This window comes from Siphateles boraxobius, unplaced genomic scaffold (assembly GCF_051911475.1).
Source record: "Siphateles boraxobius isolate OS27281-9 unplaced genomic scaffold, OSU_SipBor_1 41, whole genome shotgun sequence".
Classification (NCBI taxonomy): domain Eukaryota; kingdom Metazoa; phylum Chordata; class Actinopteri; order Cypriniformes; family Leuciscidae; genus Siphateles; species Siphateles boraxobius.
The window spans coordinates 35,234,268-35,378,446 of record NW_027509042.1 but is presented as its reverse complement, the minus strand read 5'-3'; the positions used below and the strand labels follow the sequence as shown (position 1 = coordinate 35,378,446).

At 38.2% G+C, this 144,179-nt stretch overlaps 6 protein-coding genes and 1 long non-coding RNA gene across 11 annotated transcripts; 4 read left to right on the top strand and 3 right to left on the bottom strand.

The window, feature by feature from the left end:
• Positions 1–14,600: 14,600 nt before the first annotated feature.
• LOC143706871 (uncharacterized) lies at positions 14,601–21,622 on the bottom strand. The gene is made up of 2 exons (XR_013193051.1): positions 21,503–21,622; positions 14,601–15,794 (listed from the first exon to the last, which is right to left on the bottom strand). It is a non-coding gene; the product is annotated as an uncharacterized LOC143706871 (long non-coding RNA).
• Positions 21,623–23,358: 1,736 nt separating this feature from the next.
• pou3f3b (POU class 3 homeobox 3b) lies at positions 23,359–26,724 on the top strand. 2 transcript variants are annotated; one of them, XM_077199237.1, is made up of 2 exons: positions 23,359–25,370; positions 25,683–26,724. In XM_077199237.1, exons 1-2 carry the CDS (start codon positions 24,150–24,152, stop codon positions 25,794–25,796), a joined length of 1,335 nt encoding a protein of 444 aa, XP_077055352.1. In that variant the 5' UTR covers positions 23,359–24,149; the 3' UTR covers positions 25,797–26,724. The 2 variants fall into 2 exon arrangements, with proteins under 2 accessions (XP_077055352.1, XP_077055353.1); XM_077199238.1 differs by having other exon boundaries at positions 23,535–25,361.
• Positions 26,725–50,698: 23,974 nt separating this feature from the next.
• Positions 50,699–78,397, top strand: mrps9 (mitochondrial ribosomal protein S9). 2 transcript variants are annotated; one of them, XM_077199243.1, is made up of 11 exons: positions 50,699–50,835; positions 54,981–55,163; positions 63,100–63,162; positions 63,250–63,280; positions 63,373–63,452; positions 72,901–72,986; positions 73,191–73,266; positions 73,373–73,541; positions 75,119–75,227; positions 77,116–77,285; positions 78,023–78,397. In XM_077199243.1, exons 1-11 carry the CDS (start codon positions 50,737–50,739, stop codon positions 78,112–78,114), a joined length of 1,158 nt encoding a protein of 385 aa, XP_077055358.1. In that variant the 5' UTR covers positions 50,699–50,736; the 3' UTR covers positions 78,115–78,397. The 2 variants fall into 2 exon arrangements, with proteins under 2 accessions (XP_077055358.1, XP_077055359.1); XM_077199244.1 differs by having other exon boundaries at positions 75,123–75,227; positions 78,023–78,161.
• A 5,684-nt stretch (positions 78,398–84,081) lies between these two features.
• Positions 84,082–107,229, bottom strand: tgfbrap1 (transforming growth factor, beta receptor associated protein 1). Of its 3 annotated transcripts, none has more exons than XM_077199209.1 (12): positions 107,086–107,229; positions 105,136–105,837; positions 101,778–101,972; positions 94,296–94,450; positions 94,116–94,198; positions 92,527–92,868; positions 92,161–92,218; positions 89,443–89,586; positions 89,174–89,320; positions 88,598–88,757; positions 87,166–87,602; positions 84,082–86,118 (listed from the first exon to the last, which is right to left on the bottom strand). In XM_077199209.1, the coding sequence occupies exons 2-12, from the start codon at positions 105,821–105,823 to the stop codon at positions 85,927–85,929; spliced, it is 2,601 nt and encodes an 866-aa protein (XP_077055324.1). In that variant the 5' UTR covers positions 105,824–105,837; positions 107,086–107,229; the 3' UTR covers positions 84,082–85,926. The 3 variants fall into 3 exon arrangements, with proteins under 3 accessions (XP_077055324.1, XP_077055325.1, XP_077055326.1); XM_077199210.1 differs by having other exon boundaries at positions 106,749–107,219; XM_077199211.1 differs by lacking the exon at positions 107,086–107,229 and adding an exon at positions 106,615–106,633.
• Positions 107,230–108,560: 1,331 nt separating this feature from the next.
• On the bottom strand, positions 108,561–118,440 carry fhl2b (four and a half LIM domains 2b). Its single transcript, XM_077199245.1, has 7 exons — positions 118,343–118,440; positions 115,957–116,045; positions 113,681–113,854; positions 111,056–111,230; positions 110,191–110,360; positions 109,921–110,107; positions 108,561–109,088 (listed from the first exon to the last, which is right to left on the bottom strand). Exons 3-7 carry the CDS (start codon positions 113,834–113,836, stop codon positions 108,937–108,939), a joined length of 840 nt encoding a protein of 279 aa, XP_077055360.1. The 5' UTR covers positions 113,837–113,854; positions 115,957–116,045; positions 118,343–118,440; the 3' UTR covers positions 108,561–108,936.
• A 7,692-nt stretch (positions 118,441–126,132) lies between these two features.
• On the top strand, positions 126,133–129,237 carry dph3 (diphthamide biosynthesis 3). The gene is made up of 3 exons (XM_077199249.1): positions 126,133–126,339; positions 126,697–126,771; positions 128,901–129,237. Exons 1-3 carry the CDS (start codon positions 126,184–126,186, stop codon positions 128,973–128,975), a joined length of 306 nt encoding a protein of 101 aa, XP_077055364.1. The 5' UTR covers positions 126,133–126,183; the 3' UTR covers positions 128,976–129,237.
• Positions 129,238–132,665: 3,428 nt separating this feature from the next.
• Positions 132,666–140,071, top strand: LOC143707276 (serine/threonine-protein kinase pim-2-like). Its single transcript, XM_077199983.1, has 8 exons — positions 132,666–132,775; positions 132,874–133,227; positions 133,964–134,170; positions 134,367–134,461; positions 134,630–134,680; positions 134,923–135,304; positions 135,407–135,589; positions 138,209–140,071. Exons 2-6 carry the CDS (start codon positions 132,936–132,938, stop codon positions 135,256–135,258), a joined length of 981 nt encoding a protein of 326 aa, XP_077056098.1. The 5' UTR covers positions 132,666–132,775; positions 132,874–132,935; the 3' UTR covers positions 135,259–135,304; positions 135,407–135,589; positions 138,209–140,071.
• The last annotated feature ends 4,108 nt before the right edge of the window (positions 140,072–144,179 follow it).

Genomic DNA, 144,179 nt, shown 5'->3' with positions numbered 1-144,179 from the left:
GTTTTCTGAAACCATAGTGTGGCAAGCAGGGCATTTTCTTTTGTTCATGTAAATGAACTATAATAATTTGATATGAATTGTCAATGTACTGAATCAATAACGGTAATTAGTACGGTAATAACTTAGGTAATAAGTTATTACTCCACCACCTGCGCGTGACGTTATTACAACAATCCCATACTGCAGAACCATCGTGGCTCAAAAAATGTGTGACTATGTCAATACTATTTCGGGAAACTGGCGTGAACAGTTAGTTAGTTCCTCCAGCGATGTACAATGAGTTAAGTAGTTGTACGACTAACGTACCCCAGATTGTTCTCTATAGTCCTGCATGCCATGTTTTTTTCCTCTTTCGATCTCTTTTCTTAAGCAATTTACAAAAGAATCATTTCAGTATCACATGTGCATTGTATTAGGCATACTTAACTATTTTCCCTGTAGTCAAAGGGCATTTTTGGAGGAAAGCTGTTCTGTCCCTGAGTCACGCAGGGCTTCTATTAAATAGCAAATCTGAGCAAACATATGTGGACCATACGCACATACGCTGGATACCTGATCATATCTTGGCAGTGATACAGTTGTGGGTTCACTCACCACCTGTGTTCAAAACTGCATCTTGCGTGTGTGCATTTGCGATATCGTACATGTGTGAACGGGTGCAAATGTCTGTCTTTGTTTGCACGAATATATATGTGGCCATACATGGTGCACCTGGATGAAACAGACGGTCCTCATGCAGCTGTAGGTCAGCGGTGAGGCCCGTGTGGGCTCTCCTGACAGTGGAGAGAGGGGATAAGTGCTCGGCCCACACAGAGCCGCCAATACCTGCACGCAGCATGTCAGCAGGTCAAACCAATCCCGCCTGCTTGCAGCCTACAGCTATCTTTCTCTATTCTGTTCATTTACACCTCGCGCGTGTGTGTGTGTGTGTGTGTGTGTGTGTGTGTGTGTGTGTGTGTGTGTGTGTGTGTGTGTGTGTGTGTGTGTGTGTGTGTGTGTGTGTGTGTGTGTGTGTGTGTGTCGAAGAAGGAGGTGGTGGTATGTTGAAGATTGTTTGTACATCATAAACTGCTTGGAGCAGAGGCACAGCTGATGCTGTTTAAATGCAATGAGCTGGCAGATAAAAATAAAATTAAACATCAAATTCACGGTTTCAGTGTCCTGCAGTGATTTGAAATTATATTGGAGGGTTCAGGATCTTTGAGATAGTTCTTCTGAAGGAGTTAGAGTTTGAATATGTGCTGTAAACATCCCACCTGGCAAATGAGTCAATGACACACTATCCATAAAAATGAAAAGGGAAAAAGTCTAGTGACAAATCACATTGTTCAAGTTCTTAGAAATGTACTCTTTGTATATGCCGGTTTCATATAGTTTTGAAAAACATTTATAAAATGTTCAAGACAAGTTTCAATGACACAAATCTTGTGATGTATCAGGCAATGATCCTTTCACAGACTTTGATGATGTGTTTCCATTGTTCTAACATTGTAAATCTAGCAAATATATATGTGTGTGTGTGTGTGTGTGTGTGTGTGTGTGTGTGTGTGTGTGTGTGTGTGTGTGTGTGTGTGTGTGTGTGTGTGTGTGTGTGTGTGTGTGTGTGTGTGTGTGTGTGTGTGTGTGTGTGTGTGTGTGTGCGTGCGTGAGTGCGTGAGTGCGTGAGTGCGTGCGTGTGTGTGTAAAATAACTCAAAAGGACCAAGTACTTATTAACCATTACTTGGAATGTCAGTGTTTGGATTCATAATTCCATTAATTGAACTTCTTTGGCTTGAAAATCAAAAAACAATATGATTTTAAGTGTTAGAGGCGAATAATACCCCAAATTGCTTCCCTTGTGCTTGAATTTAATTGCATGCTAGGTCAAAACAAAGTAATTTATAGAGGCATTTAAATAGTTAGATTTCATGGATGTTTTAGCTTTTTTGAATTATTGATGCTGTTTTGTTGTAAATAGTTGCTTCGTGTGATTTGTTTACCCTTTGGTGATCTTGGACAGTTTTCAATGCATTCCATTTCTTTTGCTAAATGAAGGTGCCTTTAATTTCTATTTTTATATTCTTAATGATTGTTTTACAAATTTGGAACAAATACACTTAAAATTGGTTAGTAGAAACAACATTTTAATTGCAAAGAAAAGTTACCAGTTCTAGAACTAGTTTACATCAAAGGGTTAGTTCACCCAATTCTTTTGGGGGGGGGACATATTATCCCTGAAGATGTACTCCAATGATCCAAAATTAATATGTAGATAGTCCCACAAGTGTTTTATAGCATTGCTATTGCATCTTATCGAGTTTGATGTCACCTTTGTCACATTCAAGAACATTTTGTACTGTAAATAGCACCTGACAAATTAACATCACTACAAACACAGTGTCTTGGCCTCATCAAATGTGAAATGTGGATGTTCATCACTCCTACATTCTAACACCAACCCAGTGACAGTATAAACAGACAGCTGCCCACCACACTGTCTCTGTCTATATCATACACTTATAGCTTCATATCAAGGTGGCTGGGTCATTCCTGTTATGCAGAAATTAAACATTTCAATGTTCTACTAAATAAAGAGCTTAAGGTAGCCATTTAATCAATAAGGAATTGAAATTTAGCTTACATAAGTGTCAACTTCATACCAATTTCTGTACATTTATCTAAAGAGGGTGGCATGTTCAAAGTGAGACGAACAAATAATACCACAAATCATCACTCCATCAAATCCCATTCCATTATGTACTGATGTTTGTGTGTCGTTTTCATGATAAAAAAAAAAGATTTCCTGAAAGATATTGTCAAACTGGCCGTTGTCAAAAGAAAATTGTTGGTATTTGTAAAAGGGGATATTACATTGAAATAGAGGACAACCTTTATTAGTTTAAAAGTATTCCCAAGGAAACATGTTTTGTTTAAAATGTTTTGATCAGAGAAAGAATGAAGAAGCAATTTTATTTATTTTTTATTTATATGTTAGTGTATAGCAGAGAGGCAAAATGGCAAAACTGGTTATACATTATTTAAAATTCCCTCATCTGTTAATTGAATTGTGTTATTGTGATACTAGAAAACAAATCAATTACAAATCAATCAGTTTATTAGGCCTACTATATTTCAAGACATATATTTCCAGACAAGTTGCGTCCATATCCGTAAACGTTCCACTCTGTTTTTCCCCTACAAGTTAATGAGAGTGATTGGAATGATTTGGCCATGCTGAGAACCATAATTACCTTGTACTCATAACTTTCACCATCCACAATGTAAAACGGGAAGTGGAGATGGGAGAGAGGAGGGTAGGAGTCACTGGGAGACAGAAACAGAGAGAGATGGAGAGAGTGAGAGATCAGGCACTCTCCACCATGGCCAGGGGCTGGTAAATAATTAATGTGTGGCAGACACAGTTCCAGTTTGAAATGTAAATGTGTGTGTGTGTGTGTGTGTGTGTGTGTGTGTGTGTGTGTGTGTGTGTGTGTGTGTGCGTGTGTGTGTGTGTGTGTGTGTGTGTGTGTGTGTGTGTGTGTGTGTGTGTGTGTGTGTGTGTGTGTGTGTGTGTGTGTGTGTGTGTGTGTGTGTGTGTGTGTGTGTGTGTGTGTATGTGTCACGGATGTAACTAAAATGAAGATGGCTGTAGGGTCAAGAGAGTATTTGGAGGAGATATGAAAAGTGTAAGACCAGAGATACGGAGAGTTGGAGAGAGAAATGGGAAAATAGAGGTATGGATGAAAAAGAGCAAAGAAAATGTTCACCTTTGCTTCAACACATAGCATGTATATATGGTATGCCACCCTAACTTATAAATTTCAGTCTCTTCAAGCCAAGTAGTTCCTCTGTGTTTCTATGAGGTCCAGATTAATAATGCCCCCATGGAGATGTTTCTGAAGGACAGTGTGTGTAAGGGGACGTCTGATCTTCTCTGCACCCTCACCATGGGACCGGGTCCAACGGATCTACTGGCCCGCAGGGTGGACCAGACAGCCACAGCGTTCCCACTCTGTATCCAGGCTAATTTCATAAAAGACAGAGAATATTCCCACAGAAAGCAGTGTAGGTCACACTTATCAAGGACACAAAGAGTCTTATTATAGAGAGTGCAAGAATGATAGAATTAGGAGGGGAAACAGGAGAGAGTATTTAGAAGAGACTTAAGAAACAAGACAGTGGTTGTTTAAAAGATAAAACCTTTTCATCTTTTTTGGTTTTTTTGTTTGGGCACAGTGGTTTGCCCCATGTTTTTACAATAAAATGTACACAAGAATACCTATACCATGAAGTAAATATACATTTTGGATACAGTTGTACAGTGATTCTCCACAACTTGGTGGTTCAACAAACATCAAACAATTAAAAACATTTTAAAAAATAAATAAAAATATCTTTAATTATACCTCCTCCATGATGAGCACGCTAATTTCTGTAGGCTATTAAAATTCATGTTGGTATTTTTATAAGGAGCAAATGGTCAGGGTGATACAAGTCTTATGATATAATGAAGAAAAATTCTCATTAAAACAATGCTTAACATTATTTTATTATTATTTCTTAGAAAATAATTTTTGAACAAAACTGCTTTACTGTTTATTACCCTCTGGTATTATTATTTTTGGGAGTCACACTTGTGTTGTTCGCGTTCAAAAGTGACCGAACGCCTAAAATATAAAATTTTTATTTTCAGAAAAATCAATGTAATATATTTTTGTTGAAAAAATTTTTGATTTTATATTTTGAGAGAATTTTTAATTACGTTATGCTTTTTTGCTGCATTTACAGACTGTGCCCGCAAAAAATCGCTCTCTTTTTTCATATTTTTTGTATATCCCATTAATTTCCTACAGCGGTCATTTTTCGATCCTGAACAAAAAAAGTGTGACTATCTTTTTAACAACTATTTGGATTTTAAGAATCAATTTGACTATATATATATATATATATATATATATATATATATATATATATATATATATATATATATATATATATATTTATTTATTTGTTTATTTATTTGTTTATTTATTTAGTTTTTTTTTGGCCCCATAGCGACTGCCACAAAAGTCACCAAGTTTCTTACCATTCTGATAAAGTAACAAGTTTTAAAAATTCAACAAACAAATGTCGACCTAAAGTGGCCGAACAACATCAGAGGGTGAATATTTGAATAGCTACTTTTCAACAAATTAAGTAGTGGTCCAACCAACATACAGGGGCAAAAACATTAAAACATTAAATACATTTTTTAAAAAATCCAAATTTTTCTTGGTTGTATCGCGTAGGAAAGAAAATAGCAAAAGTCTATACCAATTGAGCAAACGTTCGACTGGTAATTTTTCTATAGCTATAGTGCCTTACCAAACAAACAATTTTCTAGGCAAATGTAATTAATATTCATGACATGGAATGAGCATGTCATTTTATTTTGTGCTCCTCCTTTTTCAGAACATTAATGCCCATGATTTTAAAGGAATAGGTTTGTCATGAAATCGCCCAGAATTAGTTTTAAAAAACGAATGAGAACGCTAAATTCGAGCAAATTATGAATTAATTATCATATAAGACATTTTTGGTGCTTCAGCTTTTGATTAATTTTAAGAGATTACTGTGACAGCCCAGTTTCAGTTGGCGTGTCTGTGTGTGTGTGTGTGTGTGTGTGTGTGTGTGTGTGTGCGTGCGTGCGTGCGTGCGTGCGTGCGTGCGTGCGTGCGTGTATTTATGTGTGTGTGTGTGTGTGTGCCCGGTCTCAAAGCCAATCCCTGAGCAGGGCAAAGGGGTGGGGGGTTAACAGGTGACAGTGGGGGGCAGAAGGCGGGCCAGGAGAGAACATGCTGGCAGCACAGTTTGAGCTCCAGAGAAATTTTGTCACTCTTGTCACTCTCTCCAAAAACCCTTGAATCAAGTTTACCCCCCTCCCTGCGTCCATCTGGACCCCTGCAGGAGACCAGCCGCGCCCTGAGCTGCGCCTGTATCCCTTCATACACGCACACACATGTACACTTGCTGACCACACCCACACACCAGTCATACACGCAGCTGTCTTCCCCTTCCTCCTGGCAGGTTACCCCCTAGTAGAGTGTCAGTCCACTGTGTTCTCTTCCCAAGCCAGCTGGCAGCTCGTCAGGGGCAGGGCGGCTCTCCGCTCCCTGCTCTCATCACTCGGCAGTGGGGAGGACAGGCTGACTGGCTGGCATATGCTGGATTCGACCTCCACATGCCACTGTGGTGCTCTTCGTCTCTCAGCCCAGCTCAGTGTCCATCAGTCGTCGCAGAGATCACACAATTTGCCTCCGCTGCGAGTGTGAAACTAGGGTAGCTGTCGATCAAAACATCCTTTGTAAAAGTTGACGACGGAGTGTAATAGGTAGTTGTTACTGATTTTTTTCTGATTTTAGATATGGTTGTTTTATATTAGCACTGGCAGACATCCAGATGTCAAACAGAATGCTTTGTATACCAGTAACACCCTTTTTCTGGATCAGATCAGAGTCAGAAGCCAAAAGGATTGATTCCCCCCTCCCCGCGAGTGTTGGTTTTTGTAGGGCAGAGTTGTGTACTTATTGCAATGCTATAGACTTCCAGAGTTCCAGGGCAGAGTTGTGTACGTAATGCAATGCTATGGACTTCCAGAGGTGATATATCAGTCCAGGTGGGTGGTAGTAGAGCAGATTATCACCCCACGGTTGGCGCTGTTTGCAGAGCATACCCACCATGTAAAAGCCTGTTTTGCCATGGTCACGGTAGACATTTCATCTGCATGACTGACAGCCGTATTCCACCACAGTTGGGCCTGAGTGAGCTATCCAGGTGTAGCCTGGGGATACTTTCCCTAAATGAAGCCCACAGTGGGGGGGTCCCTTGCAGGTGTCTCCCTGGTTAGTAGAAGGCCTGTTTGGCGATGCTGAATGCCCCAAGCACTGCCAGGCTATTTACATACTCTGTGCATGTCCAATCGGTCTGGGCTTCCAGGGAAACACGTTCTGCATCCAGCCTGGTGCTCAGTAGGCACTGCTCTCTGACTGATGTAATTCTCCCAGAGCTTTGCCAGCGAGGAACACACACACAAACACTACTGCAAGATTACTGCAGTATCAGTGCAAGTACTATCAGTGCATTTAAACATAATCATTTAATTTGGAAGATTTCTAGCCACTGTTATCTCTCTTTATAAACCATAAGCAGTTATAACAGGAATAGTTAATCCTAACACTATTATGTAGCTCTGACAAGGCTGCTGTTTTCATATAAAGAAAGTGGACAGTGATTTACACTGCCAAGATCCAAAAAAAGACAAAAAATAAAGCACCAGAAAAGTGTTCTGAATGGCTCATAATATATATGATAGCTTTGTGTGAGAAACAGACAAAAAATAAACCACTTGTTTACTGATAATCTCCTTCATGCTTGTATGAAATTCCAGAATGGCTCCTTTTAGATACTAAACACCAGGTTTGACATCATAGATGACAAACAGCATTGTTGTTTTTGTGTGCGTCACATGAACGAGCTCTGTATATATGTGACCCCAATGAGTTTTTGTTTCTACAGAACATTTTATATTAATGCCTAATTTAAGAATTTAAAGTTATGTTCATCGCACAAATCTATCGTATATATAGTTAAATTCATAAGACAGCACACACTTCATATGTACTACCTTCATGGTGCTTTTATTTAGAATTCACCAGTTTATTTGCCCTCTATGGATAACAGCAACTTGGACATTTGTGCCTAACATCATCTTTTGAGATTCATGCAAGAAAGAAATGACTACATTGTTGGAATGACTTGAGTGTGAGTAAATTATAACATGAAGTTGTTCATTTCGGGGTAAACTATTACTTTAAGAGAACTTCACACCAATGAAAACACACACAAACATTGTCATGGCAAACACTACGTACAATCTCTCCTGTGCAGCCATGGTCGACAGGCTTCCAACACTCAAAGGATTAGGTCTGCTTTTACTGTTCAGTGTGGCATAGTAATTATCCCTTCAGTATGTGTGTCTCTCAGAACAGAACACTGATCTAAGAACCCATGCTGTTGCTCCACCACTGCAGGACCCTACTGATCCAGAAGAGGAAGGAAAGAAAGAGAGAGAGAGGTGGATTGAGCCTCAGCCGCCTTGTCAGGATGGATTAAAGGAAAGACTTTGAGGGTTTTTTCAGAAATGCTGAAACTGAGCTTCCTGCTCTCCACAGTTCTTTCACTCCTGGCTCTCGCTTTTATCCTTCATTTTATCTCAAGCCATTCATTAATAGTCCCTGAAATTAACGAGCACGTCATACATCCGTGAACACCTTCAATAAACCATCAGGGAGGCCTCAGAATGACAGATGACATCCTTCCGTCTCTGTACGGGGAAGCTCGGCCTGACAGGCTGAAAAAGAAGATGTCACTCATATAATGGAATGCTTTAGCCCCGCCCACTTCAGCGAGCAATAAACAAGTAAACGTGCAAAGACACACTCTGAGCCTCTGAGTTTAAAACCTGACCGTCTCGCTCACACATACTCCCAAAACACAGTCATGGGTAATTAAGCTCTCCATTGTGAAGGCAGGGTTTGATAACGTACTTCTCTTTATTCGGCAATATTTATGTCTCATCTCTGCGTAGCGCAGGGGTTATAGTGCACTTGAAAAGAGTCATGAAGAGCTTCAATCACACACAGGACACACACGCATGCAAACACAACCCACGCACGCAATCACACTCATCTCCTCAAGAGGACGTTATTGGAAACACCCTGCAGAAAACATTACTTCAGGCCTGAGGAATAAGTGAGGATGGTTTGGCAGATGGCTGCTGGTAACCTGCACAACTTATTTTAACCCCCTCATTACAACAATCTTTGGTCCTTCTTTCCAGGCAATAAAAACGTATTTTACTGAGTGGTACCTGTCAAAAAAAAAGAAAACAAGAAACTCATTCAGAGGTTCCCCTAACCCCCTCTCTCTTCCAGTCTGATTGATGTTCTGAGGAGGCATTAACACTTCTCTCCATGCCTGTACTGAAGTTAATGCATGGGAAAGATGGATTACGCTATGTAATGGCGATGGCTTCCAGAAAGATGGCTCAGGAATCAATAATGAGTTTGTCCTCCCCTCTTTCTTCTCCGTGCTCGTTGCTTGCTTCGCTGCAATTAAATAAAACCACATTTGCATATGGAAAAATAATTAAAACAAACAAACCGCTAGGACTGCACCCTCTCTCCCACAGGAGAGAACACCAGAGATGAGGAGGACCCAAAAATGAAAAATGCCCCTCACTGAAGGGTGTAATTGCACTGCTCAGCTCCTCGTCCATTAATCCTGTCAATTCAGCTCTTCACCAGTTCTTCCTGCTCTCCTTTACAGCTTTAGCACCGTCATGAAGCATGAATGCACAGATGATCTGGGTCTTGATAAACAAGTTTAACGAGTGAAACTACAGACCAACTTTACTTTACTCATTAGGACAAATGTGAGTGATCCATTAAGTCTTGTTTGTAATATACGCTAATGTTGAAGCATATATGTGAAAGGCTATTGAGGACTTCAATCATAAAGACACTAACTTGTGCACACACATAATCTCCCTCAGAGAACTCAGGAGTAAACTTTCTTTTCCCATATGTGCATGAAAGTTATTCGTAGAGTGTCGTCTGTCTGCAGACTCCTGTGTGTGTGTCTAGGAGCTAAAAAGAATGTGTGTGTGTGTGTGTGTGTGTGTGTGTGTGTGTGTGTGTGTGTGTGTGTGTGTGTGTGTGTGTGTGTGTGTGTGTGTGTGTGTGTGTGTGTGTGTGTGTGTGTGTGTGTGTGTGTGTGTGTGTGTGTGTGTGTGTGTGGTGTGCGTGTTTTTGTGATTTGAGAGGACACAAATGTGTATAATGGCATGGGTATTACACTGGTATTACAACTTGAACGTGATTTATGAGGACATTTCATGAGTCCTCATATTTAAAATGGCTTTAAAAACATACTAAGCAGTGTTTTATTAAAAATGTAAAAATGCAGAATGTCTCCTGTGACGGGTAGGTTTAGGGACAGGGGCAGTGTAAGGGGATAGAATATACAGTTTGTCCAGTATAAAATCCATTATGCCTATGGAATGTCCTCACAAGGATAGCTAAACAAACCTGTGTGTGTGTGTGTGTGTGTGTGTGTGTGTGTGTGTGTGTGTGTGTGTGTGTGTGTGTGTGTGTGTGTGTGTGTGTGTGTGTGTGTGTGTGTGTGTGTGTGTGTGTGTGTGTGTGTCTTTTTGCATACATGCGTTCTTGCATTTGCAGTGTTGGAGTCTTTGAAAGGACTCCCTGCTGATGCTGCAGGCAAGGAGCCATTGCTCGAGAGTCAAGCAAGCAAGAGAGAGAAACCGGCTAAAAACTCAATTTCAACTTCATTTGAAGCCTGGGGATAAAAGATAGACAATCTCCCAGCATTCCCATAGGCCCTATCAGTGCACAGACGCATGATCCCTGGCACGGTCTGCGCTGTATTGGGCAGGGTACCAGCCCCAGAAACACATGTTTGTCCAGAGAAAATACCACCTCCTGGAGAGCCTCTGCCGTGCCGTGAAAGAGCTGGCCAGGTTGGCAACTCATGGCCAAGGCACACAGTCCAAAGCGGGCAACTTGGTTGTAATCCTCCATAGTCATGGTATGCCGCACCATGCCTGGTTCCTCGAGTGCTGACTGTGCAGATGCCAATGGTTCTTTTTGAACCTCTAAATAGGAAAACGTGTACCTAAGTTCAGGTTAAGTTCATAAATTAATGAATAAATTAGCATGATTCAATTTTCAATTTAAGGGTGAGGGAAAACATCATCTAGGTTCTTTTAAAAGCTCTTCAATTATATTTTCCCTCAACCAAGAGTAAAAGTAACACTTCATGTCCGGGCTTGTATATTATTTAGAGGTTCCCACATCAGTCACCCACTCCTAAAGGGGCAACTGTGCTTCCAAGCCCCATCAAGATGCCTGTGAGATACACAAGGTACATTTGCATTCATCGAGGCCTGCCATGTTTTCTCTTCCTCCCCTGAAAGAGCTCAACATGTTCCAGTGGGCTGTAGCCCCAGGCTAGAACAACACTGCTTAAAAACGCATGCTTTCTGACGAGGAAACACTTCCAGGATTGCAAAGCTTGCTCTGATCTGTCCATCCTCTGTGCTGTCTATAGACACTGCCTCATCTCCTATGTTTGAAGACTATCTCAGCTTTCAAAGAAGAAGGCTGTAGGTTGAGTTGGACACTGAGTAGGATCGCAATATTACAGTTTTTTACTTTTACATTTTTGTGACAATCAAAGTTGACTGCGCATCAGGCATGTTTGGAGACATTGTTTAATTAAATTACCAGAAATTAGACAGACCTTCCTGTAGCTCAAACAGCCATGGTCATGGGTTCAATGCCCAGGGAATGCATAAATGGTAGAATGTATATTTTGAATGCAATGTAAGTTGCATAGGATAAAAGCGTCTACATGTAAACTAATTGAAAATGTTCAATTAAAAAAAATCTAATTAGGAAAGAAAACTGATCCCACAATAACTGTTCAGTGGCTCAAAATAACTGTCAGATCAGCTTAAGTTGTGCTTGCTTTGTTTCACATCTTGAGCATCTGTGGTTAAATTAACTGAAACTCAGCACTTGGTTCTAATATGAATGTTTAAAGTGGATGAGACCTTAAGCATAGAAGACATTGACCAGTGGCTCATCTGATGCTCATGAGATTCATCTTTGGTACAAGAAGGCTAAGCACAGAAAAGTTATACATGTATATCAGACCTTTGTAATAAGAAAAAAAAAATGATCCTGTGTTACATAATGGGGGGATTCGGACTCATCTTTGAAAGCAGATGGGGTGTGTGAGGCGTAGCAGCTCCCCTGCAGTAAATAACTTGTTGACTGCTGTGACCTCCCTTTGTGATGTTCTGGATGAGTGGACCGGTGAACATGTGCTTGGAAGAGTAAAAGAACAGCGAAGGAGGGGGAAGAGGTTGTTGAGAGGGCATATGGCAGAACCCTCTTCTTCACAACTCAACGTAGTCTGCTCTAACACCCCATCTTCCCCCCACCACTCCTCGACCAAGGCTGTCCTCGTCCTGGGCTGTAGATTTCTTATGACAGCCGCACTATTTCAAGTGTAGATTTGAGCTAAATTGAAATGAGCAGTACCACCTGTGCCGGTGGGGGCCTGTGCTCGAGTCTCCAGCAGTGGTGCAGGGAAAAACCTGCTACCTACAACCTTCAAAGCCACCGCCTTCTCCTGCAATCTGCTTCCGCTCCCCCCCATTCCTTCAGCTGCCCCACAAGGATCCCTTCCCTGGAGCTCAACTCCCGAGCAGCAGGCTTTCAGATATTTCTCACGCTGCTAGACTCATATGGTGTTCGTTAGCATGTAACAGACCCATATTCTTTAGGAAACTAAGGATGAAACCTAAAGGAAAGAAAACAAAACTGGCGATATCGTAATATGACACTTCAAAAGCAGAATTCCTCGCCCGTTTATAGTCAGACATACTATTGTTGTAGGTGAGGTAATGACAGACGGGAAGTGACTCGTTGCAGGCAGGATGTAGCCGTGTCAGTCAGCCATGAGAGTGGTGAGGTTGGTGTGAGGACAGACATGGGGTCAAACACTCACCGCCTCATCGAGTTCATTTCCACACTGTCCTCTGCAGGGTGCTTCCCCTCTGAGAGACTCACCAGAGAAACGCTTCATTCACTCACTGATCAGTGGCCTTTTCCTCCTTCTCCTCCTCCTCCCCTCTCCCTGCCTCCCCCTCCTTTCTCACTGTCTCTTTCTCACACACACACATACTGGGGTGGTGCGAGGCTCTGAACTGGAAGCCGTGCTTTCTAATAGCGCAACAGGAGGTGAGCAGTGTCACTCGCAGACTTTCAGCAGTGGGTGTCGGACTAGTGTAAACTGTATCATCAGTGAGATTGTACTGGCAGACACACCTGCCAACTGTTCTGCATACGGACATCTGCTAAACCATCAGATATGAGTTACATTTCCTCATAAGAAATCCATGTCATACCCTTTCCGCAATTGCACAAGCCCAGCGGATCCATAGCAGTCGATGAAACAGCTCACAGCTGGGTGTAGTTATCTTAACGCTGCTGGCCTGCAGTGACTATTATGGGTCAATGAGAAGGTCTGGTCACTCGATGACTGTTCGTTAGAGGGGTCAGATGTTTCACGTTGGAGTTAACAGTGTTTGCGGCTATGTTGCCACTCAGCTGGTCACTCCTAATGATTAGACAATCGATAGGGCCTGCAGTTCTCTGTGACCATGCTGTCAAAAGAACAAACACACACCACACACACACACTAGGCGGTATGGAGCAGTCAAGCACAGTGATCTCAGATGATTATCTGTGAGAGACTAGTCGGTGGGAGTTTCTGCTACTGTTGAAAAAGACATTGGAAATCTTGTCTGGAACAATTAGGCATAAACGGTTGACAAAATATTAAAAGGTAGATGGGTCAATATGCTTAGATTTTTAAGTCCCCAATGCGAGATATGAAAGGAATTAAGAAATGTTAGAATGTAATTTTGATTAAAAACAGTCTTCAAAAACATGTATAGCTTGGCACGGTCACTGTCTTTGATCATAATGCCTAAATAATGTTGATTTTGATCATTCTTCAGAAATTAATTTGTTGCTTAATTATCTTGTAGCCTATCAGAATTTTGTCTATTCCACCCAGAGAATGACTGAAGAAATAGACTTCGTGTTTGTAGCCAAACCCAAAGTTTCGGATTTTTCCTTCCATGGTTAGGGAATGGCAATGCTTAGTACCTGTCTGCCATCATTCTCAGTATGTGTGTGTGCTGTCTCATGGTTAAGTGCACAGGAAGGCTCATTGTAGTCCACTGGGCTGGCAGATAAAAGCGGATTCATTCTCTGTGTCTGGCGACACAAGAAGTTCCTCCGAGTGGCTGGCTGGCCCGCCCCATCTGCTGTCCACACTGAAAGGCCCGTTTGTTGGCTGCTCTTCAGAGACTGGGCCACTCGGAACCCAATGGTTCTGGAAGTGATCCAGAGAAGACTGTACCAAGCGGTTAGTTTGAGAGAGGCGCTGAGTGGCACCGTAAACAGGAGGCAGAGAGGGGACTTGCTGTCACACACACTTTATTGTTTCACATCAGCACCAGTGCGGTACCACAAAACAGTAAATACACTGACAAAAGCAAAACTTTCAATTAAATGATATGAAAGGAATGGGTGGAGAACAGGTTCAAGATGGCAGCCTGTTAACATATTTACACATGTTGACATGCTAACAGTGTGTGCATAATATGTGCATGACAAAATATATATTTTAAATACTATGGTATAACTTGGATACTTACATAATAAAATGGCTAATCATACTGTTGTTGTTTTGTTCTGAGCTATTGTGTTTCTTATTGTGTTAGCAAAACACTGAGCTAAATGTAAATGGCCGTCTGTCCTCAGGGCTAACGGAACCAATGATGGACATGTGTTACAATGCTGTCTAGCAGTTACGCACAGCAGAGCACATAATTATATAAAAATATAAGAGTTTGTTGACTTCAACAAAGCACTTTCTGCTCGTTCTTCTTCGCCTCCTTTCTTTTTCCCCTGCTTCTTATTGTTTCTTTGTAAAGGATTTAGAAGATCATGGCAGTTAATTTAATACATCTGACATGTTGAATACAATTTAAAATATCAAATATAATTATATTATATGGCTATCCGCTTTTTAAAACATATTGCAAGGAGTTTTTAATTCACTATTTTTCCTTCATCTCCCTGATGCCGATAATTAATATCTACCTGTAAATTTTTCGCTAATCTCCTCGGTTATATCGGTGCGGTTAAGTCTGAAAACTCTAATCCCATATTTACTTTCCAGCCGTTTTCTGTACCCTGATAATCTGTTTATGCGTGAGTGTGGCGTTGCGTTCTGCCGGGTGCTTGAGGGGTGTGAGCTGTGTTGTACGGAGGGCTCTGTGCGATTACAGGGGCTCAGTCTTGGCGGGCACTCAGAGTTGTCAAAGCCTTTGATCTGAACTGTCTTCATAATCACTTCAAAAAGTGTTCGCTGCACCGTGAGGGGTTTACAAATTCACCCTGTACTTTTTCTGCACTCTTAAAGCGGTTGATGCTCTGCGTTTAAGGCCTGTCCGCCATGATGAGAGGTAGAGAGAATGAAGCACAGCATTTTAAATTCACTCTCTCTCTGCAGCTGCATATAACTGGCATGAGTAAAGCAGGATTTTTTTTTTAAATATATTTATTCTTTATATCTATGTGGTCATTTCAAACATGTTTATGGTGTGTCTGTCACTGTCACACTCCTTAAATTATTTCTGCCTTTCTATAAACAAAGTGAGGAACACAAGTGAAATCCTTCCGCCTTTTGCTCTGCAGACTCACACGGGTGCAAGCAGAGGAAAAAACCTTGACTGTTCTCTTTAACAACAGCATTTGCATATTTTTATAGTCTCTCAAAGAAAAATAGCCGGCAGGCTAACAGCTCCAGCAGCAGTGTATGCTGAAAACGGAAGCAGTGAGAAGCAGAGAGTGTGTGTGTGTGTGTGTGTGTGTGTGTGTGTGTGTGTGTGTGTGTGTGTGTGTGTGTGTGTGTGTGTGTGTGTGTGTGTGTGTGTGTGTGTGTGTGTGTGTGTGTGTGTGTGTGTGTGTGTGTGTGTGTGTGTGTGTGTGTGTGTGTGTGTGTGCGTGTGTGCACTCTCACAGCGTGGCCACTCTGTCCCTCTGGGTCCAATGTGGAAAAAGGCCCCTCTCCCGAGAAAGGAGGAAAGGTTGGAGAGTTGAAGCTCCTCTTCTGCAAGAGAAATAACATAACATTAGAATCAGTTAGAACTGTATCTTGAACATTCTTTCTATGGCACGTAATACACATTTTGTCTCCAGGCATATTTTTTTTTCTCCAGGTGTCCAGATGTTCACCATATTCGCTACTAAAGTTTGTGTTGATATCTGATTACATCCTTTTCACCTTATTTATTGAGGGCAGTGACTGATCCTTGAATTGAGAGGAAATTCAAAAACTATTGAGCCTCTTTTAGTGAAGTTTTGACACCTTACGACACACTTATGTGTATGCAAACACTACAATAACAGTCCATAATTGTTAACACGCGTGGTTTACTGTATATCCTCTCGCATGGCTATATGGCCACCATTATAAATTATTTTGCTTCATAATTTCTTCAGCGTATGCTAGCAGGCTCGCTTGCATGTATAACATGAGGTTTAGATAGAAATATCCAGCTCTATCACCCACTGCGAGTGCACTGTATAGGCATTATGGTGCATACCAGAAATTAGACTCATTGACCTTTCCACCTTACACATGAGACACATATGTTTCCTTAGCTTAGCCATTATTCAGCCTCTAAGCAGTGCACCCTTAGCAAGCACATTTAAATAAAAGTGAGCGAGAGCAAACTGGAGGAGTTTAGAATGATACATTGCATGTTTTGCCTGAGTTAAGGGCAGCATTTTAGCTGTGGGGCTGTCCGTGTGCCCGGCCTGAGTAATGAGTAATGTGTGGTAGGCAGTTTGGCAGAAGGTCAGGCCACTTCTAGCAGGCTGGTGAACGTTGCTTTTGTGACCCTGCGGGCTGTATGCGTGAGTGGACCAAGAGGGAGAGAATTAGAGGAGGAGACAAAGAGAGGTAGAAATGGTTGAGACAGAGAGTGAGGAAAGGCCCAGAGGTTTGAGAGAACATTGGATGCAAAAATAAGGATACAGATGTATGTAAACCCATTTTACCTGCTGTGGGTGGGAACATAATTAAGATGACACACACAAATGATTTTCTGCCAACCAAGTGTGCCCACACATATAAAAACAGAAGATTTGATGTAGTTGCTAACACCTATACACTGCCATTTGTCAGTCATACATTCACTTGAGCCACAGATTTCTCTCAATTTTACAGGTCAAAATAGAGACACAAAGGCACTTTTTATACCACCTTTTAAAACTACGGCTTATAAAGGCTACTAGACTTGTATACTTGCAAAAACAAAAGTATCTACTGCAAAATGCTGCTGTTTCCATCACCTCTTCAGCAGAGTTAACGTTCCCGTCTGGTAACCCTCTCCAGGACAGGCTCCATCATTTATCCCTGATCGGGCTGAAAGCAGCAGAGCTGAATTTGTGTTTCGATGTGCTGCACTGCCATAAACAGCCTCACATTTTCTTCCCATTTTCACCATGAATCTCAAACGGTGCATGCCAGTTACTCTAAAACAACGTATGAGGAAAATTACAGCTGTATTATTTTATTTGCAATACCTGTAATAGGCCTCGTATTGCGAGCAGTATTTATTGAGCCGCACGGCTTTGCCGTGGATTTATTGTGTTGACAGTTTTGCTCTCAGTCGTTTTGCATAACTTGAGTATGAAAAAAAAACATTTCATCTGCATATTATATTCTTTTTTACTAAGAGGTGAGACAGTTCTCAAGCAGTGGGTTTTTTTAAACTAAAAGACTGCACTTTCTGCAACCAACAGCAAATCCTTAAATCCATAGATATACTAATGATAAAATGTTTCCATGTGCTAAGATTTCCATGTGCTATGGTTCTCACAGCCAGCATAACACCCTCAACTATTGAAACTCTTCTGTATGGCAAAGACAGACACTTTTGCTTTTGTGATTGAAGCTGAAAGATCAGGAGACCTCTTTTCACACAAAACAAGCAACAGAAAAAAGAAGAGAGGTCACTTCCAATGCGTGGTTCCTCTGTTATTCAATTTGATTGGGATTTTGGGTGATTTGTGTTGTGCATCTCTAGGGAAATAAATGCTTTGATTAATGTAATCCTGAGCAGGGAGGTACCACAAACCGCACTCCTCAGGGAACGCTGCTGTTTGACAAACAAAAACACGCAGGGCACCACTTCAGTCCACACACAATGGATACATTTTAAATAGTAGAGGGCACGTCACAGAGCTTGTGCAACTTTTTCATCAGATTAATATGTTGATGTATAATTACGATGGAATATCAGATAATCCAGTATATATAATCAAGTGTTTCATGAAAGTGCCCCTGACCCGTAATGGGGAAAGTAGGAGTTATATTATTGCTGTGGCCTGCAGCAGTAATCAGTGCAGTGTCTGTTATAGGATGTACAAGAGATATTGTTGGTCCACATGGGACAGTTAAGAGGGAACTGTCAGTTACACACACACATACGCATACACACAGAGAGTGAAAACTAGCATCCATATCACGAAACAGACAGGTGCATGTCACATCACACATATCTTGAGATGGATGAAATTTGAGGTTGGGGTCCTGACTGATTTCATGTCTGATGTGATTTATGTATTTACGAGTGATTATTTTGTATTTTAATGATTTGAGTTTGTATTTTAATGATTTGAGTTTGTATTTTAATGATTTGTGTGTGTGTGTGTGTGTGTGTGTGTGTGTGTGTGTGTGTGTGTGTGTGTGTGTGTGTGTGTGTGTGTGTGTGTGTGTGTGTGTGTGTTTATTCTATATATATATATATATATATATATATATATATATATATATATATATATATATATATATAATGTTGCATCCACATATCATTTAAAGCACATTATGACATTTGCATTGATTTCCAATGGGAGAGAGCACAATCAATAAGGGGCTGGCTGGAATGTTTACGAATAGTGAAGCTCGGATAATCTTCGTGTAAGACACAGAGCTCTGAAACATTCTTTCGCCATTTCGGTCATGAGCTGCGCGCTCCTGGGCCGGTGCTACGGGAAATTATGCACAGGGGAGCAGTGGAATAAACAAGGCGGAACGACGTGACGCACTCTTTGGGCTTCCATGTATAGAACAAAGATATAAAATAATGTCATTCCTAGTCACAAATTATGAAATAACATCGGCCAGTCGATTAGCCTACTCTTCCTCTTTGACCGACTATCACTAAAGATTTTAGATTGATCTTATATGTAGTTTTATTCCAATTTTTTTTTTTGGTGGAAAGAAAAATGTATAAATGCAATACTGTGTTTTGTTGTTATTTCGATTATTATAATTATTCACAATAACTGTAGATTTTTTTTAAATTATTTCGCATTTCAAACTGTATATTAAAATTTGGCAACTGAAAGCTCAAAACAGTCTGCATTAGATGATCACAGCTATAGTGACATATGCCCAATCCCTTCTTTTCCTTTCGATAAAGTGATACTTTCATGACAGCAGTTATAAACGAATGAAATAAAATAAAAAGACGTTTAAAAATAAAATAAATATATAGTTATAAAATAATAATTCTAATTTTGTATAATGTTTTATTTCTTATTTTAGTAATACCTACACATGTACCCTTTAGTTATGACATGTTATCTTCCAGAATTAAGAGAAAATTAGGCACATCGCTTTTTTCCCCCCTTTTTTGGGAAGAAGCCAGAGCTCTGGCCTACAATTTCACGCTGTCAGACATGAGCTTAGCGCTTTGAAGGTTTGTTTCTCTAATTAATGATAATTCAGCAGTATGTCTTATAGTCTACATATATTCAATATAGGGTATTATATGGTCTTTCTTCAAAATGAGCAGATATTTCATTTCATCATAATACATATTTTTTTCTTTGAAATAATTTCTCTTTTAATATTCACAATTCTCATTAATATTATTAAATTAAATTATATTGTATTCTGTGTTTTATTTTATTTTTTCGTGATGTTAAAATCCCCGAATTATTCAAATATTTAACTGGGTGATCAAGCATGCGCGCACCTTTTTATATAATGATGTTTCAGTTAGATAAACAATGTTGTTTTATTTTTTTTTTTGTTGAATACAATTTTCCGTAATGATAACGTGTTAAGTCATAATGACAAGTTTTTGAATATTTAAATAGGCTACTGTCGTTATATCAGCATCACTACACAACAACATTAACTCCCAAATATAATTAGCCTACACATGGTGTGTTTAAAACGTTTTACGTTTAATTTATAAACTTCCTTTAACGAAACCTTTTAGTAAACTAGATAAAGCTGTAACTTACGTCTACGTTATAAATCAGAATTGGGAGGGCTTACAAAGTAGGGTGAAAATCCGTTTGAAGACTAGCCTACACTGAATCTTTTTAAGCATGTATCGGTAATAACAGCTACATTGTTTATTTCAGCAAAAATAATATTTTGAAAAAATGTCTTATGAATAAATTAATTGTCAAGCGTGTAAGTGGTGATTTTTCGCATTATTATTTCAACAAGTATCAGTTCACTATATCAGTACCCTATGCTTCTCCTAAAAAAAATAAGAATAAATCAATAATCAAGGACAATAGCCCAATTACTCACCATTAGCCATTTTACCATACTGACTAAGCGCGACACCTGCTGGTGACAAAACAGTCCCCCGTACGTCACTGTCAAGCGTGTAAGTGTAGGATCTAATCTTTATGGTTGTGCTGATTCCAGTTATTTTATGTATACATCTTTTGTAGACGCTTGTATTTCTATAGACATATACGAATTTGAGATGTCCGTTTGGCGCAAGGGTAGATGTTCTTGGCTAGACTGTGGCTCTTTCATCTCGACTCCAGTGCACAAACATATAGCTTAATGCGACCAGTGTTCCCTCTTTTATTCCACTCACCATAGCAACCGAGAGGAAGGCTTCAAAAATGCTTTGCCCATGAATGAAACAAACGGTCTTAGTGGGGCTGCGAGAAAGAGAGATGGCATCTTCGACCGGGAGGGCACGCAAAGTTAACCCAAGAAATATCGCGGGGAGAGGTTTTCATTTTGTTACATATTTTAATATATTAATCTTAAGTAGCCTATTTTAAAAATTAATTCTAATTCAATCTAAATTTAGTTTTTTTAACTGCCTACGCATTTTAGTGCCCTCAAATGTTTTCAATTTAAGCTGCTTCAGTCTCGTTTAATTAGCCTAAGACCTTGCGCCGATCATGTTCGCATATTTTCATTGCCATTGGTTATGATCATTGTCTGCTCAGTTGCCACTCGTGTTGTGTTGTCCTTTCACAGTCGTTCGGTAACAACTAAAATCATTTGCTTTTGCAGTCATTTACACACCGCCTCGCGTTATGCATCGCGCGCACCAAAACAAGTCAGTGCTGACCAAGTTTCATCAAACTTTGGCACAGAAGTAAAAGATCGATTTATGTAAACGACCTGATATCCACTTGTACCCGACTCCACCGAGAATTCCACCGAGGGTCTCCTGTTTGAATTTGATTGATTGCACATTCTCCACTGGACATTCACTACAAAACAGCAGCTTAACCGTCTGCTCGCTATTTATAAAGCTAAACAGTCTTATTGATTTTTACACGAGAAAAAAAGGACGTCGCAACCACACAGACATATACACACAGACATAGCTATATATAGGCTATATATATATATATATATATATATATATATATATATATATATATATATATATATATATATATTGTTCAGGTAGTATGCCTTGTAAAAGGCTACAGTTTTATAATCTCGCCGAATACTGATTTGTTTTCACTTACCGTAAGATTCCATGATAACTGGAAAAAATGTCTCAAATACTGCATTGTTCGTCCATCACTGACTGACTCTCTCCCTCCGTGTTTGGTCCTTCCTAAGATTTTCTTCCCTCTGACTCAACTGAGCGGAGCTCTCCTCTGCACCGCTATTATTTTCACTAAAATATATGAAAATTTATGCAAATGAAAATCAGCACTAACTGTTCGTCTCTTGTTATACTTGGGGATTTTTCCCTCTCTACTTGCACGGAAAACAAATGATCTCCCCAGCAGGGAACACGGGGACCTTGTTACATAAACAAATAAATAATAAACAGCCCTACTTCTCAGATAAAAACATCAAACTTCAAAAAAGTTGAAGGCTTGAACATTTGAAATTGCTTTGACTCCTTAGAGTGAGTGAATCTCTTTCCTTAGACTGGCCATCACGTTTCGTATGGCCGCACGAGACGTCCTTTGAAAGCGAGCAGTATGAAATGCATAACACTAATTTAGACCAAAATCTGCTGGAAATGAATGAATAGACAGCCCCGTGGCGGTGGCCCTACTTTGCCATTCAATGTAAACAAATCCACGAGGTTCTCGGTTTTTGAGTCTGATCCAAATGAAATCTTCTGGGAAGGGGAGTGCGTAGTCCTCTCTTGGGTTTTCTACAAAACCTGATTCAGTGTTATTCTACCCAATACTAAATGAAATAAGATGAGCTTTTCTGTCACAATTGTTGTAAAATGGTGCATTGGTTTACATGTGTTTGTATGTGACTTTTTTATGGACCTGATACTTATTATTCTAGCTCATATACAAGGAGATCCAGTTTGACACCCAGTGTCACATCTCTCTTGTTTACTGAAGCTGGGGGGATCATATACGTCAATCACTCTAAATTTTCTTTGGACTTGCACTTTTTTATTTATAGTTTACCTCTGGGTGAATCCATTTGTTGTAGGGGTCTTATGGTGTGTCGGGCGCGAGATTTGAAAAGGAATGTCGTATTTGGCCTATCGCTATTTGATCCTAGTAGTTAAATTAGAAGAAATTTCTTGCAGATCCCCCCAAAGGATTGCTCAGTTTGCATTCGTTTGGGTTGCCACTTTCTCCCCATGCCTTTCTTGAGTTTAGCTACATTGCACTCTCTGTTTCCGCTTGGAAGCATCGCATAGTCATCTCGTTAACTCTTGAGAGGCCGAGGTCTCAGGAAAATGTAGTCAGTGTGATGTAATTGGGTTATTACGTCGATATATTTATTTTATCTTGCTTGGTTGAGTTCAAAAATTGTAACAGACAAGCTGGAAGAGAAATTATATTTTAGGACTCATTTAGTCAATAAGAGTGAGATCTTTGCAAACAGAGATTCCATGCAGCCAGTGGGATTTCAGTGCATTTCAAAATACCTATTTCGAAATTTCAAAAAAACAAAAAAAAAACAAGATCAATTGTATTTGTTAGATTTGTTCATCACTCTTAACTAAATTCAACCTACGGCTAATAGAACGGTTTTTGTGTTTGTTTTGTTTTTGTTATTTATTTATTTATTTATTTATTTATTTAGTGCCCTGAGAAATAGCCCAGACCAGTCACGCTGTCTTGTCCATAATTCAACTAAATAATTCACCAAAACTATGGGAAAATTAAATTAGGATTTATTAATATATTCCAGGATTCTTTAGAGTTTTCAGTAATGTATCTTGATTTATTTATTTAAATTCAAAAGCAACCAATTGGAATAGCCGGAAGGGGGGGTCTAAGTGCCCGAAGCGAGTTCTCTAGACCTGTCAATCTTGCCAGTACTATCCAATCAACGAGAACCGTTCACCCGACTTCCTTGCATTTGAGGAAAAGACGTGGACGATGTACGCAGCACAGGGTAAACACTCGCGTGTCCTCGAGCTCTGAGGGAGGGACGGAGCTAACTGTCAGAGAGAGAAAAAGAGAGAGAGAGAGAGAGAGAGAGAGAGAGAGAGAGAGAGAGAGAGAGAGAGAGAGAGAGAGAGAGAGAGAACAAGCGAATGAGAAAGAAGGCATGCAACACTGCTTTGCACTGTAATACTGGATTGTACTTCAACTGGAGCGGTTTGGCAGGTTTAAACACATCAAAACAGAACAAAGAGACAGACTTTACAGCACCATAAAAGAATCTGCAAAAGAAAAGATATAAAGGAACGGAGCAAGTGAAATCGCTGCGGCTAAATAACAAAAGAATTGAGGAAGAACCACGTTTAATATTTTTTCCACCCGGCAACGGAACATACGATTGGACTTATTATTTTTAAGGACACATTACAACTTCTTCAAACGCCAGAACTTTTTTCTTTGAACAAAGTTTTTCATTTTTTTTTTCATTTTTCCCTTTGTTTTTAAATAGAAAATACTTCAGATTGAAGGGACTGTTTGACTTCCGAGGGGGTTTTCAACGCTGACATAAAACTGGAATGTATCGTTTTAATCATTCATATGTTCGAAATATATGAATGCGCAAAATATCCAAGAGACGGATTTCGTCTTTCTCTTTGCTTTTTGTTGATGGTGTTTGCCAGAACACAAGCCAGACTTTTAAAGTTTGAATAATTCATGATATAATTTGCCTGCATTAAAAAAAGTTTCTGCAAAAAGGGAGGGGGTGATCGGCAAACATATTCATAAGGTTAGCGGAATGGCCACAGCGGCATCCAACCCTTATCTAGCCAGCAGTAGTTTATTATCGTCCGGCTCGATCGTGCACTCGGACTCCGGGGGTGGGATGCAGCAGGGCAGTGCTGCGGTAACCTCAGTGTCCGGTGGGTACAGAGGAGACCCAACGGTGAAAATGGTACAAAGTGATTTTATGCAGGGCGCAATGGCAGCGAGCAACGGGGGACATATGCTAAGCCACGCTCACCAGTGGGTGACGTCCTTGCCTCACGCGGCTGCTGCGGCTGCGGCTGCCGCAGTTGCCGCAGCTGAAGCCGGATCGCCATGGTCGTCTAGTCCCGTTGGAATGACAGGCAGCCCGCAACAGCAGCAGGACGTGAAAAATAACTCGGGGAGAGACGATTTGCATTCTGGGACTGCGCTGCATCACAGGCCCCCACATTTAGGTCCCCATCAGACTCACGCGGGTGCCTGGGGTAGCACAACCGCTGCCCACATCCCGTCTCTAACCGGGAGCCAGCAGCAACAGCAGTCCCTCATATACTCGCAGCCTGGTGGCTTCACGGTAAACGGCATGCTCAGTCCGCCAGGCAGCCAAAGCCTAGTACACCCGGGTCTGGTGCGTGGCGACACCCCAGAGCTCGATCACAACAGCCACCACCACCACCATCACCACCAGCATCAACATCACCAGCAAGCACACCACGGAGTGAACAGCCACGACCCGCACTCCGACGAGGACACACCGACGTCGGACGACTTAGAGCACTTTGCCAAGCAATTCAAACAACGCCGGATCAAACTGGGCTTCACGCAAGCGGACGTGGGCTTGGCGTTAGGCACTCTGTACGGGAACGTCTTCTCGCAGACCACAATCTGTCGCTTCGAAGCTCTCCAGCTCAGCTTTAAGAACATGTGCAAGCTGAAGCCGTTGCTTAACAAATGGCTGGAGGAAGCAGACTCTTCTACGGGCAGTCCCACCAGCATCGACAAGATAGCGGCCCAGGGCAGGAAGCGCAAGAAGCGCACCTCCATCGAAGTGAGCGTCAAAGGTGCGTTGGAGAGCCACTTCTTGAAATGTCCCAAGCCTTCGGCCCAAGAGATAACAAGTCTAGCGGACAACCTTCAGCTGGAGAAAGAGGTGGTGAGAGTTTGGTTTTGCAATCGGAGACAGAAGGAGAAAAGGATGACGCCCCCAGGAGTGCCGCAGACGCCGGAGGATGTATATTCTCAGGTCGGCAATGTGAGTGCAGATACACCGCCCCCCTCCATGGACTGCAAACGAATGTTCAGTGAGACATAGAACAGCATACAAGACTAAACATATTTTATATAAATGACTAATCTGATAAAACACAGACTATCATGAAGATAGCAAAGCATTTGATACTGTGATTGTGAGGGAATATTGAGACTGCAGATGTGTTATATATTTTTTTCACAAGAAAAAAAAAAAATCACCCCTCTTCCTTCCCAAACCCTAAACCGCCCGCTAATCTTCTTCCAGGCCCTTATATGTCTTTACCTAAAAGGTTGTGTCTGCTCTTTCTTTCAGGGACATTTTTTAGTAGATTACTTAAAAGATGCAAGTTTAACTGGGCCGAGCGAACCGGGCGACCAGAGGGTGACAACTACAAGTTCTTTCCACCAGGTAATTTTGGCGCATTAACTTCCACTGAAAAATATGAGAGATTAGAAATGAACATCAAAAATCTTTGCCCCCCCCCCCCCCCCCCCCCTACCCTGTTACACCAATGTCTTGTTTGAGAGGCAAAAGACGCAGGCAAATGTGTATGTTGTTATGGGACATTAAACCTCAAACAAAGGGATGAAATTCAACTGAAACAATGCGAAGAACAGTGGCATCCACGAAGCTTCCATCCAACTTGGCAGACTGATGACTGCATGGTTTTGTTATTATCCAAAAATATGGAATGGATTTTTTCTGGCCTTCCAATCCTTACAAAAACAACAAAAGACTGCCCTCAGATTCTGATCTCCAAGATCCCGTCTTTTTGATTTTTTTTTAATGTAAAGAACTAAATCTTACGTGGATTTTTGAGGACTAAATGAAATCCAAGATGACTTTTGAAAAGACTGAATATTCCGCAGCTGCACCTCTTTGAAAATCTTCTTTGCGAACATCCGTTGCCAAGTGGGCCAAAGCTGGTGCTGTGGATGTTTTCATGTGCTGCCATTTCCAAGCAGTATTCTTTGGTAGGTTTTAATAAACAAGACTATGTAAATCCGGCAATATAGATTCATCGGATCAGACGCTGATCGGAATTATTTACTTAATATTTTTCAATAAAATGCTTTGTTTTAATATTTTATTCGGGATACATACGAACTATTCCAAACAGTTATTTATTTCCCCCAGACTTGTGTAAAATGTTTTTTCCCCCCTGTTTTCGTTGTTGATCTTATTTGTTTTGTTTAATTTTGTATTCTCATTTTTAAAAGAGCACAAATCTACACGAGCTGACTTTGACAGTAGGAAATAAGGGTATATTTTGATGTGATGATTTGATTGTAATTTAATTTCAGTAGTGATTCCGTAAGAGATGATCGAGAACAATAAATTTGTTAGAATGAAACAAGATTGTGTGTTGTGCCTAAAATCGTAGCTGTTTGTATTTTTTTAGGATGCTCTCAGAGCAGTATTTAGCCAAATGCATTTTAAAATGATGACTGCTGAATATTAATGGCCTTATGTTCTGACCTGCAGACTAGAAATAACAAAACAAAACCTTTTATTTGTATTGCAACAAAATAGAGGTGTTTGAAATGTTTGCTTAAAATACAACCGTCCTATATATATATATATATATATATATATATATATATATTTTACACAATGCATTTTTAAAAAAAATGAAAAAAATAACAAGTCAGTGTAACGTAACAATAGTTTAGGCCTCGATGGGAAGCATTACGCATTAACTTTTAGCATTTCTTATGTAACATTCTAATCTTTGACAAACCAGCAAAAGTGTCACCGCTGAATTATACTTCAGTGTAGGCTGCAACCATTTTGTTAGCAGGATGAAATTTGTCTCTGTGGCAAGTAATAGAGATAGCAACGTTCAGTAAATCTCACGAGAGAAAGCCCAGAAAAGTTGACCGCTTTTGGAGGTGGAGTGTTTACATGTCACGCGCTTTTTCCGATCACCGTGTTTTTTTGTTTTTGTTTTTTGACATATTTTTATTAAGTGTTACATGGTCTGCTTTTTGCATCTATCTATCTATCTATCTATCTATCCATCTATCTATCTATCTATCTATCTATATATCTATCTATCTATATATCTATCTCGTTATCTATCTATCTATCTATAGAGATATGCCTATTGTTGTATAAAAAATATTCAAATATTACACTGTATATATCCGTATATATCCTTGTAAACTAAAACACGTGTTTACAGACTTGCACAGCTATGCATATCTTTTTATCGTAGGCCTATTTTTAGCATTCGATCAGTCGATGTGTTTAGGAATAGCTTAATTGTACAACATTTATTTTATAAAGTTCTCAGCAATTGAATTTATAATAAATGTTTGCAATGTTTGCTACATGCATTGTTTGATGACCTATCGAATTTTATCAGGCTATTATTTTTATTATTATTATTATTACCCGATTGTCGCAAAAAACAGTTTATAGGCTACATATTCTCTGTTTTGCTTGTTAAAATAAACCAGGCCTACCTAATTTCACAACAGATTGCATATGCCATCCAGACTTACAAATAGGCCTGTAATGTAAGTCATGCCGTAAACTTTAGCCGGTATAAACCTGTCATAAACTGACTTCATGTTATATACCAAACATTATTCATGCAAGTCAAATATTGGAGATGAAATTTTCCTGAGCTAGGCCTCATAAATAAAACGGACGAAGTCTTTCGTAAGCGGGCGAAAACGATCAGTGTGATCGCTTTAACTTTTTCTTAGGATGACTATTCAGCAAAACGCGCAATTCCCTCTCTCTCTTTCCAAGATTTAAATTTCGCGGATGAATTCCCGTACACTAGTTGCTTAGCAACTAAATTCAATCAATGTTATAGAAGTATGCATCCCTTCTCTTTGTCCCCAAATAATGAGGGTGCTAGTCTGACACTCAGACTGATTTTGTATGACTCGAGTTAAAGAAATGCTGCCATTGAGAAGTAGGTTCAATTTAATCATAATTAAAATTTAGAGCCCGGGGGGGTCAGCCCATGTGTATGATTGGTGTATAAAGATTTAAATATCGAATATTTAAATATCAAGTTTTTTCCAGAATTGTTAATTAAACAGATGTGGAATTAATAGGCTATGTCTAAAAAACAAAACAAAAAAATCTTGTTTTTTTTTTTTTTTGATGTCCGGTGACCCTGTTTTCCTTTTAGTGAGCAGCATGGCATAGTATTTTAATTTACTCATATATATATATATATATATATACTACAGAAATATCTGTTGTTTCTTAAATTGTATATATATATAGGCCTATATATATATATATATATATATATATATATATATATATATATATATATATATACAGACTTTAAGAAACAACAGATATTTCTGTAGTATATAGGGAGACCTGGAATATGTTCAGCAAGCAGATGACATAAACTGCACTAAACACCATAGTCTATATATGTCACATGACTTTCGACCCACGTGCTTGGATCTATCCCTTGCTGATAAAATACTAGCAAGAACTGCTATAAATAAATAAAAAAACTAAATAAAAAAAACTTAGAGTCCGAACGGTTCTACCTCAAAAATTATTTGGATTTTAAATGCAGCTCAAATTATTGTTAGCCTTTTAGTTTTGTAGCAATAATTGTGGCCCTTCATAAATAATCGATCAGCACGTGCAGGCTGCAGCCACATTTAAAATATTTTTTTACCCCCATGTTTTAGCCCAAATAACATTTATTTTATTGCATTTATTCTTTCTTTCCAAACCTTCTAGAGAAACTACAATGTGTCACTGTCTAATAGGTAACCAATAACTCTTAACCTGAATTAAGTAGCACTAATACAGTTTTTGTTTTTGTAACAGCAATATAGCCTATAACTTTTGATAAGAAGCTTCATGCGTTAACTTGACCAGTGTCTAAAAAAAGTCCTGAGAAATTTAGAATATAGTGGCCTACCTCGATAATACCAAACGCTAACGTCACATGCCATAAACTTTTCAAGAACTCACAACGAAAACTACATCAGTGAAGTAATAAATAAATAATAGTCTATATTATATAATCTATTAATAATAATAGAGTGGATGGCATGTCACAGAGAATTATGTTTGCAGTGTACTATCATAACGAATTCCTATAGTTTTCTAAATACTATAGCTGTTCATAGGCTAATTTAGGGCCATTATAACTTGTCAATCGTTTTTTAACGGCAAACTAATTTAACAGGATATCGATACTCCAGTTTGAACATCACACAGAATATCCCAGCCAACAGGATATTTTATATAGAATGAACAACGTGGCCAACCGAACGAACGAACTCTTATTTTGATCTGTGATCAAAAAGTTAATGTCCATGCAATCGATGAGGCTTTCGCACTTGATTGTATCTTTATACGAACATGCCAGACTTTTCGAGGTCAATATTTTGTTGTTGTTATTGTCGGTTTAAGGGGGGTTTTTTTTCTAATTTTTTTTTGTCTTTTAACCCCTTGTGCTGTACACATGCATAATGCTCTTACATAGGACATTTCTCAGTGGGGAGACGTCCTCCACACCGCCTTTGTTAATCCATGTTCTATTGTCATATTGCTAATACGCAGCACATGTTGTTGTATCTTTTAAACATCTGTATTGCTCTAATACAAAATCACAGCATTTTGGTCATCTTGGCATAATTTCTTTTGCCTTTATTTACAAATTGTATCGAATTACAAAATGATTCTTTCCCTGTGAAATGTTTTTGCTCTTGGGTGTATAGACGTATTTTGGTTATCTTTTTTGGACTATTATAAGTGGTTAAAAAAGAAGTAGGCTACTTCTAAATTCTAAATCTAAATAGCCGGTCCCTTAACTTTGAACGAGGAAAAGTTAGGAACGCGCATGTGGTCTTTCACAGATGTAGGAATTCTGCGTAGTATGTTTTTCTTATTGTTGTCATTTACATATATCTATTTTGCATAGCCCTTACACAGGGAAAGAGTGAAATGTTAAGGCAGAACATTTTTAACGATAATAATGATGATAATAATAATAATAATAATAATAATAATAATAATTATTATTATTATTATTATTATTATTATTATTATTATTATAAGCCAGCTTGGTTATAAGGTAACAGCTGTATTTGCTTAAACTTGGAATTAAAATATAAATAGTTTATTTAAAATGGTTATCCAGAGCACCGTGCAATAGGCCAGTAGGCTAATGCAACTCAGAACTCCATGGAAGTCCCCAGTTGTGCTGTCTGGAGGACCAGCACTCCCAGTCACTCTCTCCCTCTGGAGACGCACTGTAAACGCCGCTCATGTTCAGCGGGCGCAGGTGTTACTCACGGCAAACCAGAGGTTACATTTCCATCAAATACCTCCTGAAGTCATGTGAAACAATAACTAGACAAATTTACTCAATGCTCAAGCCACACTAGGCCACGCATGTAGTGTCTTTATTGTTAAGTGACTGAAAATATTTGTAGCCTATTTACTATATATTGTAAGTACACATAATATATATTTACACTTAATTTTATTATCAGTGCAATTTATTCTATTGGCGTTATTCTGTGTATTACATCAATTTAATAGAATTAAGAAGAACCAGAATGCCCTATTTTCCCTGTATAGTAACGATTTGAATTACTTGTATGACGTCTCATTGAGATCCCAGTTTAGACAGAGAAGATTGTGCAGATTTAGCTGCTTTCACTTGGGTCCCTGGTGGTGTCTGATGAGTTCTTGCATGCTGAGTGCTATGCCTTAAATGAATGATAATCCAACACAAATACGTAAATAAATATGTGTAGGCTCTATTCATAAATAGCACTGAGGTCAACATTCAAAACTCGTGGTAAGATTGGACAATCCGGACCACTGGTGAAACTGATCGCTCCGGATCATATGCCCAAGCGGCATGCAGTGCGAGCTGGGCACCACGTGTCCAAGAGCGCGAGAATAGAGCTTAATGAAATATGGATGCAGAGTGACGTGACGTGTGGGGTTTCCTTTCTATAGAATGAGAAGTTCAAGGCGCTGTGCTTTGAGGGACAGACAAGAAGATGGACAGGTGAAGGAAAACGCCACTGAACTAGGGTTGAGTGTAGGCTATTTGGATTACTTAAAATAACCTTCACGACAACTAACAGGAAACCCCTAAAAGGTTTATATAAAATACATAAGAATATATTTAGTAACAACAAAGTGCCTGTAATAATAATAATAATACAATAATAATAATTTATTTGCAAAAAAATTTATCTAGATTTCATTAATCTACATTTATATATATATATATATATATATATATATATATATATGTATATAGTTTTTTGTTACCTTTCTAACTTTTAATGTAATTAGGCTAGCATTGGCCAGAATGAGCTACAAGGTTCTATAGCCTATTTTGGTTTGTAGGCTATTCGACTATTCTAAAAAAAAAATTGCTATAGTTTTCTTCACATAAAATGTCAAACAAAAAATTTATAAAATCATTAGTAGTAGGCCTAGAAGTTTTTTTTTTTATATTTTAATAATAATAATATATGCCATACAGTATAAAGCCTATTGATTGATTATACAAAACTCAAGACGTTTTTGTTGTCCGTCCAATAGGCCTGCTTATATTTTTTACACTTAAACCAGAGTGGGGAAGGAAATATCTATGATGTTGGGAAAATAATTTTGTGGTTTGACTACTAACAAACATAAAGGATTTCCCGTGTTTTTGTGTGTGTGTTTTACCCCTTTAAGTCACTGTATCCTTGAGAGCTCAACAACACGCACATAGCTCTACTACAATCAGTGCGCAGCTGGGCGGAACACTTCCACGGCCCAACAGCGCCATCTGCTGTTTCGCACAGAGGCTTGATATCACAGTCAGTTACTCACAAAAATGTTGCAGATGTTTTCTCTTTCACACATGAATTGGATACTAAAGGATTACTATAGGCTACTTTCAGTAGTAAAATTGCACTTGTACGATAATAGGCGGATAAGATAGATAGGCCAAACTGATAGCCTAGCTATATTTTCATATAGTTTTTAGCCCAACATATTTTTTAAGTTCAAATCTTGAGAGACTTTGCCCTTATAAAAAAAAATAAATAAAAAATAAAAGATTTGTTCCCCGTTTTACTGCGTGACAACCTATCCAACTGATCATGGCTGGTTAACCGAAGCATTAGGGTGTTATAGCACTTAAATGGTCCTTAATCTCTAAGGCAAGTTTCTTAAAATTACAGTTATTTTAGTTGTAAAAAAGTTAGTAAACTGACGAAAGCCTCCGGCCACTCGTGAAAATATTTTATAAAGCCCACAAAGTATCTGTGAGACAAACAAAATCTCATAAAATGCTGAGCAATTTGTTGTTGGATTTTGTGAATGTTATTTATAATTTATTCTATTTATTACAACAAGCCAACCTTAATTTTAATTAGGCTATGTGATATCATTTCGTATGACCATGTGATTGATTGTTTTGGAGAATATGTGTAAAAATTTTTGTCAATGTCATTTTGGTTTGTTGTTAGAAGCATATATATAAAAAATATAAAAAATAAATTGATAAAAAATAAATTGATATATATATATATATATATATATATATATATATCAATTTTTTTTAAATTTATTTTTGCTCTTTAACAAGTTTTGCAAGGAGCATTCATCCCCACACCACCATCAGCTTGTTCTGTCCAAAACACAGAGATGAATCTACTAATAATTTACTAACATAAACAATATTAGAACTAATATATAAGAATATATATATATATATAGTGTTTATGGTTTTTCCCATTTTCAGTTGTAAAGTAATTTCCAATTACAACTTTGTATTTGTCCCAGAGTCTCTGGTTTTGAGGATTAATCACTCAAATTCATGGCTTCCACATGCCGTCTGATCACAAATGTTAAGTTGCCACACTCTTGTTTGAGAGGAATAAATTTAGCCTGGATAAGGATGGATGGTGGTGATGTTGGGGGGGGATCAATGGTCCTCAGGGGTCTGGTGACATCTCAAGCCACACGCCTGCCTTTGCGTCATGGCGGTCCGCCAAACCGAGCTCAGCTATCCCAGCAGGCCATTCACTTTAGCAGTAGTTACCAAGGTGACAGCATGTCAGAGCTTTGGCTGCTTGGTGCCGGCTTGTAGGGAGCTGATGCATCACCTTGATGGATTTGTCAATTGTGCTTAGACAAGGTGGGGGCAGCAGCCCACATGACACTCACTGTCCCAAAACACATGCGAGCGGCATCCCATCCTGAAACCATCCCTTGGTTTGGATAGACATGTGCTTTCCTATATACATCCATTGATTAAGCAATGTATTTGCAGCTCTTAGACAAGAAGGAAGATGGAATTACAGTATCCTCAGAGGCCCAGGGAGGGGGGCAGAGGAGCTGGAAGAGGGGCTGTTGGGTTCAATGTCTCATTAACCAGGTAGGGATTTAGAGCATAGAGCATCTGAGCCGTCTTTAGCTCAGAGGGTTGCAGTGTAACCATTTATAGGTTTCAGGGTTTAATAGATTACTAATAATTGGACCCACATATCCTAGGTTAGGTATTAGTGCCTGAAGCCAATAATTAGATCACTGTAAACGGATGCCACAGCTCTTTTGCTTAAACAGAGATCAGTAATGGAGCACTGGAAAATCTTTTCCAGATAAGAAAAGTAAGTGTGAGAGAACAAGTGAAAGTTTGGCTCAGTGGGGTCTCTACATGGTACATAGCCAGAAAACCAGAAAACGCTATAATTGATTGCTTTGATCTTGAAACAAAACAGTCTTGTGGTGAAATAAAGTTGTCCATACCCTAAATGGCTTCTGTATCTCTTTTGAGAAGGGAAGATGAGGATAAAAGGCTCAAAGGTGCTTTACAGCAGCCCTCATTAGGACAACTCCAGGTGTGGGAGAGTTAACTCCTGGTCACTCATTCACCACCCCCAGACGGCAGAGGTTCAACTAATCCACTCAACATTGGTCAGACGGACAGCGTAAACTCACTCACCGAGGGTTTGGAACGAGAGTGATTAACCTAACATCAAAGGTGACCTGCCAGAAACACATGAAGACGAAGAGAAGAAATTGAGAAAACTTGGTTAGACATCTGTAGTGCACTCGCAAGCATTGTATGTGCAAATTCTCAAGTCATTAAAGGCTTTACTCTCAGAAATAATAGTAATTAATTGGTGTAATACACAAAGGACATAATTATCTTTTTTTTCTGTACTGGCACATATTTAATTACCCGTAATTGTTCCCCAAGCCTCGTTCAATAGGGGTGTAGACTAGACAATCATAATGCATTATGCTCTAATCCTATATTTGGTTTTGCACAGAAGATATCACTATATCAAAGAATATATACAGCGACTACTTCACAATGCTCAAACAAAAACATTTCGGAACTAATTTTCAGGTCAGGTTTACATCATCAGCAGATTGTCTTATGTAGAGAGCATTATACATGTTAATAACTGCCAGATTTATCCCTTTTCTCTCACAGACCAAAGAACAAAACTACTGATTAACGTGAATTCTTGTGAAGTGTGGCGATATCTGAGAGTGTTGGGAGCTAAATTTGCCCCCTGTGCAGAGGGCTGAGGGCAGCCTCGCGGCTCCTTGAACACAAGATGGAGTTTAATAAGTAAACAGAACAGCGAGAGGACAGACACTCTGATCATGGGCCCGTTCGACCACCCCGGCCCCCTGCAAGCCAGGCGAGCTGATTAGCTCTGCCGATTGTACCTAGTAATTGCAGTGCCTTGACCCCCTCCAGGCAAATATTAGATTTTAGTGGTTTAACCTTTGCAGTCTACAGTGGGTTTAAATTGCTTGTGCAGATGTTGGCGAGCCCAGCGGTAGCCGGAGAGCCAGTGTCCTCTCATCAGTGGATGGAGATGTCTCAAGACTCCCGGTCCTTATTATCCCTGTCTCATTTAGAGCAACTCCTTATGTCTGATTGGTAGCGTCATTTCAACTTTTCGCCAATATCATCGCTGGAATCAACTTTGTTATTTAAAGTGTTTATAATTGTGTGCACCAAAGCTGCTGTGCACTAGCAATTAATACATGGAGAACAAACATTATGAACAAATCCCCCAAAATTAAAATATTGGTTCGAAGAGGGATACTGAGCTGGGAATGTAGTTAGAGGTATAGCGGAACGAGGGGGTGCCCCTTGCAGGGCATGTCCATTAGCAGGAAATGTTCACGAGATGAAGCAGTAGGAAGTTTTTCTAAGGTCAGTCTCAGCTACTCCAGAGGGTCGTATTACCCCCGTCCTGTCTGGGGTCTTGAACCTCTTCCTCCCATGTGACGGGCAGCTGCATCCCACGGCCCCTTTCTCTGCAATGTGTAGTAATGGTTTCCTTCCTGCACTAGCCACCGGGACCCTACCTCAGACGCTTACCTGGGGGAAAAAAAAAGACAGACACAAGTTGAGGGAGGGGGGGAAAAGACACTGGTCTTTTCATCCATGGGAAGCAGGGAAGGAACCCTTCAACTTGTTTGAGGCTGGAAACCCAATACAGCCGCTCCACTGGTGAGTGTGTGTGTGTGTGTTAGGGGGGCTGAATGGGCCTACAAAGTGGTTCCATCTGAGAACGAGAGAGGCTCACACAGGATACTGCCTACACACATAACGCAAAGCTGACAGATCCATATTCGGATCTATCATTACTGCCCTTGTAACAAATATCGTGTCGATGAACAGAGGTGCACAACATGAGATGGATGAGATAGAAAAACACAGAGAAAAAACGGTGAAAGTTCTGGCTGTAGCCCCATGACCACATAAGCCTGCAAAGGAGGCATTAGCAGAGCTGGCAGAGGCAAAGCACTTCACTGATCTAAATCGCCCCCATTCTTTCTTATCAGCAGTGTGTGGGGAGCAATACTCAGGTAGCCCCCCACAGGCCCATCGCTAAAAGCCTTAATATCTGTGGACGTCCGTGGCCACAACCCAATCTGCCACGGCGGTCGATTTGTTTCACGCACTGCCAGAAGTGCTTTGTAATTAGGCTGATATTGATGAGGCCTGATTCCAGCAGGTAATCACTGGCAGTTCAGCTTCTCTCCGCTCCTCAGCAAAATGTCTCTATTTATTACAGAGCTTTTGCTATCAATTAAAGGGCACTCAAAGCACGGCTCTTTGATAATCAGCCGGATGATTTCCGTGGCTGTTGGAGGGCAGATATGAAATCTGGACAAGCATTCTCCACGGATGCCTTAGGGGCATTACGTTATAACAACACTGGAGAATTTTGGCATTTGAATGGCCTCGCTTGAAGGACTGTTTCATTAAAAGTCCATTTCCTAAATAAGCCTGTTTTGGGAAAACAATGTAAATAAAACAGGGATTTCCTAAGAGCAGGCTCTTCCAGGGTTACGCTTTCGTGCCTTGCTTTCGCTTCTGCATACTTATTATTTTGGCTTAGTTGATTGTGTGTGCGCTACATGTGTGTGCATCGTACCGCTCCGTCTGCGTCCCTGGGCCGCGCGTGTTCTGTGTGGATTATGACTCCCCTGGATTCTGTCTGTGTCTCTGAGGAGAGGACACCATTTGGGCCCCACTCATATCCTCCGGCTGCCTTTTCCAATCACTGCCTTTCTACCTCTTCTCTCTCCCTACAGATAAGCAGCCAATCAGTGCAGGTGCTAGTTCATGAAGGGTAGGGGCATAAGGGCAGGTTCCATGGCCCCGGGGCATGAAAGGCGCACTGGCACCCATGACAAAGACAAAACACACAGATACTCACACATTTGCACCCGAACGTAAGTGTGTATTCAAGGGGGAAAAGAGAAATCTGTTGGTTTTCTTTCACTCTTTCAGCACCCTCACTCCCCTCCAGCTGTTGTTCCTTAGTATCGATCAATGTTGCTCTCTGCATCGGCAAACTATTCATTTTTTGATTCATTATTGCAATGTCAGTCTGTGTTGCGCCTTCCTAAATTGTGGTTATAAGCAAACGGGTTATGAGCACGAGTGAAAAAGTCCCTTTTATGCTAGACGGTTAAATAATAGCCTTGCTACTGTATATTCATTGCTATTGAAATAGCCACTTTGGATTTCATTATGCAAACTCACTAGAACACATTTGTAGTGTTTATCGCAATATTTTCTTCTTTTTTTTAAAATAAAGGCTTCATTTCAAAAATCTCTGGACAGTTGCCATTTACTTTGGCACCGGCCCTGAGTAAACAAAATCATTAGACCAAGTCTTAACAGAAAGCATGTGCTGTTTGTAACCACTAGATGTTTTCACATAAATCCCTTGTGAATGGAATGAGAGATACAGCGTGCAAAATACTAGAGGAAAAGCAGTTTTAAGCAGACTGCCCCTATGGCTGATTGTGTCAGCCGCAATGGACGCTGTAAGCAGTGTGAAAGCTTTAAGGTGAAAACGACACACGCTGTGAGATGTGCTTATCCCATCACGAGCCAGTAAGGATATTAGGAAAAGCATGATGGAAATTATGACTGGAATAAGCCTACATCTTACCACTAAAGCTTAAAGAATCCAGGCCCATCTCTCTCTCGCTTGCTTTTCCCCTTTTCTTCGCCCTCTCATGTCCTGCCACTACTAACCCTTTTTTTCTGCAGTGTAAAACTGTATTTCTCAAAAAGGCATTATTTCCACATTTCAGCCTGTGGAATTTGCTATTCTTTTCTCCTTCTCTGAAACCACACAGCTCTTTTAACTTTCAAGGAATTTGGACTACAGCCACTTTCCAAAATTCCAGGAAAGGAAGAGGACATTTATTCAACTTTTGAAAGGACAACAAAACCTTCTTCAAGTGAGAGTGGTGAAGTCATGCTGTTGTTAAAGACAATAAAGCAGTCACTCTTTGTTGGTCTTCCAATAATAATTTGACATATTGCATGTTCAATACAATGCACCTGAGACGCATCTCTCTGTAGCCAAGGGCGTGGTTAGCTGGTACCCTCTGATGTCAGAGGGTACCACAACTTCCAATAGGAAAATTCAACTGCAGTAGCCACCGTTCAACCTGAAGAGGGCAGAAATCAGATGTTTTTACACCTATATATTGTAGAATTAAAACACTTTAAATCCAAATGACAAAAAAATTACTCGAATCAATGAACAGCATTTATGAAGCTCCATTCTTACAGATCATTAACAAAAAAAAGTTGTTTTAGTGTTTAGTTACCCTTTAAATAAATTAAAAAAAATATTCAGACCTCTCCACTTCAAAAACATATAGAGACTGGTCACATCAAAAGTCTAATTGAATTTCTGTTTATCGAATTTTATCAATAGTGGCAACAGTCTGTTAACATGGGCTCAATCAGAAATAATATGTTGAGCCAATGAAAAAAATGAGTTTACCAAACAGTGATGTTGGTCCAATTGAATACTTTAAATTGTAGTAGCAATTTTATATCTCACTGTCCCAACAGAAAAATGTATGCAAAACATAAATTCATTAAGCAAAATACAGAACACAGGCAACAGGGTTGAAATTTTATCACATCTCTCTTTGTTTAACAAATAAATTCCAAAACAGGACATTTGGTGAAAATACCTTATTTTTAATGTCATTTTGTAAAAGTGTATTACATTTGCAATAAGTGGTAAGCCAGCTTTAGAGCATTAGGAATCAATGGTACTGTTTCAACTATATGTTTATACAAAAATGCACCTTATTTTTATGAGCTAATTGTGGAAAATATAAACTGCTCATGAATATGATTGATTTATGATATTTTAGTACACAAGCAAAGGACTTATGTGAAAAATCACTTCAGCATCTAGTGTTTGTGTAGTGATGAAAAAAATACTATAAATATTTAGTATATAGATATAGTATAATATATAGTATATATAGTATATAAATAGTATATACTATTGGAACATCAAGTGTTTTAATGTTTACAGATTGGCCTCATTCACTGCATTGCAAGTTTTTGTTAAGAGTTGTAGCGGTTGAATGTGGAATATTCCTTTAATTGAATGAAATTACCATTTTGACACTTCATGTAACTGATTTGAAATGTGATTACGACGTGTAAAACCAAGTGACAGAGAATATTAAAAGTGTTTACATCTTAAAAATTCTCCAGTCTTAAGCTGTAGACCTTTGTGACGTTTGACACTTTTCATATTTGCGAGGGTGGCTCACAGAAACACCTCCAGCAGGAGCGTTAGCCCTGAGTTAGGACAGAGCTAGCATGTGATTAATGCGATGCTCACTAACCCCCATGGTGAATTGGAGACCAGGGGTCGAGTCTATTTTTCTTTGTGAACGCTTGTGGCTAAACCTGAGCACAAACGTTGTTCATCATTGCTCCACATTAGCTCGCCAGAGCATTGACTGGCACAAACCAGAAGCGTGTGTCCCTTCACTTTGATTAATGTTCAAAAACACTCACTCCAACTCTATCATGAGTGAAGCCATGGCATCTATTAGAAACAGTGCACACATACATATAACCACAGGAATAAATGTTGGCCTGTGGCTCTGCCCTCTCCTCTCGTGTTCATACACAGAAAATTGTTTTCATTCATTAGGCAGTCTCACCCCAAACATGCCCACTTCCAGACAATGTAGTATGTGAAAAGTAGTATTTCAAATGAGATGTGCAGGTTTCATAAAACTATTACATTTATTCAATTATTTATTTTTATTAAAGGCTGAAGTCACATTACAATTACTTGGCATATGTGTACAGATATTAATACTTAGCATACAGTATGCAATACTTTTTTTTAAAGTTTAAAAGTATAGGCTACTTTAATGCAGAACATACTTTGACAGTAGATGCTTTCAGATGCAGTTTCAGTTGTAGTGAACGTTAAGTAATACGTTAAGTTTAACTGGTTGATATTAATCACAATAGCACCACCAAGGATTCTGGACTTTATATTAACTCCAAGCTTATAGACCTTGTACGCCAGAGAAACAAGCACTCAACCATCTTTAGAATTTTATCTTTGATCTTCTGTTTTTGCGTTAGACCTGTAAATTTCTATGGCATCCTGTCGAAGAGTAATTAGCTGGTGAAGTGGATTTACTTATTGAGTTAACGAAAGTTATTATGAACATTGTAATGTTTGAAGCTGATGTCAGAACAAATGTCAGTAGAGCAGGACGATTATAAAACGAGCGGTTCATTCATAAATCATTAAGATCTTACCTTCATGCTGTGGAAGTACAAGTGAGGACAGAACACAATGAGCGCAGCGAGATAAAGGGGCGGGGCTACATAAGGTCTATAGGCCTTAAAGTACCCCAATTATGCTATTTTAAAGGTCTCCTATAATAGGTTTAAACAAAAGGTTTGCAAGATCAAAAAACACTTTCATTTTCTCATAATATACATTTCACTTCACCACATTTTCCAATGATTCTCAAATGACTTGTCGGATGAATCAGTCTCACTAAATCCCTCCTTTCCAGGAGCCTGCTCTGCTCTGATTGGTCAGATGGCCCAGTCTGTTACAATTGATTCCTGATTGATTAAAGCCTGATTTATACTTCTAAATTTTTGGAGAGGTGCACGTCAGGGTACGCCGAAGGGTACCCCAGCTAGAAATTTTTTGTTCTAAAAATGTTCTGAGAACATTACCATGCAGTGTTCTTATAACATTTTCAGCGGGTAGTTTTCTTTTTGTTCCCAGAATGTTCTCTTAAAAGTTCAAATAACATTCTTTAAAAACATTCTAAATATGTTTAATGCTAATATTGTTAGAACATTATTCCCTAATGTTCTTATAACATTTTCAGCGGGTAGATTTCTTTTTGTTCCCAGAATGTTCTTAAAAGATCGGATAACATTCTCTAAAAACATTCTAAAAATGTTTAATGCTAACATTGTTAGAACATTATTCCCTAATGTTCTTATATTTAGCGGGTAGTTTTATTTTTGTTCCCAGAATGTTCTCTTAAAAGATGGCATAACATTCTCTAAGAACACTCTAAAAATGTTTTGTGATGACCTTCTATAAAGGTTTAATCATAACATTTTTAGAACATTACATCCCCTAACATTCTTATAAAGTTTTTAGCGGGAAGTTTTATTTTTGTTCCCAAAATGTTCTCTTAAACAAAAAAAATGCTTAGCTATAACATTGTTAAAACATACAATTTTATTAATCTCAAAACTAAAACATCAGAATCTAACAGGTTTATAAATGGCATCCACATAAATTATTAGAAGTTCTGCGTACAGTAAATGCCCAACATTAAATGAAGAAATCAGTAAAGTCCAATGTGCAATCATGCGTCTTGACTGCAGTGTTTGCTCAGAGTGCTCATCATCAGTCTTTGCTTGTCTTGGTTCTTGCAGAAGAATAATACAGTCATCTGTATTAATATGTGTTCTACTGTTCTCTCTTCTAGTTGTCCAGCTGCTCTCCCAGTTAGCAGCAGTGAACTCTATTCTCTGTGTGCATGGTAGGGTTTTTCCTCATAGCCTATAAAAGAAGATCATGCAACAGTGTAAACAGAAAGAATACAAATACATACATATTAAGATCACAAGCAATATTGACATTGAAAACTTTCAAAATTAGCCAGCCTAATTAGTAATCAGAAATTATGTAAAGACTAATTTATTGAAAGTATAAATATGATACCTTATGAGTATCTTTTTTGTTTCTGTAATTTAAAACAAATACTTAATCCATATTAATAACACAACTAGAGGCTAAATTATGTGAACAAACGTTGATGTTGCCTTGAGAAGCCTGAACCTCGCACCAGGACTGGAACTCAGGTCGCCGTGAGCACAGCTCCAGCATGGCACAGCGCTGCCTAATGCTCTGACTTAACAGCGCTTATATTGTCTATGGATCGTTACATTTCTTACAGATTTCTGCTTGTTTTAAATCAGATACAGATAAAGTAGCACTGCATTTGAATGTATTGGCGATAGAACTATTTCTAGAGTGAATTAATCATACCTGCAAGTGCAGCATCTCTTTGCTATTAGTGAAGCTGTACGTTTTAGTTACTTCAAAAGCAGAAAGAAATATAAGCTAAGCTAGTTATTTTAAAGCTAGTTATTTTAGTCAATAAAGTTTTAAATATGGATATTTTTCTTACACAAACGCATCGCTTCGCTTTAGTGCTGGGCGGTTTGACCAAAAATTTATATCACGTTTTTTTTTCAAAATGATGCCGGTTTTCCGGTTTATGACGTTTTTTTTTTGTCTCATGCATAATCAGGTGTTCAAAGCATTTTCTACTGGTTGAGAGAAGAATTACTGCAGTAAATTGACTTAGGATGGTCTATTTTACTGTCATTAGTGAATATTGTAGAATAGAATAGCGCCCAGTATAACCTAAAATTGTTATTTCTCAACGTTCTAATAACGTTCTTGTAACCAGGAAATAACGTTAATACAACGTTTATATAACGGGAGAATTGAACGTTCTTATAATGTTTTGAATAAAGTTCTTATAATAACCAAGAAATAACGTAAATACAACGTCTAAAAAACTGGACGTTTTGAATATTCCTATAACATTCAGAAATAACGTTTTTATAACTTAATGGGAACGTTATGAAAACGTTCTTATAACCTAAAATTGTCAGCTGGGGAAGAGGAGAGATTCGCAATTGCACTGAACACGTTTTAAGTGCAGGATTCTCTGAGCGAGTCCAGAGAAAATAGACCTATTCTAAAGCCTCGTACACACCGGGACGAATATCGGCTCGCGTTATTCGTCAGCGTTTTTCAACGCGTTTTTTGTGTTCACACCCAAGCGATTTTCGCTGACGATGAGCCGAGTGAACATGCAAATTTATTCCCTGACATTAGATGACGCTTAATGTAAAACAGAAATACCCCGGTCCACAAAGTGCTTCTGACACTCGCTTGTCACTCAGAAGAAGAGAGCAAGTTTGTCGCGTTTGTCATATAGTTCTTTATTCTCGTTGGTGTCTCTTTATAAAGACACCAACAAGACCAGCAGCTCTACATTCATCTGGCCTTGCATCTTCCTCGTCTTATTTCTTCCCGGCAGAGTGTAGTCAGAGAATGTCTAATAAGTCTAATAATAATAATGTCTAATAAGAGAATGTCCGTAGACGGGCTTTGGTCATTAGACATTCTCTGCTTTGGTGTAGTAGACGCTGTATATCTTCTTCGCCATTACGTATGTGTGCTCGGCAAGACCGTTTTGTGTTTGAGCGCCCCCAAGTTGTGTTTTACTGTAACTTCAGAAGCTCCAGACACGTGAGCAAAAGCGCCAATCTCATTGGTCGGATAGTTTTTGACGCGGCGCGTCAAACCAAAAAAACGAACCCGAGGCGTTTTTAAAAAAATGACGCTTTTACGCGTGGCGTTTTAGGCGTCGGTGTGCACACTCACATTGGCGCCCATTGTTTGGTCATGAGGCGTTAAACGTTGCCGAATATCGCACGCGAAATTCGTCCCGGTGTGAACAGGCCTTTACGTGAGCAGCGTGTATCTGAGAGCGCGGCACATTATATTCCGCACGCGAGCAGAGAGATTCGCGCTCGCGCATTATATTAATGTACTTTCGCGCTACAATAATGCGCTCTCTACATTTGACAGGAAAATAAGGCCATAGTTCTGCAGCATCCATCTTCCCTGTAACGTAACACCAGAGCACTGCTGTTTACTCTCGCCTCGCAGTCGCTGCTTAGAAGTGCAACATTGTAAAGGGTCCGTCTGAAACAGTGTCGCGTGGCGTAATGTCGTTCCGAACGTTGTGTAATTAAATACATCGGTATGGCGGTATATTAAAAATTAATATCATAACAAAAATATACACCGGTTTTCGGTATGAACCGGTATACCGCCCAGCACTACTTCGCTTCAAAAGGCCTTTATAACCCCGCCAGAGCCGTGTGGATTTGTTTTATCATGGATGGATGCACTTTTATAGACTTAAAACAGAAACGGCCATTCACTGCCATTATAAAGCTCGGAAGAGCCAGGACATTTTTTAATATAACTCCGATTGTATTCGTCTGAAAGAAGAATGTCATATGCACCAAGGATGACTTGAGGGTGAGTAAATCATGGGCTAATTCTCATTTTTGGATGTCTTTTGGATGAGATCATTTATGGTCTGTGTTAGGTGCTTTTAGCACTAAAGCTCTAGGAGTTAAGAGTTGAAAATTTTTGTCTCAGAATAATAATAATAATAATAATAATATTTTTAGTTTAAATAGGTTAACAATATGTTGGCTTTCTTAAAACAACATAATTATTTCCTAACATTTGAACAAGATTACTATAATCTGTATTATAATATAAAGGTAATTCTGTGAAGATTTACAACAAGTTACAAAACCACCTACCAGTTACAAGGCTCTTTAGCTCCCATATCCATTCACCTCTGCAGGTTTGTGTTTGGCAGGTTTGTGTTTGCCAGATTTGTCCTTTACATTGACCATCAGCCCCAGAGTAATTACCTGAAATATTTTAAAACATGGTCTGTCAACATACAACGATATTACAAGCACATACAATATTTGCTAGAAACACAAAAGACTGAAAACGTTTTAGACGGAATGCTTTTTCCAATTTTCCCATTACCTCTTTATGAATTACTTAAATATTATTAACTTTTACTTTCAAAAGACAATAAGATTAACACTTTTAAGTTGCAAAAATAGAGTATTCATATACACAGAACACAATATTATAGTAGGCTACCTTTGTTGTAAATGGAGACTTTATTACGTCATCGGTTTTATATTCATCTTCAAACAGGCAGTTTGGAGTATGGATTAAAACAAATCTAGCTGTTATTCAAAAGTAACATATACTCAGATTTAATGCGACTGTCATACAATTCTAAGAAAGTAAAATCTAACACTGAAAGACATATATCAAGGATAAGAGAAAGCTATATGTAAACTGAAAAATACACACAAAAAAAAAACTTACAGTTGTGAAAGAGCTCTTCCGTTGACCAGGAGTTCTGTTGTTTGGCAATTTGTCAATTTAGACAACGGGCATTTTGCGCCGATTTCTTCAACAAAAACGTTACTTTCTTTGCGCTGTTTGTCGATTTCAAATGTTCTTACGTCATGAGAAAATCACGCTGTGATTGGTAGTTTTAAACGTCGATCCACAGTGACCCCCAATCAGCTTCTCTTCTCTTGTAAACACATTTCGCGCAACAGTTCAAACAGTTCAGAGTAATATCCTCAAAACACTTTACAAATGCTGTTTTGATAATGTTCCTCTTTTAATATGGAACATTATGCCAATATTTTATAGGTTAAAATAATTCTACGATCTGTTACCTAAACAGCTTCCCTAAAATATCCTTAAAATGTTCATGAGCTTTTGTTACTCATCATATTATGAGATTTTGTCATCTCAGGCCAATAATGTCCTCAAAACATTTGATGAATGTTGCTTTGATAATGTTCCTCCTTTTTTATTGTGCTAATGATTTATAAAAGATAACAACATCCCTAAAAAAATCCTCAAAATGTTTCATGCAAAATGTTAAAAAGTAAATTGAAAGGAATGTTTTATTAAAAACATTTTATCATCTCAGGACTAAATAATATCCTCAAAACATTTTACGAACGTTGATTTGATAATGTTCCTCTGTTATTATGGAACATTGTCCCAATGTTTTATTGAGAACGTTGTCTTATCTGTTATCTCAACAACATTCCCAAAACATCCTCAAAATGTTACAGTTATAATGTTCTTGCTTTGTTAACACTTCACATTACAAGAACGTTTTATAAAAAACACTCCGTCATCTCAGGCCTCAATGATATCCTCAAAACATTTTGCGAACTTTGATATGATAATGTTCCTCCTCTGTTATTATGGAACATTGTACCAATGTTTTATTGAGAACATTGTCTTATCTGTTATCTCAACAACATTCCCAAAACATCCTCAAAAAGTTACAGTTATAATGTTCTTGCTTTGTTAACACTTCAAATTACAAGAACGTTTTAAAAAAACACTCCGTCATCTCAGGCCTCAATGATATCCTCAAAACATTTTACGAACGTTAATTTGATAATGTTCCTCCTCTGTTATTATGGGACATTGTGTCAATGTTTTATAAAAGATCATTCTAAAAACTTTTACCTCAACCACATCCTGAAAATGTTACATTTAAAACGTTCTTGCATTGCTAACACGTCACATTACAAGAACGTTTTATAAAAAACGCTGTCATCTCAGGCCTCAATGATATCCTCAAAACATTTTGCGAACGTTGATATAATAATGTTCCTCTCCTATTATTATGGAACATTGTGCCAATGTTTTATTGAGAACATTGTCTTATCTGTTATCTCAACAACATTCCCAAAACATCCTCAAAATGTTACAGTTAAAACGTTATATGTTAGTTTACATTTAACCTTATAGGAACATTATTTGAAATGATAAAACATCCATAAAACATTCTTAGAACATTACATTCAAATGTTTTCTTTAAAACATTAACCAAACTTGTAGGGAATGTTAGCCAAAGTTCTGAGAACGTTCCCTGCTAGCTGGGACGCGCGCTATACACAGCCTACGACGTAGCTACGGCGTAAGTTCGATGCAGAAGTATAAATTGGGCTTTACAGTGCTTATAGGAAAATACACACTATTACCATAACTGAACTTCAGCTAAGGAGGTTTCCTCAGTCCTCAGCGATTGTACACGCTGTAAAGACAGTAATGATGACGTCGATTTTACCATCAATCCGAGCGCGAGTCCGATGAAACATTTGAAGAACAAGTTATTCAACCCGAACCTCCATCGCAAGGACGATTTGAGCAGGATGTTTCTTAGTGATACACTACTCAGTTTGAGGTAGGCCTATATAGAGATGTTGCAACTGTAATTCCTCACCATCAGCATTAACAAGTGTATGTCCATTAACAGACAGATGTGTATATTTCTAATTTATTGTGGGAACTGTATCAATAACAGTGCATATGTTAGCCCAGCCCTAACGGGAATGAATGTATCACTGTAACCAGGGGCGTTTCCAGCATTGAAGGACATCCGGGGCTTAGCCCAGACCATTTTATGTAAATAAAGGGGCCACGCCCACTTATTGATATTTACTTCCACAGAAGTATAGCCCCACCTTGTGCTGTATTCACGTCATTTTCTCACTGTCCAGGGACGAGCATGTGGAGAGTCAGTGGCTACAGTTCATATCTACTACCAAAATGTGTGTTGTGTACGCTCAGCACAGCTACTAACGTTAGGTCTCTGCTGTCAATTGTTTTGAAATATGTGAAATAGTTGTCGTTGATATTGGATTTGTAATAAATGGAGCAATATTATCAATAGCCTTGGTGTAATACTGCAGTGCTTTATCAATATGTTTATGCGTTGAGCTAACGCAAACCATGACCGATTGGGTGTTTACCACTAAACTTTGGGCTATGGTCTAACATAAACCAAATTGACCAATCACCGCAGATTAGCGTCACGCAACGGAGGGGTTTTGAAAAATGTATCTTTGAACGATTCATAAGGGAGTCGCTGAGCAAATCAGGTAAAAATAAATGCATATTATAAGACAACAAAAGTGTTTTTTGTCATTGCATGCATGTAAAACTCTTGTTGGGGACTCCCAAAACAATATTAGGAACATTTTAAATGCCCTTTAATATAAATAATTTTTATTTTCTGACATAAATAGTCAAAATGATGTATGAGATCAAGTTAAAGCAATACATGAATGACTTTAGTCTACGTTCATTGACACACCATGGCAACGAACTGTATATAATTCTCAATGTACATCTGTCAAAAACTTTTCAGATTGGGAGCATTGGGATAAACAATGTTTCACTTCAAAGTAAAATGACTGATTAATTGTTACCAGTTTCCATGTCTGATCCTCCCCAGTCTGCAGCTCATCTATAAAACCCTCTACAAACCCATTTAATCAAATCAAAGTGTATATTTACTACAAACTAGTAACACAAAACAAGTCACACATACATGTTATGTTAATGCTTATTGTTTATCCTTAGAGAAAACAACACCTGATAAACAAGGAAAGTATTCAGTGCAGTGGTGGGATAAAACTAATGTTTCTGGCTACCCTTACGAAAAATAAGTATACTTCAAGTTCATTTTATGAAGAAGTATTATTCATTTAAATGTATTGTAAGTGTAAGAGTAGTAAACTTTAAGTACACAACTAGGTTTCTCATTTGTAATGCATCTGTACTACAAGTGAACTTATAAGTATACTAGTAGTAGTTTACTATTTTAATACAATTAGTATTTCTTTAGTTTATGAAAGTACACACTGAAGTGTACTGTCAGTAGACTACTAGTTTATACTGCAAGTATACTTGCAAGTTTTCTTTAAGTTAACAAACTTATACTTGTTATAGTTCAGTATTTATGTATTGTTTTTGCACTTGCAGTATACTATTATGTTCAAATGCAGATTTTTTTTAATTAAAAAATACCTTTAACTGTACTTTAATTTTAAAGACATTTCATTAGCTTCATGCATTCTTTTTTTATCAACACTTGAATGTTGGTAAGTTTCATAAAGAAAGGCAACATTAGAATTGGAATTTAAAGGATTAAATAAAATGATGCAGACAAAATTAAAATGAGGCACATTGCTTATGACTTGCGTGACGCGGAACAACAAAGCTTCACATTCTTCACAGCTTCACAAAATGCAGGACAGGTGGTCCACCTTTGATAATATTAAGCGGATTTTTGATTTACGTTTAATGTTTGATGATGATTGATCACGTTATTTTATATTTGAGTGAGTGAGCAATCTTCTATCACTTGTTTCAGCTTCTTCTCCTGTGTTTTTATCCGGAAGAGATTCTGTACTAGAAAATGCCAGTAGGCCTAAGTGCTAACGTTATAATGTTAGCCTATGGTAATAACTAGCTAGTTAAACAAATAGGCCTACAGTGAAAGCCAGCCAGATGATGATCTATCTTCAGACTTTAAGGATAAAAAAACTGAATTCTTACCCACTGACTTCTTTCCGAAAAATCCCCAAAGTCACGTTTGCTTCATTTTTCTTTATTTTTTTCTTTCCTGCTCGCTGACTGTCTCAGTTGTTAACTCGCGCTCTTGCGGTTGACTGTGCTAGCTCCTCCCCTACCTGCTGCTGCTGCATATTTAACAGAGAGGAAGAAACGGAGTAGCCCATAGGCTACCGACAGCAAAGAAATGTATTCTATAGGCTAGATTATTTTTAAGATCTATTTTTTACAGGCTGTATGCATGCAAAGCCAAAGCGCAATGAAATAAAGCAACTTATGATTTCGGGCGTTTACATAGGCTATTGTTTGTCCAGTTTCATACTTGCTCAGTGACAGTCATCATTACATTCGGGGCTTGACTCAAAACATTCGGGGCTGAAGCCCCGGCAAAATCGGCTGGCGACGCCCCTGATTGTAACATGACAGTTTGCCAAACAAATTTTGCTCCATCCTTTATCTTTACTCAAAGTAGTAAGAACGACAGACTATTTGTATCAATAGACACAGTTTTAGGTAATAGTGGCACACAGCTGCTTAGCAGAAGTATTAACCAGGAAGACTGTAATAACGTGAGTTAGCCGTTTAGTCGAAAATACATCAATAATTATACATGCATGTTGAGATTTTGAGGAGCAAGCTGGTCCAAATAAACTGGGTACTGAGTCTGACCCATCATTCACGAGAAAGCGTTTTGCGAATCGCTCGTTGTTGGCCTACAGTCATCAGTAAAAATGAGTTTGAGGGCTGGTCAAGTTGTTAACGGGAAGACAACGTACAACATAGGCGGGCATTATGCAAATGTCTTATCTAGTGACGTAAAACAGTCAAGCAGTAGGATTTCGAATTACAGACAACTGGTTAAGGTGGTTCACAGTCAATTATTTCTTTTGAGAGACAATAACTTTATCATGCACTTTCGACTTTGTAAAACATTTACATTCACAAACAGCTATATTACACACTGCATGAAAGGGAATATTTGAAGAGAAAATAAATAAATAATAGGGGCACTTTGATGTGTTTAATTCTCAATTATATGTGCTGAAAATTTTAAAGTAAATGTGTTTACGGCATTAAATACAATGTAGATAATTTAAAAAGGGAGATTATAATTAAAATTGCAAGAAACACCAAGGACGGGTTTGATTCACAGGGAGTGCATGAACTAAAAAACATATGTTTAAGTTAGATAGATAGATAGATAGATAGATAGATAGATAGATAGATAGATAGATAGATAGATAGATAGATAGATAGATAGATAGATAGATAGATAGATAGATTTTTAGTTATTTTAGATATTTAGTTACCACCGTGGATAAATGTGTTATGCTCAAAAAGGTACCATTACAATGAAGCAAAGATATTTTTTTGGATGATGAAGGACCAGGATGCGCTGTAGACAGACATCACTTCCTGTCTAAGCAAGCGCGAGTCGGCGAGCAAACATGGCTGCCTCCAGTTGCAGAGGCGTGAGATCGATTCTATGGAAATATGTGAGCTGCGGGAAGAGTTTATGTGTGTCCCGATCAAAGACGGCTCCGCAGGTGAAGTGCATTCTTGTGTTTGTTCCGACATATAGCTGGTTTTGCGACAAGTTAGTCGTAATTGGTAGCGATGCTGGTAGAGAGCAGTATGTCCTTGTGGCTGAATACTAAAAGTCGAGTGCTTATTGAGTCTGAATAAAACGTGCAGAATGGAGTGTACTGATCTTTCGTCGCAGCATTTCCAGTTAATAACCTGAACTATTTGAAAAAAATGTATTTCTGTGTTTGTGTGTTATGTTTTTGTGTGTTTCCACGCCAAATGTTTACAACATCATGGCATTATGTCCACTGCCTACGCCAGCTAATAGCTAATTTATAAATAATATAAATATAATTCAGTGTAATAACTCATGCAATTTTCGTTCAAATATGTAAACAATATTATAATAACGTTTTAGTACTTTTTTATTTAGAATATTTCCTCTACATGTAATGTTGATGTTTCGTCATTTCATTTGAACGTGATCACCAAGGTTACTTGTATCCTTGTTCTTAAAGTCACCATGAAATCAAAATCAGTAATTCTTGTTTTGTATGGAATATTGCTCTGTTTATTATAAACGATTTATCCGTGAACATATCGGCATTTTTTATTGATGTGCCCTCGTAATCTTTAATCAAAATAACTCCCTCTTGCTGTACTACATCTCATCTCTCATGACATGTTTTGTAGCGTGGGGGTGGAGCAGCCATGAGATCGCAGCAATATTTCACGCAGCCATTATTTTGAAATCGAAAGCGAGGCTCCGGTGGGAAGAACCCCGGAAGTAAAGATAAAACAACAATGCCTTGGACTACCAACCTGAAGCTGCTGCCGCGATTTACACTATTGGATGTTAATATCCAATATAGGATATGCGGATATAGATCGTTCCTGCTTATTTTTTTACTTTCTGAAAAAAAATATATAAATGATTTTCACTGTAAATGTATATGTATGTACATTTTTAGAATAACTAATTTCTACATTAAACACAACAATATGCCATCGCATTCGCGACTCTCCTATGATTAAAGGCTACACTTCCGGTTTTCTTCCCACCTTGCCTTGCCTTTCTTTCGATTTCAAAATAACGGCTGCGTGAAATAAGCGTATAGCAATCCAGAATGATCCAACATTCCAAAAGCAAAAAGTTACAGTTTGTTTTGTTCAGCATCATGTTTAGTGGCAGCATGCAAATGTAAAATATATCCCTACAATAATAACAGACCAACTCTTGGCCAAATTTAAAGAGTCTGTTGTGAACTTAACATACTTTTGAAAATCCTGCATTTAGTTGATCCTGATAAGCGCCTATTGTCACATTTGTGAACAGGACAGCATTTTTCCATGAGGGGTTTGCCGTCACAGAGGGTTTGTGTCAGACGGACTGTTAAAGAACATGACCAACACATCTTCCGGAAACTCTGGAGAATTCAACCAAGCAGATGACAACTTTGAAAATCCTGAAGTGTTTTCAAGACTTTTTGTGTACCGTCCATATGCATCAGATTCAGCCGTTCAGCCAACAGTCCGATGGCGTTTCATGGTGTCTTTAACAGCATTTGACTGAGGCCAGATCCACACGAAGCCAGAGCTTTCCCTATCCGATGTTTTTTTCCCTCGTTCTAAAAAAAAAATGCCGTAAACACTGCAGCGTCTCAAGAAATATCTGCGTACACACGAAACCACTCAAACCGATGTAGTATACATGCGAGACCAGTACAAGGCTCGAATTCTGATACATATACACTAAAAACAGAGAGGAAAACTTGCATAAACCTTGCGCGCTGTAGGCTATAAAATAATATTAGGCTCAGTAGCTTATTTTCTTTTCTTTTTTTCTTTGTTCAACTTTATTGAACAGTATGAAAAACCATAATAGTCACAAATCGATATTCAATTAGTTAGCAGACGCATAAAGCTTGCCACAAAGAACCGGCAAATAGACTATAGCCTAATCATTATGAATGTGTCAAATATAGCAAGGAGACATTTTAATTGTTTATTAATAAACTAGTGTTTTCTGTGACGATGCTGACTCGCCACCTTCGGAGTATTGTGAAGGTGCCTATCGAGAGAAATGCACACTTCATACGGATTATAAAAGAGTTGTCTGTTTCTTTTCGTTTTGAATTGTTTTGTTTAAAAATAGACATTTCAAGCTTTCTATAGATATATTTCTGATAGGGCTGCACGATGTGTCGTTTTAGCATCGATATCGCGATGTGCGTATCCACGATAGTCACATCGCAGGATGTTGCGATGTAGGCCTAAGTCGTACAGTAGTTGATCCGTGATTCATGATCTGTACGGGCCAGCAGCTCCGGATTAATTGCAAAGTTTAACCATCATATAGTGAAAGTTTATCATTTGCATGTGTTTTTAAGTCCTGTCAGTTTAAACATCAAGCGTAAGAAGACTGGAACTTGCGCGTTGTTTTCTGTGAGCCGGGCAGATCAGTGGTCTTTCTCTTATTTCTGAGCTTGAACGAACACGAGAATTCAAAATAAAGTCAGAATGCCCTTCCTCCATTGAACAATTTTTGGCGACCGCCAAAGCGTATTTTTGTCCCGCCAAAGCCTTATTTGACCGGTGAGTGATAGATGACTGACTGCTGCGCAAAACTGAGAGAACGAGCAGAGAGAGAGAGCCCCGGTCGCGCGCGCACTCTCACCGTTTTCAAACTGTCTTGCTCTCTCACCCTCCCTCGCGCATATTAATGAATTGAGTTGACTGAATATCTTTGAGAATACACAATGGTAAAAGGTCGGAAGACCGAAGTTTCAGGGGAAGCATTCGGATATATTTTTTTCCTGAACTACCGCTGGTTGTGAATTGTGCTAAAAAAAATATTCTCTGAAAAGCGTTCCACACATTCAGATAAACCACACTTTCAATAAACAAAATAAAAAAATCTATCCAGTGATGAAATGTTTTCTGTGTTGAGACCAATCTTGTGCAATGTCCTAACTGCCGGGATAATCACACAACGTGTGCCGTGGTCCGTTAATGACACCTCCAATTCGCGAACTAATGATTCATTTGAACCGATTCACTTTAATGAATGGTTAAAACAACTTATCTGTCCAACACTGAACTCACGAGATATTACAAATCGGAAACACTTTACAATAAGGTTCCATTTATTAAACTCTAGTTAACTACATTAGTTAATAGAATCTATGCAGATTTACTCATTTACAAAATCACCCCAGTCATTCAGATGATTCATTCTTTCCAAAGAAAGCTATTTAAGTCATTGGGTGAAATTGTTTTCATATCGCAATATATATCGCAGAAAAATAAAATATCGCAATGTAATTTTTTCCCAATATCGTGCAGCCCTAATTTCTGAGTTTCTGTTCATTTATGAGACAAGCTCCAGTTCACGAGCAATGCAAGTTATATCGCGTCAGAGCCTCCATGTCCTGATTATATTGTCTGCTATATTTGCTTCTTATTTATTAAATCCAGGCAATTGGTTGATGAAACATTGATTACAATTAAGATACAATTTATACAAAACGAAATTCACTTTAAAGAAAGGCATAAAACAAAACTTAATGAAGTGCACGGTCAAAATTATGTCTCTCGATATTGCGCATCTTATGATTAGGCTACTCATGCTGTTCACTTCATATAATCAACATAGATGAAATGGAAAGAATAGGCTAACATATTATTTAAACATAAATATGAAACTAACTTTTCTTTAATGGAGCCTACAACACCACGTAGGCCTACAGTACAGAGAAATTTAATGTAGGAGCAGCGAATGCCGTGTTACCGGTGAGCATGTGGGGTAGCGGGCAGGGGTGCGTTTTTTGAATAATAAATAATTCCCAGCGATCGTCGAATATTATTTTTGCTTGAAATGCCCATCCCTACAAAATCCGAAATGTCTTAATCAGACAAAATACAAGCATCACAGCATAAGAAAGAAATATGAATAAATAAAGAAGTAAAATAAAGAAATAAAAATACATCAAAGTAGGCCTTTAAATTTCCCAAAACGCCGGATCTGTCTAGTCCAATACTGTCTGGACGAAACGCCGAAAAGATTTTTAAAAAAAATTATACGTATAGCCTACAGCTAAACGCGTCTCCGTGTGGACAGGGCCTGTAATTTCTTCTTGTGTGTTCTTTTCTTTATTAATTCCAGCTGCCAGTCAGGCAGATTTGTGTGTCATCCTCTTTGTGGAAGAAGAATCTGGCAGCAGCAGGCCCACAGAAATTCACTCAGGAGTTCATCAATAAACAGGTGGAGGAGTTTGAAGTTGGTAAACGTCACTTGGCCAACATGATGGGGGAGGACCCAGAGACATTTACACAGGAGGATATTGATGTGAGTTACTTCACCACACTATTCTATATGATATCCATGTTCAGTCTTATTCTGTTTCATTTACTGTGTTGTTAAAAAAAAATGTTTTTACTCTGATGCACAAGTTATTTAATAGAAATAGAAAAATATCTAAATTAGTTTTTGGAATGTTAACAGATTTGTATGTATTGCACATTATTGAACAATAACATTGCATAATATTTTTGGAAGTATGGTTAATTCTTAATGGGGGGGGGGGGGGATCTGGTTCAACGCTTTTGGTTAAAAAACTTACATTCAGGCAAAGTCACAAGTACATTGTTAGATTCTGAGCATTGTGTCCACATTATTCTTCATCTTGAGAGGGAACATCCTCTGATTCATTGCCATTCAGTTGCTTTATGGCAATGATGATACAGCAGTGTGAATCATCCATATTGCATTTCTTTTTCCACAAATAAAACATATTTATGTAAAAAAACAGCATTGATACAGCAGTACATCTGATCTTGAATCTATGGCTTATTTAAAAACAAACAAACAAAGAATGGACAAAGTCTATTCATTTCTTAGGTCTCGTTCACACACAATGCGTTTTTGCCAGTGCCGATCCTGACCTCCCTGAGGCCCTAAGCAAAATTCTGCTAAGGGGCCCTCTACCTGACCCTTGATGCCGTGAGCTATGTAAACCATTTGCCATTGCCACACAGTCACACCTAACACTACAGTGCTCCCAATACAATCCTCCCTCCTTTAAACAAAACAGTCAAACAATAAGTACAGCAGTATAGAACAGAATGAGGTTCAAACAAACAATATTTATTGAATAGAGTATTTCTATAGAATATTACATCTCCTATAATTACAAACGTAAGAATAGCACTTGCAAATTATAGATAACTCATTTTATAAGCTGCATCAGACCCAGTCAAACTGGCTCCCAATTTCCTTTTATACCTTTTCAAATATAAAATACTATTTATACTATGGCTTGGCGCTTGTAATATTTAACTAGTGATGCAGATATCAATAATATCATGTGAGTGATGACATCATTGATATCAAGAATTAACTTTTGTACTAGTGAACATGTAATTCCTGATATCAAAAATAGACATTGGTAGATAAAAATGTAACTTAGGGGCCCTACTAGTAAAAATAATCAAGAATTCACATTGCAAATAGTAAAAAAAATTGAATTCTTGATATCAAAAATGCATAAACTGTAAATGAATAAAAGCTAAAATGGCTTGCCATAGCATGTTAAAGTTTTTTTTTATTATGCATGTTGAAGCAATTCTTGATTTATGGTTATTATTTACTGAGGGATGTACATCCATATTGACCAGTATGTCCAGGCAGCTAGCTAATCAATATTTTAAATTCAATATAGCCTATAAATCAATAGTCAATCAATGTCAAATTGTCAATACATTGCTTTCCATCTTGCATAATTAGTGCAGTTGTTTAGAGTTTTTAACTACACATTGACTGAGACTAGATAATCAGTGTCTTGTTTTAAAAGTATGTAAAATGTGTACTTTGATGAGGAGTGCCATTATTCACGCCCATATATTGTACAGTATGTCTGGTCTCCACATTTCTGCTTGAAAAATGCGCGAAAAAAGTGCACGTGCATATGAACGCATCTTTTCCGAGCTGCAGTAAACAAACACCGTTGCACTTTGTCGTTTATCAAAAACAAACGTAATAAATAATTGTATTTTACTCTCACTTTTGTAAGGCACAAAGTGACGCAAGAAGATGCAAACAATAGGCACTGCCTACCTGCCCAGCTAGGTTAGCAAGACCGAAAAAACACAATAGAAATGCACATACACTTAACTTTACTTTGCTGACATCAAACTTGGAGAGGAGAAAACACAAGTTTACCTGATTGTTGTTCCCGCAATTCACTCCCCTTTTCGTGACCAGAAGATTAGTTTTGCTTCATTTTGTCATGGATGTTGTAAACATTAATTGACGCGCTATGACACGAGGGGGAGGCAGGGCCTTGAGTAATTTGCGGGGCCCTGCGTAGTGAGCGTATAGGGCTGATCGGCTCTGGTTTTTGCTTTGAAAAACGCAAGATGTGATTAGTGGAAAAGGGAAAAACCGCAAGGCCTCAAAGATGCGTCTTTTAAAAGTTGAACTTATTTTAACTTGAGTACTGCGTTTTTTAGAAAAATACCAGAACCGTGCGAAATTCCTAAGTTTCGGTTCCAAAAACCGTGCTGGTGCGATGTGTGGGCAAAGTGCTGGGGGCTTAGCCTATCCTCTTAGGGTGCTTTCACACCTGTAGTTCGGTTCATTTGGTCCGGCCTAAGGGCGAAAAATTATACTTTGTATAATTTTCAGGCGTTTTGGTTCCTTTTCAAACCACACTGATTGCTCTGGTCCGAATCAGTTGATGAGTTGATGAAATGAACCAAAATGCAGTCACGTGACAACATCCACATCACTCGTTGGCCAGATGTGTCTTGAACATATTTCAACAACTGCACTTAAATTGGTCAGAATTAACGTGCGGGAAAATTCCAACAGAACTCCCGGAAGTAAACAAAGAGGAAAATCCGGCAGACATGCAGAGAATTCGCTCACAATGTATATGTTCAGAATCAGCACAAGCTTTATCCTTTCACAAATCCCCCCCATAAACAACAAAGTCTAGACGCGATATAAATAAGAAATTCACTGTGCAGTGCAGACAACTTCAGTATTTATGATGAGGTTTTAGTGAGAGTGCAGAACGCGGTAAGTCAGTCATGGTTTAAAGGGAGCGCTATTGACAATCTAAATAATAATTTAGTTTGACTACGGCAGCTGGTTTAGTCCAAAAATGCGCAGTTCTTTGGCAGTTGGGTCTGTTCGAGGTCGGATCACGTTCTCACCACAGACAAACCGCTCCAGAGTTCGCTCGGTACGCTTATTTGGTCCGCTTTTGGTGCGCACCCGAGTGCGATTGCTGCTTTCACACCTGCCCAAACGAACAGCACCAAGGGGGAAAAAAGAACTCTAGTGCGATTCAACCGAAGTAAATGAGGCAGGTGTGAAAGCACCCTAATTGTGACGTCTCACCTAAGATGCATACAGTTCTATTTATTAACTGTTTATTCAGCCCTTACAGTGATTTTCCTATTTGACTGAATATAAGAAGTCCACATTAAATTATTATCCATAAACTCTCTTCCTTTCATTATTATCAACATACACAGCGAAGTACAAAAAACACTTGTTACAACTAACACTAAACAAATATACACACCTTTTCAGGGGGTGCTTAATAAACTGGTAAACTTTATATCCGAAAAAACAACTCCTATGAACTATAATAAAGTGCGCGCTCTCACTTTCACTACTGCCATGATCAATAACGTCAGGTCTATCGCTCCAGTAAATAAATAGAGCTATGTGGATTAATAAATCCAGCTACACTTTAGTTTTTTGTGGTGGCAGCGCTGCTCTGTCTGCTGTTCTGAGTAAAGTTCTCATTTCATTTTCAAAAATGTGTCCCAAATATCCAGGTCCTTGATTTGTTGTATTGTCTCCCTAATCGTCTAATGTTTACACATTGTCTAATGACTGATAAAGTAAAATTCTCCCCAGCTTCTCAGTTCTAACAAGTAAATTACATCATGAGCAATTTCTAAATAAAAATATTCCTTTATATAAAATATAAGTTTATATTCTAGAACAGTGGTTAACCATTTTGACTTTAAGGCCCACTTTACTCCACAACAACATGTAAAGATTGAAGGCAGACGTACACTGTGAATTCGGACACTCAGGAGGTCATGAGCCATTGGACGAGTTACGACTCAGTTAACCTGATAATCGTGTCAAAGCAGGTGGTACACGGCACGACTGCACGGCGAGCCGGCGGCAATCGCATGAGCTTTCGCACTAAACACGAAGACTGGATCTTTCAATGTTGCTGCTTTAGCTTTGTATAGAAAAAAAAAGGAAATAAAAAGACGAAGTGTTTGCAAATAATATAGTGAAAAGAACTGCACAGCCATTCCTTTCAACAAAAACAACTTGAGAGTGTATTTCTGTGTGTGTGTGTACCTACTTAACTATATTTCGGGGACAAATTTGTACCCAGTGACCAAACTGTGACAAAATCTCTAAAAACCTCCACCTAAGGGACATCCTCATTTTTATATCTGGTATAAAAATATAGTAATTAAAAGGTTTTTTTTTTAAATGTAGAAAGTTTTCTTTGATCGGTATGTTTAGAGGTAGGGTTAGTGTAAGTGTAAGTACAATCATTATGGTACTCCTAAAAGCTGAAAGTTAAGTTATCAACTTTCTGCAGGTGTCACATAGAACTTCTGGGACCCGCTTAGAAATTGGCATACATTTACAAACAGAATTTATGTCCAATATTTTATTCTGCGCCAGAAAGAAATGGCCGTAATTGATTTATCCCACTAATTTGGTCCAATTTCTCGATTTTTAGGATTATTCCCCAATCTCTGTCACCATTAATGAAATGAGTCCTCAGAGTAAGTGTGGCTAAAAGAAGCTGACACGCACCGTCCCTCTGCCAGCTGATCGGTGGGTAAGGGGTGGAAAATGGCTGCGACTGCAGGGCACAGAGCAAGTACAGGATAGGGCGTCTGTGCCTGAGCTGGCACTGGTGTGTGTGCCAAGCGCTTCAGCCGACATGACGTTCCCGTGAATGTGCTGAAGGTGTGAAACAGCTGCACAGCAAGCGCTGCCAGGAGGTAGTAATTAATAAAGACTGCAAGCCTCACCTGTTTTCTCCCGCTGTCTTTCGTCTACTCGCACACACATTGTGCTTGCACCCGTCAGGTGGGCTCTGACGTTCACAGAGACCATGCCACTGAAATTGGGAAGAAATTTGCTGAGTTTTTGACAATTCCAACTTGAGTCAAAGTTTTAAAGGATAGTGTAATTGAGGCTTAAGAAGTTTTGGAAAATAGTGCAAGTTATATGATCTGCGTTTATGTTGTGTATTTTTGGAGCTTGGCAGTGTGACACCATTTATTTCTATTGTATGAATAAAATCAGCTTGGGCATTCTGCAAAATATCAGATTTTTTGTTCCTCAAATAATAATACTGATGTCAAACATTAGTTTGTAGAAAGTAGACTATTTTTAAATGTACTATTCCTTTAACACATGGGTCAATGACAAATAAGGGTGTCCAAAATAAAGAAAAAGAAAATCTTAAAAAAAAAAAAAAGTTGGCAAGTTTTTAGAAATGTTTTCATGTTGGTTTCATGTGGTTTTGAAACCTTCATACCATTTAAAAATAATAATGAAACTACTTGTTACTATTTGAAAACCTTTTGTTGAACTAAAATGAATTTTAGTAAATAATTCTATTTATTATGTACACTTCTCTTCAAAAGTTTGGGACCTCTAAGATATTTTAATTTATTTTATGATTATTATAATGTAAAGTCTCTAATGCTCACCAAGGCTGCATTTATTTCACCAAAAATACAGTAAAAAGTAATATTACAATAATTTTAATTATTACCATTTAAAATTGCTGTTTTCTATTTTAATGTATTTTAATATAGAATTTCTTCCTGTGATGGCAAAGATGAATTTTCAGCAGCCATTACATATATACATTTATATATTTCCACTATACATTCATGCATGTAGCAGACAATTTACAAAAGAGGAACAAAAGCAATTTGTCAAAGAGCCAACCATATTCATAACATATGATGTCATGTTTGTTAGACAAATAAACAAATAGACAAAAAAATATAATAATGGCAGCGTTTACTTGGAATAAGCCTTTTGTAGCATTATAAATGTCTTTACTGTAAAATTTGATCAATTTAATTTGTCCTTGCTGAATAAAAGTAAAGAACTTCTAAAGCCCTCTTCTCGTTCTTTTTACCTCTGTACATATAAAATGTTGTCAAAATATTAACGGTTCACAACGCTACGCGGAAGCAATATATAATTCTTTATTATAGTTTTTAAGGCCAGACAAGTAATTTGTTGAGGTCAATTTGTAAAGAAAGACTAGAAGCCTGCGCACATATATATTCAAATGCGAATACCTATAGACTAAACGCGTAATACACATGTGCATGCTGTCAGTGTTTTCACAGGTTGGTGTTTATTATATATCTATCTATATATATATCTATATATACATATATATCCTTCCTTCCTTCCTTCCTTCCTTCCTTCCTTCCTTCCTTCCTTCCTTCCTTCCTTCCTTCCTTCCTTCCTTCCTTCCTTCCTTCCTTCCTTCCTTCCTTCCTTCCTTCCTTCCTTCCTTCCTTCCTTCCTTCCTTCCTTCCTTCCTTCCTTCCTTCCTTCCTTCCTTCCTTCCTTCCTTCCTTCCTTCCTTCCTTCCTTCCTTCCTTCCTTCCTTCCTTCCTTCCTTCCTTCCTTCCTTCCTTCCTTCCTTCCTTCCTTCCTTCCCTCCCTCCCTCCCTCCCTCCCTCCCTCCAGGGACTGTTGTTGTGTGATTGAGCGGGTTTTCTATTAGGACGGTGTCGTGTAAGCGACCCCTAAGTTGATAACTTATGATCTTTACAATGGAAGTGATGTGAATCAATCAAAACTAACTTTAGCTGGGCAATAGCTTTATTATAGAGCTGTTGTAAAGCCAAAACAATCCCTGTTACTTTAATTTCCTATTATCACTGTAAAGCTGCTTTGAAACAGTCCATATTGTTAGAAGCGCTATATAAATTAAGGTGACTTGACCCCAAACTTTTGAACAGTAGTGTATTTTTTAATACATTAATAGATCGGGATAGATCTCCGAAGAGATGTAATTTCATTGAGCCATATGATCTCTAGGATATAAACAACTGTTCAGTATTTTGCATCATGGCCGTTTCTGACAAGCAGATTTGCCTTTAAATGTGGGGTATGTAAGGTTCAGCGTGAGGGTAAAAATGTCATGTTAAATTAAATTACACCTTGGTGCAGGAAACCTTGACTAATTAAAGGGGAAAAAATTATGCTACAAAAAAGATGGGATGGCAGGATTTGTATGGTATAAACATGCATGCCCTTGTCACCTGAGGAGGTCAGGCACTTTTAGGTTTTTGATGCTGGGTTTTCCATGGCACATGAAATGAGTGGTCAGATGTCTAAAAAAAAAAATCAGTTTTGAGGGAGTGCAGGTAGCAAGTTTGCTTTCCCAGATTGGGCTTGTGTGTGAAGTGTAAGCAGCAGAGGTTTCTAAAACACTTTGACGAGGCTAAACCTCCCTGCGGGAGTTGGACCATATTGCTTTTCAAGGTATGAACAGGTGCTGCCTTCATCTGTCACTGCGTCCTGCACCGATTGTCTGTTCTTCTCTTTGTGTTGCATTATTCCAGTCAGTTTCCCTCACCCTTTGGTTTTGATGACCCAATACATGGATATCTGTTCTCTTGGAGTGCATCTGCCATCACCTTACTTTTTTCTTTCATCTTTTCTGTCTCTTCATCCTGGAAAACAGGGTCAAAAACCCAAAAGGTTGCCATTCTGAATATCTCATGTTATGCAAATGAAAGTTTTATGCCCCCTTCAATGACATCACTGGAATCTGTTAACCTGTTTGGCGTGATGTTTAATGTGCCCAACAACATCTGTAGCCCCATTTAGCAACTTGTTAGCAACCACATTTTCAAGACGTATGTAAAAGCTTTAAAAAAATGGGGGTAGGAGTGAGGCATTACTGGTGTGTTTTTATGTCTGAACCTGTATCCACCACCATAAACCTTATTTCAGGCTTTTAACCAAAATCCCATTCAGAAAGCCCATTGACTTTGGGACGATGGAACTGGAAGTACTAAAATGCTAACTTGTTTCTGAGTTTTGGCCTATAAAAATACGTCATCCCTGCACCACTCTATAGATATAATAGATCAGTGTAAGAGTTATAATTATATAACGTTAAATTTGCCATAAAACGAGTGTGTATTCTTATGTATGTTTGTTTGTTTGTTTGTTTGTTTAGAGGAGTATTGCATACCTCTTCCCCTCTGGACTCTTTGACAAGCGAGCAAGACCTATAATGAAGGTGAGATTTGGTCCAACTGTTTTGGCTTTTTTTTTGGATAATTAACACAGTCAATATGATTCTTATACACATTTCTTTTTGTTTTAGCACCCAGAGCAAATATTCCCAAAACAGACAGGTATGGAAGATCTGTGTTTTAACTTTTTGACACCAAATATAAGCATGCTGATATGTAGTAATAAATGACTCATGCCCTGTTCTCTCTTTTAGCTGTCCAGTGGGATGCAGAAGGACGGCCTTTTCACTTTCTGTTCTACACAGGGAAACAGTCCTACTATTCTCTCTTGCATGTGAGTTCCTGCTCTTTAATATGTGTATGTCAAATGCTTACATAAAACATGCAAAGCCCAAGGGCCCTATTTTAACGATCTAAGCGCATGGTCTAAAGCGCTGGGCGAAAGTGGACTCAGGGTGTGTCCGAATCCACTTGTGCTAGTTTAACGATGGGAAAAATGTTCGGCGCGCGAGGCGCATGGTCTAAAAGGGTTGTCCCTGTTCTCTTAATGAGTAATGGGTGTGTTTCAGGTGTAACGTGAAATAAACCAACCAGAGTCTCATCTCCCATTCCATTTCCGTGCCATGGCAGATTCGCTATTTACATGACGGAATGCAAGCGGAAAGACTGAATGCGTCTCCAGAGCGCAAACGGATCTGCTCGTGTGCGAGGTTAAAGCACGCAAGCAGACCAACTACGGTACAAGCCGGATTCCACCATATCTTTATGTACACAATATTATTCTTTTACTGTGTGTAATAAGCAGTGTACACACGTCGACATGCCTATAGGCGCACATTACTAATGCGTTCTTTAAATATTTAAGTATATAAAAATGTTGCGGCATTGACTTTAGTTTCAGTTGGTCAATGGCGCATTTTCAGACCAGGGCGCATTTTCAGACCATGGGCGCAAATGCATTTGCTATTTAAACAGCGTGGCACAGGACGCGAAAATGATAACTGTGTCGGACTGAAACTAGCGAACCACACTTGCATCGCGCTTGGCGCTGCATTGCGCCGAGTGTATGATAGGGCCCGCAGTGTTCTAGATGATATTTGAATAATAGCTGTAGAGATAATCAATATACAGTGCCTACCATAAGTGAACACACCCATGCTAAAGTTGACTAAAAAGAGGAATAAAAATCATCTTTTGGAAATTGATCTTAATGCCTTATTTTAAAAAATGAGGAAAAATCCAACCTTTGAGGACACCAATTTTCTTTGTGAATGAATAATGTATCGTAAATAAATAAATGTTCTTCCTTAAAATACAGGGTGCATAAGTCAGGACACCCCTATGTTAAAGAGGCAGGCAGAATTTTACTTTTAAAGGCCAGTTGTTTTATGGATCCAGGATACTATGTATCCTGATAAAGTTCCCTTGGCCTTTGGAATTAAAATATCCCCACATCATCACATACCCTTCACCATACTTAAAGATTGGCATGGCTTTATTTCAGTTAGTCTAATAGCTGGTATGATATGCATTGAGAGATGATCTTATGGAAATTGCCCCATGCCAATCTCTAGGTATGGTGAAGGGTATGTGATAATGTGGGGATATTTTAATTCCAAAGGCTAAGGGAACTTTATCAGGATGCATAGTATCCTGGATCCATGAAATAACTGGCCTTTAAAAATAAAAATCTGCCTGCCTCTGGGAATTTAACATAGGGGTGTCCTGACTAATGGAACCTGTATTTTAAGGAAGTACATTTATTTATTTACGATACATTATTCATTCACAAAGAAAATTGGTGTCCTTAAAGGTTGGATTTTTCCTCATTTTTTAAATTAAGAAATTAAAATCATATTAAATTTATTCATAAAATAAAGATGTACGCTCGTATGTGACAGTACATTTTTAGAACAGTAGTTGTTAGTATACTAACGGTAGGTATCTGTCATTAACGTAAGTACAAGCACAAGCCTCGGTCACTGTGTGTAATCGATATCAAAGATACAGCTATTCATTTAGCTGACACTATAAGTGAAAGCGACCAGCTGTATTTTTTAACTTACTCTGCAGTACACGTCCATAACGCTAAAATATGTGATGTGAAAGATTACATGTCATTCTATTATTTTTGGCTGTAGAACTTGCATGATAAACAAGTATGCAACAAAACGTTCCAAGTGGGACACATTATTCACATCATCGACTACAATGTGCTTTTCATTGGTGTTATGGACGTTAGAAAAAGTTATTTTACCGTGGAATTGAGCCTATAGTGCTTCCAATTCGATGACCCACCTCCTCCATATGAGCTAACGTAACGTTACTTTGCACGAACATGCATAACTTTGTTCGACTGTCATGAATATTTGAAATGTCCATTTACATCAAGTACAAGTCAGCCAAACATAGATGAATCTTACCTGTCCAGAAATTCTTCTCCGTTTTCAGCCGTCTCCATCTTTCAAAGGCATCTCCTATACAGATCCTTGTTTTATTTCAGACTTTGTCACGAAGTTTTTCGGATTCATAACGAGTTTATGAGTTTATCAGTTTATCTGATTCGCAACGTTAGACTTTTTTTTTTTTTATCCGATTCCGACACGTTTGTAACTGCAGCTGTGGTAACTAGAGCAGAGCTGGCAACCCGGATGCCGCAACACTAGTGACTTCGTGATTGGTAGATAGGTGGAGGGTGACGCATCAGACCAAAACACAACATGACAACATCAACATCAGTTGAGGGCTGCAACTTCACTTTTTAAATGACAATATCCTGGCCGGACTACTGTTGTCAGTGATATAAGTATTTGAAATGAACATGATTTCTTAATGTCTAGTGACATATCAGGGCCATTTTATGATTAATTTAAATAAATTTCTTACATACAACTCCTTTAATTTTAATACTGATAATTTATCAGCCATATGTTTTTACCAAAATACAAAAATTTCAGCAAATGCAATTTTCAGCCAGATATTAATCTTTGGTGTGGGAACGGTGATGTTTAATTTGCGCTTCTCCGATGGCACGTTTTGACTGTTTGTGTCGATTGTGTCTTTTAATCAATCTTCATTTGGGTAAACCAACATCTTTTAATCTATGCGGTTTTCAGTTAACGTGTGAATAAAACTTCACCAAACATTATTTGTAGCTCGCCTCCCAATAAGCTGCGCTTTGTTGCTTTTGATATGAAATGTAATATGAAGTTTCGAGCTTTCAGATTCTGTGGGTTTTATAACAAAATTCAAACAGTAAATGTCGTTTTGGCACCTCTTTAATGTGGCGTGACATATCGCCTTAGTTATCACATCCTTCAGAAATCATTATAATATGCTGATTTGCTGCTCAAGAAACATTTATTATTATCAATATTTAAACAATAATATTACTGCTTAATTTTTTTGTGTGTATTCCATCAATACCATAAAACAGTTATTTTAAATTGTAATAATGTTTCACAATAGTACTGTTTTTATTGTATTTTGATCAATAAATGCAGCCGTGGTGAGCTTAAGAACTTCTTCCAAACTTTTGACTGGTAGTGTATATTATTAAAAAGCTGATATAAAAACTGCCTTGTGCAATTTAAATTGTATATACAACTCAATGATGTCCTACTAAATTTGATTAATTGAAGGTGCACTAAGCGATTTCTGAGAAACGCTGCTGAAAGTGAATCGGACCGAGCAGCACAATGCGTTTGTAACCAATGAGAAGTAGGGGGCGTGTCCACTCATGATGATCATGATGAGGAGAGAGAGTGAGCAAGTGGAAGATTTGAAGAAAGACTGTTGAAAGAGAGATGGCTGAGAGAAAAGTTTAGAGGAAAATCACTGTAAAAAGAAGGGCTATGATCAGGCAAGAGCTTTAGGATCCTTGTTAGTATTAGAAAATCTTTCCAGCACTCGAGAGACCTAAGCTGGAAGGCCTGAAAACGGACGCCGACATTGCATTGTTTTTGCTCCATACGCGAGTAACATTGGTTTTACTATATTTCACAGAACACAGATATGCTCTAATATTAGCTATAGTAACAGGACAGTTTGGAGTGTCACTATTTGCCTAGAGCTGGTGTGATTCTGGCTAGTAACAACCAACTCTTGCTTGTATATTGTGTACTGAATGGTAATTTTTTTGTTCTTCCTTGTCATTCGTTTGTCATCTTCGCTTTATTTTTCGCAAAGCATTATTTTGCTTCACCTCAGCTATGATAAGGAGACTTGCATTGCGTATTCAACGGAGTGTGTTTGTTTGGCTTGATATCAAATATCAACACTGTTTTTTAGAAATCGCTTACTGCAACTTTAATTGATTATTATCTCTCCGCCATTGATGGAAATTTCCGTCATTTATGAGACAACGCTTCTCTGCCATAGGGGTTATGTGCAACTAAACTTCCGTATTCTGTAAAACAGATCGCATCGCTTCCGGTTCAGGTCTTTAGTATGTGCTTTGTGTTACAATTTGCTGTTTTACTCAAGATAACTTAAAAGGAGCGAGCAAAGATGGGTATTTAATTTTTCTTCTTTACACTAACGTTTAGTTCTAAAAGTCCATAGATATTGGCGTCAGTTCATACTGCTTTTAACACTTTTCTAAATGGCGGATGCGATGAGACCAGTGTTCCGGTTTAGTCATGTGACGTTCGACATATACCCAATTGACAGAAATTTGTGGCTTTCTGTGCTTCAGCTGTTGTACAGTAGGGGGCGCTATTACACATCTTCTAAAACAGTATTCGATCTCCTGTTCACAACACAGGCGAAGAAGCAGAAATAAGCGATAGCATAAGCAGATGCAAATGTAAAATAACACGATCATCAACATTAAAACAGCATATAATTCAAAACTGCCTAATGTTACCAAATGAAATGTCGACCAAGGATGAGGTATAGGACTGGTGTTGATGGTCTCCATCTATGTTTTGATCTGGATGTAGTCTTTGATTTTCTTCGCTTTTGCTCAAAATGTTGCTATTTTTATGAACTTACCCACATTCAAGTTTTGACAAAGGAATGCATGAAGCTAGAATAATTTTTTTGTTTTGTTTTGTTTAAAAGCTGTGAGTCTGTTCTTTCTTTTGAAATATTGCATGTTCAGATTCATACAACGAAATATTCTGGGGGCAATGAAACTTTTTTGAAAATGATCAAAAATCGCTGGCGCTGGCTGGCAACTTTTTTAGAAAATTCTGGGGGGTAAAAGAGTTAACTTTTATTTTTCAGTTTTTTTTTTTTTTTAATCTTGCTTTGGGCATTTCTGTAAAAAAAAGTTAATCACTAAATGTATTGGTATCGGACTAAATTGAAATTTTGTTGTTTTGAAATGGTTTTGGAAGGGTTTCTGCTTTGTCTGGTCTATGACTGAAGGGAGTGGCACAGACAGAGTAGAGTGTAGGTGGGGTGGGGGTGGCACATCACAGAGAGGTGGGATAGAAGGAGGGGCACAGACAGAGAGAGGTGATCCCCTAAAAAGGGCCTGGATGGGGTGATGGGGGAACAGCCCCTCTGCAGAAGAGCGAGGCTTTGTTTGACATTTTACTCTTAGTGTGCTAAATCAAATGGAATAGAATGGTTGTTGTTGAAACAAACCAGTATACATCAGAGATTGGAATGATTAAGAAAATGCAAGTGGCAGGTTTGGATTTGTAAGAAGAGGAATGAGAGTTAGGAAGATGAGTGTGACGGAGCTCTTTCTCCTTAAATCCCATTTACAACAGGGAGCATCACACACTTCACTAGGCACGCCAGGGCTTTGTGATATTAGGTGTGCTTGCGAGTGTGTATGCGTGCACACGTGCTGTTCTTTGTGTGTAGGTGTGTGTGTGCACATCAGCCTCAGGGGTTTTACTGCGATGGGAAGAGTCCCAGAGAGCCTCCTGCGTTAACCGGCTCTTTGTCACCGCGGTTAATTCCTTTTCAAAGTTTGTTTTAGCTTATTTTTCCCTTCTCTACCATTCATCTCTGCACTCGACCTTGGGCTACGACATCTCTCAGTAGCAGTAAGGAGTTTGTGTGTGTGTGCGAGTTGACTAATGCGCCATTGTCCTCAGTGCGCCCAAGCCCCTCATCCTCCCCTTTGCCCTGCAGTGGCTGGGACCCCTGCTGCTAATTTAAATAGGTATGTCAAATCTCTCCCTCATCCAGCTTTGAATCGCACAGAGGTGCTCTGCGTTCAGAAACCCTGCAGTGTGCACAAAATAATGTACAACTCTCCTTCCTCTAGACAGCAATATTTTGATAGCCTGAGAAAAAGGAAGCAAAACACAAACGCATCCAAACTCTTCAGATAGTACACAGATGGTAAATATGGACATTTACCAAGGAGACCTATATTCTGTACCTAATATATCAGGAGAATTTAGCCTACTGCTATCAAAGTAAGCCACTTGCACAATCGATTCAAGTATCTAAGTATTCTAGTACGGCAGTGGTCATTTATTAAAACGTATTAATTGCGTGACACTTTTTTATTGCATAAAATTAATAATTTAATGTTTAAAGTTCTTAAACAACTAAAATAGGGCATTTTTTTGGGGAGGTGATAGATATTAAATAGGTTGGGAGGAATTTTACTTGCTTGCCCATGTTTTCTCTGTCCCCATTCACATATATTTAAATCTTATTTATGTTTTGCGTCTAATAAATGAATTAAAAATGTATTGAATAATAAAATAATAATTTTAATTTAAATTAAATAAATTTAAAAATGTTGTTTATTTAAAATGTTGATTGGAAGTAGCTAAAAATATATATTTATTATTTATTATTACGGATATATTAAATTGATCTAAAGTGACAGTAAAGACTAGGGCAGGTGGTGACACAAATTTCATAATTCGATTAGATTTTGATTCAGTTCTGATTTTGATTCAATTCGATATCGATTAATTGGGTTATGTATCTGGTACAGTTCAATGCAAATATAGTAAAAATAATATCTCTCAACCAATGCTGTAATATACAGGGAACCCCAGTTAGTACATGACTATAAAAATAAAGCTTAAAATTAACTGATTTGTGTAGGCTATACTTACATTTAAATTACACAATACACATATATAATACCAATGTTAACATTTGATGACAATTATATTTCTACTCCTTTCTTGAAATGGTTATAAACATTTAGATGATGTCTGTCATAAAAACATGACGAAGTTATTCAAACATTTCAAAATTAAAAAAACAGATTAAGATACAAACACACAAACAAGACAATTACTGAGAGAAGAGATGATCGGTTCATGTGTGCTTGAACTGAGACGATACAGCGATCTGTCACAACTCACACTACATTAAATAGCCAACTATACCAAAACTGTATTCATTTTTTGAATTTCGTAATAAAATTGACAATTTTAAAGCTGCGACTTGGTACCAAAAGTAACAAAAGAACAAAGCTTATTGTTATTTATTGGCATGGGATCTTTATAACTTTCTATGCATAGAATAATCCTGGGAAAAAAAATGTTTCACTGTTTCTACAACAATATTAAGCAGTTTTCAGCTGTTATAATAAGAAATTTAACTTAAACACCGAAGCAGCATATTAAAAATTATAAATGAAGGATTGTGTGACTAAAAACTGGTATAAAATATATTAAAATAGAAAAGTAATTTTAAAGCTGCAGTCCGTAACTTTTGGCGCTCTAGCGGTTAATAAACAGAACTGCATGCGTCTTGCGTAAGAACATTTTAGCTGGAGCTACTTTTCTCTGTTTATGTCTATGACGAGTCATGCAAGTACTGGGCTAACTCTGCAGTGGTACGACCCGAATCAGTCTAAAATAGTCCCAATATAAACTTATTATAGCTGTAACTTGGCGACAAAAACACGGTTTGAGAAATGGATTCATGATGTACTCTTTTATACATGCATATATATATATATATACATGCATACATTGTAATAATATTTCTCTATAATACTGTCAAATAATTGCAGTCTTGTTGAGCAAGAGACTTTTTCAAAAACATTAAAAATCTTACCGACCCCAAATGTTTGGTCTATAGAGTACATTTATAGAATATATTTTTTCTGGTGGGTCCAAAACAGATTAGTCATTCTCACAATTTGAAGAAAAAAGTTTTAGTCAGCTATCATGTTGCTTTGGTGAGTTTAACTCAACAACAACATTCAATGCATCACAGAAAACCAAGTTTTTTTCGTTTTTTTACCAGGTTTGCAAAGCATGAAAATATCAGTAAAAGATCAATAAGTTTAATACGTAGTAACAATTTAGAATCTTACAGTTTTTCTTGCATTTATCAACTGGCCTAAAAATCCGTCACACACATCCCTGGCCTACAGTTCTTATTTTTGAACACTACAGTCCTGCTTTACAGTTTAAAAAGCCTGTCACCTTTTCATAGAGGTATTGCCTGTGTGTTTATTCTTAAATGTGCATGTGCATTAGCTGGACTTGCCTCAAAATGATTTTATTTTTGCATAATTTAAGATAAAGATGTTGAAACAAAACTCTGTCATATTCATAAATGAAATATATTATTTAAACTTAATTTCAGTCATTAGCAGTAGCTGCCCATGTGCTTTACCAAGATGGGTGTAAAGTGGACTGACTGGCAATGGCAAAGACGTCCATCTGACACATTTATACAATTTATACCAAAAATGATTCACTAAAAAAACAGAAGCAAAGTCATAAAACACGGGCTCATGATGTTAGTACGTCCTGCTTTTAACCGCAGGCCCTTCCTCTTTGATCTTTTGCTCATTATACTGTATTTTCGACTTAACCTTTAACAAAAAATCACATGTGCGCTTTGGGAGGAGCAAGTCTGTACAATTTAACCATGATTTGTTGAATACAAGGAGCCCCGGCCAACCAAAAGGCAACAGTGAAAGTTCATATTAAAAGCTGAGATTGAGGAGCCTCTCTCCCCTCCTAAAGGCATTTGAATTTCTCTGGATTCGTTATGGCGCTGTGATCACGAACGTGTAACGCGCATTCCCCCAGCTTTTTTCCTCCCTCCCCCCTTCCTTTTCTATTACTCCTCCTTTTTTGTGCTGAAAATTGGTTTTTGCCCGATGTTTGCTTTTTTGGCGAGTAGCGGTGGATTATACGCACTCTATCAGGACCGAATTAAACAAACAGCTGTGGGATAATTGAGGGGGAAATGAATTCTCGCACAGGCGTGAGGAAGGTGCCGACGTGAGCTGCATGCCAGCGCCGGGCCCCGCGTCCCGCGTCAGACCCCTGCTCCAGCACCACCACGCCTGACGGGCACTCCAGGCTCATGGGCGCGATGCCAATTTAGACAAGTGTGCCCGAGGATGCCATCCTGCTCCGCATGGCAGATTCTCCTGTCAGGAGGACGTGCGAGTGAGTGTGTGTGTGTGTGTGTGTGTGTGTTAGAAAGGAGAGAGAACGTGTAGGGGGGTTATGGCCCAAGTGCTCCCCAATTCAATTTTCCCTCCACACACACACACACACACACACACACAATTAAATTCAGCCTGAGCCGGAGAGAGAGATGAGATCTGCCTTCATAATAGAGACTGTGTGTGTGTATCTGTGTGAGCGTGTGTGTCGGGGGCGATTTTCAAATCCCTGCTTTTGCTTCACTGCATCTTTTCTTTTGAGGGATTCCTGAATATCTATGAATAGCTCGTCCTTCATTCTGTGTATTCATTGACTTATTAGTCAACAGAGACCATGCTCAGGATTCTTGCATCTTTTTTTTATGCGTGTTATTTCTGTTCATACAGAAATAGCTTTAAAACTGACCACTTTCCATTTCTCTTGCCATTCTAGGATCTGTATGAGAAGATTCTGGCCATAGAGAGACATCAGGACAAGATGAGAGATAAAGGTCTATTTACGTCAGACACCAAGCAAATGTGAGAACTTCAAAACTTCCTGCAATGAAAACATTTACTTTTATGCGTTTAGCAGATGTTTTATCAAAAGCAATTGGTCAAAAAGCCAACAATATTTGTAACGTACAACGCCAGTACAACTAGTTCGGAAAGTAAGCTAGAGAATTTTCGTTCTTTCCTCAAAATGATGATTTGAATGGCTAAACTGTGTTTGTTTCCTCTAAGAATGCTGACTGGGAGCAGGTGGCTGTTAAAAGAGGAAATGGAGGAGCATCTGGTTGAGAACGTTTCAGATCAAGATGTAAGAACTGATACATCGATCGAATCCTATATAAAGTGTGTATTTCAGGATGAAAACACAAGAGGGTGCTGTTGGCTAACTAAGTGAATGCTGTTCTTTTGTGTAGTACGTGCGGTTGATCCAGCTGATGGAGAAGCTGTTGTCTATGCCCTACTGCTCTCTGGAGGAGGAGTTTGTGCTGAAGTTCCGCAGAAAGCTGGAGGTTCAGTCCAGTAAACAGGAGATTCCTGTGTTGCAGTACGACCCGCAGGGCGTCGCTTTCAGCGTCGCTGATGGTACGACGTAATATCCACATCTCAAATACACAGGCTGATTAAATATGTTATTAGGTTTTTAGATTATTCGATTTTGTGAACACCATAAAAGCTTTTTTCCAACTCTACTGACCGTCTACTGTAAATCTCAGATCTTAACTCTGTAATCAAATGTCTATGGCCTGATAATAATTCTGTATCTGATTGTAATGCATTTATTCTGCACTTTCAATAGCAATGATAGCCATTTATACAGTATAAGGGAATTTATGAGAATATCGATTCCAAATGCCGTTTTTAAGTCTCTCTGGTGCAATACTGCATTAAATGAGCTCTCCACATAAATAGAGACGCATGAAAAATGTGCGAGCGTGAAGAGTTTATGACAAAAATATATTACTATCGCACAATATTATTCAGAGGACAAACATTAATCAATTACTATAATATTGTGGTGGGTTCTAAACCATTGTGAATTGAAAGTTTAATATTTAAATATTAAATTGTCATTCAACCCATGTGCAGTATTAGTTTGCAGATCCTTAAATAATCCATTATTTTGTAATTTGCAATTAATTATCAGTTTTTCTTTAAATGGTATTAATGTATTTTGTTCATTTTTTTTAATTAGCTTTTATTGTTATATTTTCAGTTTTAGTTATTTTGTTGTTTTGTCATTTTTATATATTTTTTGTTTCTAATTTTATTTTCATTTCAGATTTTGTCATTTAATACTTCAACTTCAACTTTTTCAGTTAATTGCTGCTAACTCAGTTAATATTTATATCTCATTTTATGTGTTTTATTATTTCAGCTTTATTTCAATGCTGTGTTAAGATTCATTGTCAGGTTTGACATCATTCAAACACCATTTGTTTCATTCAAACACCATTTGTTTCTGTGTGTGTATTGTGACCATGTATGATTATACTATTTTAGTATCAATGAAATACTATAATAGTTTTTATTAATATTTTAAATTACTTTTTGTTTTTATATTGTCCATTTTATTTTTAATATTAGTTGTCTATTTAATTATTAATTTTAAAAGTCATTTTATATTTTTGTAATTTTTAGTAATTTTGAACTTCAGTTTTAGTTATTTTAGTACATAAGTTAAACTAAATTAAAATAAGAAATGTCGCCTTGGCAAATAGCTTAAATTAATTTAAAAAAGGTTTTCATATTTTATTTAACAAGTTAACATTTATTTTATTTCATGTAACAGTTTTTTTCCCTAGTGTAACTATAATAAAAATGAGATTTGAGAGCTACAACAGAGCTGTTGATTCTTATCTGTTCCCTACAACATGAGCCACAGTAAATGACAGAATTTTCATTTTTGGAAGAGCTATTCCTTCAAGTCGTGTGATCCTGCGAGTAAAATCAGAGAGATAAAGAATTTCTATTCTGCAAGGTTTCCGCTCGTCTCCGTTAATTCTCGCATAAAACTCTCTCCGTTGCTTCTGTACACAGTCACTTAATTCCCACATCACTCTAGCTAAGTTTTTCTCTCTCTTTCTCTCTCTTTCTCTCTCTTTCTCTCTCTCTCACTCTCTCTCTCTCTCTCTCTCTCTCTCGCTCTCTCCTACCCACAGGCAGAAGGAAGTCAGCCAAAGCCAGTATCACCCTCAGAGACAGCGGCTCTGGGAACCTCACAATCAACAGCAAGAACTACCTCCGCTACTTTCCCATACTACAAGACAGGTGTGTGTGTGCGCCTCAGTTATTTATTGCATCTTTATGAAAAGATCCTTTTAGCATATCAAGAGCTTGAATATTTGTTTTAACTCTAGTTAGAATGCCATAAATGAGACCCGCACCAAAAATGCTCAAATCCAGGATTTGTGGTTCAGGGTGGTGGTGAGTGTGTTGAGTTTTTTTTTTTTATGTGGTTGAAAAGTTAATTACACAGATGAGTGAGCCGGAGACCGGCTGCCCGCCCTTATCACTCCGTCCGCTTCACACAGACCTAATTGGAGCAGGAGGGGAGTGTTGCTCTGTGTCAGCACTGTGGGCCGTCCTGCAGGCGAGCACACACGCTTGCGTTGCGTCCTCTCAATAGTTCTTAACCTGCGGGATTATCGCTTTGTCTAAGTATGAGGATACAGTCCTCAATGGGGAATTTGCAGATGTGTCATTCATACAGATGTTGAAAGCTTGAGTAGTCCAGTGGAGAGCAGGGCTCGCAAAATTTCAAAAATCGCTGGTAGCCCTTTGGGCAAGCACTCTTCAGTTTTGGTAGCCTGAAATGAATTTTACTAGCCCCCAAAACATGTCAATTTTTAATGTAGAAAATTCGTTAGGAGTCAAAACATCAATCAAAAACCTTTTCAAAACACAAATATCAACAAGTGTGCAGCTCCGTTGATTTAAAGTCTGACAACGCTAAAAGTGTTAATTTTGATTTGTTTGATTCAAAGCAGCTTTACAGTGATCGTGTGTTACTTAGCACATGGATTTAAACATTCTGACACGCAAAGTAAAGCATTCATGTCAAAGTGGTGCTTTAATTTTTATTGTGCATAGGCGTAATTTATGGGTGGGACATGTCCCCACCACTTTTTCTCAGGGTCGATATTATCCCCCACCACTTTGTGAAACATTTCGAGGCACGGATGTACCTTATACAAGTAAATAAAACATCTCCAGTTAACTAGCAGAGCATTCATTTAGTTTGTTATTAAATAAGAGATCTAGCGCTGAAATGTGTTGTTTTTGAACTCAAGCTGAGCGCTTGTTGCCGATGCTATCAGTTGCATGGATACAGTGTTCTCTTGTGGCTCGCGCAGTCTTCACTCGGACGCGCACTTCAATCCATCGCTGTTGCGGAGACTCGATCTATTTGTTCCGGTGAAATCACAAAACAAAATGCACACAAATGTGCCCCCCAGTATATATACTGTAACCACTGATGAACATATTCTGTTGTGATGAGAAAAAAAAAATCTATACGTGTGCGGATTAGAACCCAGAACCTCTGACACGCTTGGCAAAAGTTTTAACCACAAGACCATTAATGTACACAAGCAAAATTGCTGATCTATGCATTTATTCACGTGAAAATTCTCGGCACTAACAATACTAGTGGATCTCATTAAAAGACTAATTAAACCCAATGTAACATTACTATTGAAATTGATTTCTAGACATCGTAAGGTGTTGTTGGTTTTTTTTTTTATTGTTTTTTGAATTGTTACATATATCTGATTTTCCATTTGTTTTAGCAACACACACACACACACACACACAGACAGACACACCTGTCCCACCCACTTTTTAAACTAAACTTACACCACTGATCATGTGTTTCTCTTAAAACCGGCACGGAGATTCATGAGAAATTGCGCTGTGGATAAATCAGCATGATCAAAAACTTGCGCCGTCATATTTTCCCTTAAAATAACTAATCAATAATGTGATTAAAGAGAGCAATTTGATTACAGTATTTCAGATAGCCCGTCGGGCAGGCCGGTTTTGCATTTTGGTAGCCCGACTGGAAAACACAATAGCCCCGGGACGTTGTGCTAGCGATTTTGCGATCCCTTGAGAGGAACGTTCTTAATTCTGCCTTTTCCTGGTTTCTTTCTCTCAGGGAGCAGCTGTTGTTTCCTCTGCACTTTGTGGGCATGCTGGGCCGGTTTGACATCGAGGGCAGTGTGGAGGGCAGTGGTCACTCTGCTCAGGCTGGAGCTCTACGATTGGCCATCTCACGGGCGCTGCTCAGCTTTGTGTCTGAGGGACAAGTGGAAAAGATGAGGCAAGGTGTGACAAGAGGCCCATAACATCACAGTGTGCTAAACCATAGAAAAGGGCAGAACATATATTTTAATAATTAGTAGTAATATTACTCATTATTTTGGGGTCTTACCACATTGCTTTTTCCCGTTATTAATTTTACTTTTTTTTTTTTTACCAATAATTATGGGAGGTCTTAATATTCTTGTTAATATTTAGTTTAATATTACATTGGCAGGTATATTAAAGGGATAGTTCACTCAAACGAAGATAAAATTTGTCATTTCTTAACCTCAAGTTGTTTGAAACCTGTATGGATTTCTCATGTTGAACTCAACAGAAGATATTTTAAAGAATTTTGGTAATCAAACAGTTGACTGTAGCCACTGACTTCCATAGTAGGAAAAAATACTATGGAAGTCAATGGCTACCGTCAACTATCTAGTTACCGACATTCTTCAGAATATGTTCTTTTTTTTTAACAGAAGAAAGAAACTAATACAGGTTTGGAACAACGTGAAGGTGAACAAATGAAATGACAGAATTTTCATTTTTGGAGGAACTATCCCTTTAACTGCACTTGCTCTGCAAAGCCTTAAACCACAGGTCCAATATTTTGACAAGTTTCCGATAGTGAAAAATAATAACTTACCATCTTTACATCTAATATCTCTTTTCTCTGGTAGTCATGTCACAGATACTGTTAATAAACTTGAAGTAGTAGAAAACGTTGTCGTCATCTGTTTTCTGTGATTCCCAAACAGCTGGCCTGCTGACCGCTGACCCCAGGATCAAGGAGAGGAAGAAACCAGGGCAGGAAGGAGCACGGAGAAAGTTCACATGGAAAAAGCGTTAAATAGGAAAGGGGCAAGGCAGGACTAGAAAACTGAGAGAGGACACAACTTCTCTTTCACTGGATTATTGGGTTTTTCCTGTGGACAAATGCACCCTGCTGATCACAGATATAAACCAGTCCTATTGCTTTCATCAGTTAAAATTGACAAAACTTATCGCTGTTGGACATCTGTGAGCTGAAAGGAAACCTTTGTTGCTGACATTTAATTGTTTTTTTTTCTGTTTGTTATTGTGTATATTAATGTTGTTAATATAAACATCTTTCAATAAAAAATTTTTTCGTATGTGAATATTCCCAGGTTATTTTTTCTAAAATGAACCCAGCTGCCATGCATGGCATAGTGAGATTAGTTAGATTGTAATGCTTCAAATTACCACAAGAGGGCAGCCAAAATCTGCTTTTGAAATAAATTCACTTTTGACAAGGTCATCTTGCTGTTTTCAGATTTATTTTGAAAATAAAAATTACAACAAGGGTTAAGGGCTTCTGCACCATTCTTATATTTATCATTTAACACTGATTTTAGGGGTGGAGATTTTCATTTTCTAACAGGAATGTTGTTCCAAGATCAGCAAAATGTTGATCCAGGAACATGTCTGTCTTGGCAAAATCGTGTTGAATGGAGGTTAACTGCCAAAATATTTGTACAGTTAATTTTCACTGTATATAATTATTCAAATAATAGAGCTTTTTCATTTTCTCAATATAAATTCCTTGCATATTAATGTAACTATGTTCTAATGTAGCTATTTGGGCTTTTATTACATTGAGTAACTACAGCTCGTCGCTAGACATTCAGTATTTTCAGAGCTAGTTTTATTTTAGTTTTGTAATCAAAAAACACATTACCCATTTAAAATCACTCACCTTTGAGAGAAAATATAGATAGATGACAGCTACTGGTCACTACTGTATGCCCAAGCTTTAAACTGATAGTCCTAGAACAGAATATTATAAAATATTTAAAATAATAAAAGCCGAATAAGAGATAGTCATCACATTCAAATATCTGGGGCACATAATTGAAAATGGTTTTGTCCTCCATCACATTAATTGGTAAATATCTTGGTCAAGATTTTGCATTCTAGAGCAGTGTCCTGGCGGATGAAACATGCTAGTGTGCAAATATCAAGAAACATGAACCACTGCCCTCGTCTGTAACCATGACAGCAGTAAGAAGTCAGTGAGTTGGCATGAAAAACTGTCTGCATCATGACCTTTTAACCATTTGACACTTGAAAGTGCGTACTTAAATCTCAAGGTTTCGCTCTCTGACTCCAGTGGTGTTTTTGGTTAAGAGAAGACAGAAATGTGTTATCATGGATGAAAAGACTTTGGAGCGTTTCTGTGGGAATTTTTGCCTATTCATCCAGTAAAACATTTGTGAGGTCAGGCATTGATGTTGGACAAGGAGGCCTGGGTTGCATTTACCATTCCAGTTCATCCCAAAGGTTTATATGAGGTTGAGTTCAGGGCTCTGTGCGGGCCACACAAGTTCTCCCACACCAAACTCATCTAACCATGTCTCTATGGACCTTGTTTTTACGTTGAGGCACAGTCATGCTGGAATAGAAAATGGCCTTCCCCAAACTGTCCCTACAAAGCTGGAAGCATTGTCCAAAATGATCTTGGTATGCTGAAGCATTAAGGTTTCCCTTCACTGGAAATATGCCAAATGTAGTTTGTACATGTATAATGGTATGGGGTTGTTTATCAGGGTTTGGGCTGGACTGGGCCCCTACCCCTGATAAACAACTTCATAGCTACCATTATACTATACAAACTTTACAGTTGGCACAATGCAGTCAGACAGGTTTCCATTTGCTCCAGAGTTCAGTGGTGGCATGCTTTACACCACACCATCTGACGCTTGGCATTTTACTTGGTTAAGTGAGGCTCACATGCAGCTGCTCAGCCATGGAAACCCATTCCATGAAGCCCGCCGCACAGTTTTTATGCTGATATCAATGCCAATGGAGGCCGCCAAAATCCAACCATCTCCTCCTCGTTGCGGCGGCTGGAAACGAGTCCCTTGGTACTCGGCTAACGATGGCTCTGGTCTCAGCGACAGATGGAGCGACACATCGGCTGGGTGATTTTGGTCGCATCAAATGGCAGCACAATCCTGAGTACCCCGATCAAGCTAGGGCGTTCCCCGTAGGCGACGCGCGCCGTCTTCGCCCGGATGGTGTGGGAAGTGTGCTAGGGCTCCCTGCCCATGGACGGGGCAGGCTAAAGAAGCTAGTCCAAAGGATCCGATTGGCCACCATCAACATCGGCACACTGACTGCACGTAGCCGCGAACTGGCTGACGTCCTCAAGAACCGCCGCATCGACATCGAGTGCATACAGGAGACGAAATGGAAAGGTGCAAAAGCCAATGACATCGGTGAAGGATACAAACTCATCTACTACGGTATCAACCCAAAGTGGAACGGAGTCGCAGTGGCCGTCAACCAGCAATTCCGGAACCAGATCACCAATGTCTCGAACATCTCAGACCGCATTATCTCCATAGAGATCGTCTCCGGCCTCGATCACCACCATCTGTGTCGTCTGCTGCTACGCCCCCCAAACTGGCTGCACCGACGAGGACAAGGATAAATTCTGGGGAAATCTGGATGCACATCTGCGGACTGTGGAACCAGAGGAGTACTTGTTCATCAGTGGAGACCTAAATGGGCACGTAGGCTCAGCGACACATGGCTACGAACAAGTACATGGTGGACAGGGACATGGTACCCGCAACGACGATGGCCGCCGCATCCTGGACTGCGCCGAGGCCCACGACCTCGCCATCGTAAATACGATTTTCAAGAAGAGGCCCACCAACTTGGCCACCAACAACAGTGGTGGAATCGCGACACAGATCGACTACTGGATGCTCCATCGCCGCGACCTCAAGCTCGCCCTCGACGCCAAGGTAACCCATTGGACAATATCGGTCCCCAACATCGACCACTCATCCAAGACGTACGCCTTAACCTACAGCTGCAACCCCAGGTGCGCAAGATGGGGCCTGAACGAATCAAGTGGTGGAAGTGGAGTGAACACAAGAGCCAGCTGGCAGCAGCCTTTGGCGACCTCAACAACAATCTCTGTCAACCAGCAGAAGCCATGTGGAGTGAGATTACCACTCAAATCCACACCATCGCCACTGAGGTCCTTGGTAAGACGAAGCCAGGAAGAAGCTTTATCGACAAAGCAGTCTGGTGATGGACTAAAGAAGTGCAAGTGGCGATCAAGGCAAAGAAGATTGCCTACAAGAACTGGTTCCGAACGCGACAGCCCGCTGACCTCGACCGATACAAGACCCTCAAGTCTGCGGCGAAAAGGGCAGTGGCCACCACCAAGGCAAAGCACCTCGACGAGCTGTATGACGAGCTGAATACATCAGAGGGGACAAACAAGATCTACCGCCTAGCCAGCTCCCGTCACCAGTCCACACAAGCCATCACCCAAGTAGCCACTATCAAGGACGTCAACCACTGTCTGCTGCAGGACCCACCAGCCATTCTCCAGCGATGGCACGACTACTTTTCCGGGATCTCCAATGAAGAGTTCCAACACCCCCCAATACCAAGCATGGACCCCGCCGCTGGACCAGTCCCCCCAATCACCACCACCGAAGTGTCACAGGCTGTCAAGAAGATGAAAAACGGGAAGGCAACTGGACCCGATGACATTCCTGCCGAAGCCTGGAAACTCATGGGATACGGAGGCGCAGAAATCCTCACACTACTCTTCAACCAAATCATTGCCGACAACAAGCCTCCCCAAGCCTCGACAATTAGCACCACGGTGCCGATCTGGAAGGGTAAGGGGGATATCAGCGAGTGCACCAACTACCGGACAATCCGATTTCTATGTCATACGATGAAGATATTTGAGCGCGTCCTGGACTACCGCCTACGCTCTATCACCAGTATCAAGCCAAACCAATGCGGCTTTGTCAAGTGCTCTGGAACCACAGATGCCATCCACGCCGCCCGCTTGCTAATGGAGAGGCACAGGGAGAAGAACATACCGGTCCATATGGCCTTCCTCGATTTGGAGAAAGCTTTTGACAGAGTTCCCCACGACCTCATATGGAGAGCACTTCGATCGCACCAAGTCCCGGAAGAGTATGTGCGCTGGACCCAACTCCTCTACCAAGGTGCCACAAGCAGCATCCGGTACCCTGTGGGAACCTCGCCACCATTTGACATCCGGGTTGGCGTACACCAGGGATCAGCCCTATCACCGCTGCTTTTCATCCTCTGCATGGATACAGCAACAGCCGACATCCAAACGAACCACCCATGGATGCTGCTGTACGCTGACGACGTCTTCCTCGTCAAAGAGTCCCGCCAGGAACTCAACGCCCAAGTGGAGCAGTTCAAGTACCTTGGCTCCACCCTCTTGGCCAATGGTGAAAGCCTGCCAGACACCAGAGCAAGAGTCAACGCTGCCTGGATGAAGTTGCGACAGGTCACTGGTATCCTCTGTGATCGACACATGCCCACCCGCCTCAAGGCAAAGGTTTACGAGACGGTAGTTCGCCCAGTCGCCCTCTATGGAGCAGAATGGTGGCCTGCAACCACCAAACACGAACAGGCCCTCCACACTTTGGAGATGCATATGCTCAGATGGACACTGGGACTGACCTGACTGGACCACGTTATGAATGAGGGTGTCAGAAAGATCATGGGAGTAGCACCAGTCACAGAGAAGATGCGAGAAGCCCGCCTCCGATGGTACGGCCATGTGATCCGCAGTGACAAAGAGTCAGTGGCGAGAACAGCACTGCGGCTCAGCCCTGAGGGGAAAAGGGCACACGGAAGACCGAAAAAGAGGTGGATGGACCGAATTAAGACAGACATGAAACGCATCGATGCCGCCCTTGAGGATGCCTTGGACCGGAGAAAGTGGAGAAAGGCTTGCCGACAAGCGGACCCTGCACCTTCGCGGGACAGACGCTAGGAAAGATAATAAAAAAAAAAAGAAAAAAAAGATTAATGCCAATGGAAGTTTGGAACTCAGCTATGGATTTAGTGTTGCCACCTTTAAGCACCATGCTCCTCAGCACTCGATGACCTCACTATGTGAATTTTACGTGTTCTTCCGCTTCATGGCTGCTTTAGTTGCCGCTGTTCCTACACACTTCCACTTTCCAATAATACCACTTACAGTTGACTGTGGAATATATAGCATAAATCACATACCGACTCATTGCAAAGGTGGCATCCTATCATAGTACCATGCTTTAATTCACTGAATTTCAAAACAACCTTTTTCACAAATGTTTATAAAAAGACTGCCTACAGTAGCTGGGTGCTTGATTTTATAGACCTGTGGGAATGAGTCTGATTGAAACACCTGATTTCAAGAAATAAGGGATGCGTCCAAAAAAATTTTGTCCATATTTAACCTATCTATCTATCTATCTATCTATCTATCTATCTATCTATCTATCTATCTATCTATCTATCTATATATATATATATATATATACAGTGTATATATATATATATATGGTAACACTTTAGGGTTCTCACTATAAACTAGTTGCTCATTAGCATGCATGTATTAAGATATTGGCCATTTAATAATACTTATAAAGCACATATTAATGCCTTATTCTGAATGACCATATTCTACTTCCCTTAATCCTACCCAATACCTAAACTTAAACTCTAATTACTGCTTATTAATAGTAAGGTAGATGTTGAGGCAAAAGTCATAGTCAATAGTGAGAATTGGACCCTAATCAAACCATATAAATCATACTTGCTGAACTTGCGAAATTGATTTTTCCTTTTTTTCCCATTTCTCAGGCTGCAGCATCTGTCAGTCATATGATGCTTCTGCAAAGATGTTGGCTTGATAAACACAAGAAAACAAATGGAACAGGTCGAGCCATTTGGCTCTTCTGTCTTTCTGTTAGTCTCTTTACATTAAGTACATAATCATAAACAGTATGCTCTATTCATGTAGGCATAGTCGTTTATTAAAATGGACGTCTTTACATTTTGTACATTCCACCCACACCGGCATTGATTTACAAAGCAACAAACAATTATTAATACAGTATGTACACACCAGTATCCATGTATAATTATATGTATAAAATACTTAAAGTGGATGTAAAGAGATGTAGAGGATTTCCATTTAGTTGCTCAAGCTGAAAAATTTAAAGTCTCACTTCAGACAGGAGGAAAAATTTGGTAGCACGTTTTCTGGGAGAAACGAGAAACAGAAAATCAAAGCAAAGACTAAATAGCAAACAAACTTTCCTACAACGGCATTTTAAGAGTGGAACTTGTGCTGGATCCACCGCCCAAGATTGTGTAAAATAGTATTAAATTAACTGTGTGAAAATTAGTTTGGATACAATTTACCATTATACCATTATCCTTGCAGCCAATGATCACAATAATAAATTGTATATTTTCACTTGCTAAACTGTTTCTGTAAAAAAACATCAAGGCAACCAGTCATCCTACCGTTCATTGGTTATAGCAGAGGACATTTTTAGTATTTATTAAATAGTAGGCAGTGTTTCTTTATGCTTTTTCCCCTTCACTTATTCCACCTTTAAAATCCCACTATTTTCACTTTCACAGAGAAAATATTTCAGATACTTAGAATAATCTGTAACCAATTATTTGAATCAGGCAAAACCCTCTGCAGTGATTGCTGCTACTGTGCTTCCCCAAAAAACAACAATGTAATTGATAATGTTAAAATATTTTTTGATCTTTAAAATCACAGCTTAGCATTAAGACATGAGAACTCACATCCACATCACCACATGCATATGAGAAACAAACATTTTGGATGTTATAAGCAACTTTAGCATTTAGTTATAGCATGTACACAAACACAGCACAGCCTGAGTCCATTGGTTTGTTTGATATGGCAACAATTTTTTAACTAAATATCACTTTGTATCTTAAACTTGTCTTTAAAGGGATATATCAAGCCAAATCAACCTTGGGAAAGTGGATAGAGAGAGAGACACAATAATATTTTTCTTGGGTTGTGCTAATTAATCATAGACTTTCATTAAAGAATTTTACATAACACTGATGTAACTTTGAAGTTACCCAGATTGGACTGTGGCTAGAAGATGAACATGGAAATTCTGGAAAATCTTCCCTTTATATCTCAGAAAATGACTATTAAATGGTTTAAAAGAGCTATGATGACCACAAACCATATTCATGATGACATTATGAAAATAATTAGTTTTCTTTTCAAGTATTTCTCTCTTATATGAAAATAATCATGATGCAATCACTTAAGGCTATAACCTGTCACTCTCTGAGAACAGAGAAAGTGACTTTGGTGTTTGTTTAATGAAAACTATTGATCGGCCAAATCGCATAAACCAATTTTTGATAAGTCTGCTCACAGGGCACAGATAGTTAAGACACTAGCATTTTGACCTCAAACAGTTTGCAAATAATAGTTAGTTAACATGGATACCACCCACTTAAAAGCTAAATATTTCAAGACAGCCACTGGACCAGTCAAAAGGCAATGCCAAAAAGATCAACCAGTAGACGGGCCTTTTTTTTTTTAAGGGAGGGGGGGGGGGGGGGGATTGACGTCCATTAAAAAGTTCAAATTCATTGTCAGTGTTGTATGTATGGAATAAATAGTATCTCAAACTCCCAAATACTTATTTGTTGACTGACTCCCTCACACACAGGGAATGCAGGTCCTGCTCTTGCGAGGGCTCTGAACAGTTGCCCTATGCACTCAGCCTTCTCATGTGTGCGGTACAGGTGTAACGCCAGAATTTGTCGCCTGCCCCACAGATCAGCTTCATGTGTGATTGCTGCGGTGGGCATTTTCATGTTGGCGCTTTGGCAAGTCCAGGGCTTTCTTGGCGACACAGTGAATGTGGACCGGCGTTCCGCCAGGCAAGCAGGCGCAGTCTGGCTCGCTGAAGGTGTTGTGGCACAGCTGGCATCCCTTCTTTTCAGACACTAATATTGGGCCGCCTCGATACTTCAGCTGTGCAACACAGAATGCAGGAGTAGTGGGTCAATGACATGCACTGTAGTGGTCAAGTGTGTGTATATGTATGTATGCATTTATGTACAGTATGCATGCATGTATGTGGCTTTGATAAACAAAATAAAATGTGTACACTAAAATAAAACAAAATAAACCTACTGTTTATAAGTTTGGGGTCAGCATTACATTTACCAAAAGTGACAGGAAAGTCATTTACATTGTTACAAAAGATTTCCATTTCAAATTATTTTTTTAAACCTGTTTTCAAAATTGATAATAGCAAGAAATGTTTCACAAGAATCAAATCAGCATTTTAGAATAATTTCAGAAGGATCATGTGACACTGAAGACTGGAGTCCCTGAACATTTGAACAGTAGTGTATAGAGTACACAAGTAAATATTTAAATATTTGTAAAACTTTTTTTAAATGATTGGTCTATTTCATACAATATCACGAATTATTAAATTCACACTGCATGACATTTTTTTTGCAACCTGAACTAATTTTGCCTCCCTTAAAATATGAGATAATTTGACCTTTTTATGACAACTTATTGACCTTGACTTTGACTGATTTTTCCAACAAATATTTTCCCAAATAGTCAAGTTTCATTTCTTCTTTTCCCTAAGAAATAATAATAAAAGATTATGTCAGACTACTATTTAGGTTTTATTTTCAATAATTTCATTCTTTTTATGTGTTTTTCCCCCCTCTGATATCTAGAGAGTTGTATCATATCATCATTTTTTTACTTTATGCCCAGCAAAAATATCTAAATGAAATTTGACAGACATGCGAGTGAGGTTACTCTACAGGTAAAAATATAGAAGCGCCCGGCCCACTGTTTTTTATCTTTATTGAGAACTGTATAGTATAGAGAACTGATAAGACATGAAGTGGGAGAGAAAGGGGGACAGGATCAAGAAAGGTCCCTAAGCGGGACTTGAACTCGGGTCACCCCGAACCGTAGCTACATGTCGAAGCACTGCCCACAAGAAAGGCTACAATAGGCTCTGACATAAAATAATTCATGAGAACTCACCCTGTCATGCTGAAGCTGGAGGTTTTGTGCCCGGGCCAGCCCCACTGCAACCTGGGAAGTGCAGCGTGCATGTACACTAGCCCTCAGCGCCCCACACAGGAAAGGACGGAGTAGCGGTAGAGACCACTCCTCTGGAAGGAGCTTTAACACATGCACTGCGTCAAAATCTTCAGCATGTCGGTTAAGCAGGTCGACTGCAGCTATTGTTTGTGCCCCTCCCGGTAAATCCGGGTCCAAGTAAACGCTCAAGAGTTGGTGGAAAAGCTTCTGACGGTAGGACCGGTCCTGAGATGCAGAGGCCCAAGAGCAGTATTCCTCGGCCACAAGCGAGTCTTTGAGCTGGTGCACTAGAATGTGCAAGGCCTTGTCATGTTCTTCTAACTTTCCATGAAGTGTAGCTCGCTCAAGTAGTAGCAGCTCGGAGTCCTGAATTTTACCTACAAGCACAAGCAGATCAGACCATTTTTAGCTCTTAACACTAGGCATACACATTTATTACGATTTAAATTTCAACTGCGATGTGACAAATACTGTTGTCTCATAAAAATCTCATATGGCACCACTTAAAATACAAAATCAGAATAGAAAAACAAAAATCACATTGAAATAGTGTGGGGAAATCTAACAATCAATGGCTTTTGCCCACACTCTACTGCCATATAGTTACTTTGTAAAAGGATCAATTTAGAAATATTTCAGTATATAACGAGTTCACTTTGCATTCACTAATCTTTGTTAAATTAAATTCAATTAACATTGAGTCAGTCCATTTTACATTAACCATTGTTTTTGGAACCAAATCAGCGTGAATTTATTATTATTATTTGTATTATTATCACCATAGCCCAAACTATAAAACACAGGGAAGGAAAGAAATTACATTTCTAACGTAATAGTTTTGTACTACACAAATTATTATAGCCTATATTTATTTATTTTTTGCTTTACAGTATTACAGTACTAATATATTTGTCTTAATTGCCTTTACTTTCATGCATTATTTTGCAGTAAAAACAAAGTTCCTTTAAGTTTCTATGTATAATTGACAATGGATTTAATGTTACTCATTACAAATCTAGTGAAATGCTGTATACCTCCGTCAATAGTAATGTTTGAAATTAAACAAATGTAAAAAAGTGCTTTCTCAATGCACCGTTTTTGTTTAGCAGCATTATTGCAAAGCATTTACTGGTAACACAAAACCTGAATTTTTTTTTATTATTCTTATTAATGGTCAAATGCAACAAGACATATCTGAAAACCCAAAGATCACTAGAATTTTATGCATAGATCAACACCTATCCGCTCAACTCTTACCTCTGCTGTCGGTGCCCTTTTCGCAAAGGGACAATTAACTATACTGCAATCACAAGATCAAAAGTCTTGTGTATATTGGAGAAAAGGCACAGGCATCCAGCTACTGGGTACCTACCTAGTAATAACTGGACCCTGCAGAGATTGGACTCTTTCAGTAACCGTTGTAGTTTCTGGCGGGCAGCAGACAGTTGTTCCTCATTGGCTGATGGTCGTGATATCAAGCCCAGGACTTTGTCTGCATACAGCACGGCCAGATGTGTGTGATACTTTTCTTTCTGTAATAACAGACACAACACTCAAAAGAGCTTTTTCATACTGCGCTTAACCCCAGGATATCATCGTTCTATACACCAAAACAAGATTAGCACCGCGTTGTGTTTTTTTTACCACACATTGCAATGCCTAACAAGTACAGCGACGATACAATTGTTATACTAGTTGCTTAGCAACAGACAACCAATCATGTGCCACATATTCATGTGCTTGGTCATGGAAACATGGCGCACTGTATAAACAGTAGTTACCCCGGATAAATTATGAGCAATATGAAACGAAGGAAGACAACCCAGGACTCCGTTTACCCAGGGTTAACTAGCATGAAAAGCCCTAAAGAGTTGGGCAACCTTTTAGCATATAGTAGGCACAGCACTTGACTAAAGAATCAATAATGCTTTGGTAGTGATGCTATTACCTGCAATTTCTTCTCTAGCACCAGGTGTTCCAGGTAGAGCAGAAGTGCCTGACTGTGTTTCTCCAAATACGCAATCACATCATGTGGGTTTAACTGCCCCATCTTCTCCTCTGAGGTAGGCCTTTTGGTGAAGATTTGCACACCAATCTGAAGGTGATCCAAAAGATAGAGACAGCTAGTCAATTACACCCTCTAGAATATTCTGTAGATAACCGATAAAGCTCTCTCTCATCTAACATAGTTCATTACAATGAGGATGAAGTACACACCTTTTGGTCTTTCTGTAGTGCCCAGTCTGCATGCCGCCACACAAGGTCAAGGTTGGAGCAGAAACTAAGAAAATCCACAACATATTCAAACAGATCTGGTCGTGTTGAGTCTTGGAGATCTCCATTGACAATCTTAACCCACATCTACAACAGGACAAAAAAAAACAACCTCTTAATCATCCATTACCTGAGAGCACATCCAATTGTAAGGTTCTTAAATAGAACTGCATCTTGCTTAACATGAACATTCCAGGTCTCTCTACACACACACACACACACACACACACACACACACACACACACACACACACACACACACACACACACACACACACACACACACACAATTTACTACTGATTTATTACTGCTACTTTTTAACTGGTCATGACAAACTGAAACACTGTAATTACAGTACATTTAGACCAGGGGTGTCAAACTCAGTTCCTGGAGGACCACTGTCCTGCAGAGTTTATCTCCAACCAGCTCCAAAAACACCTGCCTGGAAGTTTCTAGTAATCGTGAAGACCTTGATTAGCTGGATCAGGTGTGTTTAATTAGGGTTGAAGCTAAACTCTGCAGGGTTGTGGCCCTCCAAGAACTGAGTTTGACACCCTTGATTTAGACAGAGAAGATTGGGAAGCAATTTCATCACACATGAACGTGTATTTACGCACATGAACACCACCACAATTTCGTAAATACGAGTGGGATGTCCGGGATTTTCTTTAAGCCCCAAATTTATCCAGTTGGGGGCATGTCAGTGAGAAACATTGCAATAATACCATAATATTTTAAGGTATTTAGCAATGATATTGTCAGGCTTTTCTATTTACAGTGAAGTAAGCTAATTGCCTGCACAGAATATCATGGCATTATAATATAACAATGTAATATATACGAAAAAGTGTGCAGTGGCTTCATAACTTAATTAAAAACATAAAAAAACAAAGTACACCTGATGCACATTTCTTTGTTCTTAATTTTCTAGAACTAGAGTTTAAGAACCCTGCAGTATTTTTGTGTAATTAAGAAATTAGACCGCCATATTACTCTTGTTACTCTTTACCTGCCGTAAACTTCCCAGGAGGACCTGAATGCACCATTAACTTGGATAGACTGATACATCTTCCAGGAAGATTAACTGGCCAATACATGGCCATTAGAATATCAGTCTCAGACAACATCTGCATCAGACGTGCTGACTAACAGAAGCATTTACTCTGCACAATGTCAGTTAGAAAATCTATAGAAAAAGCCTTATCAAATGGGTAGTGCATTTTCTACATTTTCATGTGTCTGTGAATTTAAGTAAATATAGCATGAAAGTAAGCATTACAACTCTTTAAATGTGTTCATTTTATTTGCCATTAAGTTGTATTTACATATATACACACAACCAAAAAACATTTGGTCAGTAAGATTTACAAATAAATAAATAATAATACTTTTATTCAGCAAGTATGAATTATCTATTAAACGTAATGCTACAAAATATTTCTATTTCAAATAAATGCTGTTCTTTTAAAAGGGATAGTTCACCCAAAAATGAAAATTCTATCATCATTTACTCACCCTTAAGTTGTTTCAAACCTGTGTCAATTTCTTTCTTCTGCTGAACACACAAGATATTTAGAAGAATTTAGAAGAACAGTTGATGGGCCCCATTGACTTCCATAGTATAAAAAAAATACTTCAAACTGGTTTGGAACAAATTAGGGATGAGTCAATTATGTCAGAATTTTCATTTTTGGTGAATAATAATTTATCATGTAGCTGCTTTTCCACCGTTGAGCCAAAACGATCTCATTGCTTAATGGTTCAATTCCGTGCCGGTCCGGCACAGCCAGTATGGATATGGTTTTAATTTTCCACTGTAGGGTTGATAATGGAGCTCTTTAGAATGTAATACAAATGCGTCAGTCGTTGCCTTGGTAATGCAAGAGTTTACACAAGGTATGAGATGCAAATAGCGACCACATTATGGAGGAAGATCAGGTATTTTTATTATAACTTGTGTTTACTTCACTCAAATAGCACGATTGGCGACTACAGAGAAACTGGTAGTAAGGCAACAAACAAGTGACCAATCCTAAGTGGCAATGTCACTACACACATTCTACTAGCGCAGTTGAGATTTCCGGGCTGAGAACACTTTGTAATCCATCCGTGCCGAACCGAGCTCAAGTAGAAATATAACTGTAACAGTTCCTTACCTTTCTTGGAACCTTTAAGTAAGACGGTAGAAAAGTGGCTATGGTTTTCCGCAAAAATAAATTAGCAGCACAAACATTTTCACCATTGATAATAATATATGTAAGATAAAAGAAATGTTTCTTAAGCACCAAATCAGCATTTTAGAATGCTTTCTGAAGCATCATCAGACACTGAAGACTGGAGTAATGATGCTGAAAAGTCAGCTTTCTCATCACTGAAAAATGTATATCTTAAAAAAATTAAAAAGAAATTATACATATATGTATATAGTTAATATTATTATATTCAGGTTGTAATGAACAATTGCCTGTTGGACTTTTTTAGTATTTTTTTTTTTCCAAACTGCAGGATGAATCAAATTATTTTTCTGTGGTAATCAGCAGAATGCCAAAGAGGATGTCAGCAGAGCTTAAATTGTATTTTAATTAGGAAAATGCTTTTAAAATTGGCAGCAAGCTTTTCCTAGCTTGTCACCACAATCAGAATTTTCAATTAGATCCCACCTGTAAAGCAGCAGAATCCTGACCGTTGTAGTGATATAGAAGTCCAAGAGCATAATACCTGAACAGAGAGAAACACCATTAACACTCAAATCACACACACATTAAGGAATGCCGCAAGTTATTTAAACACCGTCATTTATTTAAGTTTTAGAAATGTAATGCACTGCCATGACAACTGCTCTGATTAAAAGGACAGAGGGCATAGGTGATTAATGCATCATAATGTTTTATAAGACAACAACCAAAATACTACAAAATGTGAAGCTTCGCAAAGCATCATCTTTTGCACTCTTAGCTTTCTTGCAAAAATAAACCGTTAAAACTTTATCAATGGCTACTCAAAGAAATACAAAAGTGAGTACCCACTTGTGATGCTTCTCCAGCCAGGGGGCGCTGTCTGTCAGAAGACAGGCATTATCAGAGGCCAGCAAGTCCAGGAGACTCTCGTGGCCGGTCTCTGCGTACAGCTTTAGCAATGCCGTATCTACGTCTTCACGGAAACCATTAGCGCTGTCGCTGCTGCGCACCTCGTGTAGGTAGCTGATGAGAAAACATTTGAAGCGCTGGACCTTCTCCTGGTCCCCCTGCGTCAGGTGGTTAAGGTCAGCAAATTCATGAAGTGGTGGATGGCAACGTGTGAAAGAAGAAGAAGCGGGCAGGAGCAGCGGATAAAGAGAGATCAGCTCCCGTACATCCAGCTGTCCCTTCCTGAGATGGGCATCAGATAAAGCAACATTATTATTATTATTATTATTATTATTACAAGGTTTATATTTTATTAAAGTTTATTTTGCTGTATTATTATTTAAAAAAAAAGTTTTAAAACTGTTTTTGTTAATTGAAATAAAATAAAAATATTAGATGAAACACTTCAAACAAAAATTAGAAGTGTTGCCATGGCAACTACATGAAATAAAATAAATTTAATCTGAAGTACTACAATGTATGGAAGCTTGTTTCCACAATGGAATAAATAATAAAAAAGGTAAGTGCGACTTTTTAATCTCACAATTCTGACTTTTTTCTCGCAATTTAGAGTTTACAAAAAGAGTAAAAAAGGCATGATAGCAAATTTGTCAGACTTCTTCATCTCAAAATTGGACTTCATAGCCGGTTATTGTTTTTAAAATGTTTTATATCACAATTCTGAGAAAATAAGTAAAAATTGAGAGATATAAACTCTTAATTGTGAGAAAAAAGGTCAGAATTGCAAAATATAACCTCATAATTGTGAGCAATAGCCACAATTGCAAGTTTATATCTCACAATTCCGAGATGTTTGGGGGGAATTGCAAGATGTAAACCCACAATTCTGAGAAAAAAAAAGCCAGAATTGTGAGATAAAAAGTTGCAATTATCTTTTACATTTGTTTTTAATTCTGTGGCAGAAACAAGTTTCCATAATAATAAAACCATAACTAAAAATGTATATAAAAAGAAACTAATAAAATGCACAAAAGCACATAAAATGACTAAAACTTAAATTTAAAAGCTAATTAAAAATGTTAATAAATACTATAAATTATAGTAAAATAACACTGGTGGCAACTGTCCATATGCTCAATTTTTGAAGATAAGATTTTAAAGATATGGCTATGTTTTTACATAGTAAATTATTCCAGATGTACCTTCTCCTTGTCATCTGAAATATTACAGTAGTACTAGCAATCTGTGATTCAAATGAGTTAATAGTTCATGCCGTAAAACAGATGTAGCAACTTAAAATACATGCCGAATACAACATGGGGAATATTGATATTTACGTCCATTTATTCAGCTATTAGACAAGTTTCTGTTCTCCACCCATTAGCATACAGCGATTAGGGTCAGGTGCACAGAGGGATAAGAAGCAATTAGCAAAGAAGTTAATTAACTCCATTCAGTCATCCTCTGAAACATCTGGGCCTGAGCAGCAATTAACAGTATTAATTGCATGACAAAATGATTTACTTCACCTAAAATGCTCTTTCGCTTCTAAAAACTGAAGCTGGCCAAATTGGATGAATCCTGCTTGTTGGAGAATTCTTTTGTGCAATATCTACAACATAAAAAGAGAAAATGATCAATTAAAATCCTCTCTCCATTGAGAGAAATATACTCTTGTATCTTACCATAGTCAGAACGGCTCGGCGTACCTGATATTTCTCTTTGGGAATGTTTCTCTGAGCGGCCTCGGTGAGGGTCAGGGCTTCCTCGACTCGATGGCTTGCCAACAGGTCTTGGATCTGACGCTCCAGAGGGAGAGGCACCAGCATATACACTGCTTTTGATGAGGCCAACACCACCTTACCTGAAAAATTAGAGGCTTTTTACAAAGTTCACAAAAAGACATTCATTGTGTGTTCTGCTTTTTGAGCACCACATTACTTGAATGCTGCAATTGCTGCTTAAAGGGATAATTCACCCAAAAATGAAAATTAGCCCATGATTTTTTTAGTCTATAAAGTTTTAAATGTGGAAATATTTCTTACACCAACACATTCCTTCGCTTCAGAAGGCCTTTATTAACACCCCAGAGCCGTGTGGAGCACTTTTATCATGGACGGATGCACTTTATGGACTACAAAACAGAAACCAGTCATTCACTGGCATTATCAAGCTTGGAAGAGCCAGGACATTTAAAAAAAAAAACTCTGATTGTCTTCGTCTGGAAGAAGAATGTCATGTACACCTAGGATGTCTTGAGGGTGAGTAATTCAAGGGGTAATTTTCATTTTTGTGTGAACTATCCCTTTAATTCCACAGAGTTGCCATGCAATGGGGAACGTTGAGGGATGTAAAATGGATAAATATGTGTTTACATAAAACACCAATTTCACATCTATGGAAATAAAGCCACATTCATGGAAGTAAATGCTTTGGCATAAAGAACAGCACATTCATCAGACATGAGAATGTAAGGACTGATGGTGATTAAACCACTGAAAAATAATCAAGCTTGTGATCTGCACAATAATGAGTTTTTGACGCGGGACGTATGGTGACTGATCTGATCCGAGCTTGTCATAACACATTATATCAGACGCTCCTAAATAAATTGCCTTCACTATATTCTCTGGACTGCTTGCTTTATTAAATGTGAATGTGTCTGGTTTTCGCCCTCCCGATTCAAGCACAATCAAGCTTTAGCAAGACTTGACAGGAGACAATTTCCCTGCTGCTTTGTAGGGAAATTTACCTCAGCACTTCAGAGAAATCAATACTTGTAAACACTAGACTGCAGCACAAGCAATCTAAAGGAATACCAACTAAGACACTGGAGATCTTTATTTATAAAGATTTTTCAGCTGCTTCTTTATTGTTTCTCCTACTGAATTTTGTTCTGAAACCATGTTGTGGATTCGTACAGAATTAAGTTTTACTAACCTTACAAATTTGCACCTTTAACATTGCTTTCCAAAATAAGTTCTCCGCTCACCGAGTGAGTCAGATGCGAGTTGATTCAGTGTGGAAATTAGTTTTCTGACTGATTAGGTCCGATCACAAATGAGATTGAGAATGACAGTCTGATTTGATAATCTGCTAATCAATATTGGATGAATGTGTATTTCAATGAAGAAAAGGCTGTGGCACATACACTCACCTAAAGGATTATTAGGAACACCATACTAATACTGTGTTTGACCCCCTTTCTCCTTCAGAACTGCCTTAATTCTACGTGGCATTGATTCAACAAGGTGCTGAAAGCATTCTTTAGTAATGTTGGCCCATATTGTAGAAATGTTGGCCCATATTGATAGGATAGCATCTTGCAGTTGATGGAGATTTGTGGGATGCACATCCAGGGCACGAAGCTCCCGTTCCACCACATCCCAAAGATGCTCTATTGGGTTGAGATCTGGTGACTGTGGAGGCCATTTTAGTACAGTGAACTCATTGTCATGTTCAAGAAACCAATTTGAAATGATTCGAGCTTTACGACATGGTGCATTATCCTGCTGGAAGTAGCCATCAGAGGATGGGTACATGGTGGCCATAAAGTGATGGACATGGTCAGAAACAATACTCTGGTAGGCCGTGGCATTTAAACGATGCCCAACTGGCACTAAGGGGCCTAAAGTGTGCCAAGAAAACATCCCCCACACCATTACACCACGACCACCAGGCCGCACAGTGGAAACAAGGCATGATGGATCCATGTTCTCATTCTGTTTATGCCAAATTCTGACTCTACCATCTGAATGTCTCAACAGAAATCGAGACTCATCAGACCAGGCAACATTTTTCCAGTATTCAACTGTCCAATTTTGGTGAGCTCTTGCAAATTGTAGCCGCTTTTTCCTATTTGTAGTGGAGATGAGTGGTACCCGGTGGGGTCTTCTGCTGTTGTAGCCCATCAGCCTCAAGGTTGTGAGTGTTGTGGCTTCACAAATGCTCTGCTGCATACCTTGGTTGTAACGAGTGGTTATTCCAGTCAAAGTTGCTCTTCTATCAGCTTGAATCAGTCGGCCCATTCTCCTCTGACCTCTAGCATCAACAAGGCATTTTCGCCCACAGGACTGCCGCATACTGGATGTTTTTCCCTTTTCACACCATTCTTTGTAAACCCTAGAAATGGTTGTGCCAGAAAATCCTAGTAACTGAGCAGATTGTGAAATACTCAGACCGGCCCGTCTGGCACCAACAACCATGCCACGCTCAAAATTGCTTAAATCACCTTTCTTTCCCATTCTGACATTCAGTTTGGAGTTCAGTAGATTGTCTTGACCAGGACCACACCCCTAAATGCATTGAAGCAACTGCCATGTGATCCTAATTATCCTTTAGGTGAGTGTATGTATATATATATATATATATATATATATATATTCTTAGTTTACATGTCTACTGCAAAATGTTTTTTTTTAATTATCAATTTATTTTATTTTTTATTATTGTGCTTTTTTTATTTTTTATTATTGAAGCTAACAGACAAAACATTTACACCCATTCATTTGACTAATTTGTGCGAATTAAAGGGCACCTATTATGCAAAATTTTATGTTTGAACAAATGTGTGTTGGCAATGTGTGTACACAACCACCCTATAACGATAACAATCCACCTAGTGTTTTTTTTTTAAATCCCTATAAATCATGAGCACTGTCTCAGAACAGTGGCAGATTCGGGGCAATGTGAGGTACTTTTGCACAAGCCCCATCCACGACTGTTGACTGACACTGCAGTTTCAGCATAGACCCACCCTAAGTGAGCTAAACACAGTTTAACGACGACGCACGACGTTGTAAACAAGAATGTCACCCAAGCGATTGAGATTGTTGTTGATTGTAAGAATGAACATAGCAGTCGTCATTTACTCTCGTTTTTACTCGAGGATGGATCTGTACCAACTGTTCGTGATCCAGCTTAATGTTACAGTCTCCAGAGCGATAAGTCTAACGTTACTGATCAGGGCAGTAATGAAAGGGAGAAAGCACACTTTATTACAGTTCGTCAGAGCTGTTTTACGGATATAAGTAAGACCAGTTTTTTTAAGCACTCACTGAAAAGGCATAAAGTCTGTATATATTTGTTTACTGTTAGTTGTAACGAGTGTAATTCGCTGTGTATATTGATGATAATGAAAGGGAGAGAGAGAGAGTTTATGGATAAGACTTTAATGCACTTCTTAAACTGTGTTTATTCAGCTCTTACGGTGAGTTTCTGGAGTAAAATTGACGCTTCATCAACTTGTTATATCTCCATACAGCATATATTCTCTGGCTCTGTGGGCATTATTGTCCGACTCCGGGTCGAAATCAACACCGGGCCTGAGAGTTTCTGTTTTGATATTATCATTCCTTGAGAGATTGTCCTGCCAGTGAGCGTGAGCTCGTAAGCCTCCGCTCTCTGTGCCGCCAGCAGCAGCTCATTTGCATTTAAAGGGATACACAATAAAACGCCACGTTTTTCTCAGCCCCAAAAAGTGACAATTTAAACATGCTATGAAAAAAATTATCTGTTGGGTATTTTGAGCTAAAACTTCACATACACACGCTGGGGACATCAAAGACTTATTTTACATCTTGTGAAAAGGGGCATAATAGGTGTCCTTTAATATTTTGTTTTGTAGAATCTACTTAAAAGATGTAGTACAGGAGGTGTGTTAGTTCTGACAGCTTGTGGCCATAACTAATGAGCCACATTATTAACAATGGACCATTCAAAAAGGCTGAGGAATCATCCATAGTTAAAACAAAGAAACCTCGTTCAGAAAAGATTTTACAAGCAAAGAAGGAAAGTGAAAGTACAACTCATATCAACACTGCACTGGGCTTTCAGAAGGATTTAAAACCGACACAGAGATGGTCTTTTTCTTACTCGACACGTCTATAGCCATTGTTATGTTGAATGTCAGTTTTTTTGTTTTTTTTACCCTTTACTTTTATAACAATATTTTAAAATAATTGCTTTCAATGACAGTTGCTTTCCGTACAACACAGAAGCAATACACTATCACACTACGTGAACTCACTCGAGGCCACAGAGAAGGAAATGAATAGCTGAAATAAAGCCATTATTTTTGTTTGTTTTTGGTTTTGCACAAAAAGTATTCTCGTCGCTTGACAAACTTAAGATTGAGCCACTGTAGTCACTTGGACTATTTTAACGATGTTTTTAATAACTTTTCGGTGCTGACAAGTTTCAATCCCTTAGAAGCCTATGGAGGAGTGATCCAGCTCTCAGATTTAATAAAAAATATCTTAATTCGTGTTCCAAAGATGAACGAAAGTCTTACGGGGTTGGAACAACATGAGGGTGAGTAAATACTGACAGAATTTTCATTTTTGGGTGGACTTTCCCTTTAAGTGACTAAAACGCACGCACACAATTCAGTTGAATGGTAAAGCTTGCCCTCTTTAACAGTGCAGTTAAACTAAATGTACGATGCTGAAATACACTCAACATTAGAAACAGCAGTGAAATAAGACAGCATGAATTATTTGTCAATCAGATACACGTAAAAGTGTAGCTCGTTGCTATAGCAACAGTGGGCTCTTTTCGGTAGAATGAAAAAATGCATTTTATTTAACATGTTAACCCGTACCCCACTTAATTTTTTTTACTGGCACTTTTCTTTTCATACTGTTTTAATCCTTCATTTCCTTGATCAGACCTCTCACCCTTCTGTGTTTTTGCCCTTTTTAAAAAAACATTAAAATTATCTTATGGACTTTGCAAAATTAGTAGGCCTAATGAAACAATCACTCTTAGCAACAGGGATAGTTAATATGTTTGCTTAGCATAGTGTCAAACACAACAATTTATGAGATTAATATAATGTTTTGCTCCAAAATCACTGTATATACACAAACACACGTCAGTCGTGTTTGAAATAACTTGCTTCAGTGGTCCCTTGTTGCTTCTTAAGAGCGAGACAGAAAATATTTAATTTTATAAAAACTATATACTCTGATACAGGCTATGTCGATTAGTGTTGCATTATAGATATACATCATTCTTACGAGAACACCTGAGATGGCTTGAACACAGATTATTGCAATCGTGTTTATTGTCTTCATTTTTCATTAGTCGAAATGTCTGTCTGTATTTGCATGTTATTCAGCTGTAGGGATATCTGATGCCCATATAAGGGGTTTCCTATAAGGATGCCCTCTTGCTTCCAGTATGAATGAAACAGAAAATTACATGAGTGTTTTGTGCTCCATATTGCGGACATCATCTTATTTTAGATAAAAATAGAAACATATACTAAAGTACTTTGCAATGTAGTAACTGGAGTAGTTTTTTCAGCAAACTACGCATTTACACTTACTTGAGTCATATTATTTTCCAGTACTTCTACTTGTACTTAAAGCTGCAGTAGGGAGTTTTGAGAAAATGTTGACTTAGCCTGAAAATTTGAACAAGCACAACTTACAGGTCCAACCCCCATGCTCTCTGCTGCGCTACAGCCCTCCCTCCACAGCTCCTCCCCCACAGCGGAGCCTGCCGTGAACGCGCAGGCTAGTAAGCAGGAACACCGATTATAAACAGTTATGGAACATTCACTAATAGGGACGAAACATCAACAATATGATTTACATTGACTATGGCCTGCCCATACTTTGACTACAAACTATTTTGCAATACATGTAACTTTATAAAGTTGCACTCTTTCTATAAGTTATAAATAGCTAGTAAGATAACGTTAAAGGATTAGTTCACTTTTAAAAAAACTTTTGCTGATAATTTACTCACCCCCATGTCATCCAAGATGTCCATGTCTTTCTTTCTTTAGTCGAAAAGAAATTAAGGTTTTTGATGAAAACATTCCAGGCTTTTTCTCCATATAATGGACTTCAATAGGACCAAATGACAGTTTCAGTGCAGCTTCAAAGGGCTTTAAACGATACCAGACGATGAATCATGGTCTTATCTAGCGAAACGATCGGTCATTTCAAAAATAAATAAAAAACTTTAAGTTTTATAAGCACAAATGCTCGCCTTGCTCTTTTCTGTGATGCACGTTAGTGATCCTGTTCAAACTCTTATCAAAATGAACAAATCTTTTTTCGAGTCATTTCCTTCGTTGAATGAACGAAATGACTCGCAAAAAGATTCGTTCATTTGGATGAACGAATTCGAACAGGAGAGTCACGAACGACGGTACGCGCTGGCGCTGTGCAATAGAGGGGTGATCAGCGCGTACACGAGCGTGATTGACACTGGTAAGACATTCCTCCTGGCTCTGATTGGTTGTTTCTGACCGGGAGCGGTGTATTTCTGCAAATTGCAATAGGACCACAGGGAGGAACCAGAGGAGCTTGATTTTTTCACAGATTATCTGTCTCATTCTACTGTCAGGACATAATGACAGTTTTAACAAATATTTGTTTACAAAAGTTACCTACTGGAGCTTTAAGTACAGTTTTAGTACTCTTTCCACCACTGCTTAAACGTCACCTGTACCAACAGTACAACATATTAAACAGACTGTACTTTTAGCCCTTCATTTAAAATATGTCATTACCGTGACTACGTTTTTCTGAGGTGCTATGAAGGAAGAAATCATTATCCCCTTAAAATAGGCTTGGCAAACTTAACTTAAATAGTTGATCAAAAAAAATGGAAATACTTGGAAGGTTGTTACAAACCTGTATGAATTTCTCTCTTCTGCTGAACATACTGTAAAAGAAGATATTTTGAAGAATGTCAGTAACCAAACATTTGATGGGGCCCATTGACTTACATAGTATTTTGTATCTCATACTATAGAAGTCAATGGGGCCCATCAACTGTTTGGTTACCCATATTCTTCCTTTTGTTTTGCTTTTTTTTTTTTTGCTTTTTTTAGCAGAAGACAGATATTCATACAGGTTTGGAACAACTTGAGGGTGAGTAAATGATGATAATTTTCATTTATGTCTGAACTATTGCTTTAATATTCCAAAAAATGTTCTTCTTTAACCGTGAATACAGAGTAAGGCGCCACGTTTTACCATTTCATGGCACTACACTACTTTTCCATAGTTTTTCAATGTAACATCTAACGTATAGTTAGCGTACGTAATGTCTAACGTAACGTATACGCAATGTAACGTCATAACGCTAGATGGACGTCTTTAACCGTTTGAACTCTCATCTTTTGCCGTGTCTGGCACATGTAACAGAACTGTATGGGAATACACTCTTACCTTCAAAATCCTGCAGAAGGTGTCCATCTCTGAATGACAGTGTCTGTTTGAGCTGCTGGTCCAACATGCTGTGAATGGTCACAAAGCTTTCATCCAGCGCGACCACATACGGGAAACACACAGCCGCCGCGATCACGCTCTCGGACCAGCTCACCGGAGCACGCTGAGATATGCCTTCTGCATTAGCAAAAATTCCTGAGAGATAAAGATACAGAGAGATGCATGACTCATCACAAATGATCACCATGAGTACAGTCACAGCAGAGAAGACAGCTTCGTATCTCAGGTGGGCTGTGACTGAATTTATAATAACAAGCAAAAACAAGAAAAAAAAGCAGACATTCGCCATAGAAAACAATTTATGATACTCCTCAGGGTCATATAAGGAGTTATTTCCTTTAAAACATTTAAGTTTACAAAAATGTGATTTTCAACTCTCGTCTTTGTAGGGTATCTGGACTATGTCAGGACGACTCATGCACTTATACATGTAAGAATGCTTCTAACCTCTCTGACTGTGGTTCATAACTCAGGTTGGGCACCACAGAGTCTGCCCCTAATGGCGTTCATTGACACTTTCATAGCGAACGGAGTTAAAACCAAGCCTCCCCCTTTCCAACGAGAAGGAACTTGTGTACCCCACACACACACACACACACACACACACACACACACACACACACACACACACACACACACACACACACACACACACACACACACACACACACACACACACACACACACACACACACACACACACACACACACACACACACACACACACACACACACACACACACACACACACACACACACACACACACACACACACACACACACACACACAGCAGGGGGTCAGGCCTCAAAGAGATTGTGATCTCCTCAGAGCCAGGCCAGAATGGAGACCAGAGCACATTCCAAGTTGCCTAAGTACATATATTAATGCAGATGCAGAGAAATATTATCCCTTTTTGGGAGATTTAACATGTATGATCATCTGGGTCAAACCGTATGAATAATTATTAATTGTGAAATTACTAATTTTAAAATACATATCCCCAAAGCCTGACCCAGGTTTCGTTACATCTTATATAGAGTGCGCCAGGGATGACATTTTTGTAGACCAAAACCAGGAAAAAATTCCATCATTCTGCAATCAATCAACCGTGTTGGGGGTAACGCATTACGAGTAACGAGTGTTACATAATCAAATTACTTTTTTTCAAGTAACAAGTAAAGTAATGCATTACTTTTAAATTTACAACAAAATATCTGAGTTAATTTTTCAAATAAGTAACGCAAGTTACTTTAATTTACCATTTATTGATTAACACCTCTCCGAGGCATTGTGTGAAACTGTGTAATGAATGGCAGTGGTTGTGGCTATTTGTAGTTCTAGACTAAATGCGAGCATGCATTTACTCGTTTCACCTGCACAAAAACAGATTCATTATTCCTCAAAATGAATAAAAACAGTGAAATGCAAACTCTGAATACTATGCAAATCTGCAATAAGTAATATAATTTATGCATTTAATCTCACTTTATTTACCAATGCCTTAGCTGCTGACCTTCGATGTTCTAATTAATAATAACAATAATAATAATAATTCATCACATTTACATAGCGCTTTTCTCTGCACTCAAAGCGCTTTACATAGTAGGGGGAATCTCCTCAACCACCACCAATGTGCAGCATCCACCTGGATGATTAAACCATACTAAGCATAAATTACTTTATCTAAACACATTTGTGTTTCATTATTTTATGTTTTTATTGCTGAAGAAAGAGTGTTAAACTTTCTTTTCCTGCGTCCTATTCTTCTGCAGTGCGGAATGGCAGAATTGTTTGAGCTGTGCTCTCTACTGTAGAGTTTGCATTTCCTTCAGCCTGAGGCTTATTATTTCACTTTTGGTGTGAAAGGGCCTTTACATTTGCCAAAAATCGAACTTTGTTATTAATAAATAAAAAAACAAACAAGCCCAGCCCAGGTGAAAAAAAACAACTAATTCTTTACTTTCCATAAAACAGGCATGTGAACGCAGCTAAAGACAAAAAAAGGTAAAACCTGACCGATACAAAACAATACTAACATTTATGGTTGTCCTAATTTCTTTGCTTTCAAACTTTAAACCATTGAGCTTTAATTTTGGTGGACAACCACAGGGAGACCTTAACGCTTCTCTTTGTTGATAACAGATTTATTAACGATTCTCATTATGAATTTGGTAAGATGGTTGGCAATGGGACATATTGCGTCCCCAAATGCAAATTATAAGTGACTCAAACACACATAGCACTAGCAGAGTGGCATTTACTGTAATGAACACAGTGTCGTTCTTTACTCTGAAACATGCATCAGACTATATATTTATATAATTACATCACAACTGTTGCGATCTGATGATTGCATTAAGCCATATCACATTCTCACAACAATGCATTGTCAAAGTTCATTATAAAAAAAGTTACCGGGCAACTGGCGAGTAACACCGTTTCATCAATTTTTACTTGCGTTTGGCACCTCGAACCATGGCAAACAACGGCTCATGTAGCGCTGTCAATCCGTGGAGGAAATAAATGTATTAGAAAACGTAACACTTTGCAGTTTATTTAGTGATTGCCTAAGGCCATTTCGTGATTTTAATCATCATACAGTCATCAAGGTAGAGAGTAAAAAAAAAATCAAGGTTTTTTGAATAAAGACTGAAAGAGTTTACAGGATGCTTAATTGCGGTGCCGTGGTTTAGTTTGTTTATAACGTTTAGCTTTTTACTTGATTTATGAAGATTATCATGATGGAAAAAACATGTAAGAATCAAAAACTTTTGCTTGTCGCAGAGCTTATTTTATGCAAAAATCAGAGTTTCTCCAAAAGTCAATGGAAAAAAAAATGTTTTGGGGTTTTTGTTGAGGAAACCAGGGTGATACTAACTTCTGGGTTGTTCTACAAAAACAAGCCATCACTGCAGCACTCTATTGGTAGCTAAATCAACAATTTTTTCACTAAACAAATTATAGAATGAGAATAATATTATCTAGATTTTCTATAGACATACATTTAAAATTGATATTACTATCTCCTCAATCATTAAACTGATGACGGCAAAGAAAGAAAATCAGTGGGGAAAAATGTAAAGAATGCTTTTAAATAAATTCACTTCTAAAAATTCACCACAGATCTGATTCAAATCCTCCAAATTAAGTGTAGATCCTCAATGTCACTGACGACTAATATGCTTCAATAGGGCAAAGAAAAACCTAATGCTGGTGCTAGCTTTTAATGAAATGGGAATAAAATTGGTGGAAAAAATGAAAACGCGTATCAATGTTGTGTTCGGTCATGTAACTCACCAAGCCCGCCTGGGCCAGCCAGAAGAAACTCTTCCCGGCCGATCCTCTTAACAATGGGTTTCCTTTCTTCACAGTCATAAGGGAACAGATCCTGAGAGGCTCCTGTGCTGTAGTTCAGAATCATATACTGTGTGGACAGGGCAAGACAGATATTGTACCCGTCCAGGCTCAGGGCACAGGGCTGTTCTGGAGTGGTCACCTCCTTTAACATTTGCACTCTATCCTCATGGACCGTACATATCTGGACTGCCCGTCTGCGTGCTAAAACCACCGCCATTTCCACACAGAACGCATCCCCTGTCACCGGATTCTCGTTGATACAAAACGCAGTCACACCTTTGAGCTTAGTGCCACCAAAGGGGACAAGCTCTAGGGTAACCATGTTCACAACAGTGATAGTTGAATCACAGAGGACGATTAGACGTTCCAAAGCAGAGGCGGCCTTCAGTTCTGCTACTGGCTTCTTCAGGCCCAGGTATTTGTGGAGGAGTTTCTGGGCTTTGTAGGCCAGCTTACCTTTGGCTGTCGTGTGCTCCTCTAGTATGAAGTGATGGATGAAGCAGTCATTGGTGCCCAGGTACAGATGTTGGCCACAGCACTCAATGCATTCAATGTTTATCCGCACTTTTTCGCCCATCACCTGCTCCCGCTCCACAGCGGGAACCAGCTCAAAAGCTTTCACGCTCATGGTGCCACCCACATCTACCGTGGGAGAGAAAACAGAAACAAAACCTGAGTTTAGACTTACACTGGCATCTAGTTTGAGCAATATTATAAAGGATATTGGTAACACTCTACAATAAGGTTCATTAGTTAACACCTTATTTAACATGAACTAAAAAGGAACAACACTTCTACAGCATTTACTAATACATTATAAAATCAAAGGTCGTATTTGTTAACATTAGACAATGCACTGGGAACTAACATGAATAAAGAGCTGTATTTGTATTAACTAACATTAACAAATATTCATAAATACTGTAACAAATATATTGCTCATTGTTAGTTCATGTTAGTTAATACATTAAGTAACGTTAAAAAATGAACTTTATTATAAAGTGTTACCAGAATGTTATATAATAATATTGCTATACAAGCCTAAACTAAAGCTTTTGTTCCCTTTTCCACATCTTCAGTAAGAGAGAAAACAAATAAAATCTTCAGTTACTTTAGACTTGCACTGACAACAAATATGAGCAATATTATGAAGACATTAGATTACTAATACAATTAATACAAAGAATTTTGAAAAGATGAAGTAAACAAAGATATACAATGAGATATACACCTTAGGGTGCCTCCATGTAAACAAACGCAAAAATGTTTTTTTAATGCCACTTATTGGTATAATTCATCATAATAGAATATTCTAAAGCAAGAAATCACAGCTCTGACAGTTAAGCAGAAAAACAGGTGCCTATTATTAACCTGTGGTTTGAACTACACACAGGTGCATTAGTACTAGTACTTATAGACCTATACTATCAGCTTCCTTTAAAACAAATAAGGCATTTCATTTCAGTATTAGAAAGTTATTTACAAGATCATTTTCTGTACAACCAGCCAAAGGCCACGCTAGCAAAACAAGATTCATCAACACAAACACTTACTCGATTCCTCTTTTAAGCACCAGCACCTGCTTCACATCCACGCAAACAGCCCAGTATGAACATTTAAATGAACAACAGACTGTGCTTTGAATAAGGGTGATCATGGGAGTGTGTTTCAAAACCTAGTGAGATGTCTATCAAGACAGCATTACTGGGGGGGAGTTTTCCAAACGTACGCACCTATTATGCCATATTAAAAGCTGTACTGGAAGACAGCTCGCTAGGTTTTAAAACATAGCCTGCGAGTTTGGTCGTGTGTGTGTCTGTGTGTTGCGGCATGCAGACAGCGCAGGTGACGCGACAGGTGATGTGAAAGAAAGCCGAGCGCATATCGTACCCCAGCCTTGGCCAGTGTGGTCCTGATTTGAGAGATAGCAGCGTTTTCAAGGCCTGCCAGTTTCATTCACACTCCACCTCCCTCTCTCTTTCTTTCTCTCTCTCTCTCCCTGCTGTAGCGCTTCCTGTTTCTCCGCCGAAATACATCCGGCCACGTGATGAGGGTGGGTTCTGGCTTTTTGATTTTAAAGCGTTTATGAAAATTAATTCTGAAAGTGAAATGAGTTACAATTTAGCTTTTGCACAAAGTTCATTTAAAAAGTTTGTTTTTTTAAATCAGCTAATTATTCTTGATTTGTGGCGCTTGGTTAGAATGCTAGATTTTACAGTGCCGAAGTTATAACGTCACTTTGTAGGCCAAAACGCGGAAGTGAGTTAGCATTTTAGCACTTCCGGTTCCCTCGCTCTAAAGTCTACCCCCCCCCCCCCCCCCCCCCCCCCCACACACACACACACACACACACACACTCCTTATGGGATTTTTGAATGTTTTTTTTTGTTTTTTTTTGCTAAATCACCTGAAATAAGCTCTATGGTTAACAAACCCTCTAAATATTTTCACGTTTTGATCTTTGACATAAAACACACCAGTTATTACCTGCTTGTGTTGTTTTTTTTTTTTAACTTTATTGTGTCTGCTTGTGGTTTTTTAAACTTAATATACAGTAGGCTTCAAAATGTATACATTTTGGATTAACTTGTAAAGATTATCTTGATAGACAAAACGTGTAAGGGTCACAACTCTTTGTTGAACACAGATCTTATTTTTTGCGAATTTCCAAAAGTCTATGGGGAAAATGCACAGCTTTTCAATCGAGGCAACCTATGCGCCGCTAACTTCCGAGTTTTCCTACAAAGTGACGTCATAACTTCGGCACTCTTGACTGACACGTTTGTTGTCCTGGAACTCTAAAGATCACACTTTTCGAGTTGTGGCCTCCCTCTGGAAGTTCTAATGGCTTTTCAAACAAAATGATATGTAGGCCTATTGTATTTCTGCATTTTGCAGATGAAAATGTAATTTAACATTTTACCACAAGGTAGAGCCATAGGCCCGTGTCTTCTAGTCCAACATCTGACGACATCCATGATCTGACGTTACTGCAGCTATTCATTAATTAATTTATTCATTCATTCCTTCATTCGCATTATCTTTTGTTGTGTTGTGTCACACCATGCTCAATGTTGTTGTTGTTTAAACACATGTAGGCTATCTGTCCATACTGGATATGTTGATCTATGATATCTTTTCAATATAATAAATTGAATCTTACGTAAGAATAGATTTGAATAAACTTACATTGCTTTTAATAAGCTACAGAGACAGATGCATGACAAATAAGGCCTTTGGGTTCTGTTTTAGGTTTCACTGAAAGATAAGAAAGAAAGGCTGAGGCATATTTAGAGTAAACTATGCGTTGAATGTCAGTCACTTTTTTAGTGATCTCTTGTAAGCAGTACTGAGGCTTTCATTAATGCCTTTTCAAGAAGTTTATTATGATCTACAGCAAAATCTTTACAGTCTATAAATGACAAATATTGATTGATGAATCAAAAGCAAATGTTAGTCACAAAAAATGTATATAGGCAATAACACGTATGTGCTTTCTGTCTTAATATCTTTAAACAAAAACATTTAACAATTTTCACTCTGCATATGTTTCTTTTGTTTGGCAACATTTTAAACCCTAACCACAAGGACATGACACTATATTATATAATAGGACTTGGCACAAACAGGCTCCTTTAAACTTGTATTAGACAAATATATTAGCTATGATAAAAGCTTGTATTGCTATTTAACTTTGATGAAATTATAAAATGTTAGGAATTGCAGTGCTATGCTGTGTGATCAGATGTCTTTGCCACAGTCAGGACACAGGATGTCATCCCTCTCAGTCAGGAAGCCACGGCCCACCAGAGACACCAAGCACTTCTTGCAGTTGAAGCAGTCATTGTGCCACTGTCTCTCTTCAAAGGAGATGTATTTGCTTCCTCCTAAACCTGCAAAGGAGATGACAGTAACAAATAAAAAACATAAAACTCCTGATCATATAGCGATAATGTCATGGGAAATATGGATTTTATTTGCTAAAGTGGACAAGAAGATTGCTGGGAGATTCATACAGGTCCTGAGGTCAGAAAGGTCGTTCAAAACCTGTATGTTCTTTTTTCCCTTTGTGTTTAAATGTGTTTTTCTTTTTAAATATAATGGAGGCTTTTTTCAATATAATCAAAATGAATTCGAAAAGGATCTTTCAAAATCTCCAAAATGACAAAAATCTCAACACAAATATCATAAAAGTGATAGAAGTAATCTATTTTTGGTCTGTTTCTCACATAATTACCATTGTATGGCTTTAGAATACCAGTAATATAGCACATTTCTCATATGGACTTATTTTAATACTACCTTCATGGAGCTTCTCTGTCAAGTTGAGCTTTATAGCTTTAATCCTGAATCACTTTTACTAAAAAAGTGACCAGGATAATCTTTTTTTTTTTTTTTTTAGTTTTGTGTTATAAACAAAGTTTTATGGATTTAAAAACAAATTTGAGTAAACTATTCCTTAAAAGACTGATTTCTGTGTGTACATGAAAATCAGCATGAAATGAAAACTCACCGTATCTATATTCATCCATGCATTTGTTTCATTTAAAACTGTTTCAATCAAAATGTCACGATTCAATCTTCCAGTGAAATGACGGATTCCGTTTCATTGCAACTTTCAGTAGAAATATGTTAATTGAGTTTGTACTGATTTATAACCTTGCGTTCGGTTCTGATAAGCACATTCCAAACATAAGGAGATGTAAATGTGTTGAACGCTCATACCGCTAATAGGGGTGGTGCAGGCAGCACACTTCTTGGCATACAGATTGCAGAAGCAGTTGAGGCAATAGGCAAAGTCATCACGAGAGGTGAAGCGTTGGCCAGACAGCTGCAGCTTACAACCTGTACACAGGAAGCAGTCCTTATGCCATGGTTGGTCATGGTAGGTCACGCCCCCAGTGGTGATTGGCTGAGAGGAAACAAAAAAGGTATGATATCATTTAATGCTTTTCATATATTCAAAGCCACATGTTGCATTCCAGCTGTTCTTACCTTCTTGCAGTGCACACACTGCAGTGCAAATTGCTTCTCGTAGCAGGGCACGCAGTAGTTACTGTTGTCTTTAGGAATGAAGCTCTTGGTTCCAATGGGCTGCTGACAGCGCTGGCAGGAAAAGCAGGTCTCGTGCCAGCTGTTCCCCTTATGCTCCATCTTCCTGGAGCCTGAGAGACAGAGACATAATGTTCATATGCGTTCAAATCGTAAGTACAGTATGATCTTTCCAACTTGACTGGAACGCACCATCACCCTCATCATTCCAAACTCATAAGACTTTCGTTCATCTTCAAAACACATTGAAGACATTTTAAATGAGACGTGAGATATTCTGTCCTTCCATTGAAAGTCCATTCCATTGACACTTAAAAAAGTTGATTGTAAAAGAAACCCAATGGGTTTTGTTCTTGTGTGCAGTGCAAACACATTTGATCTTCCGCAAGAAACAGTGAGGTTTGTTTTGGTGCACCAAGCACAACGGTTGAGCTTCCGTTCACCATATTTGATGTGCTCAATGTATCTGTGTTGATCAATGTTTATATGTGAATAAAAGTAATCTGGTCATCATATAAAGCAATTGTGTCTTTACAGAAGACTTGTTGACTTTCAAAGGAGGAACAGAAATCCCTGAGGTTTCATTAAAAATATCACCATTTGTGTTTTGAACATGACAGAATAATTGATAACAGAATTTTCATTTTTGGGTCAACTATCTCTTTAAATAGATTCATATTTCGCACAGTTAATAATGTCAAAAGATAGTGTCAAATGCCTCATTTTGATGAATCTTGATGCATCAATCATATTTCTAAAGGACTAAGAACATGTGTGAGGAGCATTACAAGCAAACTAATTCACTTACCTGGCATGATTGTCTTCTTACACTCATAACATTTAGAGGAATACTCATTGGAATAACACTCAGTACACAGTAATTGTTCATCCTTGGTGGAGAACGGCTTGTCCACCAGAGAACGTTGGCATTTGAAGCAGTGGAAGCAGTCATCATGCCAGTGACGGTCCTTATAAGACAGATCCTGAGGACAAAAGCAAGCAAGTAAGGACGATTTGAACCTCCATGCATTAAACTTAGGGTTAAGGGAGAAGGTCCTTGGCTCAGTGGTCTTTTTCAGCCTTTGAACTGATAATTAGGGAGAGAGGGAGGGTAAAGGGTTCCTCAATGTCAGCTTCATAGAGGGTCACTCTCCAATGAGAGCCGCAGGTGCTGGTGTCTGCGACCAATCGCAGTGTGATCTGCCAATTGGTTTGCATTAGTGAGAGTCTGTCCTGGGCTGTGTGCGCACATCGCCTCAGGATGCATGTATGACACCACTGCTTTAATTATCCACCAATTTGGAGAGAGAGAGTGTTTGTGCTCGTTAAATCGCTGGCCCAAGGTGCTATGATGTCATGCTGATTGGCTGCTTCTAGAGGGGGTATAGCGGTATAGCTAACTGGGCCAAGGACACGCCACACAGATGTGGCCCCACCCCAGGCCTGTCCTCAAAACAAGTGACAACCTCCTCATCAGGACTAATGACCATGTAATGTGACACTAACGACAGAAACTCACAGGAAACTGTAGCGATAGCACCACACGTCTATATATATTTCTGTTTCTTCTTCCTTTTTTTCTTACAAGAAACATGTTTTTTAGGGCATTGCTATGCTGTGGTTAAAGTGTTTTGAGTGGCTTTTAGCACTGTGCAATGCTGTTGCTATTGTAGCCCCTATTATAGCTCAGGTCCCTTATTTAATGCAAGTGGATGGGATTTTTCACCAGTTTTATCATCTGCAATTAAAAAAGTATGTTCCATATGAATATAACGGTTTAATCATTAAGTCTTCTCAAGAGACACAGTCACTTTGTATGATGAACAGATTGATTTTTGGTTTTTATTCTCATATGAATACTTATCAATACATATACAATGTGCTTTTGTACTTTTTATAGCATGACAATTTGTGATGCATGGACGATCTGAAATCGTATGGGTTTGGACAATTCTAATCGTGAATAAATGATGAAAGAATTATATTTTTTGGGTGAACTGTCCTTTTAATATGTTCACAGAGTTCAAGGGTAAAAGTGATGCTTGTCTTAATAATTTATTTTTGGTTAATGTTAATTTCTACATATAAGCTATACTAATAAATTATTACAAACCTAATGAATTAACTAATGTTAACACATTAAATGTTGTAAGTGTTAACTATTATTATTTAAATTATTATATATAGGCCTATATTTTTTTATTATTATAATTTTTTATTATTATTATATTGAAATTACATGCATTTTATGTTCCGTATTTATATTTTAGTATGTAAAGGTTATACAATTTGTCTTTGAAATGGCAATAGAGAGTCTGTGTTTCTGTCTCCAAGGTAAATGAGTGCTGGTAATTCCACAAAAGCTCATCTGGTCTCTTTGTTTGGTTTTGGACTCACTCCCCAGCACTGATGTCCTGCTGGGATCAGTCCAGAGTGCATGAGCTGGCATTCATACTATTCCCCACTGCTCTCCTGGTGATCTCTCAGCTTTCAGAGGGTCACACAAAGCTCCAAATCATTGTGTACAGTGTTACTAAATAAAAATGCTCAAATCTCGTTCTGGATACTGAGCCACCATACTAAATACTGATATGGTGCAAAGTCTGCTAGAACTGTCATTCTAATGGAATTAAGAAAAGTGCATATTTCTGGACAATTCCTGCTATTTAAGTTGGAGCACTCTTGAAAAAGTAGTGCACTTGATGGCCCTTAATTTTTTTTAAACTGTACTTGCAAATAATAAAATATGAATAAAATAAAAGCCATTTAAGTGTACTTTTATGATTGTTGCTTAAGTATACTTTTAAAATGTGCACTTTGTAATAATGTAAAATGGAAGTTTTTTCCTTTAAAGTACAGTCAAAATCATTAACTAACACTAAAGCACATTTAAAGTAGTTGATTGTATTTTTTTTACTGTAGTGTTTAATTTGAAATTACATTTTAAGTTAATATATGTTAAATGTACTATATTATTTGGTATAGTATAGTATTAGTAGCTACTATTCTTCACCTTTTCAATAATTACAAATATATTTAAATACACGACATACAAGTTTCAACAGAAACTGCATTAAAGTATATTTTAGTTTACCATAAATGTTTTTCAGTACTTTTGATGGTATACTTTTGACAGTATAAATTATTATGAAATTACATATAAAGATGTACTTAAGTCCTAGGTCAAAAAACACCCTAAAGTCAGCTTATTGCATTTAATATAAATTTAAACTATAGCTAATACATTTTCATTCAGTTTTAATTTAGTGTCTGCAAACATTACATTCACTTCACACTTAGATATTCTTTTAAATCACATTATTTCTGTCATAAGTAAAGTATGCTAAAGTGTACCAGGGCAGCTTCAGCTGTTTTGGATTGTGTCTTTTAGTAAAAACATTTAGTAATGTAGAAATTGTGAAGATTAACATACTCTGCTGTTGCAGCCAATGGGTTTCTTGCACTCCTCACAGGTGTTGGAGTACAGGCTTTCATAGCACTTCACACAGTATGGATTTTCATCACGCAGAACATACTTCTTCCCAAACAGAGACTCCTTGCAGTAGTGGCAGTCATAGCGCTCCGCCATCTTGGGTTTAAACAGTTCCTAAAAAATAAAATTGTTTTAAATGGTGCAGAAATGTTGAGGGGGACATTGAGAACGCCGTTCAGATAATAGTTTGGAATCATGTTAGGCATGAAACTTAACTAGTAGGCCTATAATACCAGTGCTTAACCCCTTCTTGATAAAGGCTAACTATATGACGCAAACTTTCTAAAGCAAGAGTTGAATGCATGCCAATGTATTAGTCCCAGCTGTTGTGTCTTCCTCAGAAAAGCCCTGCTAATATTCCTGCGTTATCCCTCAGAACTGTGTCCAGACTAGCATTTGTGCACTCAAAGCTTACCCGCTCTGAGCTCCACACCAATCCCGTGGCTTATTTTCTCAGAGAGTCTCATTCTAAAACAAAAGTCTCTGTAAAGCTTGTCTGAGTCACTTCAGTAGACTTGATAAAGTGCACTACGAGTTCAACTACAGTTGATGGTAGCCAAGAAAGAAAAAAATGGCTATGGAAGTCAATAGCTACCGTCAAATGTCTGGTTACCAACATTCTACAAAATATCTTCTTTTGTGTTCAACAGAAGAAAGAAACTCATACAGATTGGGAAAAACTTGAGGATGAATAAATGATGACAAAAATTTCAATATTTTTGGGTCAACTATCCCTATAATATCTGCCAACACTTCACTTACTTGATGGTCCCCCAACAGCCATTCTACTGACTATAAGTAACTTTGCAAGTATGTCATCTTATTCTACTAACCCTAAGCTTATCCCTAACAGCCTACTAATATTCAACTAATACTCTGATGGGAGTTAGTTGACATGTAGGTGCAACATTGCCCATTTCAACAGAATGTATAAAGGGGGACGTTCAAAATAAAGTGTAACTGCCTTCTGTTGGCTAAACCATAAGCTATAGCCACTTTGCCACATGAGAGTGAGGTCATGATCTCATTGTGTGTTTGTGACCTTCATTATAACTTAGACTCCTTTATGTTCTGTACGTCTCCCACAGAGAGGCAGTGGAGTCAGCTAAATCTGCACTGTGAACACTTGTCAGATCACACTGTTGTTTCTGAATGGATTCTTTGATCTGTCCTCAGCCTGGCAGGCTGGCAGCAACACTGGGCACCAGATCAAGAGAAGTCTCTGTGGTTCCAGCTGTCCCCAGTGTGTCCCTTACTATCAGTAAAGAGGCATATCTCCCTCAGTCTCAACCAGACATAGACATGCACATACAGTACTCATGGATTAAATAAGACTGACGCAAGAGCTTAGCTGGGGAATCTTTTGAGTCACGTGAATTACCTTAATGAGTCATGTGAATTATCTCAATGAAGCCCCAAACCAACCTACTCATTTACGATTAAACCACGCGTGATGCAGTGAAACGTGCAGCTAATTAAAGACAACAGGGCCTCTGTTTGTGGAACCTTTCAGCCATAACTATGAAGGACTGACAGGTGGCTGTGGAGATGCCTGACACATTTATTTATCCCCATACCAACAATGAACCAAAAAAAAAAGAGAGAGCAAAACATTTAATACCAGTACTATAGCACTATTTCAGGTATAAATCTCAAACCCAGAAAGATTTATTAAAAACCACATCCATTAGAAAATACAGACTGGCTTGTCTTGGCATGTCCACAAATGCTTTTACATTTCAGTAATCATGTCAATTTTAAAATGCAGCCTACTTTCCACTGTAAATCCTTAGTCTGAAGCACATATTCCATCTCTACTGTGTTTTAATTTAATAGATAAACCACCTTGAGCTTTTAAAATATGGTTCAGTGAAAAGTATCATACAAGACAGACAATGGAAAGAAAAGGGAGAATGCGAAACAGCTATTTATGCATTGGAAGAATTGATTGATAATGATCAGATGTTTTCTGAAAAAAGTCTGAAGTTTCGGTGAAGATTGAAAAGTTGAAGTTTATTAGATGCAAATAAAAAAGCTATAGGATAAAGTGGATGGAATTAATGGCAAAAAAACATATAGTACAATAAGAAGAGAACTGAAGAGAAGAGAAGAGAAGAGAAGAGAAGAGAAGAGAAGAGAAGAGAAGAGAAGAGAAGAGAAGAGAAGAGAAGAGAAGAGAAGAGAAGAGAAGAGAAGAGAAAAAGAGCTCAACTTGCCTGTCCTGTGGCGTGATGTGCTGTGCGTCTTTGGTTCTTGAAAGAGAGATGGAGCGACTCCTGTGCTCCTCTTTATTGGATTACTCCCCCTGTGGAAGGGCAATGGGGTGATTGAAATAAGTTGGACACTTTATCAGGAACTATAAATACATAGACACCACTAAGCCACAAAATCTACTGCATACCCCCAGTACTTGACCGTACATGCTCTTATGTAACAATTCGATAAACGTATATTTCCATTGACGTCAGAGAACCAATGAGGTTCGTTCTCGTGTGTTACGCAGCACGTTTGAGCTTCCTCAAGAACCAATGAGGTTCAGTTGAGATTCTGTTTATGTTTGCTGATCAGTGTTTAAACGTGAATACAAGCCTAAATTAAATCTGTTCATCATATAAAATGATCGAATCTCTTCAGAAAATGACGACTAAACTACTCAATTAATATGTATTAGTTTTACAATCTCTTTATGAACTTTTTGAAGCGTCAAAATGGTAGTTGCGTAGCTGTCAATGGAGAGTACTCTCAGATTTCATTAAAATCGCTTTAAGAGTGATGAGCATATTACAAAAGTGGACCTTTCAAGCTGAAAAGACCATCTTAGACTATAACGATTTTCCATTGGTATTCCAACCAACAAGCTTCTTAACCAACAAGATTTCCTTTGTCAAACTGCTCCACCCAAAATACCATACTGGATGATAAAGAAAGTCTTGCTGGTTCCCATGCACACACTAGCTTCCCATCCAAAACACAACATATACTGATGACCAGTATTGCTGGTGTTTACACTGCAAAGGCAAACGTGAACATACAGAAAATATATATGTTCTGAAAATCTTTTTTTTACCTAATATTGAACCAATTTGGTAGAATTTTACATTTTTATTAATAATTATTTCAAATTGCAATTTTACATCACATGGAAGACATTACATTTGCACACAAGTAAATTAAATAATGCTATAGACGGGCAGGTATGATGTCAGAACCCAGAAAGTCTAATTCACTGCTGGTTCCTTCGATATTTTCCCAAGGTTTTTTTTTTTTTTTTTTTTTTTTATTATGTGTAAGCCTGTGTCACGTCTCAGTTTTTGTTTGTATGTTCACTAGTCACATGTCTTCCTTTGTTCTGCTTTACCGCCACTCATTTGTTCCCATGGCAACCCTCTTTAGTTCATCTGTCTCACCTGTTACCCCGTTAGTCTTGTCATATGTCTCTTTCCCTGATCGGTTTTTATATGTATTTAAGACCTGTGTGTTGCCTTGTTGTTAGTCTGATCTCTGTCCTAAGTGTGTGTAAACCTTCTGCCTGTCTGTATTATTATATTGTTAGTAAATGTTTGCATTAGAACTTTTGACTCCTTGTCTCCTTCTGCCTGTACCACACCGTGGTAAACATAACTTGACTATACTTTGCCGTTTTGTTCTACAAAGTAAGTTACACACACCCATAGTGGAAGCGGAAACTTTGAAACAGTTATGTTCTTTTTTGAAAAAGTATGTTTTTAATAAGTAACTAAATAAGACCACTATGGGTTTAAGTGTGTGCAGTGTACGTTATAGAACAAAATCCCAAAGTATCTTTAAGTTATGTACAGGCTTTATTTTACTCGTAGCAGGAATTTATCGTAGTAGGAGTTTTACCCATAGGAAAATCTCGAAGGAACCAGTGGCGAATTAGACTTCCGGGTTCTGATGTCATACCTGCACAACTCTATTCTCTGAGTTTGGGTTAGAAGTATATTAAGTGCTACTCAAATGTTTCCAAACATGAGTGTTTTATCTTTGTTGTCGTATACATTCAAGGAACAAAGTTCTTGTGCAGTGTCATGTGAATGTGTGGCAGTGACAGTACAAGTTTATAAATTTGAAAGCACAGACCACTTTTAGCTGCCAAAAAATGTCAACCTCCTAAAGTATGTATTATCTTTATGAGAACTGTCTGGCAAAGGTGCGACATGCATTTGAAATGGCCTAGCACAAAAAATGTTTTACAATTACACAGACTGGTTGAATCACTGAGACAGAAGCCATGTGAAATTCTCAAATTAAATCTACAAGTAAAAACTCTCAAATTACCATGCCATCATTGTTCATGAAGATGTTCTACGGCTGTTGTAAGGTGATGATTAGGTAGTCTTAAAAGTATGAGAACCACTTGAGAAAGTTTTACCCATGCTTCTCTAGATCAATCCATCCAACCCACAAAGGTAATTTGTTTTAAATCTATCAATTTGGTAGATGTTTTTATCCAAAACAATTTATATAGCATTCAGTTCATGCATTCCCTCGGAACTGTTTTTATATATATATATATATATATAGAATACTACACAATGTTATATTTGAGTTTCACCTGAATACTTGCAAAGAAATAAGTACCTTTTGTAGGTTTTGGCTTTCCATCACGTCCTTAATAGGATTTCCTTGCCCCACCCTGGCTCGTCTCCATCGCTCTGTCCACAGTATGAGCAAAGGCCTATGTGTGATACTGTAAAGTTGCTTAGTGACAGAGTGGAGGAATAGAAGGGAACTCTGGGAAGCTTTCGTCACTGTGGCTGATGGTTCACATTGAGATGGTGAGATCCAACACCTGTTTGCTCCAAACTTTGCCCTCTCTCATCTGTCACTCCCATGGGTACTACGATTTACTTTTGGCTAGAGCCAAAATCTTTGCCAGTCATCAATTAACACTTGAATTCCCACGATCAGATTGCAAATGGAGGTGTTATTAATCCCTGGCTGTGACTATTATTTCTAGGGGATATAATTAGGCTATAAACTCCATTACCATTCTATATTGCTAATGATTTATTTATGCTTAATGCACACGTTCTGACACGATTATTAATGATTGTTACACAATCTAAATGTTGCATCTCCATCTAATAAAAAGCACCACTGACAGAACAAGCAGCTGACAGTTATTTTGAAGAGAAGTGCAAATACCTTTCCAAAACAATCCATATACAGAAGTGGTTTTGTAGAAGATAATTAAAGTCATACAAAGTACATTTCGATGTATTGATGCATTTTTCAATCTGAATTAAACTTGAACTCAATGTTAATACAAGCCTTTACGATACGCCGGCCAAATATAGCCTTAACGTCATAAAGCAATCAGAGAGATAGTTTCAGTGATACACTAACCGTTCAAGCATTTGTAGCTGATTGTTTCCACTGCGCACCAGAGGGAGAAACAACTTCTTGAGCTTCATGTTGATAGTTCATGCCACCAATACAACACGAGAATGTGAAGACAGAACGGATGCCACTAAAAGTGCACAGGCCAGGCTGATTAGCACATGTACACAGGGCTGGCAGTGCCACACACCTTAGCCTCTCTGCCCAGTGATAAGGCCTTGGATAAATCCAGCAATGGTCTAGATTACAGTACAAGAGGTACAGCTCAATCTCTATAAGGTCAGCAGTGATCCTCCTGGGCTATCACACTGGCTGTAAATCACCCAGCTCTGCCAGATCTGACCAGTCAAACAACAGTGTACATAGAAAAGATATGTTAATGTCAGGATGTGATGTTCTTTTATAGTGCAGTGTTATTTAGTCCAAAACACATCTCTGTACAATGTAACTCTGTATCACTGTAAAAAATACAGTGCTGTTAATTTCAAAAACAATAACACATCGTATTTTTACGGTATGATGCTGGCAACCAGAGCTGCCAGTAGTTTACCGTTTTTTTTTTACAGGATTATTTTTTACAGTGTGAATATCTTTAAGTATTGTGGTATTCCGATCTTTCAGACATGGCTTGAACGCACCAATACATTTAGAGACTTTGCCATGCACCGTACGCTCATCATAGGAACATAAAACACTAAACCCCATTCTCTGAACTCAATGGCCTAAACCAATTTTTCAAATAAACCACTTTTTCTGTAAAACATTAAACAAGTTCAGGTAGTTAAAACACTGTTTGCAAATCTCATGCACTCTTTTTGCAAAACTCTAAACACATTCTCACTCACTAAAACACATTTCGCACTGCGATGCACTTTTGTTTCAAAACACTTAGCACCGGCATGCAAAGGTTAAACAACTACAACACAGTTGTCATCGTTCACACACAGCAACTCAAAATTGTTCACACTTATTTCTAATGATGAGACCAAACGAACTGTACATGATACAAGTCAGTTCAGAGTGCCAAAATTGACTCAAAATGTTGCACTGAATGTTGAATACCAACAATGGATGGAAGAGTATGTGGAAGATGAGGAAGAGGGCGGGATGAGCAAGGTGTGGAGAATGTTGTCAAGTCTGGATCTGGCTTTAGGGTTTTTCCCTTTGCCTGCAGAGATGACATTATCTGTGATGTGGACAAAGTCCTCCGGCCGGCCCAACATGAAGACATGATGTAGAAGCAGAATAAAATCTCTCACTGACCTTGATTTTCCAGTTGTGCAACTCTTGTAACATGCTTTTCATTTAGAGTTTTTTACTGTAACCTTTTTGGCTTTTGCAGTTGGGTAACTGTATTTTCACAGTATGCAAGTTCTGAATATACAGACATTCGATAGGCCTACTATACAATATTCAGTACAATACTATACTTGCAAGGCAAACAGTATACGATTTATTAACCTTACTGTAAGTTGTCATTACTATACTTTTTTGCAGAATTGTTTACTTTGATACAAAATACTTTTTTTCTCTAACTGCATGCTTTGGATTCAATGTTCTCCATTTTTTGATAGTGTCTAACTGATGATCTAGTGTTTATAATATTGACCTGCTGTGTGTATGATCTGAAAGCATTGTTTGATTTGTTTGAAAGCATTGCAATTGTTTGATTTTGCCAGAAGAGTCAGAGGTTCTCTGAATGTGGTTTGAAAATTCGGTTTTAAGGTTTTGAGAAAATGAGTGATGGTTTCAAGAAATGTGTTTTAGCAATTCAGAAAAACTGTAATAGGCAGAGCTGTAAAATGACCTCATGCAGATAAACTAAAATGTCTTATTAGGTCTACTTGGGAAAATATGGTATTATAATGTTAAATACAGTGTCAACACACAAATTGAAGTGACCAAGTTCTCCCATAATGCATTGCAAAAAACAGTAACTTTAGTTATTATGTGAAATATAAATGTACAGGATTTTTTTTACAGTGTAGGCCTGCCCTTTGTTTAATCCTGGTTCCCAAAACAAGATGAGCTCTTCTAAAAACATTCATCTTTTATGGTATAGTAGAACAAACATTTTTGCTGCCCACATAGGGTACTTTATGGCAACACTGTGTCCTAACCAGCCGCGATGGCGACACGCGATGATTCTATTTTAGAAACGGTTTCTCTGCGAAGTCGAGGCTGAAACAACAACAGAAGTATAATCTCAGGTACTGTTCATGTGCGTTATTTAATGTTAAAAGCATCTGTGTGAGTTTGAATATCATTTTGTGTGTCTTTTATAGCCATACTGAAAGCAACAATTAACCTTTGATCTAGTTCAAAAGAAATAAAAGTGAACAAGAACGTTCAAACTGTCAACTCATTGCTAACAGAGTGTATTAACGATCGTTTCAGTAACTAAGTATGTATTTTTAATCATGTTAAAATGGTGTAATATTCATGAATTTGATTATGTACTTATCCATTTCGTTGCGAGTGCCCGTGCCGAGAGAGCCCACCAGCGCCCACGCGCTCTTCTGATTGGCTGTGATTTTTATCGCGTTCCATAGTTGCGTCGCGTCTGGTGTGAACAGACAAATTATTTGTCGCTGGAATCTAATCGTATCGCGTCTGGTTACGACACGATGTAACATAGTGTCCTTGTTACATATGTTACATACTTAGACTACTGTAGCAATAACAGTAGCCTAAATGATGCATCATTTCATGCAGCTAACCCTAACTCTATAGTAGGCTAAGACATGTTGTTAATTAATATTCATAATTAATAATTCAATATAGGATACTTATATGTACAATTAGACTGTAACAAGGAAACCTTAAAATAAAGGTATTTTTACGTTACATGCATTTACTATAGTAAAAACAGAAAATTACTAACACTAAACCAATCCCTAACATTAAACATATTTATTTTTTGAGTACACTGTAAAAAGGATTTATGTGCAATCACACTAACTATTTTGTCCTTTTTTTGACCTGCATGTAGCTATAGCCTTTTCAATGCTACACTCGTCTATGCTAAGGAATGTCACATGCATCTGATAGGAAGTTTCTTTTTAAGGCTTTTAAATGTTACTATGGAACATACAATGAAATTACATCTAAAATGCCATCTAAAACCACCTGAAAGCAATCAACTATAGCAATCAAAGATGTCCAACCACCAACCAACAGTGCAAACTGTGTCCAGTTCCATTTGAATGATTTACACAGGCATGAAAATTGTTTTATCCAATTGTGCTGCCAATTTTTGTGCAAATTCTCATTTAGTGAATTAATTTATGATTATGTTTTAAATTCATGAAACCATCATGCAATTCTGAACCATCTATTGTTGGAGCAACTCGGGTTTGCATCTTTGGCAACTGCATTATGTTTTATTTTGGAACATAACTTTGCTGCTCATGAAGCAGCACACGCAAGAGGTCTCTAACACATTAAATGGACCCCCATATGGTGTCGAGCATCAATATCTAAATCTCTTAGTGACTGTACAAATTCCACAGCTTACAACTCCCTAACAGGAGACCTTGATACATTTGACATACACAGCACAACATCATTAGAGTCATAGTTTTTCCCATTGACACTGTCTGGAGTCAATGCAAATTAAGTTAGGAAAGGTTTAGTTGCTCATGACATTCCCTTCTTCCCCCCTGAAACTGTATAGTGTCATGAGACTTTGAAAGAAACACATTTAGGCGTATGCATATTTTTCCATGCTCAGTGCTGTTCTTTGCAATAACTTAAAAATAGCAAAAATTTCGGCATAGATGATTTACCATGTAACTTTATTATAGTGATTTTGATTAGATATAGGATTTCGTAACACATTAAACTAATATCACCCCGAGAACCACTGGTTACTCATTAAAAACTAATTAAAAAGGTCAACCGAGCTCTGTGTTTTTCCATGCAAGCATCCCCACTATCTCATATTTGGATTTATGTTCCTGGCAGATGCATTCGTACAAAATAATGTGTTTAATGAATGTTACTTATTTGATGTCATTTCATTGTCATAGAGTATAAATTTACATGAAGAGTTTTAAAACAGGAACCCTGAAGGAGGATGCTTGAAGCTTTATACATTACTCTAATTCTGAAACAATAAGACTGAGAATGAATAACATAATGAGATATAAAATCTAATGTTATTAATTTGCTTTTGGCTTAAGTATAATGATAATACAAAAGCCAATTATTTAATTTTAGAACAGCGCTGTTTTTCTCTCATAGCATAAACGGGTCTTTATGAACATATAGCTGCCTATATTTTAGGAAGGGGGTCACTCACAAGGATCATGTTTTTGGGTCCTTGGCATCAACATGTTTGTAGACTCTCATAAGAAGACACTTTCCGAATTTAATAAATCAGAACTTCCATCTGAGTTGCATGTGCTTGATATTCACTGACCTGAGATCTTCTTACCCATGATGTAAGTAGGAAGCACACGTTCTGTCCTTTCATTTAAAATACCATATGGATGTTTACAACAAAGATGTTAACTTACTAATAAAATTACATTATTGAATTATTTGGGGATGGACTTCCATACTAACTTTAACAGAAACATCATTGATTAAACAACTGTGCTAACTTAAGACTGTGTCTTAATTATTAACAAGGGCACATGACTGGAAACATAGTTTAGGTAACTTCTTTACTAAAAGCTAAAAAGGTCAAAACAACATGAGCCACGTGAATTTTTTTTATTATTTTTTTAAGAAGGCTTTTTGACTGAAAGGTCAATAACGGAAAACTTTTATTTGAACTGAAACTCATTTGTTGTTGTGTTAAGGGTATAAGCCGAAGCATTAACCAATTTTGCTCAAACAAATTCAGAATTCAAATTTAAGTGACCCCAAGTGATCCTCTACATGTGCATCTGTGCCCATGACTTGTTAAATCTTTTGCTAAGTTTATTGCAAAAACATCTTGTGTTTGTTACATGTGCACATTATACACAAGTGTTTCTAATTTAAAAATCTATCCATTCAAGATACTCAAGGATTGCTTTTTGGTTAATAGCATTTAAATAAATATAGCTTCTGAAGTTCACGCATGTCTTAATTCCCAAACAAATCCCTGCTGACACCCATTATACAATTACTCCATCCGAGGGTCTTCTCACTCTTTCCATCTTAAACAACACTCTGTGTTTGTGTTCTGAGCACACAGAAGCTCTGTGACTTATTAAGCACTTGCATAACAGTCTTTCTAGGATCTATGTCTCTTCTTGTTGCCTCAGAATAGATGATCCAGTGTGTTTTGTATAAGTTATAAAATGCAGACGTAAACAAATTTGCTGTGAATAAAAAAAAATCAATCAACCAATTAATGTTTGTAGAGCATTTAAACACAACCAAGGTTTACTAAAGTGCGTACAATGAATAAAAGAACCACTTTGAATAAAAAGGGAAGAAGATAGAGAAATAAAAGGAAAATAAACAAGCAATAGGCAATCAACAATATACAAGAGAATAAAATCCTAAAATATGTATTTACAACAAAACTCTTACAGTGTATTCAAAGAAGCACAGTGATTTTGGGGATGTTTGCTTTATTTTTGGAACATGGCGACTTGTTATTATTAATGGAAGCATGAATTCTGATAATATACCAGACACATTTTAAAGAGAATGTCCTTTCATCAATACAGGAGCTGTATTTGGGTGATGCAGCAGAACGGTGATCCAAAACACAGAAGCAATTCACATCTGAATGGCTTAAAAGAAATAAAAAAATTTTTTGGAGTGGCTATAGGCCCGGAGACAAGGAACCAAGATTTTGAAAGAGCAGTTCAGATTTGTCACAATCTCTTAGGTAGTTCTGCAAAGAATAATGGACAAAAATTACTTCAGAAACAGCAAACCACATTTTAAATTACAAGTATGTTTAGTTGCTATTATTGGTTTAAGGGGACGTTTACTTGATCATAGGGCTGATATGAGCCACTGTTGATGATCTGCAGATTTTGCACTGAAAGACGGAAATAAAACAAAACAATGTTGCATTGTGTCATTACTAAGGTTAAAAGGCAACCTTGCCTTTCTTGATAAAAGTGAATAACATGCATTCGAGATTTAATATCAAATACTTTTCATGGCACTGTAGTTTTTGCCTTTGGTCTCATGAAACCCTAGTTCTTGGGAAAATGTTGTCCTCCTCTCTTCTCTCCTCAAATATCCCAAATCTATTTGACCAATTAATCCCATTTGCATTGCAAGAATGAATGCTTGTCTCTGAGCCTTAACTCCATGCGTCATGGTGACTCACTTAACTTGAAAATCGCAAATTTTAATTCAATACTAAATTCTTTCCCAAAATTACAACATTAGATTTTCACAGAATTTGGGATGATTTTTTGAAACCATGGCAGGAGTGAAAACCTGTTGCCAAGTATGTAAGTGTTTGATGCAAAAAATAAAATAAAATAAAAAATGCTGTCCTTGAGTCCTTGTGGGTAGGCTACATGTGATTCAAGTGTGAAAGAATATATTCAGATAAACACTAGCTTCAGCAGTCTAACTCTTTCTGATAGGCTATGTGCAATGCCTTTAATGATTACATTTTAAGATAATAAATAATGTTAATAATACATTAAAAGGGTGGTAAAAGACTGTGTCAGATATTACTTAAAGTTCATTAGTAACACTTCAAATCCAGATTGAATGTGCAAGTATTATTGCGCAGGATAGCCTACTCTATACACTGTAGAAATACGTGATTGTTGCCATTTCAAAATAATCTCTAACTCAGTGACTTAAATGGAAGCAAATCTTGCGCTGGGAAAGTTAGATAGGTCTGCATGCACACATGACTGGATAACATTGATTGCAGGGTAAAAGTCCCAATGCATACTGAAAACCCCAGTCGGGGTCAGCTGCATGATGTCTATGGTCCGCTGTATAATGTTACAGAAACTATTTACTGTAGCCTACTCAGACTAGTACAGCATCGAGTGGATAGAAATTTGTCTCCTCCTGGTGGCTAAATTGTGAACCGCTGTTTATTATAATTCGCTGCTGGCCACGTCAAATTTGTGCGCCACATATGTCACAGCGGCCGCATGTTGAATCAGCATCGGCGAGGGTTTTTAACCAGTTTTTATTTTAAAATGACGGTGTTTCACGACGAGGTTGAGATAGAAGATTTTGAGTATGATGAAGAAACAGAAACCTATTATTTTCCTTGTCCATGTGGTGACAGATTCGCAATAACGAAGGCAAGTTGTTCTATCAGAATCTGTCATTGCTAATCATTTCCAGATTCATATTTTTCACACTTATATGTGTGTTCATTTATATATTATTTACATGGAGAATTGTATTTGAATCTGTCATCGTTGCTCCTTTTAACATTTTTATGTTAGTATTAGCTCATGGATTAAACTTGAAGAACTAACGTTACGTTACAAGACATTAACCAAAATACCATTAACCAAAACTCAAGAGTGAGGGAGTTTAACTAACTTAGTGGCAAATATATATATATATATATATATATATATATATATATATATATATATATATATATATATATATATATATATATATACATATATATATATCCTGTTTTTCAGGAGGATCTTGAGAATGGAGAAGAAGTGGCCACCTGTCCGAGCTGCTCACTAATAGTAAAAGTAATCTATGACAAGGTAAGATGTTATGTATGTTCTGATATTTGTGTATAGCCAACTTGGCTTGGTCATTGATTTGTTGTTCTGCACTTTAATTAAATAAATAGGTAGTTTAATTGGAGGGGGTGATGACGCATTTAAAGGGGTAGTTCACCCATAATGAAATTTCTTACTGATCCTCATGTCGTTCCAAACCTGAAAGACTTCGGAATACAATTGAAGAACTTTCAAATGAAATCGGAGAGCTTTCTATCCTTCCATAGATGGCTACACAACTACCACTTTGACACTTCAAAAAGTTCATAAAGACATCATAAAACTAATCCATATGAATTGATTGGTTTAGGCAACATTTTCTGAAGAGACTTGATCGCTTTACATGTTGAACATTTTGAATTTAGGCATTTATACACATTTAAACACTGATCAGCGAACATAAACAGAAGCTTAACTGAACCTGCTTGACATGCGAACAAATCTCATTGGTTCTTGCGGAAGCTCAAACGTGCTGCGTAACGCATGGGAATGAACCTCATTGGTTCTCGCGCGTCAAGCGAACATGCTTGAGCTTCTGTTTACCACAACTGATGTGTGAGTGGATTAATGTTTATATGTAAATTAAAGCATAAATTCATTATGTTCATCCTATAAAGCGATCGTGTCTCTTCAGAAATTTTGGACTAAACCACTCAATTCATATCGGTTAGTTTTACGATCTCTTTATGAACTTTTTGAAGTGTCAAAGTGGTAGTTGAGTAACTGTCAATAGAGGGACAGAAATCTATCAGATTTTATCAAAAAGATCTACATTTGTTTTCTTGAAGATGAACATAAGTCTTACGGGTTTGAAAAGACATGAGGGTGAGTAATTAAAAACGGAGGCCACAAGGGCACAATCCAACGATCAATCAATTCCCAATGTACAAATTCAAGTCCCGTTCTACTTTTTTTTTTTTTCTTCTTTGAGAATCCATTTCACTTGGATAGAAGTCACAGCATGGAAGAAAATCACAACCTCTATTGCATGCCGACTTTAAAAAAAGGTCTTCATATAGTATCTGTTCAACAACTATTTTGAGTTTCAAACTCAATTAAGCGACCACTTAATGCAATCTGATAACATTTGACCTCAACTGTTTTAAATCATCATGAAGTGAAAGTTTCAATAGTCTTTTCATAGGCTGCGTCCGAAAGCATAAAAATGCTGCCCTCAAAGGATGTATTCCAAGGTATTAAGGCATGTCCAAGTCCAATATTAGCTTCACTACCTTTCTCCTGAGATACCTTCATCTGATTGATTTTTGAAGGCAGCATAAGGCCAGTTCACACCGCACAGACAAATGCCAGCAAACACATTATTTGGGTTTTGTTGGATCAGTATGTGTACCCCTGTCAGTGTTGGTTGGGGTTTGTGTTCACCCGACTGAATATGTTGAATTAGTGTTTGTCGGTGTCTGTTTTGGCAGTGTGAACATGAGTTATTTTTCATACAATTCTAAATCTAACAGCCAACCAGTTTGTTGTTGTTTATTGGCGCTTTTCTGTGCAGTGTGAATTGGCCTATAAATGTATACTTCGCTGCCTTTGATATCCCACAATCCTGTGCTTTCCATTCTGTGACAGTTGGGCTAAAAAACAAAGATGGCATCTGAAAGTTGTGGTTACTGGTCAGTTTGTGTGCAAAAAAAAAAGTCATTGCGTGATAAGGATATGAGGAATCAAGTCATCTGCCTAAGTTTTCAGATGCAGTCTTAGTCTTTTCTGCCTCATTTTGACGTATATTTGAGTGAAAGGGCTTTTCAGACAAGTAAAAGTATAGGGCGGGACTTGATTTTGTCCATTGGGAATGAATTGGATGGTTGTGGTTTGCTGTGATCTCGTGTGAGTGACAGGTTGCCTCGTCCTCACGCCAGTAAAAAAACATCAGAGGAGAGAAGGGATGTCATAGCAAGAGAGATGGGAAGTTATTTTGATTAAAGATTAAGAGGGCACATGAATTTAAAGAACAAAATTATGTGTGCATGAGTAGATTTGTAATAAATACTGCAATATTCCATACAAAATGAGAATTTAGCATGTCTTAAACGTGATTTTGAATAACATTTCTCCGAATATTTAGTTGATCTAAAAGCTTGTTTTTGTTGTAGGAGGAGTTCATGTGTGGAGAAGTAATTGAAGGACCAAAAACGTCAGAAAACAAACTAGAGCTGGCCCAGAGCTGAGACATCGACACGACGACTACACCTGATTCTTTGCTCTGAGAGTGGACTTGATACGCACATCTGTTTCACAGTTACTCACTACGTATGCAGATCTTTTGTGAGGAAACTGACTGGATCTCATTGACATACGTTTTGCGCCAAGATTTTGCACATGAAGTACTTTTCGGTTAAAGCTATTTATTTTTTTTAAAACCTTTTAAAAATATGCTATGTTCTGGTTTGAAAATAAAATTCTCAGAAATTGAGAACATACTGTAATACTGAATGAATGAATTGATCTCTTCGTGGTCAACAGATGGCTTTTGGGTTGGACTGTATGTAATTTGGTGCTCTTCCTGAAATGCCACCTGCTGCTCCTCTTATACTATTTTTCATCATTTTACACGTTTTGCCAAGTCTGTCCTTTTAGCATTTTCAGAACTGTAGTACGTCTTACCGCATATTCAATATCCAGCAAAGGTCAACGCAATGAATATAGCAGAAACATCAAGGTATGAACAAAACAACTCTAATAATTAATATAAAGTCTTTCCCATACACTCCTACAAGAAAAGGTTCTATAGAAACGTAAAGGGTTCTGTCAGGTGCTTCATATATACATCCTTTTAATGGGTTCCCATCATGGGATCATTTAATGGATTTAATTTTAACTAATTAATTTTTTTTGAAATCATTTTGTGTTTTATACAAATTTTATAAATTAAATGGCTCAACTTTTTTTTCCACTAGAAAAAAAGTGTTGTTAAACAAAGTTTTATGCAATCATATAAGACATTTCTCCTTATATAGAGGCTTTTTTTGTAAAAATGGTTCTTTAAATTTGAGTCAAGAAACCTAGCCCACTGAAATAATTTTTTTGTAAGAGTGTGTGATGTTGAAATATAAATCTACTTCTCATGCTGAGCTGTATGACGTCTGGAGCAAATTCTACAATGTGTTCTTCTTGGTATTATCTTTGGGCACCAGAGGGTGCTATTTGTTCAACAACAAAGATAAAACGTAGAGAATAATTCCATATTTAACTTTATGGTAAGACATCAATGTTTATGAATTTGTTTGTAATTAAACACTGCGTGGCTTAAGAACATAAGACATGGCTCTGATGTCAGTGTAAATTAAAATCTGTAGTTCTATTTGACAACTGTGGAGCCAAACAGCCTGAAGGAATGGGTCGATATCAACCAACAGTAAGCAAAACTTAAATGCATAAATTCCTCAAAAACTTAAAGCTGACATTGCTGTAAAAGGAGGCTCTAAAGATGTAAATATTCTTAGGCAGCGCATTTAGATTTTTTCTAATTTCTAAAATAATGTTAGATTGAGATCGATTTTGATTCTTATCTACTTAGAAATAAAAAGAAAAATATTGGGAAATGCATATGTCTACAGTTTGAATGCATGATTTCATTATTTTATAAACATTAACACTAAAACGAAGACAATCACCAGAAACGGGGTTAATTAACAGCTCAGTAGTGAAAATGCTTTGCGGTTACTCTTAAAAACTGCATAAATGTAGGATTTATGTACTTGATTTACTAACAAAAAAACAAATCCATCCATTTGGATTACATACATAGCCTAAATGAAATGTCTGCACTCAAAAAAGCATGCCATAGTATAGTTGCATCTATTTGATTAAAAAAAAAAAAAAAAAGCAGCATTTTAGTTTCACGCACAACTGCTTACCTGACCATGGCTCAAACTTCCTAATCAAGTTTGCAGACGACATCAAGGTTGTCTGGTTTATTTACATACACACATTCCTCATTCTCAATAATACACTTCCTGTGTTTATACTTTACATTTGCACCTTGAACTGCATTATGTAATATATTGCACTTGGTATTGTATTTTTAGACAACTGCATTGAGCTGGTCTCTGCACCTCCACCCTATATTTTGCTCTCCTGTAATATATATTTATATATATACTGTATTTTTAGATTTATTAATTTATATACATTTAATCTTTGCACTTCTGGTTAGATGCTAACGTTTCATTGGTTCTGTACTTGTAATCTGCACAATCACAGTAAAGTTGAATCTGAATCTTAATGTTAAAACAGAGTAATCCAAATGAATGAAAATTAAGCAAAGCAATTAAAAAACAAATCTTACATTTAGGCCTAGATATTTGTGTGTGTGACTGTGTATAATAACGTTTGGTTATACATACCATGGTGTAATGGATTTGTGAATACAACACTGTAGTTTGTTTTTATACTATGTATCTTTATTCCAATCTCTAATTCTCTAAATATAAACTCTCATAAGTAACTTCTGTAGTAAGATAAGATGTGTGTCTTTTGTATGACTGAGCCAACCCTGGAACACTGCATGAATTAATCATTTTAGTGTTTCCATCTGGTTTATTCACAAATCATAATTTGGCTTTCATTGATTTCCTGTCATCTACATGTTCTTATTTGGCTTGTCAGCAGCCAGCTGTGGTGTGTGTGTGTGTGAGAGAGGGATAGAGACAAAGACAGACAGCAGTTTTCTGTCCTTCAGATGATATTGAAAGGCCCATCTCTCTGATGACTGTGGCATCCCTCATGTAGCTGCAGGAACACTGCACTCAGTCAATAGCATTTCAAATCACTCTCTCACTGAGCTGTATAATTTTACTGTATAAAAAACTATATAATTTTGCAGCTTCCATGTGTTTTTTTTCCGTAGTTTAGACATCATAAATTAGTGTAACAATGTGTCCAGTAGTACATAAACTGTGCAAGCCATGTTGTTTACATCCGAGTATCTCCAATATGGCCTATCATCCGGGTAACTGGCCAAATCGTGACGTAGATGAATTCGTGACGATGAATTCGGACTGCATTCAAACCTATGATTCAAACACAACGAACCTTTATTTACACTCGGAACTGATAGCTTGGTTGAGAGACGAGGCTACTTTGCAGAGAATTTTCTGTGCGGATTACGAAGCTTTTCTAAGCATTTCTAAGAGGAGACTGATTCTAGAAGGAGTTCGGAGGATATATAATTTAACGTTACATAGTTTAATTTTTTTAATAGTTTATATTATTTCTAAAGATAATACACAACTTTTATTTTATTGTTCTTTCTTATTTTTGAAGGAGTTTGGTGTTTTATTTAATTTTTAATTTTACTATTTTATTTATTTTTGGAGGGAGGGGCATTTCTGAGGGTTTTTCTGTATTTTATTCCTTTTTGTATTGTATTTTTTATTGTTTTTATTGCAGTTTGGAGGAGGATTGTCGATGGCTCACATGCAGTGAAAGAGGAGGTAAGTGCTTTCGTTTTTCACTTGTTTATGGTATGTCATGTATGATGTTGTACAATGATTGACTAAATTAATGTGAAAAAACTTGCGTGAGGTAACCCATTTTATCCCCCAATTTTCCCAGCTAAGTGATCACATGCAGCTATTTGATTCCTTGCATATTAAATAAACTTAACAATTGGTAATTGACCACTGACATTGATTATTATTAAAACATTACTAACTATGTGATGTCTGAAATATTCCAGCCTCAGACCGCTCCACATCCAGGAGAGCTGCTTTCACTCAGATGGCTGGTCAGGAGGTTTGGAGACTCTGGCCTGATGACTGCGATCAGGACCCGCTGCCAGACCCGACCCAGACACTGATCCAGGAGCTACCTGGGTATTTATCTCCACTGCTTTCTGAGTTGTCTGTTTCTTTGTCCACAGGTCAGGCTCACCGGGAGGGGAAGTGGCAGAGTGGCAGCCAGCAGAGCCCAGATGATGGACGTTAGTCCTCTTCATTTAAAAGACCTGCTAAACAATCTCGCAGAGGTCAGAATATGCTTTCAGTAAAGAAGTTATGGCTCAGTTAATAAATAATTTGTCACTGAATAGAAAGTTGAAAGTTTTTGATGTTTGAAATGTTCCAGCCTCAGGCCGCTACAGATCCAGGAGAACTGCTTCCACTCAGACAGATTCTTCACCGCACATCATGTCTGCATCATCCTCGTCCCTCTCAGAGGGCAATGTAGAGAGGCAGTTATGTAGAGAGTTTAGCAGCAGATGCTTGTACAACCTTGATTGGAGGTGGAGTGGCCATAGATCGGATAGCCGAAACGAACAGGGCAGTTGCGGCAACTGGCGTTTGTCCAGGTCCGACAGCCACGAAGGGTGGCTGTGCCCTCCGCTGCCAGGTCAAGTTCCTGTCGAGCCAACAGAGACTTCGAATAGCCTAACTGCTCAGGGTGCCATGGAGGCTTTTCCTCTGAACAAGAGCTCAACAGGTGAGAGGGAAATAAGGCTGGGCAGTGTAAAGTGTACAGATAGAGATTTTGCTATCTCATGCGTAAGACTGCTTTAGGTTTTTAACATTTCGAATTTCGTTCTCAAAAAGCCATGAACTAGTACTTGCTCTGTCTGACACACACTAGAAACACGTGCACAGAAAGCCGCTTCTCAGACAGCGCACTATCCCGAAAATAATTATATTCCGTGACTTATTGCTCTTGAATTGTCAAATGCACACAAAATTGTCAAAATGGATGTCGTGGCAAGTCGGATATGTCATTAATAAGACATAGCTATATATTTAATAAAAAATCAATGTTTATTAAATATATTATATTTAAAATAATATAAAAATATATAGCCTATTACATATATTTTAAGATATGGCCCATATGATCTTTGCCATTACCAGAACTCAGTCAAATGTGCCAGAGTTGGTCAACTGAAGCCTGGAAATGTATGTTCTGTTTTAATTAAAAGATCAGATAAAATTAGAAAAATAAATATATTGTGATAACTGTGAAATAAAATGACTATTAATATTGTGAAATAAGATTTAGAGACATTTATGCAGTCATTAAGCAGAAGTCAAAGCGGATAACTTGGAAATATTTCCATTACTTTGTATTTGTAACATTACAGTCACAGTACAGATGTAACATATCATTGCTTAATTTGATGTCAGATGTTTCTAATAGTAGTTGTGTTTTCAATTGTTTTTCTTCATTTCAGAAATACCCACAGAATGTAGGAAGAGGAAAGGAATTGCCTCTTTTCTCAACAGGCTATGGGACGCTATGAAGTGTTCTTTCCGCTGCTGTTGCCACAGTAGTGCTGTAGATGTCGTGGAGCCTTTTGTCCCTTCACCAGATCTAGAGCCAGAGCCTAATCCTGAGCCATCAGCTGCGCCAGATCACTCAGGCGTCAAGACAAATAATGGTAAATCGGCAGTCATTATTTTAAACAATATTGTTGTCTTGTTCTCCACTAAAATATCTTAAGGCTTCTTTTCAGAGAATATTAATATTATTTTCCCCGTATTAATATTATTTTCTCAACACAAACAGGACTGGATATTTAAAAAAAATAAAACAAGCAAGCTCATATATTTCTCATGTTTCTGTTTGTTTTTCAGAGTCCTTTGAGTCTCTCCATAACGTGGGAGAGATGATTGGATCCGGAGGATTTGGCAGTGTGTACGAGGGAACACGCACATTTGATGGCAAAAAGGTATTCTTACCAAATAGTATGAACATTTTGCGCTTGCATGCATCAAAACATATTTAAAACAAATTACAGAGGTTTTAATACTTAGTGCAAGGTGCAGGTGCTTAAAAACTGTTACTGTTATTGAAACTTATTGTTAATGATTATTATTATTATTATTTTTTTTTGCAGGTTGCCATCAAGCGAATGCGCAAAGTTGACACGGATCTTTATCTTGATATTGTAAGTTGGCCAAAACCTGAATTGTATTGAATTGTTTAAGTGCAGATTACTGTAGTTAATATACCCGTAGGAATCTTTAGGTGTAAATGTGATTGACAAATAAGCATAGAGGCACACAATAACTTTGAGCTTAAAAGGCTCTTTTGAACGTACTAAAAAGGTCAAAGAAATGTACATTTAAAAATGATATGAATCCTTCAGATTTGTATGCAGCTAACCTTCTTTCTACTACTTTTCTCTAGCCTGGGCATCCTCGACCTATCGTTACAGAAGTGGCGCTGCTGCTAATGATGAGGAGAGAACCCATAAGCCCTTACGTCATACAACTATACGAGTGGTTTGAACACCCTCGAAAATTCACTCTCGTTATGGAGTACCCGGAACCCTGCGAGAGCTTGCTGGAGTTCATCACTCGTAATCCTGAACTGCATGAAACAATAGCACGGGTCATCATGCAACAGGCTGTGCTGGCACTAATACACTGCATTGAGCATGGTGTTTTTCATAACGACATTCATACGCATAATTTTCTGTTGAAGAAAATCACATTAGAGCTCAAGCTGTTAGACTTTGGCTAAGGTCAGCTAGTTAGCAGTGATGGCTACGAGAGCAAAATATACCGTGGTGAGCATTTTGGGGGTGTGAAAACCTGAATGGAGTGACTTACTGATTATTTCATGCTTTAAGGAAAAAAAGCTCAACAATGTGCAAATGTCTTGCTTACAGGATTGCTGGATTACCGCCCACCTGAAGTCTTAACAGAACCTAGATTCCACGCCGTGCCAGCAAATGTCTGGGCTCTAGGAGTGATGTTGTATGAGATGGTGAACGCATCATGTGCTCCTTTTCGCAATGGAACGGAAATCAAACAAGCCAAAGTTACATTTCAGAACTCCAAGTTAACCAAAGGTGAGTGAATCATATTGATAACATTGATAAACATACACATAAAGCAAAGGCTCTGTACAGAAGCAGTTAAAGGTGAAGTATGTAAGATTTTTAATATACAGGTCCTTCTCAAAAAATTAGCATATTGTGATAAAGTTCCTTATTTTCCATAATGTAATGATAAAATTAAACTTTCATATATTTTAGATTCATTGCACACCAACTGAAATATTTCAGGTCTTTTATTGTTTTAATACTGATGATTTTGGCATACAGCTCATGAAAACCCAAAATTCCTGTCTCAAAAAATTAGCATATTTCATCCGACCAATAAAAGAAGTGTTATTAATACAAAAAAAAAGTCAACCTTCAAATAATTATGTTCAGTTATGCACTCAATAGTCAATACATGGTCGGGAATCCTTTTGCAGAAATGACTGCTTCAATGCGGCGTGGCATGGAGGCAATCAGCCTGTGGCACTGCTGAGGTGTTATGGAGGCCCAGGATGCTTCGATAGCGGCCTTAAGCTCATCCAGAGTGTTGGGTCTTGTGTCTCTCAACTTTCTCTTCTCAATATCCCACAGATTCTCTATGGGGTTCAGGTCAGGAGAGTTGGCAGGCCAATTGAGCACAGTAATACCATGGTCAGTAAACCATTTACCAGTGGTTTTGGCACTGTGAGTAGGTGCCAGGTCGTGCTGAAAAATGAAATCTTCATCTCCATAAAGCTTTTCAGCAGATGGAAGCATGAAGTGCTCCGAAATCTCCTGATAGCTAGCTGCATTGACCCTGCCCTTGATAAAACACAGTGGACCAACACCAGCAGCTGACATGGCACCGCAGACCATCACTGACTGTGGGTACTTGACACTGGACTTCAGGCATTTTGGCATTTCCTTCTCCCCAGTCTTCCTCCAGACTCTGGCACCTTGATTTCCGAATGACATGCAAAACTGAGCAACAGTCCAGTGCTGCTTCTCTGTAGCCCAGGTCAGGCTCTTCTGCCGCTGTTTCTGGTTCAAAAGTGGCTTGACCTGGGGAATGCGGCACCTGTAGCCCATTTCCTGCACACGCCTGTGCACGGTGGCTCTGGATGTTTCTACTCCAGACTCAGTCCACTGCTTCCGCAGGTCCCCCAAGGTCTGGAATCGGTCCTTCTCCACAATCTTCCTCAGGGTCCGGTCACCTCTTCTCGTTGTGCAGCGTTTTTTGCCACACTTTTTCCTTCCCACAGACTTCCCACTGAGGTGCCTTGATACAGCACTCTGGGAACAGACTATTTGTGCAGAAATTTCTTTGTGTCTTACCCTCTTGCTTGAGGGTGTCAATGATGGCCTTCTGGACAGCAGTCAGGTCGGCAGTCTTACCCATGATTGCGGTTTTGAGTAATGAAACAGGCTGGGAGTTTTTAAAAGCCTCAGGAATCTTTTGCAGGTGTTTAGAGTTAATTAGTTGATTCAGATGATTAGGTTAATAGCTCGTTTAGAGACCCTTTTCATGATATGCTAATTTTTTGAGACAGGAATTTTGGGTTTTCATGAGCTGTATGCCAAAATCATCAGTATTAAAACAATAAAAGACCTGAAATATTTCAGTTGGTGTGCAATGAATCTAAAATATATGAAAGTTTAATTTTTATCATTACATTATGGAAAATAATGAACTTTATCACAATATGCTAATTTTTTGAGAAGGACCTGTATAGCTCAACATCTAGTGAGAGTTTGGGGCGTGGTTACTGTAGCAGGCGAAGCCATGGGAAAAGAAATTCAGCTTTAGTTACAGCAGTAAAAGCTAACATTCACTGCATTTATGCCTTCAAAGATTAAACAGGTCATAAACACGTTGTGATGCTATGTGCTACAAAACATGCTTCAGTATCATACAGCATCATCATGTACCCGTTCAAAAAGTCACATTTTCATGAAGACCAATGCAACACAGCTAAAAGTATTCCTAATATGTTGGACCTGAAACATGCCTTCTCAAGAACCAGTAAGAGCTGCGATACACGAAAGGGTCGTTTGCAAGGTCTTTTGAAAAAATGTGTAATTCCGCTAGGTGCCACTATTGTCGCAGAAACTACATACTTCATTTTTAAAGTAAAGTTAAGGAACATTTTACATTGATATTAATCATGTTTTAGATGCTGTTTTCATAGATGGAAAGTCACATGGTCATGACTAAGCTGCTGTCTCCTTATTAAAATTTGTACAGAATGCAGTGATCTGATTAGACAGTGCCTAACCCGGGATCCAACTAAACGGCCGACGTTAGAGCAGATGTTACAACATAAATGGATTAGAAATTATCTACTGTAGACAGGAGATTCACTCGATCAGTGATTTCAGGTGTGAGGAAGTGTAACAGAAAGAGTAGGAATATTATCATTTGTCTTCAATTCTGGATCATTTGTTGTGAAATTTTCAAATTTGTGTTCATTGTAATGTTCTTGTTATAGTCAAGTCACTTTCATTTATATAGCGCTTTATACAAAACAGAGTGTTTCAAAGTGACTTTATGGTACTAAACAGGAAAATAACAGAATCAGTGATGCAAACAGACTTCAATTCTGTTGTGAATCAGCTCTAAAGAACGTTCATGAATTAACTTGTTCATATAATCTTTGTATTGGATAGGAAATACCATACTTGCTGTCCTTGATGGTGGGCTTGAGCTGGAGACTTGACACGAAGCCTGAAGTCCAACCTGGCCGGGAACTCAAGCCGCCACACCAGAGAGCCTGGCCACGTCTGAGCAAAGAACACGAGAGACGCCAAGACTGGAAAGAAGTCATCAAGTCACCACTGCCACATTTGCTTTGTTTTAAAAGTAATTTTTTCTTTGTTTTTCAAAGTCAAGTCAAGATAAGTCATCTTAATTTATATTGCGCTTTATATATGACCAATCAGTATATATATATATTGATTACTGTAATTTTTTATATATAGGTATCCCACAGGGTCAATTATCTTTTCTACAATTAGTGCAAAATGCTGCGGCCAGAGTTTTGACTCGTACAAATAAGAGAGATAGAATTACTTCAGTTTTGGTTTATTTACAGTGGCTTCCTGTAAAATTCAGAATTTTGTTGATGGTTTTATAGCGTTGCATGGTATTGCCCCAAAATATATTGTTGTTATTTTAATAACTTATGAAAACACCAGGGGTTTCATTTATAAAACAGTGTGTAGGATCCTTACTAAAAGTGTACGTGCGCCCGAAAGCCAAAAATGGCGTACGCCAAAAAATATTCATACTTATAAAACCGTGTACACCAGAACCTGTGCAAAATTCCCTTTATAAATCCCAGTCAGAGGAGGATTGTGCGCACATGTGTCTCCACCCCGTCTCCTCCCCGAAATAGCCATATATGGAGCTTACAACGCCTAGTTTTACTATTCTTATCCCCATATGCATCTCATTTGCATATACTTTTTCATCCACGTGATACCATGTTTATCATTAGGGAAATATGAGATACAAATGTGCCGTCACATTACATTCCTAAAAATCATTTAGTAGCCTATCCTTGCCTTGTTTTTGAATAAATAAATAAAATAGTATAAAATACATTTCAGAGAAAGTTTTTCTCAATCTTTTCCACTGACCAAATAGTATTTTTAACTGCTTTATAATTTTAATGGAAACAGATAGGCTTTATTGTGCATTATTTATCATTACTTGTGCTGAAAAATTTTCTGATAAATATGTTCTGCTATTATCATGCACTTAGCAATCCTTGGAGTGGTTAAAACATTAAAACACAGCATGCCACAGGAAAAGTGTTCAAAAACACTGCATCCACTACAAATATTTCTATTTTCGTAACTTCTCAGTAATGATTTCATGTAGTTTAAGTGCTTAACTCCATTAATGAAAATGGCACATTTAATCTAAATGTGTAAATCAGGTGTAAAACATAGTTTAAATCATTCTTTTATTTATTTAAACTGTTATTGTGAACATGCACTGTATTTATGATTAGGACTCGTAAGAAAGATTTAAAGTGGTTTTCCTTCTGCCGTCAGTCTCTCAGCTCACCATGGGTGTCGCCAAACTACTCTGTCTCCAAAATGTTCGTACGTATGGGTCAGAGTTGGCTTAAATTTTCCTGTCAAGTTTGTTTTTATAAATCACAACTTATGTGTCGGAGGTGGCGTACACCTCTTTCAGGGCCTGTTTTGTGCGTATGCAACGGTTGTGAATTGAGGCCCCAGAAATAGGAGATGATCTAGTCAGATGATTCTTCATGTTCCTAAATTTGTTGTATTATCTATGTTGGTAAGCACTTTGGTCAACAGCAGTTATTTTAAATATGCTATAGAAATTAAATTTGTATTGTATTGTGTATATATGACCCCTTTGAATAAATGCTTTCAATGAATACAAAAGAAGAAATGCTTTTAAACAGTCTTGGCCTATGAGAAACATTTAAAGTTGAAAAGACAAATGCCTATTTTTGTGCTTCCCGAAATAAAACAGTTTAAAATCTTTACCTACATGGTTGCAAACTTCAGTGGATTGTAAAGCCAGTCTAAAACATAAATGAGAATAGAGCCTGAGGACAATAATAATAAGTGGTGCATGATACCCCCATTGGTTATTTAGGTTGAAGAAGCTATTCTTATATTATTAGAAAGATTTAGGTCAATTTTGAAGCTTATATAGTTACCCAAAAACAAATAAAAAGTTCTGTCATGATGGCGCAGGCTGATAGGTCCTTTACTCAATCTGCTTGCAATCACATTGTTCTCTATAAGGCACCGCTGATTGGTTTCTGCTGTATCATTAGCCAATGAACTTGTGTGCTCAACCTTCAAATACTTTGTAAGCATTTGCTGTAGTTGCAACACGCTTTTTTAGAAATCTTCCACCTTCCCCAGCTCCACCTGTATAGATCTGCTACGGGTAATTCATATTTGCTATATTGTACAGCAGCAGCGTGTCTGTATTGGCAGTAGCAAATCCCATTCTTGCTCTGCTGCAGCAGCATATCAGATCTATTCCACCTAGAACAGTGATCTCAAACTCAATTCCTGGAGGGCCACAGCTCTGCACAGTTTAGCTCCAAGCCAGCTCCAACTCACACCTGCAAGGAAGCTTCTAGTAATCCTGAAGACCTTGATTAGCTGGATCAGGTGTGTTTGGGTTGGGGTTGGAGCAAGCTGTGGCCCTCCAGGAATTGAGTTTGAGATCACTGGCCTAGAACATATCAACATTTTCATATCCACCATTACCATGCCTAACACTCTTAGAGTTGTCATGACAGATATTCTATCATCTAAAAAAAATCACTGTATTACAAATATACACTGTGCATTACAAATGTGTAATGCTTATACAATCATCATGATTATATAATGATGTCCAGCAGAGGCCCATAGAGATCCATTCATTTTTCTGGATGTAGTAGGGAGGTTAAGTGACTTTTGACTTCAAGTCATGATGCAAAGGTCCCCTTTGGTATGGAAGTACCTTAGGGCCATAGAAATAAATTTATCCTAAGACACAAGTGAGGTCACATTTTGTATCTTATATACGCACATTTTTTTTTAAAAATGGCCGCCGACCATACTTGAGAGGCCCATATCTTTGCTTCTGTTATAGCTATAATGACAAATTTGGTATCAACGGGTACATTTTTGTGGTCAAGGAGTCCAATAAAATAGGTTCCAAGACTAAAAAACAATAATGTTGTCCTTAACATGACAATTGGAGGTGAAGTATTCAATTTTTTATTAAAAAACACATGCCAAACACACAGTCCATTCAAAACTTAATTTCATCGTTTAGGTCTGCTTCGCATGCACCCTTTACAGCACTGGCTGAAGACGCGGGTCCTGCGTCGAGCATGGGCATCCGGTCGTTTACGTCTCAGGTTAACTCAGAACTGTGTCACAGCTCTGGAGCCCTGGAAGGCGGTCGACTGGTATCAAACAGGTGTAAACCTGGGAGTAATCTCTAAACTGATAGTGGTTTTGACAGACGCCTCCAATTCGGACTGGGGCGTCAGCCCATTGAGGGGTGTCAGAGGTTCTCTCCTTCCTACAGGAGCTCTTGGATAAGGGTAGATCCCCATCCATGCTCAAGGTATATGTGGCGGCTATTGCTGCGTTTGTCAAACATTCGCATGGCCAGTCACTGGGTAGGAACGACCTTGTAGTCCGCTTCCCCAGGGGAGCTTGAAGGATGAACCCTCCTCGCCCCCCCTCGGACCTTTCCTTGGTCCTGGAGGCCATGAAGGGTGCCCCTTTCGAACCTCTACAGTCTGTGGACCTTAAGTATCTCTCATTGAAAACAGCCTTTCTAGTGGCTATCGCCTCAATCAAGCTGGTGGGTGACTCTGTTAGCGCGTCGTGCCTTGAGTTTGGGCCTAATGACTCCAAGGTCATCCTCAAACCAAGACATGATTATGTCCCCAAAGTACTTGCCAATCCTTTCAGATCACAAGTCTCTGTGGATCTGACAGCGAGTCTGACATTCTCTCGTCACAGGCGATTTTTGAGATTCACCTTCGAGGGCCAGGCATATCAATACACAGTCCTACCGTTCGGCCTGTCCCTGGCATCCTGTTTATTATGATGTGCATGGACGCTGCTTTCGCGCCCCTGAAACTTCAGGGCATACAAGCTTTGAACTATTTGGACGATTGGCTGATTCTAGCTCGATCTCATTCAGAGCTCAGAACACAGGACCATATTACTCGAACACCTCGAGAATCTTGGTCTCACAGTCAATTGGGTGAAGAGCTCGCTATCCCCAGACAGGAAATATCCTTTCTGGGCACAGAGCTGAACTCGCTGTTAATGACAGCGCGACTATCGCCAGAGCGCATACTGAACATTGCGGCACTATAGTCCCGCTCAAGAGATTTCAGAAAATGCTGGGCCTCATGGCCTCATCATCATCAGTACTCCAGCTGGGTCTGCTTCGCATGCGCCCGCTGGAGTGGTGGCTGAAAGCACGAGTGCCGTCTCGAGCTTGGGCCTCCAATCTGTTTCGCCTCAGGGTCAATCAGAAATGCGTCGCAGCTCTGAAACCTTGGAAGGCGACCGACTGGTACTGGTACCACCGCCTCTTCAATCTGACATTCTCTCTTCGGATCAGACAGCGAGTCTGACGTGAATCTCCTTTGCCTGGTTAGGGCCCTTAGAATTTACGTGGAACGTTCGGCTGCTTTCAGACGGTCAGGACAGCTATTTGTTTCGTTTGGTGGCCGATCTAAAGGTCTAGCTGCCCATTTTTATATCCCCATATCATATGAACTCAGGGCGCTCGCCCTTAGGTCAGTGTTGTGGTAGATTTAGCACGCACTGCGTTTTAAATTGGATTCCCGTAGCAGAAGCTAGCTTACGCAACATCAGAGTACTCTCGTAAGAGAACGTCCTCGGTTCTCTCTAGAAGAGGGAATGAGTGTTGCGTAACCCTGCCGTGCTTGTGCTACCATCTGGTTTCGCTTCAGTCGATGAAAACCAAGGAGCATTTTATCGAGCTCTGGCTTATATAGGCATAAGTCACGCCCATTCACCCACACGCCCACTCATTGGTGCTTACGTCACGTGCAGTGCCTCGATAGGTTGCAGCAGTTGCCGTATAGCATCCAATAGGCGCGCGAGCTGCCTCGCCTAGGTCTGCTAGCTGCAGCAAGTGTGTTTTAAATTAATAAAAATTATAAGGATAATTTTGGGCTTCAGTATTTTCGAGAAAAGAGGTTTTCCCTCTAAGGTTTTTTTTCCATAGTCAACTAGCTAGCTATTTATTAGTTATCTAACATTAAAAACATTTTTCTATTTAATGAGAAAGTCATACAAACCTCAAAGTGTTAACCTGTCACCTCTGACCTTCAACAGCTGTCACAGCTCCTGGTGCAGATGGGATGTGTTGTTGCAGGAACTGATATGCTATAGGCTACTCCTGACTGGTCGAAATCTCATGTTACTTAGGACAAATGTAATGTACAGAAGTAGCTGCACTTCTTAAATACAAAATTAAAGTTTTTGAACGAAAAGATAACTAAAGTCACTCTGATGACAATTTTTATGTGAAATGTGCATATTTACCCCCAATTGTCATGGTATGGGGAAAATTTATATTTTTATAAACTTGAAACCAATTTTATTGGATTCCTTGACCCCAAAAATGTACACTTTGACACCAAATTTGTCATTATAGCGATAACAGAAGCAAAGATATGGGCTCTAGAGTATTTTCGGCGCATTGGCGGCCATTTTTGAAAAAACATGTTTATTTCTGATACAAAGTGTGATCTCACTTGTGTCTTAGGATAAATTAATTTGTATGACCCTAAGGTACTTCCATACCAAAGGAGACCTTTGCATCATGACTTGAAGTCAAAGGCCTATTTTTTGGGCTTAACCCTCCCTACTAATGTGGCCAACTGCTCCTCTTGCAACTTTTGTAATATAGCCTATATTTTGTAAACTATATTGAAACATCATTGTCACGCTGAACTTGATTCTTAAAAAAGAGAAATGTTTATAGATGCACCATAACTTTAAGATAAGTTTCAGTAGCCTACTAGCACTTAGAATTGATTAAATTTGGTTTCCACACATTTTGTTAACACTTTACAATAAGCTCCTATTA

Bases quoted from the DNA above. Each gene is read 5' to 3' on its own strand.
- fhl2b (XM_077199245.1), bottom strand. From the start codon at position 113,836: ATGGCGGAGCGCTATGACTGCCACTACTGCAAGGAGTCTCTGTTTGGG. The intron at 110,108-110,190 runs GTAAGAACAGCT...GTTTCCTCTCAG, and splicing joins AGTGTGTGCACTGCAAGAAG to CCAATCACCACTGGGGGCGT. The intron at 109,089-109,920 runs GTATGAGCGTTC...TCTCCTTTGCAG, and splicing joins CTGCACCACCCCTATTAGCG to GTTTAGGAGGAAGCAAATAC.
- mrps9 (XM_077199243.1), top strand. From the start codon at position 50,737: ATGGCTGCCTCCAGTTGCAGAGGCGTGAGATCGATTCTATGGAAATAT. The intron at 72,987-73,190 runs GTGAGAACTTCA...GTTTCCTCTAAG, and splicing joins ACGTCAGACACCAAGCAAAT to AATGCTGACTGGGAGCAGGT. The intron at 73,542-75,118 runs GTACGACGTAAT...TCCTACCCACAG, and splicing joins CGCTTTCAGCGTCGCTGATG to GCAGAAGGAAGTCAGCCAAA.
- LOC143707276 (XM_077199983.1), top strand. From the start codon at position 132,936: ATGTCTGCATCATCCTCGTCCCTCTCAGAGGGCAATGTAGAGAGGCAG. The intron at 134,462-134,629 runs GTATTCTTACCA...TTTTTTTTGCAG, and splicing joins GCACATTTGATGGCAAAAAG to GTTGCCATCAAGCGAATGCG. The intron at 134,681-134,922 runs GTAAGTTGGCCA...ACTTTTCTCTAG, and splicing joins CGGATCTTTATCTTGATATT to CCTGGGCATCCTCGACCTAT.
- tgfbrap1 (XM_077199209.1), bottom strand. From the start codon at position 105,823: ATGAGCGTGAAAGCTTTTGAGCTGGTTCCCGCTGTGGAGCGGGAGCAG. The intron at 94,199-94,295 runs GTACGCCGAGCC...TTTATGTTGTAG, and splicing joins TTCCCAAAGAGAAATATCAG to ATATTGCACAAAAGAATTCT. The intron at 86,119-87,165 runs GTGAGTTCTCAT...TGTGTTGCACAG, and splicing joins TCCAGCTTCAGCATGACAGG to CTGAAGTATCGAGGCGGCCC.
- dph3 (XM_077199249.1), top strand. From the start codon at position 126,184: ATGTTGAATCAGCATCGGCGAGGGTTTTTAACCAGTTTTTATTTTAAA. The intron at 126,340-126,696 runs GCAAGTTGTTCT...CCTGTTTTTCAG, and splicing joins ACAGATTCGCAATAACGAAG to GAGGATCTTGAGAATGGAGA. The intron at 126,772-128,900 runs GTAAGATGTTAT...TTTTTGTTGTAG, and splicing joins TAAAAGTAATCTATGACAAG to GAGGAGTTCATGTGTGGAGA.
- pou3f3b (XM_077199237.1), top strand. From the start codon at position 24,150: ATGGCCACAGCGGCATCCAACCCTTATCTAGCCAGCAGTAGTTTATTA. The intron at 25,371-25,682 runs GTGAGTGCAGAT...TCTTTCTTTCAG, and splicing joins TATATTCTCAGGTCGGCAAT to GGACATTTTTTAGTAGATTA.